Source organism: Rhipicephalus microplus, chromosome 2 (genome assembly GCF_043290135.1).
Source record: "Rhipicephalus microplus isolate Deutch F79 chromosome 2, USDA_Rmic, whole genome shotgun sequence".
NCBI lineage: Eukaryota > Metazoa > Arthropoda > Arachnida > Ixodida > Ixodidae > Rhipicephalus > Rhipicephalus microplus.
The window spans coordinates 65,082,697-65,226,875 of record NC_134701.1 but is presented as its reverse complement, the minus strand read 5'-3'; the positions used below and the strand labels follow the sequence as shown (position 1 = coordinate 65,226,875).

Here is a 144,179-nt window from a genome sequence, read left to right as displayed (position 1 = left end):
GGAGGTGCGGTTGCTGTGCGACGAACTACCGAAGATCCTCCGACGACGACGACGCCGCGACGGAGCTTCCCGAACACAACGCCAACCAGGCAAAGCCCTGACGGCGAAAGCTCACTTACTGAAGGTGGCCTGACGACGCAACATGGAAGCAGCGGGACAAGCCGACGCAGCCGTGACCCGACGCCACGCCCTAACTGTAATGCGAGACGGCGAACTAGCGACCTCGACGTTCTTATCGACGGCCACAGTGTGACCGCTCTCGTCGATACTGGAGCCGACTATTCTGTCATCAGTGGGTCGTTCGCCGCGAAGTTAAAGAAAGTTAGGACAGCTTGGAAAGGCCCTGAAATCCGCACAGCCGGAGGTCATCTCGTAACGCCTGCAGGAATCTGCACAGCGAGAGTCACCATTAACGGCCGTATTTATCCTACAGACTTCATAGTCCTACAGCGTTGCTCGAGAGATGTCATCCTTGGCATGGACTTCTTATGCCTCCATGGTGCTGTCATCAACCTAAAAACAAAGTCGATAACGTTATCCACAGAAGAAGCACTACCGCCGCGCACGCCGTCTGGACACCATGCCTTGAATGTGCTGGAAGAACAAGTCACCATTCCGCCTCGCTCAAGCGTCATTATTTCAGTCGGCGCTCCTGAATCACCTGACTTCAAAGGCGTCGTTGAAGGCAGTCGGCATCTGTTGGTCACCCGAAATATTTGCGTCGCAAGAGGAATTGCAGAGCTGCGGGGAGGCAAAGCAACGGTTATGCTCACGAATTTCAGCAATGAGTACAAACATGTGAACAAAGGAACAACGGTCGCATACATCGAAGAAATTGTCGAAGCCACCAGTGCTTTCGCCCTCGCCGATTCTGCGGCACCTGCTCAGAGGAACCAAGCCCCTCCCATAGCTTTCGACGTCAATCCCAGACTTCCGAACGATAAGCAAGAACAGCTCAAGGCCCTGCTCCTGCAATACGAAGATTGCTTTTCGTCGTCATCGAAAATTCGGCAGACCCCAATCACAAAACATCGCATCATAACCGAAGAAAATGCCAGACCACTCCGTCAGAGTCCGTACAGGGTTTCGACGCGAGAACGTGAGGCCATGAAGAGAAAAGTTGATGAAATGCTGCGGGATGACATTATCCAGCCGTCCAAGAGCCCATGGGCATCCCCCGTGGTGTTAGTGAAGAAAAAGGATGGGACCCTACGTTTCTGCGTCGATTATCGCCGCCTGAACAAAATCACAAGAAAGGACGTGTATCCTCTCCCACGAATAGACGACGCACTTGATCGGCTCCATAACGCCAAGTACTTTTCGTCAATGGACCTTAAGACTGGCTATTGGCAAATCGAAGTCGACGAAAGAGACCGAGAGAAGACAGCGTTTATAACACCGGACGGCCTCTTCGAGTTTAAGGTGATGCCCTTCGGCCTTTGCTCAGCGCCTGCAACTTTTCAACGCGTTATGGATACAGTACTGGCAGGATTGAAGTGGCAGACTTGCCTTGTGTACTTGGACGACGTCATCGTGTTTTCCTCGAGTTTCGACGAGCATCTTCGGCGCCTTGAAGCTGTACTTCAAGCCATCAAGACTTCCGGACTCACACTGAAGCCAGAAAAGTGCAGATTTGCGTATGAAGAGCTCTTGTTTCTGGGGCACGTTATCAGCAAGTCTGGAGTTCGTCCTGATCCACGGAAAACAGCCGCCATCGCCGACTTCCCGCCGCCCACTGACAAGAAAGCCGTGCGCCGATTTCTGGGCCTGTGCGCCTATTATAGGCGGTTCGTGAAAAACTTCGCCCGCATCGCTGATCCTCTCACTAACCTTACCAAGGCCGACGTGGAGTTCAAGTGGGAAACGCCACAGGAACACGCTTTCCAGGAGCTTAAACATCGCCTCCAGACGCCTCCGTTACTTGCCCATTTCGACGAATTCGCCGAGACAGAAATACATACGGACGCAAGCAGCGTAGGTCTTGGCGCCGTTCTTGTGCAGAGGGCTGACGGACTTGAAAGGGTTATTAGTTACGCCAGCCGATCGCTATCCAAAGCAGAAGCAAATTATTCCACAACAGAAAAGGAGTGCCTCGCCATCATCTGGGCTACGTCGAAATTTCGCCCATACCTCTACGGCAGGCCCTTCAAAGTTGTGAGCGACCACCACGCCTTGTGTTGGCTAGCTACTTTGAAGGACCCTTCAGGTCGCCTCGCACGATGGAGCCTGAGACTTCAAGAATATGACATTACTGTCATTTACAAGTCCGGCAAAAAACACTCCGACGCCGACTGTCTCTCTCGTGCGCCTGTCGACCAACCGCTACCGGACGACCCGGATGACGACTACTTCTTGGGAACGATCACTACCGACGACTTCGCTGAACGACAGCGGGCCGACCCGGAACCTAAAGCCCTAATAGAATACCTCGAAGGCAGGACCGCCGAAGTCCCGAAGGTATTCAAGCGCGCACTTGCGTCGTTTTTTCTACGAAACGGTCTTCTACAAAAGAAAAACTTTTCACCGCTTCGGGCTAAGTACCTCCTTGTGGTGCCTTCAGCTCTGCGACCAGAACTCCTGCAGGCCCTGCACGACGATCCGACGGCAGGGCACCTCGGTGTTTCTCGCACGCTCGCGAGGATACAAGAAAGGTACTACTGGGCGCGTCTTACAACCGACGTCACTCGTTATGTGAGTACATGCCGGGACTGACAGCGACGCAAGACACCGCCGACAAGGCCAGCGGGACTTCTGCAGCCAATAGATCCACCTTGCCGACCTTTCCAGCAGATTGGTATGGACCTACTGGGGCCGTTCCCGACGTCGGCTTTCGGAAACAAGTGGATCGTGGTAGCTACCGACTACCTCACCCGCTACGCCGAGACAAAAGCCCTGCCAAAAGGCAGTGCATCCGAGGTAGCTAAGTTCTTCGTCGAAAATATCGTCCTACGTCACGGCGCCCCGGAGGTCCTTATCACCAACAAAGGAACGGCATTCACTGCCGACTTAACTCAAGCGATCTTGGCATACAGCCAAACAAACCACCGCCGGACGACAGCGTACCACCCACAGACCAACGGCCTCACCAAGCGGCTTAACAAGACGATCGCCGACATGCTGTCAATGTACGTCGATGTCGAACACAAGACGTGGGACGCCATTCTTCCGTATGTGACCTTCGCATACAACACGGCAGTGCAGGAGACGACGCAGATATCTCCATACAAATTGGTCTACGGAAGGAGCCCGACAACGACGCTCGATGCCATGTTACCCAACGTCAGCGACGAAGAAAACCTCGATGTGAGCGAGTACCTTCATCGCGCCGAAGAAGCCCGACAACTTGCGCGGCTCCGTATCAAGAATCAGCAGACGACCGACAGCCACCGTTACAACCTTCGACGACGCTTCGTGGAATACCAGCCCGGTGAACGTGTTTGGGTGTGGACGCCGATACGCCGACGTGGACTAAGTGAAAAGCTTCTGCGACGGTACTTCGGACCGTACAGGGTGGTTCGACGTCTCGGCCCACTTGATTACGAGGTTGTCCCCGACGGCATCACGAACTCTCAACGACGCCGATCGCGACCTGAAGTCGTCCATGTCGCACGCCTAAAGCCGTTTCATGCGCGTTAACAAACTGAAACAGTGCTTTTTTTGTATAATTGTTGTATTGTAATTTATTCATTGTACTTTCTTGCATTATTATTGTACCTTCATCTTTAGTTAAAGCATCGAGACGATGCCTTTTTCAGAGGGGGGCAATGCCACGTTCCATTTCCCAAACTTTTGTTATCATCCCAAAACACCACACGATTCTCAGCGCAAACCGCGCCTGCAGTTTTCGAGAGGGTTCCGGACTGTAGTAGATCATTTCGATAAGATCACGCCCACTGTGCGAATGGTACAGATTGTTCTGGAACGTACGCCGCCGCCAGCGGTAGCGCTAGAACATTCGACGGCGGGAGTATAAATGCCGACGCGCTTCGCCGCTTGTCAGTTGTTGATCGAAGGCCGACGCTCCGTTCGCCGCTATCAGTCCGAGACTGCTATCTGTGCAAGACTGCTGCTGTAATTGGACTTTCCGTTTACCGGGCACAGGTTCGCCCAAATAAACAGTTAAAGCCCAACACGAAGTCTCCTGTCTTCGGCCACGTCACGACCCCGTGACAATATGCCACCGGAATATGCACGGTGCGCGTGCCCTGTTTCAAGCCCGTGCGAACTGACTGGCACGGAGCTCATTGTTGCGCAATACGAGAGTGTTTTCTTTCGGAGGACCATTTGAAAGTAATATGTATATGTGTTGCTGTGCCTATTTCGCAGAAAGACGCAAAAGTTCTCCTGTTGAGATTGAAGTTAAAATCGATTCAGCATGTGCGCGCACCGAGAGAGAGTTTATTTTGAGCGATTTTTTGTTTGTTTTTGTATCGCGTTACAGCACATCGAGTATCCAGTAACACTCTTGAGGGGGGAGGAGTTAATATGAGGCACCAATTACCGCGTGTTGTGTGTAGCGCAATTAATGTGACTGATGCAGAGCACGTAGCCAGCTCCCGTCCCGCCAACTAACGAAGCTGATCGGTTCCGCGAAGGTGAACGCGGAAGACCCGAGTAGAGTGTACTAGAAGTGTTGAGTGGCGTGACCATGCCTTACCGCCTGATACCTTCCGCGTTGCCCGTAGCGGCGGCACTGCAGTCAAACAGTACTGAAACAGCCGCGCGCCACATGCAGGAACTGCTATGGGCTTGGGCTTCTTTGGTGCGCTTTTTTTATGCATATTTCTTCGTACACGCCCATCATTCATGTCTAGCACATGATGTCATAACCCTTGAAGTATGACACGCTAATAGTTTGAACTTGAGCTGCATAAAAGTCCTTGTGAAAAGTCCTTGATCGGAAACTATTTTGACAGGGCGTGTCTTATTGTGATTTCTTCTATTTTAACTCTTTCTTCGTTGGTTAGGCATACTTTGGTTAGGGCATACTTTGCACCGCGATGCAAAGTATGCCCTTACATGCGCATATGCCAACAGGTCACCAGTACTGGTTCCAGCTTTTCCTTAAAAATCAAAGGCAATCTTGGCTGCGATTCTAAGAACGTGATATACATGATAGAATGTGCGCTATGTGAAATACAGTACATTGGTCAAACAGAAGGGCCTTTTAGACTGCGTTTTAACAACCATAAATCTAATGCTAACACCTTGCTCCACTTGCCCATTTAAAGACACGTGCACCTCCCTGGCCACTCTTTTGAAAACCTACAGGTCACATTACTAGAATCTGGTTTCCGCACAAATTATGATAGAGAAGCCCGTGAATCATTCCTCATCTATAAGTTCAACGCCGTCGCATCTGGTCTGAATGAAAACGTAGGAAAACTTAGTTGCCTATCTGCGTAACCTGTATCACCCTGTCCATCTTTTTTCAACCTTGCTCAGCAAGTCGCACTACATTGTCTGTATTCGTTGATTACGTAGCAGCTTTGTAACGTCTTTGTCATTTTTATTAGTATTTTATGGTTTTTTCTTTTTTTCTTTTGCTTTTACCGGTCGGACTACTCTTCAGGTTTTGTGCTTTATCTTTTATTCGTTTCTTCTTTTATTTGTAAACAACGTGCTCGCGCATGGAAGCAATATCTTTTTACTCGTAGATTAGGTGCCCTTCATATTGTGTGGTTTTCATATATAGATATGCCCATATATTGCCTTTCATGCCGGTTTTCACATTTGTATCTTACTGATATGCACATGTATATAAACAGCACTCGTGCCATAAACTGTATTCTGATGAAGGCCGGACCCACGGCCGAAACGTCAATAAAATAACTTCGTATGTGCGTCTTCTTCCTATACGAATAATCGTTTTTGTTTTTGGTATATATATATATATATATATATATATATATATATATATATATATATATATATATATATATATATATATATGTTCTAGTAGATCCTACGAGAGCGGCCACAGCGTGGTTTATTTCGACGCTTCGGCCTAGTCTGGCCTTCATCAGGATTGAGGGTACAGTTTGTTGGTGCTCAGCTTTATACAATCTTGAATTGTAGGGTGAGAAAGAGAAAGAGAGAAAGAAAGCAAAAAAGAAAAAAAGAAAAGAAGAAAGAATAGAAAAAAAGATAAAAAGGAGAATATGAGGTGGACTCCCCCCGGCACCCCCTTTTACTCTTCCTTCCCCTTCCCCTCCATCTCTCTCCCCTTTCTCCTTTTCACCTTTAGGATGTTTGCGGTCTGTGTAACATTTTTTTTACTAACGCATTGTTCCCAACCAGACGGCGCCTCCTGGCCCTGGTAAGGAAAAATCAGCAGTCATGATTTTTAATGACAATGAAGGTAGTAGATCATTTCGATAAGATCACGCCCACTGTGCGAATGGTACAGATTGTTCTGGAACGTACGCCGCCGCCAGCGGTAGCGCTAGAACATTCGACGGCGGGAGTATAAATGCCGACGCGCTTCGCCGCTTGTCAGTTGTTGATCGAAGGCCGCTAACAATAAAACCCGCTGACAAAGGAGAAGCAATTGTAGTGCTTAATACAACCAACTACTTACAAGAAGCATACCGCTAACTAGACGACTCAAAATTTTACGAACGCCTCCCAGGTGATCCGACCAACGAATACAAACGTATCGTATCAACAGAACTAAAGAAACTGTTGGATGCAGAAAAGATAACCAACACTGACGACAAACTGATGCGAGCAGCATACCCTCGTCCAGGTCGCTTCTAAATCCTCCCAAAAATTCATAAACCTGGTAACCCAGGTCGACCAATCATATCAGGCATCGGTGCAATAACTGAACCAATATCAGTGTACGTGGACAAATTAATAAGCCTCGTTCTATGCACCCTCGCGTCGTACATAAAAGACACCACACATATTCTTCGCGACATTGCAGGTCTGCGTGTACCGAAAAACTCGTACTTTGTTACTCTTGATGTCTCTTCATTATATACAAATATTCCTCACGATGACGGCATAGCTCCATTAAAAAACATGTACACAGACCATAGACAATCTAACACCCCAGATTTCTCTGCCATCGCAAATTTGACGACAATGGTCCTCGAATTAAATTCATTGGAATTTAACCAAGAGTATCTTCGACACATTAGCGGGACCGCTATGGGCGCCAAAATGGCACCCAATTATGCCGACATAATTTAGGAAAGCTAGAATCGGAGTTTCTTGCAGAAAGTTCCTTGAAACCACTGCGATACAGAAAATATATAGATGACATCTTTCTTATTTGAACCCACAGCGAGGATGAACTTCTCAGCTTTATCGACACTTACAATGCTGTACATCCGAACATACACTTCACACACACATACTGGCAAACAACCACAAATTTTCTTGATGTTACCATAATGATAGAAGAGGAAGAGATTTCTACAACCATATGTCGCAAACAAAGGGATCGACAACAATACCTCCATTACCAAAGCGATCACCAGCGCCACTTTGAAAACAGTATTCCATACAGCCAGGCTCCCCGGCTTATGCGAATCTGCTCAAGAGACGCTGGTTTTGACATAAGCTCACAAAGGCTAAAACTTATGCTCGATAAACAAAAATACCCCTAACATGTAATTGACGACGCCGTTCAAAAAACAAGAAAAGTGAAGCGTGCTGACTTACTTATGAAGGGACCACCACAAAAAGACCCACAACAAACAAGCCTCTGCTTAACTTACAGCCAAAATTTCCCCAATGTAAACAAAATTATTAAACGACATTACAACATTCTTGAACAAAGTGAACGTCTGAAACGCGCATTCCCATCTGCTCCTGGCGTCGTTTACCGACGACCACGCAAGCTCATAGACACACTTGTCCACTCTTAAATCAATACCTCATCCCCTAATAATTCATGCCGACCTTGTTTAAAGTCACGATGGCTTGTATGTAAAGCGATGCGAGAAACACACAAAGCAACCAGCACCCAAGCCAAGTTCTCAATTAACATACGAGGAAACCTAACATGCGATTCCTGTAATGTGGTATACTTACTCGAATGCAACGTGTGCAGTATGCAGTACATAGCACAAACAGAAACACCATTCAGAATTCGCTTCAATAATCACAGAGCCCATGCAAAATCAGCCCCAAATCTGCCCCTATTAAAACATCTCAATCTTCCTGACCATGCATTCGACAAACTATCAGTAACGCTCTTAGAGACAAAATTTAAATCAAACCAATAACGTGAACAACGAGAGTCATACCTTATCCACCGATTTAACACCCCCGATTGAGGAATAAAAGAGAAACCAGGTACACTTGCAGCAAGTAAAGAATTATAGAACAATAACGGCAATGATGAAAAAATGACTGAGTGCACGCCACTGCAGCTGCAAAGAGCACTGGACAACTCAAAATAATTCCAAATGTAGCTAATCTTCCTAAGTACAGCTGTCATCTGTTTCTTTTTTTACCTGACTATACAATAGATTGGGCCAAACAATACATGCCTAACAGCACCCCTATGGACAGTCGGAAGGCCCCTACTGCACGCGTATTGCAGAGGCGGGTAAGAATTGCCATTTCACCCGCTTACCAGCCCCTGCGGCAATACGCGGCGCCCCTATTTCTATGACGAGATGTCGACGGAGCGCTGAGTAGTTAAAGGTTTAGACTTCCTGAAAAAGCTATTTTTCCACCACACCGAACCGCCAGCGCCAAGAGGCGCCGCCTAGTTGGGAACAATGCGTTGTAAAAAGGATACACAGACTGCAAACATCCTAAAGGTGAAAAGGAGAAAGGGGAGAAAGATGGAGGGGGAAGGGGAAGAAAGAGTGAATGGGGGCGCCCGTGGGAGTCCACCTTATTTTCTCCTTTTTTCTCTCTCTTTTTTCTGTTTTTTCTTTTCTTTTTTTCTTTTTTTCGCTTTTTCTCTATTTCTCTCTCTCACCCTATGATTCATGATTGTATAAAGCTGAGCACCAACAAACTGTACCCTCAATCCTGATGAAGGCCAGACTCTAGGTCGTAACGTCAAAATAAACTACGTTGTGACCGCTCACGGAGGATCTACTTGACTACTTGCAACGCTACGGCTACTCAGCCACCATGCCTGTCTTTATATATATACGTGTGTGTGTGTGTGTGTGTGTGTGTGTGTGTGTGTGTGTGTGTGTGTGTGTGTGTGTGTGTGTGTGTGTGTGTGTGTGTGTGTTTACTATGTACATATACAAGCTAAATTTCTCAAAACAAAATGCACCACTGCCTGCCTACACTTTTGACACTTAATAAGAACTACACCTATATTACTAAACATCATCATAAAGTTGCTGGCTTGCAAGGGCGTTACGCCAACATATGTTTCGAAAGCTGAACAATTTAGGCTGTCGATACAAAATGAGAACTAGTTTCAGTGAATTTATACAAATGAACAAACGGGCAATATATATATATATACAACTGGCACCTTTTAATATATTTAAGATAACCCCTTTTGCATAAAGTTCTTGACTAGGAGGTACAGGGGTTCCTTCAGCTCGGCTCCCTGGCTCGGCCTCTTGGAGCTTGCATAGAAAAGCAAAGTGAGCGCGAAAGCATACGGTTAGAACAAGAAAGCCTTTCAGAAAGCATTATTTTTATCTTCCGCAAAACTGGTCTAATATAAATGTGTCGTCACCGATATAAATGTTGTGGCAACGTTACTTATACTTCTCATGAAACAATCGAGCGCATGTGGACTTACGTGAGGCACAGTGCTCCTGATATAGAAACTGCCGAAAAAAAGAGCGCAAGATTTAATCGCGGTTTTGATACTTACCTCTTTGTAAATCGCCAGTAGCCACTTATGATGTAGCGCAGCTCAACGCGCCGCTTGAGTGAGAAGCTAGGCGGATTCGTGCGAATACCGATTGTACTTTTTTTTGTCGGTAGGCTTATGAAACATTGACGCATTTCGGCATGCCCGCTGTTATGCCTGCGAGTCCACACCGAACGTCCATGCCTCTGAAAAAGGCAATCTGTGTCAAGGCCAGCGCGTGAGCCCACCTGATGCGAACAACTCAACGGCGTCATCACGCGGCAGTGCCTTTCTGTCGCGCACGCACAGCGGGCCTGTCGAAGCAATCGGTGCCTTCCTGTCAGGCGAGTCTGATGCAATGCGTGGCGACGTCACTCGTCCATGGGTGCAGCCACGTGCAGCGCAGCTGCTCCGGATTTGATGAGAACGACGTGGCCCAGCCGCGACCCTATTGGAGAATTCTGAGCTCACGGCCAGCGGCGCTTCTGGTTGGCCATTTGGTTACTCAAAGAATCCTCCCGGTGCATATAAAAAAAGCCCTGCGGCGCGTCGCGAGCAGTAGACCCAGGCCCCGGAAACTCTCAAGTTCAAGTGCTCACCTGTGGGGGCGAAAAAATCAACCGCGGCGCGTTTCTGCTTCAAACACCCAGAGTGGATCTACTAACCTCTCTCGCCACTCGCGCTATTGCACTTTCTTGCAGAGGCGCCTTCGTCGAGGCCAAGTTTTATTTTAAAATGATCAATTACTACATGTTTGCGTACCGCTACACATAAAAAACATTTTGTTCTTCTAGCAAGTAGTTTTTCCTAATTATGTGCTGCGTCATGAACTTTTTGTAATAGTTTTTGCTCCAGCTGACTCGTAGTCAGTAGCAGCCTATCGACATCATTATCCTCATTTCAAAGTTTTCGGCGGCAAACAGTTGCGACGGCAGGTAACGGCTCGCGGTACGTTCGGATGTGTCTCGGACTGTTTCGTTTCGCTGTATAAATTTCGAGCCTCTGCCGACCAGCACATTCTTTCTCATTCTGTTTATTTGACTCGTTCAAATGCTTTTGCGAAGGAAATTCGAGTGACTTTCGGGGAACGAAGCGACCGTTGAAGCTTTAATCGGATGAACACCCGTTCCAAGCCCGGGCCGGTGAGTAGAAACCACTTCAGTTTTTTAAGGATGGTTGCTTGCGGGGCTAGTTGGTTCATTTCAACATATGTAGTTGTTTTTTTTTGCCAATGATTGCGTCGGCGTCACACGGTGGCAGCGCATTGCAGTATTAAATTTTAAAATTGTTGAACGTCTCAATCTGTAACCGGGAAAACGTGCATTACTTGCGGCGTGCATGGCTTCACGCGGGAACGAGTCGCTAACTCAATAGTTAATTCTGAAATTCTATCACTGCGGCTGCATTTCCGATGGAGGCGGAAATGTTGTAGGCCCGTGTGCTCAGATTTGGGTGCACGTTAAAGAACCCCAGGTGGTCTAAATTTCCGGAGCCCTCCACTACGGCGTCTCTCATAATCATATAGTGGTTTTGGGACGTTAAACCCCACATATCAATCAATGAAATTCAATCACCACGTAACACCAACCAGGCCGTTGCTATAAAAGAAGGCAAATAAATCACTGTCGCCTCGCATGTGTCTTCTTAGCTAGCCCATATATTAGTGCAAAAAACCTGCTAGGTAATTATTTACTGCAGTCGTGTTTGAGAAACATCACATAATTATGGGTCTGGTTTTGCTATAGTGTGACAAAGGAAGCGTTACATAAATGAGAAATACTTCTTTTTCTGCCACAGCCTCCTGGCCCCACCTGACATGGAAGCAAATGTGTACAATGGGCAAGGAACCTGCTACATGACATGCCTTGTTAAGAAGCTGCCCTGAGTGATATACGTGTTATGAGGTATACCACGACATATATGTATAAAATACTGCTGTTTACTAATTAACTGAGTTTATTTGTTTACTTTAGGAAATTTCATGCATTGATTATGCATTGATTTCATGCATTGATATCTGGTGATGTTACTTGTTTTTCAAGACTGCCATGCAATGACAGGATGGCTACCCCCGAATGTCCACTCTGCAAGCACGTTGAAACATCTGAATGTCCACTACAACAAGTCATCTCTAACCTCACACATGTAATGCTGTATTTGTGAATGTTTTACCGTACATATCATGGAGAGGTGCTTTAGATTGGCTACAAGCATTGCCTGCCTACCGTGGCATGGAATCTACACTTCAATAATGTTGAAGCTGTAACACTAATAGTTAGATTGTGTGGCGCTGCTGAGCTAAACAACACACTGTTTGAACCCAGCCACTGTAGCCATAATTCGATAGGGGTGAAACACTAACACGCTTGTGTGCTTAAGGGTTTGTTCGATTCGCTTGCACCACATGATCCATTTTACAAAGTGCTGCACCTCGCAATTCGTTTCAGTGGCGCAGCAATAGCATCTTCTAAATCTTGTCATTGATTTCAAAAAGCGCAGGAGAGGTACAGCACCAAAACTATTTCATGACTTTCCTGTACCTTCTACTCTGACGGTGCTGGTTTGGTGCAGCCGCTCACACAGCTTAACAAACAACATAGCATTAGACGTGGGTGCTGTACCCACCTTTATAAATGCGGCGTGTTTTGCCAAGATGTTTGCACCTCATTAAATTAAGCGAACAAAAATAAGGAGTCCACCTTGTCGGCACCTTGTCATTCACTTGTGATGCCGCACCGCTGAACTCCGGCCGCACAAGTTCTGAATTTCTCGTGCACAGCTGTGAACCAGTTTGGATTGGTGAAGGTGAATTAAACTGACCCTTGAAAGCTGGAAGCTTGAAAATATGAAAAATATGTTAACATAAGGGGTCAAAGCAAGTGTTTCGACAAGCAGTCTTGTCTCCTGTGAGGCTACAATGTCATTTGTTCATTTGTTTGAACCCCTGGAAGCCAGAATCAATCTAAATTTGCCCACTACTGTACGACTCGCGATCACTTCATAGTTGGCAGGTGAATCGTCGGGAATTATTAGTTGCACTACATAATGAACACTCCCACAGTGATAGGCATTAACAGGCTTTCCGACATTTAGTTGTGCTTTGTGACAGTTCACAAACAACATTCAGAACTGTTTTGTCTTAATTAACTGTGTTTAGCTCATACAAGGTTACAAAAATATGCACCAAAGCTCATAAGACTGCACTCAATTGCTTTAGCTTTGCACATATGTTCAATGGGCTCCTAAAATAATAAATCATAAAGGTGATGAGCAGTTGCAGCACAGCTTACTCAAAGACGTGAATGCTGTCACGAGGAGCAAGATTGTGTTTATTGCATGTGGTACTGTTTTTTTTTGCAGAAAATCGTTCCAGATTTCTTTGTGCACATCTGCTTCTGTTTAAATTAGGTTGTCATAACTATAGTGTCTACCACTACGAAGTGAAATTCTGTGCACTATGGTCATGAAAAAAAAATCTAGGAAATCGCACAGGTAGTTGAAACATACATGATCTTCACTTATCTACAGCCACACTGCAAGATAGTACGTATTTCAAGTCTTAACCTCTAAAAGTAGCAGGGAGAAAGCAACTTCATTTTCAACCACAAGTATCCTGAAAAAGTGAACACAATAACAAGTGTGTAATAAATGTAACCTTTATTGATCCAGTATTCGGACAGATTGACATCATGTACCACCAATTGATTTCAGGAGTGCTTGCTTGTAAGAGAGTACTGAAGTTCCATGGATATGTCTATGCAAAAAAAAGAGATTGTGCTCAGGTCTGAGGAGATAGTGTGATTTAAGAGTACCAACAAAAATGTATAGACAACAAAATTGTACAATGCATACCTGAAGCTTGTTCTCTTAGAATTAGGTCTTTTTGATCTGCAAGGACACACCTCATAAGTGTTCCTTTAGCATACATATTCGCTGCATACTCAGAAGACTGGTCATTACCTGCGACGAGAAATTATAGCTGTGGTAACTTTGTAACTTAACTCTACAATAAATGTAGCAAGCCTGAAATATTTTAGGCCAATTCTCTAAATACATAATACCTATGATATGGGCTCACGGCTGAGTTTTAAAACTAGTGCCTACGCTCTCGACACGACGCGACATTGCAGAATTCTGAAGTACTCAATGTAACATTGCAGAGCGAGAAAGATTCAGAAGTGCACGCATCCGCAATTGCTTATTTAACAAATTTAGCAAAACTAAATTGCTCTAACTGCGCGAGCTATCTATCGGCAATGTGCAAGTTTCCTTCCCGATTCCACATCATGCATTCGCTTCAAGATCAACACTACGGGGCAAGCGTCGCATCTGACGGCAGAATCGAACCCTTGTCCTGAAGCCACGCTATTATACTTGAGCGCCGCAACACAATGAGAGCAACGTTCATTCAGCGATTTCGATGTTCAGTTATATGCATATGCTTGTTAGCTTTCAAGAGTCTTTACACGTGGGTTGAAAGCTTTCGATATGTATGAGTGACTTGTTTTATTTGGACCCGAACGTATACATTGATTGTACCGGCTTGGACACTCGCAATAAACGATGCAAACCTGACTTGATTGACGTTGTTTTTGCCAGTCGAGGCCAGCTAGGTCCCCTGGCGATAACTACAGGTGCGAAACGTGATTGGGCAACAAAAAAAAACAGAGGAAGCGAGCAGCGCGAACCAGCCGCAGCCCCCCCCCCCACCTGCAGCAAAAAAAATATGCGTCAATATATTGATCATGATAGTACTACTAGCGCCATCACGCCTCGCGGTATTGCAGCTCAGTACGCCGCCGCTACGTATTTGCATGTTATTTTGATACAACAGCCCAAAGGTACAGTTTCCGTTCTCTAAACTGGTAGGTGTTCTGTGGTAGACCTATGTGTCAGAGAAAACAGCTCGGCTCTACGAGTATCTAAACTGTCGGCCCCAGTGCTGAATTCGTAACACCTCCGTATATATGCTGAACATAAACCTTGTTCAACTCACCGTCGTCTCGTCCGCTCGTCTATCAATTCTGCGCCGAAGCAGTCGCGAGCTGAGAAACCTACGCTACGAAACGGCTGGTGACCTCCTCGGCGGAGTTCGAAGCAGTGGTGCCTTCGGGACCGTGTTGGCGTCGCCATCTTTCGGAACAGTGGTTCGAGCGGTGAGATTCGTGGCGCCCTTCTTAACGTCGACGGAGGCGCGCTTCGTAACACTCCATATTCACTCGTGCACCATGGCGCTTAGCAGGTGTGCATACTCTGATAAAGACTCAGAGACACATTAAACGCGCAAAAACGAGCAAATACACGCTTTCGTAGGCTACGGCGCGTGTGCTCCCAAAGCAGACGCTCTTGAGATCTTCAGTAACATGAGACTACAGTGCCGCCGCTGCTGTCACCCGCCGGAGAATCAGCCGAGATACGGCGCGGCCAACGCACTCACTCCACTGCCCCCTTCTAGTACAGTGTAACCGAGCACAGAAAAGAAAGGAGACTTCGTTCGCACGGTTCACGAGTGGAGCAGTCAAGGTCGTCCCCTTTGGGACTAGAAGGGGAAGCCTTATTCGGTGCAGAGTCTGGAAAGAAGCAGGCCAGGCGCCAGTGTCTTAGTTTGAGCCATTGTTGGCATGCACGCGTGCTATCGAGAAGGACTTGGGGACGCGACCACTTGGCTGACCGAGACGAAGTGGCGGAAGGGAGACGACCATAACCTCCTCCGCTGTAGGTCATTACCGAGTGTTATTAGGATGTCGGGGCGCCTTGCTGTCGCACGCACACCTGGTAAGTGCACAGAGCCCAATGGTGTACTCACCACTCTTAAGGAGGCTTCTACGAAGCAACATTTATTTATAGAGCTGATGGAGGTCGAGCGTGAAAACGGCTGCCGACGGAGGCAGCACGGCCTGGCATGGGAGAGAGTGTCAGACGCAGAGAACATTTCTCTTTGCGTGTTTTATTTGGTAACTGTTTTTACCAATGTACACTCTAAGGCAAAAGGGTGTTAAAAGGGTGTGTGGTTCGTCGTTTTGGTGATTAATGGGGCTGCCACAACCATTAATCCCTTTAAAAGCTAACGACACCAGGACTAACAGTTAGTCCCCTCGAAAGACTAACATTAAGTCCTCACATTTAGTCCTCACAGTCCTCATAACAACATTTAGTTCTCACAGTAACTGCTAGTCCCAAAGTTCACCCCAAAGGACTAACATTTATAAAGTCTTCCCATTCGCACCTTATAGAGCAACTGTTAATCCGCACATTTACACCTTACCGGGTAACCGTTATTCCTCCCAGTTGCACCTTGCCAGACAAACGGTTGATGCACTCAAATACTCCATTAGGATGAACTTTTTGTCCCCAGTTCAAACATTATTTTTTGTTTCTTTTCCACCAGGCCCAATACTTTTTTCGCCTCTTTTTCTGCGCAGTGAGCAACAAATTGTGCCGAAAAGAACACGCGAAAATGTAGTTAGCCACCTATGTGTAACTGCTTTCACAGTCACAGAAACAAAGAAAGACAAAAGCAAGACATCGAAATCTTTTATTTTTCTACATACACATGAAGTTCCCTCATTGTTTTAAGTGAATTCATGGTGAAGTGTACAAATACAGTCTCGTTGTCAAATCTTGTTCACTCCTTGGGGAGCTCCTCTGAGAGAAGCGATAGATGACAGGCATTGCAGACGCCAGCGCACGCAGCCTTCTGTTTGTTCTGTTCCCACGGCTGCACGTACAATAATATAGTAAAAATAGTTAGGCACACGTGACAGAAGATGAAGATGCCCGCATATGACAAGTACGTGCACGTTAGTATAAAAACAAACTTTAAAATATGACACACAAATAACTTTACCTTCACATCTCGCACAGTCCTTCTGAAGCTGCTCTGACGAAAGAAATGGATGACAGGTATCGCAGACGCCAGTGCACACAGTCTTCAGCACGCTGTGTGCCCACGGCTGCACAATAAGTATGTAAATAGTGAGTCACACGTGACAGAGGATGAATACAAATGCATATGAGAAATACGTGCAAGGTGAAATGAAAACATGCGTGAGATATGGCTTTGTAATAATTCCACCGTAAAGTCACACATTGTCAAAGACTCATTTCGATTCCCGTAGCGCAACAGCTCAGGAGTGGCGGCTGCAGCCACAACTCTGCGAACCTCCGTGCCGCTAACAAGACGGCGAGTCCTAAATAAGCGACGTCATTCAGCTCGAGCAAGCGAACGCGAGACCAAACACGGTGTTGCACGCAAAGTGTGCGCCGCCAGCGAGCTTCGAACAGGAAAGCGAACGTACGCTTCCCCGCCGCCACGAACAGCGCCGAGCTGGTTTGGAGCTAGCGCCGAAGAAATCGGCGGTAATGTGGCCCGGCCTTTTCCACAAACACGAGCGAGTGCAGAGCGCAAACGCGAGTCCGCCGCCGTGACCAGCGGACGCCACCGAGCTGCATGCGACCGACTGTAATAGCGACCGATTTTCAGTGAGTTACGACGCTAGCGAAAGCCCCGCCAGCCCGTGCTGGTGCACTTACAGCACGCGACATACTACAACCAAGCTCTTTACGAGAACTCGCAACGTGTTTTCGACGACTGCCAACACAGCGACGAGGTCTCAGCCCAATATCGTCAGCCCGGAGCTCATCGCGGTGTTGAAGACAGGCAAGCACTCGATGAGCGAGCGTACGGGAGGCCGACGGCAACGGGGGCCAATTTCCAGGCAGTCGCAAAGCACAGGCGAACTGCAGACGCCGAAGCTGACCTTCGCGTTGCATTTCGTGCGTGCGATATACAACACGCCCGAGCCCGTTGCCGGCAAGCGCGAGCCGTATCGCGCACGCGACAAGTAGAGTAGAATAAAGATTGATAACCTACTTGCCTTAGAATCCAGTGCTGTTTTCTGTCCCGAGTCGTACTGAAGTATACATCGGATAGGCCTGTTGTCTTCTCGGACACCATATTGGCCTTCCCAACTTTTGCTGTCGTGTGTTTGTCGCGACTATCTTGAAGCCAGAGATATACAGCGTGGCGTGGTGACGTGTCAAGACTTGCTCCAGACTTCATGGGTGCAGCGAAACGCAAAAGCAGCAGCCCACGCTCATCCAAGCGTACACACAAGCACGACGTCGTAATTTTTAGATCGTCGAATCCAGGCGGCCGTGGTCGAGCACTCCGAGCGTGACGCAACGCGAACCTTCGCCGGAAAAATACGTGGAAAGACTGAGCCAGCAGAGGAGAAGAAGGACGTGTGTTCTGTGAAGAAGGATGGTTGGTCACCTTGGCAACGCTTTTCGCGCTGCCTGTAATCCCCGGGTGGTTCATCGGGGAGACTAAGTGGTTTCGCGCCACACGCTTCCCTCTGTGGTTTCTCGTCAACGGTCTATCCGTTCATCGCGCGCGCCTATTGGGCTGCGTTACTCCTTTTTTGGGTAATTTTGCCTTAGAGTGTAGTGCCTGTTATGAAAGTGTTTCTGCGATTGGTTGTGATGATGCGAGTCCCAACATGTCATTAGTTTGTGTGAAGACTCTTTGTTTGGCCTAGGGTTGAAAAGAGGATGTTTGAATCTGAAATAGGAGAGTGAAGGTTCAGCCTTGGACTCGAACAATAGCCTGAGGCTGCAATAAAGTGGCTCTTCACCGGACTACGGCTCTTACTTCGCGCTGCCACCGTGCACTTGAGTCATCGAAGGGACCCATTCCGAACGTCAAACATCTTCCCTACTTAGCTAGTGTAGAAGCTAGTCGAGGAGGAGGAAATTTACTGGATGGATGGATGGACGGATGGATGGATGTGTGAATGGATGGATGGATTCGGTTGTGTACTTTACATCGAGCGGCGGCTCACGCCACCACCCACTGTGTGTTTAAGGATTAAATTTCAGTCGCGCCTCAATTTTAGCCACCAATCAGTGGTCTGTCTGTCCATCTGTCTGTCTACATTTGTCTGTTTGTCCGCCCTAACGATACCTCAAAGGGAACCAAACGGCCAACCCCATCCACAGCACCCACCCATGTTGCTCAAGGTTTAGCGTTCATAGTTGTTGCGATCGTCAATTAAAAAAGCAAATATTGCACATATCTGAGGCACCATAACAACACGTCTATGTTTTGTATGTCTGCCTTTATACTAGAAGAGGCACACACAAGTAACTCCAAAGTCTGTAGTGTTTTTCGCACTGCGCTGACCAACCAAGTGGCTTTAAAAGAGGAAAAAGGAAGAAAAAAGCGCAGTCCCGTTACTGCCTCTCTTGATCGAGGGCACCTCCACAGTTAAGCGCAGGGAAGGGGGGGATGGAAGTAAAGAGACAGAAGAGAAGAGGTAAGAGTAGAGTCGTGAAAAGCATTCCATCACTCGTATCGCGCACGCGCGCAAGAAACAAACGCGGCAGGCGCGATATACAGAAAGGCCCACCGAGAAGCCGGGGGTGAAGAGATGCGCCCGTCAAGGAGAAGGGAGAGAAAAAAAGAGAGCAAAACAAAAGAAACCTCTGGACAAGTGAGAAAAAGTTACGGCACTCCCGAACTGATAGTGAAGGGGTGAGTGTGTACTGCAAAGGCTGAATGTGCCCACGTAGAATAGGAAGGGAGAAAAGATAAGAAAAAAAAACAAGAAGGAAAAAAAGCCGTCAGGCAGCTCCGAGCAGCCCCCGTAAACAAGGACACGTGGAACACGGAGCAGGAAGAAGACGTGGTGCCCAGGGTGATGTAGCAGTAAGGGGAAGAAAAAAATAGAAAGAGTGGAGTAAGCATACGCGAAAAGAAGGTATGCCACACGCAGTCGACTGGGACTTACCACCAAGAAGGCCAGCGGCACAGTGATGTGCACGATTTATAACGGACGGGAGCCGGCTTCTTGATAACCAGGTGAGTCCTCCAGGTTGATGCCAAACTGTTGGGCACGAGCCTCGAAGGGGAAGAGGGCCCAAGAAGCGACATTGCGATCATAGCAATCTGGTAGAGCCCTGAGCGCCACTCGAAGTGCTGTAGCAAGGGCGGTCAGGAGCTCGTTCCTTTTTTGGATCTCGGGTTGCTGCGAGGTTGCAGTGGCGGGCTCCGTCGTCGTGCTTCTGTTGACGGTGACGGGAACCAGCGGTTCCGAAAAAGCGCGCGGTGTTTGCGTCACTGTCGAGCGCTTTTCGACGACAGTAGGGGCCAGCTGAGCTGTGGCCGAGATCGGAGCAGTCGTCGTTGTGGTGGGGCGACGGGCGCACTCGCTGCAGGACAAGGGGTGGCCTCCGAGGTTGTGTCGCCGGTACCGGCGAGCGCATTTCAGAAGAAGCAACCCTTGATGATGGAGGCGTTGCTGCCAGGGGTCCTAGCATGCTGCAGGGTTTGGCGGCGAGTCACGGTGCCGTCAGTTGAGGCCATGATGACCACGGCTTTGCGATGGAGTTGCCTTGCTGGACAGCGGAGCTCGCTTGAAGGGTGTTTCCCGCTGTAGTTTAGGCAACGGGGGTGTGCTGCACACGATCCTGGGGCGTGCTTGAGGCCGCAGCGCAGGCACCGTTCGCCCCGATAGCAGGTGGCGGTCGTGTGCCGGAAGCGGTCGCAACGGGAGCACTGCAGAAGCCGGGGCTGACGGGGTCGAACTGGGCGCCTTTGCTTATAGAGCAGTATATCCGGCGGGATGGTAGTCCCAGCGAATGTGAGGGTGAGGCGGTTGCCTCTGCGTACACCGGACACGATGGGCACAGGTGAAGCAAGGTTGTCGGCGAGGTTCTCGAAGGGGATCGTTGGGTCCACACCAAAAAACATGCTAACGCAGATGCTCAGCTCGTGTTGTTTGGCTCCAACCTTGGTTGCACAGATCGTTCCGGCCTGGAGTAGGGCAGTCAGATCGGCGGTGGGGTAGCTGTCCACAGCAACAAGGTCGCGCCGGAAATTCAGCCGCACTCGCTGGGTGGCTGGCAACCGCGAAAGGAAGGCGGCGATCGCATCCCTCGAAGCAGCCAAGAAGTTAGCCTTCTTCCCTACCGGCCGAAAGATGATGGTGGCCGCACATTCAATCGGAGGAAGGTCGCCAGCAACGTGGGCACCATCAGAACACGGAAGCGTCCTTGGGGACATGCCGCGCTCACTGGAGGCAGACGCCGTTTGCTCGGCGGCCGCAGTAGTTGAAGGAGATGAGGAGTAGGTGTTGCTGCCAGGGGTGTCCCTTGCAGTTAGCCACGGCCGTGGCAGGAGACGACCAAGCACCAGTGTACGCCTCCGCTTTGCTCGAAGCCGGGGACACAGCAGCAGTGTGATGGCTGTTGACTTTCTCTGCCGCTAGATTTTTTTTGGAGCACGCTGGCTTGGCTTGGGCCTGCTCATGCTGCTGTGTTGGCACCGAAGATGACGCCGAGGCTGCCAGAACTGCATCCTGCTGCGTTGATTTTTTTCGGGTACATCGCTGAGGTGCCATATGTAGCCCTTAAAAGGGCTGTGCGCGAATAGCGCGGAGCGAAGATCGGGATAAGGATGGGAGCGCAAAAACACCCGTCCTTCTTGTTTGAAATCTCATCCGCCTCTTTTTGCGCTGCGCTGACAGTGCAACGCGATGCCCCAGAATGTGTTTCCAACGCTTTGCTACGACGACATGGTGGTGGCACCTCCTCATCGTTTTGCATTCCACACCTTATCACCTCCGAGACTGGCGTGCATTTTCATCCGCTGTCGCGCACGCCTTCGTTTTTGAAGATAACTGTCAGATGGCACTCGTGTCAAACGTGCCTAGATGCGCTTGTTCCCTCCTGCTACACGCTCAAGGCATTCGAACGCAGCGCCTTCAGAATACGATTCACCGATTTTCTTGCGCAGAACGTCAAACAAACGTTTTGTTCACTCTCTCCAGACGCAAGACTATCGTCTTTTGACGACATTTACAGTTTAACGTGTAGATTCGGGCCAATTTTTTCTACTCGTCAAAGTATGTTTTGCCTTCGCTGTCCTTAAACCCCAATGCTTTGAAAAATTCGGCGCCATTATTTTCAACTATAGGGTCAAGCCTTTTACAGAAAACTATCAAATGTTCAGTCGTTTCCTCCCCTCCACACGCACTACATACTGGGTCTGTGCCTCGGTATTTTGCTCGGTACGCCTTTGTCCGCAATACCCCCGTTCTAGCCTCGAAGAGCAGAGAAGTAACCCGAAACTTATCGTAGATCTTTCCCCTTTCACTTCCCTGCTTAAAAATTTGGTAGGTATCCAGTGATGATTTTTTAAGCATTCCCATCATCCACATGTTCCTCTCTGTTTCCTTTCCCTTCTTCTTAACCAATGTTTACTTTTGGCTTGGTATTCTGCTCTTGTGTAAATATTTCTTCGACAATTTTCTTGTTCGTTTCCTCCATTTAGTATCGACATGCTTCATGTACAAATAAACGAAAACTTTTCTAGCCAACGCTCCTATCCCATTTTTCTCACTCACTCCTCAAATTCTGTCTTGCTGCTATCTTCCCTGCATTCAAACGATGTCTATCCCATGTCTCCCTTTACCCCCTTATTTGGGGTATTCCCATGTACTCCCAAAGCAAGTCTACCTATGCCACGTTGTTTATCTATTTATTTTATTTATTTAACAATACTGCCAATCTCATCTGAGATTATAGAAGGGAAGGCATATAAAAACGAATATTTGTTTACAGAGATTCATATTGATAGAAAACACAAAAGCAAGTGGAATTACAAAATGACATGCAAATCAGAGGTTATACGTTGCCATTAAAGAACACGCAATCAAAAAATTTTAGTAATAGCAAAACAAAATCATGAACTTGTTTGTCGTTAAAAAACTACCGCGAAAAAATAATGCATGCATTTGTACTATGCTTTAGAGAAAACAATTAGGCCTTTTTATTGAACAACTTGTTCAAAGAATTTTACGAACAATAAGCTAATCGAAAAACATGTCACTTGAAATAACAATCATAAAAAACAAAACTTTTGTATTAGCAATATGACACTGACTCGTTTATTGGGTTTATTGATTATAAGATGTTTTTAGTGCGATTTGCGAGGCAAGCAATTCGCATTCAAACACAGCTGTAAACAAGTTTATGGATGATTCAGTGTTTAAGGTTGGTTTCAGGGAGTTTCAATCTTTAATAGTTAGAGAAAAGATGAGTATTTAAAGCAATTAGTGTTAAAAGAGTATTCTACAAGAGTATGGGAATGATTATAACAGTTTGGTCTGCCGTGAAAAAAAGATAGATACCTTGAGGTATTTATTTTTATTATGTTGTGGAGTAGTTGAAACATTAGTTTTAGTCTTGTTAGTTTTGTTCGGTTTTGTAGTGATAAAATGCCAGCGTTATTGAGTAGGTGCGTTGGTGAGTCTGTCAGTCTATACTTGCAAAAAATAAACCTTATTGCTTTTTTTTTTGAACCGCTTCTATTTTATTACTCTGTTGGTGGGTATACGGGAACCAGACAGGGCTGGCATAATCTAATTCAGATCTGACCAGGGTAGTATAAGCTATTAGTTTTATATTTGGTGGTGCAAGTTTAATGCGTCTTTTCAATAAAAATAGTCTTTTTATGGCTGTGCTAGTAATATTATCAATGTGGGTATCCCATCCGAGGTCGTTTGAGATCGTTATTCTTAGATATTTATGGCTAGAGACTGTGGCTAAGGGGCAGTTGTCAATCTTGTAAAAAAAGCTGGACCTGTGTTTTTTGTGGGTTATTGTGATGGAGACACATTTACTATTATTGAGGGACATTTGCCATTGTTCTCACCTAGAGTGTACGTCTTCCAGTGCTCGGTTATGAAGAATGCAGGAGTATTATTTCCTGGTAAAGTACGCAGTCATCTGCAAAGAGTCCTAGTTTTACTTCAGATGAGAGGGCCAGAGTAATAATGAATATTGTGAATAATATTGGTGCTAAGACGCTACCTTGTGGCACGCCTGACGTGACTGCTGCTATTATAGAGGTGGTGTCCTTTAACTGTACAAATTGTGAGCGATTTGTTAAGTAATCTTTAATCCAGAGAACAATGGTGCTATCTCCAAGAGTACCTTCTAATTTACTTGTTTATTTTTGTAAGAGAAACACGCTCAAATTTCTTCGGAAAGTCTAAGAAGATGAGTTCAGTTTGTTTATGGTTATCAATGGACTTGGCTGCATCATGTAATAATTCTAAAAGTTGAGTAACCGTTGAAAGGCCTTTCCGGAACCGTGTTGTACAGGAGACAGGGTGTGATTTTTTTCTAACTAAATACTTATGTGTTTCAATATCATATGTTCTGACACTTTACAGACATAACAAGTTAGTGATATTGGCCTGTAATTTGACACCGTGGTTTTGCTGCCTGCTTTGTGTATTGGTATGATTTTTGCGGTTTTCCATACTGCGGGGATATTGCATGATTCCAATTTAATTTTAAGTGTTGCTTGAACTTCTGATTTCATGCAGAAGACCGCATTAACAAACTTCAAACCAGGGACCATGACACTTTTCCAAATCCCTCTCACAGTGTCATACCTATTGTTGTTCCACAGTGCCCTATTTTTCATTAGAGCTGCATTCTTGGTGCTCTTAATCATTATGTATCTTTCATGCTTCCTTAAATACTCAGCTCCGTTATTTATTCATATCCCCAACTATTTGTATTTATCTACTATTTCTAACGTGACTTCCTCTATTTTATGCTCACTGCCTTTGTTATCATTAAAAATCATGGTCGCTGATTTTCTCTGCTAAACTTCAAATTTTACCTATCCCCCTCAATACCACAGGTGTCTATCAGTCCCTGCAGATTTTTCTTGTCGGCTACTAATACTATAACATCTGCATACATCAAAGATGGTAATGAGTGTTCAATGTGTTTTCCTTGCTTGGCAAAAGAGAGGCTGAATCCGAGTTGACTCCCTTCTGATTTAGCTTCTACACCCAGGAGATACAGCATAAGTAACCAAGGTGACAAGAGACATCCCTGTCGAAGCCCACGTTGTATCTCTATAGGCTCAGATACTTGTTCTTCCTAATTGATAACTGCCTTGTTACCTTTATAGATATCCTTTAGAAGATTAGTTTTTCCATCTTCCGCGTCTAATACCCCAGTATTCCTCACAAGTCTTTTTGAATAACACTATCGTAAGCTCCTTTCATATCTATAAATGCCAGCCACAGGGGCCTGTGTTCTTTTCCCACTATTTCAGTACACTGCGTCAATGAAAGTAGATGATCCTCCAACCTCCTTCGTTTACGTAACCCATTTTGTAGTTCTCTCACACCCCTCATCCTCCACCCATGTCTGTAGTCTTTACTTTACTATCAGCATCACCAGTCTGCGAACTACTGATGTCACTGTTATAGAATGGTAGTTGTATATATCGGCTTTGTCCCCCTTTCTTTTATAGATCATGTTCATCCTGCTTGGTTTCGATCCATTGGGAGCTTCACCATCCATTGTTGCTTTGCTCGCTGCCTCTCTTAATGTTTCCTTACAGTTTGGTCCTAGTTTATTTATTAGCATGATTGGGATGCCGTCAGGGCCTGTTGATCGGCTTTCTCTGCCCTTTCCAACTCGCATTGCTCCAGTGAAACCACTGAAATAATTGGTCCATCCTCATCTGGTACAGTGCATTCAGCGCTTTCTTGGTGTTTAAATTTTTTTGTCATCATTGTTCTCATAAATTACAGTGCCTCATCCCCTTCTAGTCTGAACCCTTGAACTGTAGTTATAAACCTCTGTTTCATGCTTGTGCTAATACTCAGAGGCCCTAGGTGGTTCCAACACTCTGCAGCTGCCTTTCTATCCTTTTTGTTTACTTTGGTCATTCAATGGGCCCTTTTCTTCTAATCTTTTGACTGATATAATCGGACGCTTACCTTCTGCAGCTCAAAAAGTTATCCCATTTTCTTTTGACATCATCTTCCAATTCACCTCTCTCTTTAGCATACCTCTGCTGCCTGGAGGCTTCCTGATGTCTTACTTTGGCTTCCTTAAATTCCTCATCTCACCAGCTCTGGGGTTTCTGTATGCTTGCCCGGTTGATTTAACTCGTACCTTAGCAAGCTCTAACTCAAAGAATCGAGTTAGGTTTGCGTACGTCCGCTCTGTTTTAGTGCTCTTGGTGATTATTTTTTAAATCTCTTTCGTTGCTATTTCTATTTGTCTTTCTGAATAAATATTACAGTGTGGGCACTCGTAATGCCGCCCCACCACGGTGGTCTAATGGTTATGGTACTCGGCTGCTGACCCGCAGGTCCCGGGATTGAATCTCGGCTGCGGCAGCTGCATTTCCGATGGAGGCGTGAATGTTGTAGGCCCGTGTGCTCAGATTTGGGTGCAGGTTAAAGAACCCCAGGTGGTCGAAGTTTCCGGAACCCTCCACTACGGCGTCTCATAATTATATGATGGATGGTTTTGGGACGTTAAACCCCGCATATCAATCAATCAATCGTAATGACGCTTTTCCATTTTCATTTCTCTTCCAAAACTCAGCTTCATACGTTTGAGATCACTACCTAAGCTTCTGGACCCATATTCATTTATGTTCATCACCCTTAGCCGATCATACATCCTATGTGAAATTATTGCGTAATCTATCGTCGACTGCAGCCTTTCCTTCTCCCATCTTATCTGCCCTTCGCCTTTTTCGGTGTTGTTGCCAATTATTAAATCATGCTTTTCACATATATTCAATAGCATTCTGCCTGTTGGGACAGTATATCCATCCATGTCTTCTATGTGCGCATTTATATCTCCTAATATATTATCTCCTAATATCTCTTATCTAATTTTCTATCATAACAGCACCATCTATGGTCTATAATTGTCAGCTATACAAAAAATCACTAACGCCATTTAGTCATATTATTTTCAAGGGAATAGGAACACTACACCATCTAGTGAACAATTCATAATGTAGAGGTGGCTACATACATACTACATATACCCTAAAGAGCTTCGTTCTGCAAATAGCTCCTTCTTTCTGCTTCAGCATTATTGATTCGGTAGCGCGCGCTTTGATTGTCTGCGTACAAGCACCACCGAAGTTGAAAGGTGAACCTTTTTACGTACCTGCAGTAAGTACGCTACCAGTCATCACCCCACAGAGGCGTCTGCGTAAGCAGGCGTTTGGTGGGTAATGAAACCACGGACCCGAGCTATTGGGGGGGGGGGGGGGGGGGACTCCTTTTCACGCCTCGCCGTGCGTGTGCTAGCAGCGTCCGGGGAAAAGAGGATCCCGGGGGTTGAGATCACGCTGAGTGCTTGAATCCTAATCAAAAGTTACTTGTCCATCTGGACGTTCTGTGTGCGAGTGGGTAATGTGTTGTTCCAAACACTTGTGCAAGAGACAGGAGTGCCACAGGGGGGTGTGCTTAGTTGTAATCTTTTCATTATCAAGATGAATTCCTGGCGCCTTTGCATTCCACGAAATATGTTTTATTGCACATATGCGGACGATGTGCAGATTGGTTTTAAATCATGTAATCTGTCAATGTGTGAGTGGCAGGTCCAACTAGGTTGATTGATTGCTTTATTTGCTTCGTCACAGTACAGTGTAACTCTGGTCTAAACAAGATGACGAAATGGGCAGAAAAGGATGGCTTCAGCTTGAATGCTCGACAGATCACCAGCGTCTTGGGCTCTCGGAAGCGAGGCCTTCATTTTGATCCAGATGTTCACCTACATGGTCAACATCTCTCGGAAAGACGGGGCATAAGTTTCTAGGCGTAATTTTGAATAGTAAACTAATGGTTCATATCACACAATAGGCACATGAAAAATAAAAGCATAAAAACAATGAATGTCCCAAAGGTATTGTCACGCAACACGTGGGGCAGTCACAAGAAGTATCTGATGGATTTGTACAGGAGCCTTATTCGCACTCGCTTAGACTACGCGGCAATAATCTATCAGTCCGCCACACCAAGCGCTCTGCAGAGGCTTGATCCTGTTCATCATCTGGGCATTCGCCTATCTACGGGTGCCTTTCGCACTAGCCCCATAGAATGCCTTTACGTGAAACCGAATGAGTGGTCACTCCGTGTGCAGAAATCCTTTTTATTATTTGCATATTTTCTGAAGGTTAACGCAAACAAGAAGCATCCGTCACTATCAACTATCAATGACTTGTCCACTTCTACCCTTTTTTATACCCGCCCTTCGCTACGACAGCCCTCCGAACTTCATGTGAGGAGCCTCAGAGACGAAATGGGTGTGCCCATTTTAGAACACTGTTTGGCGGTCACTGTTGCAAATCTCCCAACATGGCAGTGGAAGGTAATAGATTGTTATGTGTTCTTCATATAGCTTTCAAAACACTCTCGCCTTGCACGTATATGTATTTTTGAACTTCTGCAGAAGTACACCAGTCCGGATTTTTTTTACAAATGCCTCTAAGTCCCACACTTCTGTGTCATATGCAGCGGTCAGTCCAATTTTTTTCAGATGTCGGCGTTCTGCACACGAATACAAATATCTTCACAGGAGAAGCATACACGATACTTGCGGCCATAAAACATAATAAACAACTAGAGCTAAAAAGTTATCTACACTGAAACACTGAGGGTAGGAAAAGCCCTAAAAACAATCGCAAACAACAGAAACCCTGTGCCTATCTTTGTATACTCACAATTATGCAAGGTATATTCACAAAAACAGCATGCCCTGGTTTTCTGGGTGTCTGTGCACCGTGAGATCCAAGGAAACGTGTTGGGCGGACTAGCTAGCTACATCCGCCCACGAAAGTGCTGCCAATACAGCCATAGCAGTTCCAGCACTCGACCTGAAACCCTACCTTAAAAGACAACTCAGGAATGATTGGCAGAAATTATAGGGAGGTGAAACGCAGAATAAATTGAATCTTGTAAAGCCACATCTAGGAAACTGGCTGCTAGTGTCGAAGTCATGGCGTACAGAGGTCCCTTTTACTACATTAATTAGGACACACCCACACTACCCATTCACACCTTTTGTACGGTGGCGATCCGCCAAAGTGTGATAAATGTGGAGAACAACTTACAGCTCCCACATCCTCATTTAGTGCAATGAGCTACACTCTTAAAAAATGGAGTGACATTCTCTTCATTCAGGGAGGAACGGCGATGTTCCCAATGTAAGTCTTTAAATAGAGAAACGTTGCTCCCTCATCCACGGAGAAGCGTGTTCCTCTCTATGAAAATCAACATGGCTGACCCCAGGTTAGTGAAGCGGGTAGGCTTAGCAAATGCATCAATTCTCGACTAATAAGGAGTACACGGCACTGAAAGTTACAAACAACTGTCCCGCTGAGCTTGATATCAAACGAAGTGATTATAAAAACAAGCAGATGAACCTGTAGTGATGAAAACATCGCGAAAGAGAACAACGGAGCAAGTAGGTTTCGTTTGGCCAGTGAGGTGACGTTCACTCTGAAAGACACGGATACTGCACAGTCCTCACCCGAAGAGTGCGTGCTAGGCTTGCTGTATTTCTCGCAAATTCACATAGTGTAGCGACGTTATCCGTGCGTTTACGGGGCCGCAGTTCACGAGATGTGCTTCCGAACCGTAGACTCGATCACAGCGAAAGCATTCCGACTCAGTAGTGCAGCTATGATAAATAAATTTTCAAAGTTATATAAGTAGCTGGAGGTGTGAGAGCGTCATAGTCGTGAAGTAAGTGGTAGCTAGCGCCATCTGGATGGAGAGACTGAATATAATAGAAAAAGGTTGCCTGCGGCGACGTACGTTGTCATACCCACCATCACGGCTACCTTGCGGATAATTTATGACTCAACCCATTCAGGATTACTCACTGACACCCGACGCCTAATATATGCTGATGCAATGCATATAGCTAGCTACACATGCACACAAGGACACATAGTACGCATATAGAGTGAACGCAATGAGGAAGAACCCAAAGAATCAATATTCATAGCGGCACACACTTGGCACACATTTTGACGTGTTTACTTTTTTTTTACTCACACCCTACTACGAAAACGCACAAGCTTATATAGCAATGAATTTTGGCTGACCTTAGTGTGCAAAGGTTACATGTAAGTTTTTGTACACTTTTTTACGTTTTCTGGCAATACCACAACATGCACACACATAAATATGTTGTATCTGATGCTTAGACACATGAAACTTTATTAACGGTTGCACAATAATGAACGGACTAATTACTAGAGCTCATCTGGTTTTTGCGAAAACGATTACACCAAGCCATGGATGGAATGCCCATGGCATTTCGAACGCTACGCCGACTCTCGTCCACTGACACAGATATTTTTTTTTAAGCCTCCGAGAATGCAAGCGCTTGCCGCGCGCTAGCCATTTCGCAGGTCACGTCTTTTTCTATTCTTCCACTTGTTACTCGGAGAGGGCGCAGAATGCACACCAGACTTAGTCTCCGTCAATGTAGGTTATGTTCTGTGGTCGCGTCGACCTCGTTTAGTTGTTTCGTGTTAACGTTTGCTTATATTCTTTTTACGTGCTTACCACAAGTCTGACCATTAGCCATGGATACAGTACACCACTAGCCCTTCAATGACAATGTTTTTGATGCGGTAACGACCGTCCTAGCAGTGTATACGTACGTTATAACGCGGGTCTTGCGAGAGAAACAAGCAATGACCTCGCATCCGGCGGTATTTTTTCGTGAGTGATGGCAGTGGCTGCTGGCGTCGCAGCAGCTCTATTACTTGAGTGGAGGTGCTAGCGCTGCAGTGCGCAAATTTACTATAGCGTTATAACATGCTGTGCCTAGATACTTTGTTGTTAGCGCTGTGGCTGTGGTGGTTATTACTCTGGATTCAGAATACTCTTTTCACAAAGGTGAGTGAGCGTTAGTACTCACCTGCTGTGCACAGCTGTTACTAGAAGTGCATTTTGTGTGGAGTTTCTCGCGACAAAGGAGAATCATGGATGAGAAAGGCATATTGCTCGCGTGCATAATTCCGTCTTACCTCTCGGTGCTGGCATGGGCAGTTCAAAACGCATGTGATTAAGAATTTAGTTTAACTGACAGAATTCATTGGTTTACTTTTCACAAAAGTGTAGGTATGATGATGTTTAAAACGTTTATGATAGTTGCAACCCATTCTTGCGAATAAACGCTCAATGAGCCTGTTTCCCTTTGTGCTTTCACCTGTCATGGTAGCATAGCCCTATTGGGTGTCGTGTGAGTATGCTGGAGGACGGAGGTTCAACTTCCGGTCACGGCAGCTGTATTCGAATGGAGTAAACTGCAGAGAACATCCATATGGCAGTAGCGGCACGTATATAACTCTATCAAATGTATATGATCGTGCTTTCACGCAAGAACTGTACAGTGGTATCAGGTTTCCTAGAATGTTGCAAAAATTAGGTGTGATGCTTTCTTATGCGCATCGTTGAATTCATGAGTGCTGCTGGTGCAGTGCGAAACTAAAAATGCGTGGGCTTACCAAGTATGTTAACACCGAAAAAATTCAGTATTTGTATACAGTCTAAGGTAATCGATAAAGCAAGACTGCTTGGGAAGCAGAGCTCTTTGTATTTGTGACAAATTGGTAGTAGAAAACAAGCCGAGACACACAAGGAAGTGTGCGGAACGTCGTGCGAGTGCCAAGCGATAAATAAAGGAAGTCTTTTACTCTACACTAATACAAAAAAGAAACGTCACTGCCGCAGTGCTTGCATCTATCTTAGGTAAAAACGATTGCTCGCGACTGGCCGCGGCCGGCTAGGCTCACCGTGCGCATGCGCACGCAAAACCCCGGTGATTGAGGAGAAACTTGAACACTGAAGGAGGAACGTTGCTCGTTTGGTCCTCGCCGCGAGAGGGCGCGATAGGGAAAGTGCCCGAAAGGGAGGAAGTCGCTGCGCCGAAGGAGGAACGGAGCCCGTTTCTCCATTCTCGCTCCTTTTTTTTGGGGTGTAGATGCTCTAAGAAAAAAACACACTTTTTACTTCCCAACCAACAGCAGCTGCCGCTAAATCCGGCCATGCTCATCGGTAGGTATGCGCCTTTTAAAGTCCAATCACCGTTTGCGTTTTTAAACGATATACATAGCTTTCGCCCCATCTACCGAGCTGATCTATAGCACATATCACGACTGAGGCCACGCCTGCGGTAACTACATATTTATTTATCCCGACCTTTCTCCTTTAAGTTTCACTGTACATACTTCACATTATTGTAATGGTTTTATATTTTCATATTTTTACCAACGTAAGCACGAGGAATTTTAAGGCTCCTACACAGACACATACCATATCATTGTTCACATCTGTCTCCTGAAATGGCGCTCTTTGGTCATCTATTGGCTCTTGCACCATTAAGCACCACAAATCATCATTCTACTAGTTGTCTAGCTACTTTTGATTTCATACAACACACATTAAGGCTCTTCTAAGGAAGCATTTCGATATAGTGTTGTTATGCGTGTGCCATATGCCTACTGATCAAAAGAAACACAGATTGTTCCAAATTGAAATATTTTTAATAAGGGAAGCAGGTGGGCCAAATTTTCCGGAAACGTTGGCGCCTATAAAAAATGAGATCTATGTATAACTTACAGAAACGTCCTAATAACACTAAAAAAATGACCACATATGCTTTCAATTAGGCATAAATTGTGTGCTTCTAAATATGTAATAGGATTACACTTTTACAGGCAATATTCACTTTGATGTGCAACGAAGAAAAACTTCGTGGTCAGCAACATGGTCGCTATCGTCTCGCCGTGCCCACTGTCGAAGATGTGCTGCAGTGGATGCTGTCACTCAGACATGTCATTAAGGATTACTCGAAGGCGGATGACCAGGCCATTTTGGATTATCTGTGGTTCTTATGTGATAATCTTTCTGATGATGTGTCGATCGCCTGGAACGAAATAAAAACTGCGATACATTATTGCACTGGTAAGTTTGTGCCAAGCAAACGGAACCGAAATAACCCATGGATTACTAGAGATATCATACATTTCACCGCAAGCTAAAACGAGCTAGAAAAAAGAAAAGAATACCCTGCAGACTTATCTCGTTGAAGGCCCAGCTTGAAACTCGGCTAAGTGAAGCTAAGGCAAGATACTTCAACCACTCGCTTCCTAACTGTTTGAAAACTAACCCGGATAGGTTCTGGCGGTACTTGAGCGATGCACACAAAACACCGACCGAGATATCAGTAAATGGCTGTATTGTTAACAATCCAGTCAAAATTGCAAACCAACTCAATCAGTATTTTCACTCAGTATTCACTCAGGGAGATCATGCTGACACAAACATTATTTCTCTGTCTACTATATCTGCCGATTTCATAACTGTTGAAGCTGTCCTTTCACTGTTACCGAATGTTATGACTAAATCTTCCAATGGTCCTGACGGCATACCTAATGCATTTTTGCAACGTTACGCCCAACCTATCGCGCATGTCTTCACACATATTTTTCGACTTTCGTTTCATAATTCAATTCTTCCCGATGATTGGCGTACGGCACGTGTTATTCCCGTATTTAAAAAAGGTGATCGCCTAAATGTTGAAAACTACCGGCCAATATCATTAACTTCCGGTCCTTGTAAACTTCTTGAGCATATCACCACGCATTACATAATGTCATTTCTTGAAGAAAACAGTATTTTGACTCTCTTCCAGCATGGTTTTAGGAAGGGCCTCTCGACTACCACTCAACTTGTCACCACAATTCACGACTTCGCAATGGCACTTGATAAGGGCGACCAAATAGACGCCATCTTTTTAGATTTTAGAAAAACTTTCGACTGTGTTTGCCATAGTAAAATACTCACCAAACTTTCAAACATTGGCCTACCCAATACTGTAATTAATTGGATCCACTCCTACCTTACCAGCCGCAAACAGTTTGTCCAGGTCGAGGGCTGCTGCTCTGGGGTTCTACCTGTAACCTCGGGAGTTCCACAAGGCAGTGTCCTTGGCCCTATCTTGTTTCTCATCTTTATCAATGACATCGTTTCATCAGTTGACACCTCCGCCATAAGCCTAAAGCTTTTTGCAGATGACTGCATTCTTTACAAGCCAATTAAAAGTGAAAGGAACCAAGAGTGCTTGCAAAACAACCTAAATTCTCTCTCCGATTGGTGCCATACCTGGTAGATGGAGTTAAACATTAGTAAATCGGTCTATATGCGTATCTCAAAAAAATTACCCCTTTTGCATCACGCTATACTTTAAATAATAATCCGTTGATCGAAGTGAGCAATTTTAAATACTTGGGAGTCCATATTACCAATAGACTGTCGTGGAGTAACCACATTGACGACGCTTGCTCCTCCGCCTCTAGAAAACTAGGGTTTCTTAGACACAAACTAAAAAACGCGCCAACTCAGCTCAAACTTCTTGCATATAATACATTTATTCGACCCCTTCTAGAGTACGCATGCGTAGCCTGGGACCCGTCTTTTAAAAAAGGATGTTAATAAACTTGAAATGGTCCAGAGGAGAGCGGTAAGATTCATCTATAATGCCTACCACAATCTTGATTCACCTTCATCACTTATGGCTACTAACAACATTCCGCTCTTGAAACAGCGTAGAACTATCGCCAGACTCAAGTTTCTTTTCCTGCTTCGTAATCATCAGTTTAATATCGATCCCAGTAAATACATCTCTCGCTCTTCTTCCAGGAAAACGAGGCATGCTCACAATCATGATCTGACACCTTACTTTGCACGTACTAACCTTTTCAAACATTCCATCTTTCCGAGAACCATTAGCGAATGGAATGCACTGCCTTCAAACGTTATTCCTGAACGTGGCATTCCCGACCTTGAAAACTACATGCATCTTTTTGTGTAATCAACACTGTTGATATTTCAATGCTAGATTACCTCATCTTATTATTTCAACTATGTAGCTTTACTTTTTGTGCTTGAAACTGTTTCTAGAAGTTTGTTCACTTTTTTTTCTAGATATGTATAACTAGGGATCCTATTTAGTATGACTTGTTTTTCAGTAGCTTTGTGTATTCTAACTTGCTGTGTAACTTGTTCGCTTTTTCGCTATGCTCCCTTTTTGTGCCCCTCCTGCTTGATCTACGGACTGTAGTATGTATTAAATAAATAAATAAATAAATAAATAAATAAATAAAATATGGCTATAGGAGCAGAAAACACATTCATTGCACTCAGCTTTCCTGCGAAACTGCGCAATATCTTGATAATTTTATGAAATATTCCCTATAAACTCTGTGTAGAAAATGCGCGAACTGTTTTGCAGAAATGCAATCTTGAAATAGGGCATGTATACTTAGTAACAAGTTCTTTGTTTTCATTATTTTTGTTAGAGAAAAGTAGAGAAAAAATGTGTACGTTTCTAAATGCGCTTTTATGAACTTTTCTGGGTCAGTATGTTGATGAGCTCTTCAACATTTAGTACCCTCCTAACAACATCCGTATCTACGCTCAGCAGAGACAAATCACTAAGGCGGCTGTCACTCACCGAAGTGACAAATAGCGTGGTTGAGTAAAACGTTTTCACCACAAACTACAGAACTGTAAGCTGACTTCAATATTATGAGTGTTATGCAATGAACAACCTCTCAAAAGCATGTATATTAATTATTGAATTGACTTATTGAACAAGTGAAGTCACATGGTCTTGTTTCTTTACCAAAAGAAAGTAGCGAGTCTAGCAGTGCTGTGTAAAAATAACATGTTAGCAAAGTGTGTTTCAGGAAGCGAGATATTAGAACTCAGTCATAAAATCATGTATATATATATACACTCTAAGGCAAAAAAAATGTGTGGTTTGTCCTTTTGGGGACTAATGGGGCTGCCGCAACCATTAATCCCTTTGAGGACCAATGGCAACGGGTCTAACAGTTAGTCCCAACAAATAAGCTCAAGGTACTAACATTTAGTCCTCACATTTACACCTTAGTAAGTAACCGTTAGCCCCACAATTCACCTCAAAGGAATAACATTTAGTCCTCACATTTGCACCTTATAGGGCAACTGTTAATTCCACATTTACACCTTACCGGGCAACCGCTATTCCTCACATTTGCACCCCACCAGACAAACGGTTGGAAATACTTCAATCGGATGGACCTTTTATCGCCAGTTCAAACATTGTTTTTTGTTTTTGCGCAGTGAGCAACAAATTCCGCCGAAACAAACACGCGAAAAATGTAGTTAGCCACCTATGTGTAACTGCTTTCACAGTCACGCCAACCAAGACAAAAGCGAGATATCGAAATCTTTTATTTTTCTACATACACATGAAGATTCCTCATTGTTTTAAGTGAATTTATGGTGAAGTGTACAAATCCAGTCTCGTTGTCAAATTTTATTCACTCCTTGGGGAGCTCCTCCGACGGAAGCGATAGATAACAGGCATTGCAGACGCCAGTGCACGCAGCCTTCTGCCTGTTGTGTTCCCACGGCTGCACGTACACTAATATAGTAAAAAATAGTTAGACACACGTGACGGAAGATGAAGATGCACGCATATGACAAGTACGTGCACGTTAATATAAAACATGTGTGTAGAATGTGACACGCAAATAACTTTACCTTCACATCTCGCACTGTCCTTCTGAAGCTGCTCTGACGTAATAAATAAATGACAGGCATCGCAGACGCCAGATCACACAGTCTTCAGCATGGTGTGTGCCCACGGCTGCACAACAAGTATGTAAAATAGTGAGTCGCGTGACAGAACGTGACTACAAATGCATATGAGAAATACGTGCGAGGTTAAATGAAAACATACGTGAGATATGACATGCTAATAATTTCACCGTGATGTCACACATCGTCAAAGGCTTATTTCGATTCCCGTAGCGCAACGCCTTAGGAGTGGTGGCTGCAGCCACAACTCTGCGAACCTCCGTGCCGCTAACAAGACGGCGAGTCCTAAGTAAGCGACGTCGTTCAGCTCGAGCAAGTGAAAGCGAGACCAAAGACGGCGCTGCACGCGGAGTGTCTGCGGCCAGTGAACTTCGAACAGGAGAGCGAGCGTACGCTTGGCCGCCGCCACAAACAGCGCCGAGCTGATTTGGAGCTAGCGCCGAAGAAATATACGGTAATGCGGCCCTTTTCCACGAACTAGAGCGAGTGCAGCACGCAAACACGAGTCCGCGCCGCAGCCAACGGACGGCGCCGAGCTGCTTGCGACCGACTGACGGGAAGCCACCTGTAAGGACGACTTATTTTCAGTGAGTTCTGACGATAGCGAAAGCTCCGCCAGCCCGTGCTGGTGCACTTACAGCACGCGACATACTACAACCAAGCTCTTTACGAGAACTCGCAACGTGTTTTCGACGACTGCCAACACAGCGACGAGGTCTAAGCCCAATATCGTCAGCCCGGAGCTCATCGCGGTGGCGAAGACAGGCAAGCACTCGATGAGCAATCATACGGAGGTCGACGGGAATGGCGGCCGATTTCCAGGTGGTTGCAAAGCGCTGGCGAACTGCAGACACCCAAGCTGACCTTCATGGTGCATTTCGAGCGTGCGATATACAACACGACCTAGCCCGTTGCCGGCAAGCGCGATCCGTATCGCACACGCGAGAAGTATAGTGGAATAAAGAATGATAACCTACTTGCTTAAGAATCCAGTGCTAATTTCTGCCCTCAGTCGGACTGAAGTACATATTCGATAGGCCTGCTGTCTTCTCAGACGCCATGTTGGCCTTGCTAACTGTTGCTGTCATGTGTTGGTCGTGACTATCTTCAAGACAGAGATATACAGCGCGGCGAGGCGACGTGTCGAGACTTGCTCCAGACTTTATGGTTGCACCGAAACGCAAAAGCAGCAGCCCACTCTCAACCAAGCGTACACACAAGCACCACGTCGTAATTATTAGATCGTCGAATTCAAGCGGCCGTGGTCGAGCACTCCGAGCACGACGCAACGCGAACTGTTGCCGGGAAAATACGGGTGAAGACTGAGCCAGCAGAGGAGGAGACAGAGGGCTGCTCATCTTGGCAACGCCTTTCGCACTTCCTGCACTCCTTTTTCGGGTTAATTCACCTGATAGTGTATCAATTACTTTACCAGTGTAAATATTTGGGTGAGGTTTTAAAATTCTGTGTCGTAACCGCTTTGTAAGCTAACAGACACTGAAGAAATAGGAGGCAAGTGCATGTGCATACGTGCCGCTGATATGTTATAAACAGAAATATCAATAGGTATGCGCTTTTTCCGTGTGCCTTTCATTCAGTCAATTGCTCTTTGCCCTTGTGTGTTCTTTCCTCATTCTGTTTTTTTCATAGTGGCATTAAGGAGCAAACCTTGACATATCGTTACGTGCACTAAGCAAAAAAGGGTTATAACGGTTGTTTGTGTACATAACGGTTCTGTGGCCCCAAACCACACATGGCGGTGTCAAGAAGTATGACCGTTCGGCGCTCGATGTCATTTCTCCCTGCACATTCCAGCCACGCGCTTGTTAATCCTGGTTCCCCGTCACCTGGACCATCTGGCCTTTCCACTCGCGGCCATTCGGATGAGTGTGCCATGGCCAGGAACATCCGGCCAGAAAAAAACCTTGTAAGAACACAGGTTTTGAATGCGAAGAATTTCTTCGTGAACTTCGCTTAAGTTTGGGTGCTCTCGTGGTCACTTCCTTATTTCGCGTAAGGCAAAGCTAGTATGGGAGGGTAAGATGGTTTGACGAATATGACGCACTGTTGAAATCATAAATAAGGTGACAATCCTGCCACGCACGTCGTCAAACACTTCCCTCCGGTTAGTGGCACATACCCATGGGCGGGTATGTGCCACTGGTATATGGGTATGTGCCACATGTGATTGACGCTTAGTCTCAACCCATGAACGACGAGAAGGTGCACACATGGGCAATTTCAACGCGTGAGCTTGAAGAAATACTTGACATCGGGTCGACCCGACGATTGCAAAGCATAAATATATGGGTTCCAGGTGGAATCGAACTCAAGCACTCTAGTTGGCAATGTAGCTCTTTGCCATAGAGATACAGGGTCGTCCACTCTTAGTACGAACACCGCATCGCGTGGATGCGCTCCGCTGGGCGCATCCACGCGCCCAGCGGAGCGCATCGTATATATATATATATATATATATATATATATATATATATATATATATATATATATATATATATATATATATATATATATAAATATATATATATATATATATATATATATATATATATATATATATATATATATATATATATATATATATATATATATATATATATATATGAAGCATAGCGATACTCATTAGAGCAAGAGTAAGAACTGTGGTTGCCAGCAAGGAGCTTTGCGGGGTCGGAGGCGAAGCGAATGGGTTTTGCCATTGCTTCATTTCAAGTTCACCAAGAAAGACCCACAGGACGCTACACCACGCGTTCGTCTGAAAAAGAAGTAAACAGCCGAGACCTTTTTGACGATGGTCACTAGTGAATAGGTTTTGTTTTGAAGTTTACTTTTCACGATTTAAGTTTGGTTTGGGTTTTGGAATGTGTTCTTTAAGTATGTCGGCTAGTAGATAGTGTTTAGGTAACCCGTTGTTGGTTTTGTTCATTTCTTGGGCGTTGTACGTTTCTCTAGGGTAAGCGTTGTGCGATTGCATAAACGACACGCGTAGGAGCCTGCGTCATGGTAGGTACGTGTAATTGAGCAGGGGCGACGTTATGAACTATGTACGACACAGCGCAGAGACGCAAAGATATTACTTGCGAGTTTTTTCAGGATTCATGTCAAAGTTTTTTTTGTAAATTTCATGTTTTGTTCGCATGTGTCCGGTGTGGAAGAAAAGCTAAATTGTGAGTTCAGTTGTATGTTTTGTGATAGTATTAACTTCAAGGGAAAGTCAAGTAGTAGTTCATTCAGGCAAGAGCACTGTGACGCGCATTTGTGGATGTTCCTGATGCAGGTGTAGCATGGCAGTTGTCTCTTCGTCGGCTCTGAGGCAACTGACGATGAGCTTTGGCGGCACAAAATTTTGGTAACTAAAAGATAACGTGAAGCAAAAGGCTTTATTTTATGGGTATGAGGCGTGGTAGGTTACAGCTGATTACTCACGCTACCACACAGGTATGACGCGAGGAGCGCATCACTTGACAGTTAGTTTATTTGAAAGTAGTTAATGGGCAAATTATCCTCGAACCGGGATTGGGAGTTTTGGCGAAAGCTTAGAGAAACATTCCGATTGCTGCTTTGTGTTTGGTAATACTACCTAAGGAAGGTTGTTTTCGAAAATTTTTAAGACTCGATGTGTCTCAGTGCGGGCAGGACGCTCTCCCGTGCCTGTAGTGGTGTGCATGATGCCTTTCCCACAAGAGATTCACAAGGAACGAGCGGGAAAGAGTCCTTGGCTGGGCGCCATCGGTAGTGGCGTGGAAGATGGCACCACACTACGACACTTCGGGCAACCTGTGCAGCTGGCCACCCTAAGGTCGAATCTCCCGCCAGCGGACGAGCTGTTGTGACTGGCACCAGAGCTGACGAAAGAGCGGCGCTCTTTTAATCTTCAAACAAGTAGCCGAACAGCCGGCTGCCTATGTCCGCCAGGTATTGTCCCTTCAAGCCGGAAGGTGAGGCGCCGTGTCACCACAACGCCGTAAGCGGTTCGAGAGACGACAACGAGTGTGGCATCTTCCCTGTAAGATGCCGCGGCAGCGGCAACCCGCTAATTAGGCGAGCAGTCCGGCGGACCCTTTAGTGTATGCTGTCAGGAGCTTGGGACCCCTCGACTAGCGGCACACACACGATGAAGAAGAGCCGCGCTGGCGCCACCTTGGAGTGTAGTGTCACGCCTCAATATTGAACTTTCACATGGGCCATACATGCTCTTCACCCTCGCCAGCTGTGCGTCATCTGTGATTGAACAGTAACCTCTGCACGTGTTCCCTGATCTAGGGATGTGGGGAGAACATACCCTTTATAATAAGCCATACGGCTCATTCGAAGGAGCGTCATGTAGAGGAACACCAGATTCGAGAGCTCAAGAGCTCGTCATGTACGAGAGCTCACCATGTGCATAATGTAAATAAATCTTCTTCAAATCACTCTTCCTCCTGCCTTGACAATTCATCCCGGACCTCCGGTGCCTGCAAACGACGGTCGCAGCAATTGGCTCCCCATTCTCATCCTCTGCTGGTGGAATGTCCCCAACATACTAATCCAAGGTCCAGTCGACCACGTCCAATGGAATGTTGTAGAGAACAACACAAGCATAAATGATTCGGACTTCTCGATTAGGGATTGTAGAGCATCGTTCAAAAGTGCTGCATGCAGCGGGACTTGCTCTTCAACACTCCGATATATCTTTCCACAACATTGCGCATAGATTAGTGCTCCTTGTTGTATCGGCCTTCGGAAGTGTTGCCGTGGTGACCGCCAGGGACTGGAATTAGGAGCCATGGCTCGAGAGGATACCCTGCGTCTCCTTCAATACAAAAATGACGGCTGAGTGCTCTGACGCGCGCAGTTGGTACACTTTAATACTTACCAACCAGATATTCGCCAGGATGCAGCTATGCATACGCTCTGCCAGTGAATTCATTGTATAGTCACTTGAAAGAATGTTTAAGACACCCTTTTAAAATCCATGCATAATCCTTCAGGTTTTTTGGCGATTTTCTCATTTCACAGTAATAACTGCATAAATGTGATTGACAGGATGATTTGGAATTGTAGTACTTCTTCCTGCGGTGCTGCAGTCGACATGCAACAACATTATGACCCGTGATGCTACTTTTATTCACGAAGCCTAATCTAAAGACAGAAAACAGGCAGACCGAGCATGTATTGCTTTGTTCGTTTTTTGTGGCTGCCTTGTATTGGCCTCTCTTCAAAGCCAGTTCACGTGTACTGGGATCTGTATAGAAACAACAAGAGCCTGAAAAGCGTGATCAATATTTTCAATGTTGCGTTGTGCCACAAATAGCACCGCGCATGGAAAATAGCAGGTTGTAATTTCACATTTACGGTATTAGTTCCAGGAGAACGAACATATCACCACACATATGCTTATAAAGCTAGCTTATAAGGGGCCATGAGCGAAAGTAGCGGCCACATGTTTGCAGCAAGCACTTACTATAAGGACTGTAGCGACGCCAGTCTGAATTTGTTGTCAGTGATAATGAGTTACCACACTAGACCTCCTTCTAGAAGTGAAGACGCCCACACCTCTAAGTCTTCTCCAAAATTACTTTGGGGACGCCATTCGCCATAGTTCATCCCATCTTACGTGTGAGAAAATGTTTGGGGGAAAGCATACGCCAGGAAAAAAGAAGGGTCACGCACTTTATGAAAGACAGTAATCTCTCAACAAGTTTCTGATCTGACAGAAAAAGAACCCTCGTAAGAATGCCCATACTAAGTTTCACCCCTTTGTCTTTCCATGAAAGCTCGCCTTCGGCTTCTAGGCTCAAGTGTCTGGTTAGCTCCTAAAGAACTTATCTATCGTAACCCTTTAGCAAGAATACCGTGGGTAACTCTTTCCCTTTCCAATTTTCAATAACGAAGTCGATTTGCGTCTAACCGGAGGAAAAGGAACATTTCAAGCGAAAATTTCAGTGGCCAAGGAAGAATGTCCAGGAGGTTCAACTCCCGACCACCCCGATAACATCTTCATGAGAGTGAGATTACCCGAAATAAAGAAACAAGGTAAGATACCTATTTACAATGTCCACAGGGCGTCCTTCGGCCAAGATGGTGGCACGTGAACGACAGCAACGTGAGAGCTATTACAATCATCTTCATCTCCACAATGGAACATTTCCTCTTGTTCACCAGAGCTTGTAACATATAGCCAACGCCGCTGGGAGCACCGTCTCGGCGCTTACGAAAAAAAACAATAGTGGGCGGATAAGTTCGGTTTCAGATGGGACACACACCCTATGTCACTGGAGGGGGCTGACGATGACAGTGTGCTGTCTCATGCGGCAATTTCATATGAGATTTACGTAAACTGGCGTAAGAACGTATAAGGCCCGGGATATCGAGGGAGGAGCTTGGATGACAGGGCAATTTGGCAGCAAGGTATCCAGAGCAGTACCAACAATTCTGAAGAGTGTGAGACTTTGCGATGATACTTTTGAGACATCTGCAAGGCACAAAGACAATTCCGTGCAATCTGGCGAGCCGGTTGAGCTCAAGCAATTGCGGGAGTACTGTGTAGCAGTGTAGGCATCTGATGGTAGAAAAGATTTAAGAGGTATTATTAATAGTGGGAGTTGGGCTAGTAGGTGGTTCATATTTGGAAAGTAAAAACAGCGCAAAACTATAAACAAGAGACAGACGACGAGACGACAACGCGCTGATCAGCGTGGTGTTGTCTCTACCTCTGTTTCTTGTCTATACTTTTGTGCGGTTTTTACTTCCCAAGTTTAAGAGGTATGCTGTGATTGGGGCCATACGAGACATAGAAGGGGGAAACCAGCGGGGTCGGGGCGCAAGAAAGTGTAGGCGAACGCCACATAAGAGTATGATCCGAATCACGGTAGTTTCCACAAACATACATAGATGTCATAGTGGCCAACGTGCCACAGAAGCACTAAATGAGCCCGCTAGCTTGCTGGTGATACGCAGTACTGAGCTTATGGCACGTAGAACACGAGCGAAGAATGTTGTCAATCTCCTTTCAGAGGAGTGAGTGATCATGGTTGGTCAGCAGTTGACGCGCAGCTCCATGGTGAAGAATGACGTCATTCAGCCGAAATCCCGCGACGGCAGTAGCACAATTTGTCGGTAGTGCTGGCGTGATAGAATATCATGTCGTGTATTCAGTAGCGATGGAAGTTCACTTGTTCCCCGTCAGAGATGTAGGAAATGATCCGACAAGATCGAGGCTGACGCGGTATAAAGGGTCGGCAGGAATGTCTATATGTCGGAGTGGGCCGGGCGGTGACATCGACGAACACTTATGACGTAGGCAGAGTTCACAAGATGCAACATATCGGCGCACAGAACGGGAGAACCATGGCCAGAAGAATCGACGCCATACGCAATCGTATATGTGCAAGTTGCTCCAAGGTGTCCAGCGGTTGGGACGTCATTTGGGACGTCGTGAAGCTGTTAAAGACTAGTGGAGTGGAGTAGTGGAGTGGAACAACTAGTAGGAGCTCTGGACCTTAGAAACACGTGTTATGCCGGTAGAGAATGACGTCGCGAAGCACCCATAAGTGGAGGGACGGGTCGGCGTCGTGAGAACGTAGACCGTAGACAATAGACTGCAGTTAGGCATCTTTCAGCTGTTCATTCCCTATGTCGGGTAGGCTAGATATGCAGAAAACGCAGGTGTCAAAAGCATGCAGACAGTTCAGGAGGATTTCATGGCGAGATAGACAGTCAGCATCCTGGTGCAGCAGCCCAGACATGTATATTCTGTATGTGTATAATCTTACATTCTGTTTATGTATATACTTGCACTCTAAGGCAAAAGGGTGTTAAAAGGGTGTGTAGTTCGTCGTTTTGGGGACTAATGAGGCTGCCACAACCATTATTACCTTTAGGACTAACGGCACCGGGTCTGACAGTTAGTCCCCAAAGACGAATTTAAAGACTAACATTTAGTTTTCACATTTACACCTTAGTGAGTAACCGTTAGTCCCACAATTCACCTCAAAGGGCTAACATATAGTCCTCACATTTGCACCTTATAGAGAAACCGTTAATCCCCACGTTTAACCTTACCGGGCAACCGTTATCCCTCACAGTTGCACCTTGTCGGACGAACGGTTGATCCATTCAAATCCTCCAATCGAGTATACTTTTTGTTACCAGTTCCGACATTCTTTATTTTCCGCCAGGCCTAATACTTTTTTCGCTTGTTTTTCTGCGCAGTGAGCAACAAATTGCGCAGAAATAAACACGCGAATAAGTAGTTAGCCACCTATGTGTTACTGTTTTCGTAGTCGCCGCAACAACAAAAGACAAAAGTGAGACGTCGATTTTTTTTTATTTTTGTACATGCCCATGAAGTTTCTCCATTTTTTAAGTGAATTCATGGTGAAGTGTACCAGTCCAGTCTCGTTGTCAAATCTTGTTCATTCTTTGCGGAGCTCCTCCGACGGAAGCGACAGATGATAGGCATTGCAGACGCCAGCGCAGGCAGCCTTCTGCCTGTTGTGTTGCCACGGCTGCACGTACAATAATATAGTAAAAATTGTTAGACACACGTGACCGAAAAGGAAGATGCACGCATATGACAAGTACATGCACGTTATTATAAAAACAAGCAATAAATATAACACACAAATAAGTTTACCTTCACATCTCGCACAGTCCTTCTGAAGCTGCTCGGACGAAAGAGATGGATGACAGCCATCGCAGACACCAGCGACACAGTCTTCAGCATGGTGTGTGCCCACGGCTGCACAATAAGTATGTAAAACAGTGAGTCACACGTGACAGAGGATGAATACAAATGCATATGAGAAATACGTCCAAGGTGAAATGAAAACATGCGCGAGATATGACATGCTAATAATTTCACCGTGATGTCCCACATCGTCTCATTTGTCACACAAGACTCATTTCGATCCCCGTAGCGCAACAGCTTTGGAGTGGTGGCCGCAGCCACAACTTCCCGAGCCACCGTGCCACTAACACGTCGGCGAGGCCTAAGCAAGCGACATCGTTCAGCTCAAGCAAGCCAACGCGAGACCAAGCACTGCCCTACCCCCGGAGTGTCTGCCGCCAGCGAACTTCGAACAGGATAGCGAGCGTACGCTTGGCCGCCGCCACGAACAGCGCCGAGCCTGTTTGGAGCTAGCGCCGACCAAATCGACGGTAATTCAGCCCTTTTCGCAAACTCGAGCGAGTGCAGCGCGCGAACGCGAGTCCGCCGCCGAGGCCCGTGGATGGCTCCGAGCTGTTTGCGACCGACTGACGGGAAAGCCAACTTTTATGGCGACCAATTTCCAGTGAGTTCTGACGTTAGCGAAAGCCCCGCCAGCCGGTGCTGGTGCACTTACAGCGTGCGACATACCAGAACCAAGCTCTTTACAAGAACCCGCAACGTGTTTTCGACGACTCCCAACACAGTGTCGAGGTCTCAGCCCAATATCGTCAGCCCGGAGCTCATCGCGGTGGCGAATACAGGCGAGCACTCGACGAGCGAGCGTACGGCATGCCGACGGCAATGGCGGCCAATTTCCAGGCGGTCGCAAAGCACGGGCGAACTGCAGACGCCGAAGCTGACCATCGCGATGCATTTCGTGCATGGGATATAGATCACGAGCAAGCCCGTTGACGGCAAGCGCGATCAGTAATGCACACGCGACACGTCGAGTAGAATAAAGAATGATAACCTACTTGCCTTAGAATCCAGCGCTGTTTTCTGTCCCGAGTCGTACTGAAGTATACATCGGATAGGCCTGTTGTCTTCTCGGACAACATATTGGCCTTCCCAACTTTTCCTGTCGTGTGTTGGTCGCGACTATCTTGAAGCCAGAGATATACAGCGTGGCGTGGTGAAGTGTCGAGACTTGCTCCAGACTTCATGGGTGCAGCGAAACGCAAAAGCAGCAGCCCACGCTCATCAAAGCGTACACACAAGCACCACGTCGTAATTATTAGATCGTTGAATCCAGGCAGCCATGGTCTAGCACTTCGAGCGCGATGCAACACCAACCATCACCGGCAATATACGGGGAAAGACTGAGCCAGCAAACGAGGACAAGTTAGGAAAAGGAGGAATGGTCACCTTGGCAACGCTTTTCGCGCTGCCTGCAGTGCCCGGGCGGTTCATCCATTGGTTTCACGCAGCACGCTTCCCTCTGTGGTTGCTTCTCAACGGTCTATTCATTATTCGCGCGCGCCTATTGGGCTCCGTTACTTCTTTTTAGGGCAATTTTGCCCTAGAGCGTGCGCTCACTTGAGAAAAGCTATCAGATCAAGTGTAAAGGGAATTCCGAACCCCAGATTAAGTTTTTGCGTACGACCCTGGACAGGTACACTCATGGTTAAAATCGCACTTATAAACAGGCTGACCCATTTATCTTTTCTCTTTCCATGGTCACGAATATCAGCAAGGATAATGGGGGAGAACAACAGGCATTCCGAAGTCCTGGCGCAGAGACGTGCTCATGCAAGGTTGGTTGGCTGATCCTTTTGACCAGGCGCATCCCGCCATAGGCAATCGGCCATTAAACGAGCGGTGCTTTGCTGTGTGTAGTAGTTTTGATAACCTCAAATTGTTTAGAATTATAAGGGCTACATAATAAACCGTAAACTTTGGCCTTCTAGAGTTCAATTTCGAGACAGTGCATGTGCTAAACTAGATGAAACAAAGACACTGCTTCTTACGCGCACAAACTGACGAAATGAACGTCGGAAGCCGCATGGTTCCAAAAGACAATGTTTCGTTTGTTCAAAAAGAGTGTTGTTTGCTTGTTCAACGGAGTACCTGGCCTCACGAGTGGTGCCAGGATAGAAGAAGCTGACATAGGGGGTGTACAAGCTAGGGCATACCCACACTTGTTTTGAACCTGTAGTGATGACCTATTTTGGGGGTACCGGATGGATGCTAGTGGCATTTTGGGTCCTGAGGAAGTCGCTGAGTGAATATCAGATGTACTCGGCTCGTCCTCCCCTCCCATGTGGCGCCCGGGGCCCTTGAACTCCATTGCCCCCCCCCTCTAGTTACGTCACTGCGTACAAACGAGAGGCTTCACCTTCGCAGTGTCCTTAATCAACAGAATGGAAGTGATAACACTGTCGAGAAGGTATTGAAACCGTGATGCTGCCCATCCTAATTCTGAAAAGACACGAAAGCGCTGTTGAGTTTCCTCGAAAACAGGCCTTCTTTTTTTCATGGTAAACAGAGCAAAAAACGAAGACAGAAAAGCAGGAAGAAACGAGACGAGCGCTCGTCTTTTGTATTCCTACTTTTCTGCCTTCGTTTTTCGCGCTGTCTACCTTGAAAAATGAATCGTTACCAACTAGCCAAATTTTCATTACGACACAGGCCTGTTACATCGTTCATGGTGTCAAACGTGAAACGGTTCTTAGCCCAGTAAAAGACTTTTTCTCCTCGATAACTTTCCTTCCTCCTCTACCTTGCCCCTTTAGAGGGTTGCTTACCGGGGCTCATATTTTGTTAAACTCCCCGATTTTCTCCTGGTTCATTCTCTCTCTCTTTCTCTCCTAGACATTGAAGCAATCAACGCGCGTGGCAGTACATTTTTGTTGCAGGCGTTTTTCCTTTAGGGTCGGCAAACCTTTCGCTATTTGCGAATAGCACCCTGAAAACTTCCGTTTATCGGTTGAGAAAAAAGAACGGAGAGCATCAGTTTTCTACACACTACGTTCCCACCACTTGTTTGAGGTATTTTATTTTGTGCTAGTCTTATTAGCGCATTATCTGATATTATGCTTTCTTGAAATATGCAACTATGTCTCTTCAGTTTTATTGGGATGCATGTAGACCAATTGGTTGATTGATATGTGGGGTTTAACGTCTCAAAACCATAGATTAAGTGGTATATTGGCGCTTTCTTGTATGGTTTTCAAGCGTGCAGCTCCATTTTAAGCCAGAATATTTAAGATTAACTACCTTCTGTACCAATCCAAGAACCGGCAAACCAGTAGAAGCTCCCATGGTGGCTACTAGGCTTATGCAGAACCGACAATTATTCCCAAGACGTCAAGTAATATGAGTGCCCACACACCCGGCGCAACAGGGGTCAAATCAAAAGAGAAAATTGCTCTTGTTGTTTCTTTCACAGGAACAGTTTTGTGACTGACATTCTTTGGCTGCAAATAACACTAACACAATGTAAAGAAACACTCAACGACAAGCAAAGTGGCACTTCTAACTAAAGTAGAGCGGGCGCCAATCCAGACTTAAGTAACAGCATACCGACATGCACAGTCTTCACACGGCCTTCCACTGCACAACTATCGAACAATCTCTTATCCGATATGTACAACGTCACGGACGGTTCGCTGATACACTTTTCACTTTTCTTTTTAATGTAATATGCTTCCATCAACTTACGCGCAGTTTTATGCCTACTTCTACCTAGAATCCTAAACTCGTTAAAACGTGGTACACACCCGCAGGCTTTACAATTCATAGGCAAATGCACCAAGCCATCTTTCATTAAATTTATTTCATGCTACGTAACCCGTTCATTAATACAGCGCTTGGTAGTCCCGGTGTACGAGTTGCCACAAGAAAAGGGAATCTCATATACAACGCCATTAGCACAATTCCCGTAAATCGTGCCATGTTTCTTGCCCGCATCTCTGACGGCTTGCCTCCACCCCCCGAGCAGTTTTAGGCCAGCAATTAGTATTGTTACAATATATTTCTAGTGCAACTGACCTTTCTTCGTGTGTGTCGTCTCCTGACTTCCTATCTAGCGTCGGCATCATCATCAGTTCCATCGCTGCAGCAACCTGCCGTGCAAGATACATCGCTTTCTGCATAAAGAAAGAACTAGCGCCACCTGAAGTGAGTTCCCTCTTTGGCCATATTGCCCCTTCTAGGCGCCACAATGCTCGGCTGTGCAGAATTCTGTGTTCAGAATTGTGGAGACAAGTACGCTGACTTCACGAATGGCTACGAATTACGCGCCTGAAGAATGATGTTTCATGGGTAGCGCAATAGAAGTTAAGAACCTCAAGACGCATCATCCATCATATGATGAAGTATTGGTGGAAGCAGATTATAGGACAATGCTGTAAAATTAGCAAGGACAGCAAATCAACGGTGAAGTCATCAAACGTGGTGATGTCAGGAAACGTGAGCCTACCGGAGGACACGGCGCGACGCTCGTTTCTAAAGGACCAAAGTCCTTTAGAAACAAGTCCATATTGCATTGATGTCAGTGTTTCTGTGCATGAACTAGCGGCACTTACCAGATATGTGGCTAGCAAAGCACCAGCAAAGGATAAAGAAAGGTGTCTGTTAGATGGTGTAGACAGCCTGGAAAAATGTGTTTCACGTACCAGGTGGAGCCATAAAGCTGAGGTTATGAGAAAGACAGTAGCGTTGTGTAGGGGAAAGAACATTGTCATTTTCTAAGCTGACAAAGAAGGGTGTTTTTGTAGTTATTCCAAGAGAAATGTTTAATTTGAAAGCAGTAGAGGCTATTGGCAAGAATTTTGCTCGGATTAAGAAATGTGAATCGAAGGTTAAGAGTAAGGTTACCACGTTATGTAAAGAACTCAAGTTGGAAAAGTTGGCAACAAATATTAGAAAAATGAAAACTGCGGCATTAAATGTATTTTTCAGTGCAAAAACACACAAAATTCAGGTACACTTTAGAGTATAGTAAGCGAACGGGGCACCTGGCAAATTTTACTTTGTAAGCACGTACAGAAGGTGCTTAAGTGCGTTAAGATGAAGGACTGCTTCTTATCTAGCAGTTCGAAAGACAGTGCAGTTCCTGAGAGATAATGAGCACTCGCTTCGCAACAGTGCCTTCACAGTAGATGTGGACGATCTTTTTTACCCAATTCCACATGATGAGCTCTTCTTATCGGTGAGATCCTGCATAGAAGAAAGGGGCATCATACCCTTTTGAAATGCGGCTGGTATAACGGTAGATAAATTTTTAACACTGTTAGAAGCCATCCTAAGCAGTACTTTTGTATCTTTCGAGAAGCAGCTTTTTCTGTTGAAACACGGCATTTGCATTGGATCCTGCATTGTGCCGCTGCTGTGCATTATCATTTTTATCTAGTGTTGACCGGTTGCTCGATGAAGCTTTTAATCTGGATAGCACATTGAGCGTTGCTAAAATTTTAGGTATATGGATGAATTTTTAATTCTTTTTGACAGACAAGGCTCCTTGACGCGCTGGGATGATAATTAATATATTTTCAGGATTCACGGAACAGGACTTGTTTTCACACAAGAACTGCCGCAAGGAAACACCCTGCAATTTTTAGATCTCCGTTATTTTCCACAGCGGGACAACGTGCTAGCAATATTTTCTTCGCACTAAGAAAGGGGTAATGCCGTATGACTATTGTCAATCATAAATAGTCAAGCATGGTTTTGCTACGCTCTGCCTGGGATCTTCTCTCAAAAAATCGTGTACGCACATGATGCAGATATCACTCGAGAACCAGATCCGGCGAGTTGAAGCTGCGATGTTCCCTGACTCGGTATTGACCACTGATTCCGAAGCGCTTTTGCGGCAAAGAAAAAGTGAAGGTACTAGAGCTGCCACGGGGGAACACGGAACTGAAACCGTAAGACCTGCAGTGATTCCTTATGTTCATAAGGTCTCCCACAACACGAAAAAGGTAGCAGGCTGGTATGGGGTACCTGTCGCCTTTTCCGCGCCCGCAAAACTGGCTCAGCTGTGACCGAGAACTGCTCGGGGGGTGGAGCCGAGCCGTCATGGATGCAGCAAGAAACATGGCACAAAATACGGTGTTACGGCCGTCATAATTATTGTAGTTTTTCGGTCTTTGTGAACGAGACGAAAATATTTCGACGCATTCCAAGCAAGGGTGTGCCGTCAGGACGGATTAATTTCCTCTCGGCAAAACATGAACGAGGGTTTCGGGACTGGTTCGCGCAGAGAAAACGCACGAGCCAAGAGAGGCCATTGTGAGCTCGACTCAAAAAAGGCCATTGTGTTTGCTGCGAGCAAGGATTTCGAGGCAGACAAGGAGGCAGCTGGGCCATTTTCGAGGTCACCGAGGATTTGGAAATCTCGGAACCAGCATGGTATTTGCAGTTCAGGCTGAAAGCTAAAGCCAGACTGGTTGTGGCTGCACCTTGTAGGCTCGTGTACATGGACGCGACAGGGGCGGGCTGAGTTGAGTGGCGGGTTCAGCTTACCTCGACGCGCACGAGTTTATATGAACTCGCACGGACGAGTTGAGGTGAGTGGTGATCGCAGCGACGGTTTGCGTCGAGGCGAGCCGAAAGCCCGTCTTCCGGTACCGGTTTCCGCTCCTCCAAGCCTGCGCTCTCGCCGCTGTGGGGTGCGGTTGTTTACGCAGTTGTCGCTCCGCCACCGCGATGGCTGTCTTGGTATTTTTTCTCAGTTTGCACCAGCTGTACTTTATGGCTGTGTTGGTGTCTTGGCTAACACTGCACAGCGCGATGGCAGCAGTGGTTCTGTTGCGGCACAGCGCTCGCCGCAGGCGTATCCGCAGCCTGACGCACCGTCCCCTGTTCACCCCTGGCTGGTCTCTCCAGGAATTCGCCGTAATTCATGGTTTGTAACGCCTTTCATTTGTGTACCTGATGCTGTGGAAAATCCTTTGAAGCCCTACACGCGAGTCATTTTTTGCAATAGTTGTGGCTTGTCGCTAATACGAATTAGGCGGTGCCCTGAACCTCATTGAAAATTTTAAATTGAAAACAATAAGCAGTTTTTAAAATGAAAATGACTAAAGACCCTCATCAATTGTTGGAACAAAGTGTACAGTTCCACCACAATTAAGTGCACCGTGTTCCTCTTGCCTCATACGCTCACCCTGTTTGGCTAATCTGATTTCTGTGGCTTTTGGACTGGACAGTGAGATCCTTACACGATGAATTTTTAATCTGAGGGCTTGTAATTTCAATTGGAATGCAATATACATTTTCGAGTAAAATTTCTATCGGCTTACGTAAAAATTCATACGGCCGCATACCATTTTGCCGTAATTTTACACCTCTATTTCTATTGTGCCTCGTTTATGCTAAAAAATGAAAGTAATTTGCTATTTTTTATATTTCCTTGCAGTATTGGAGCAAATCACTCAGTTTTTTCTCGTTGACTAAAGCTAGCAACGTCGTTATTCCATCATCTGTCCACATGGTGCATGGAGCCCGCGAGGATGTCATCGTGTCTAGCGCGCGCGTACCGGCCGACAGAGAAAGAGCAACGTCGGAGTGATGGGGACAGGGGAAGCGGAGACCGCGACGGGCGGGAGAGGTCACGATTCGTCAACTCAGCGCGACCGGTTATACATGCCCTTTCTGAGCGGGGTGAGTTCGGTGAACCTACCCCCTGTCTCCGGGTCGACGGGACTCGCCGCGACGACTCTCCGCCCCGATGCGTCCGCTTATACATGGGGAGGGCGAGTCCAGAAAACCTGTTTATTTCGACTCAACGCGCCCTCGTCGGGTCAATGTAAACGGGCCTTGTGAGGAGAAGCGGAGCCCCGGATCTGCGCTGCTACGCCACAGCTTATAGCAAACAACCAGGAATGGAATGTGTGGTTGAAGGAAAGAAAAGGGCAGTATCTGCTGCAGCACTTGCGGGAACCCGCCTAGACGACGAGGGATTAGTCGACCACTCCTTCTCCCCCCCCCCCTTTCCCCGTAGGATCGGCCGAATCGGGTGGCGTACTTCGATGTTATGCTGGCCCACCACTACATTGTCCTACCCAAACACAGGCAAGTTTGATACGTGTACTGGCGGCCGGTTTTTCGAACCTCACCCAGCTGTCAGAAGAATCTTGAGAACCAAAATCATCGGACGTGCGCGAAACTTGGTGACGTGTACGAAAACGTCGGTGCAGTGCTTTGGTGACCATACTTGGGCATCGTGTGGACTGTGCCCTCTCCACATGAATTGTGTGGTGTCTTTCCTCTCCTTCGTGGGTGGAGCACCTAGACAAGGAGCGCCGTATTGGCTGAAGCCGCGGACAGTGCGCCCAGCGTTGGCAACGCGGCGCTATATAAACGAAAGACTCGTGTGTATTCTACAAGTTCTACAGTTCAACAGCTCTCATGCATAGTTCTTATCACTTGATCACCTCCTTTCTAATTCTCAGTTACTAACCATGTAAATAAATTGTTGTCGTTTTTGCGAGCACCTCATCTGACTTGTTCGACGATGGGTGCTTGGACGGGGGCCCGCTACCAAACTGAGACCCGCGCGATCCAGAGTCGCAACAACGGGAAATGTGCCTAAGGCGTTGTTTATGAGATTCCCTTTTCTTGTGGCAACTCGTACATCGGGACTACTGGGCGCTGTTTAAATGAATGGGTTAGGGAGCATGAATTAATTTTAATGAAAGATGGCTTGGCGCATTTGCCTATGCATTGTAAAGCCTGCGCGTGTGTTGCGCGTTTTAACAAATTTAAGATTCTAGGCAGAAGTAGGCATGAAACTGCACGTGAGTTGATGGAAACGTATTACATTAAAAAGAAAGGTGAAAGTTGTATCAGCGAACCGTCGGTGACGTTGTACTTATCGGAGAAGAGATTGTTCGATAGCTGGGTCGCGTAAGGCTGTGTGAAAACTGCGCATGTCAGTATGTTGTTAAGTCTGGATTTGCGCCCGGTCTACTTTAGTTGGAAGTGCCGCGTGTGCTTGTCGTTCAGTGTTTCTTTATTTTGTGTTTTTGTTATTTGCGGGCAAAGCACGTCAGTGAGCAAGTACCACCTAGGCCAACAATCAGTATTGTTACAGTTTTGTGAAACGGAAGATTTTGATGTCTATGGTAATGGTCACTCAGTGAGTAAGTCCAACCTACTCACTGACTCCGGCTTATTCCCATGACATTGTGCTCAATACCATATTTGCGGCAGCAGCAAACACTCTGATCAGTAGCTAAGTAGCTACGTCTTTATGAAGATATATCTTTAGAAGAGTACCAAAGCGCTAACTCACCAAAAACTGAAGAATCTAACAAATGAATAACAGTGGTCTCTGCGCATCTTCGAGATAAAGAGTGTATGTGTGCGTGCGTGCACGCACACGTGTGTGTTTGTGTGTGTGGTGTGTAAATAACTAATAAATGTTCAAAAATATTTACCCTATTTATTTTGTCACCTTGTTGGGCTGAAAAAGTTTGCCCCTATAAAGTGACCACACGTTCGATAGCGCATGTTCATTGCTTATTTTTTTTGTAGAATAATGCATTGCTTATAAATGAATTCCCAAATAATTTAAAGCGTAATACAATACCCAAACCAGCGTCTTCCCAAACGCAAATGGCGGAATAAAACTGTTACTCAGTTGAAACTTGCTGTGATTGTTTTATAATTTAACGAGAGACGATGGATGGCAATGGATTCACAGCCTCCCATACGGGCGATCGCTTGGTCAAAAAAGGGATTTCACGGAGGCAGTTAGAAGACCCGAAAGTACTTTTCTATGTGGCATTGCCTAGGAAAGCCTTAATCTGCCACAGCCTTCAGTATACACCACGGCTGTAAGAGGCAGATAACTCCTGCCACCATGTACCTACCGGTGAAAGAGCTACAAGTGCACTTCCGACGTGATGCTCTGTAGAACAAAGTACATTGTCGCCTGGGGGTGCACCCACACTGTGACCAACTGGTGGCATGAAACCACCCAATCTAAAATTATGGTTACCCATCTTTTTACCGGTAATGGGCAGAAGTGTAGAAATACCACAGCATAGCTACGTAAAGAGAACGTCCACTTCAAATGAAGGAGAATCGCGGTTCAATACCCAGTGCCGACCGGAAAGTTACCGACTTTTAGTAATGTGTAGAGAAGTACTCCGACATGGCACTCGTTCGATTATGTACTGATTTCCGAAGAGAGCACACATAAGGTTATGCGTAGTCCTGTGGGCATGCCTTAACCCAACACAACGTTGGTGAAACAGTTGAGCATCCACCGCTGCTGTGGGAGGCAGAGAGTGGCTGCCACCAGGCACCTACAGGTTGAACAAGCGCATTTCCGACCTCGTGCTCACCAGAACGAAGTTTAGAGTTGCACTGGAGGCCACCCACTCTGTGTAATTTTAGTGCCTTCGGACCAATACACCTAAAATTAAGGTCATCCTCTCTTTTTTTGTGCGTTGGGAAGCTGATTTGCGCGTCACAAAGGTGATTCGGTGTTCGGGCGAGGTCATGATGTAGTGTTCGTTGAGAGGTCATGACACTTTTGTTATCGGGTGGATGACTGACGAATGCTTGTCTTGCCTGGTACCGGTAGACGTTTTCATGCATGCGCAGTAAACTTGAGTCGAAATTTCAGTGTCTGTCCTGTGTGCCTCTTGTCAATGCTTCACAGCGGTCGTTTGTTTCGCATCAAATATGTTATTAGTGTAGTAATTTTAAGGTTTAACAACCTAAAACCACCACATTATTACGAGAGACGCCACAGTGCAAGGCTTTGAAAATTTTGACTTGCTGGGGCTCCTTAACAAGTACCTAAAACTAAGCACACGGGCCTCCAGCATTTTCGCCTCCATCGAAAATGTGTCTGCAGTGCCGGAATTCGGTCTTGCGACCTGTGGTTCAGCAGTCAAGTGCCTCAGCCACAAGACAACCATGGCACGTCACACATCAAATATGTTGTGGGCTCGTTAGTAGTATTGTAAAAGCTTGGTTGTATTGCTGAACTTCATACAGTTGAAAGTGTTTTACATGCGAAGCATTTTCAGCGAGCTTCAATGACTTTGACCATGTCTGTCTGCCTATCTGTCAAGCCACCTACAACTTTTAGCTCTCCTGGCCGTCGCGGTAATGAGACCTATACCGAAATTGCTATGGCATAACATGACTGTATGACAAGCATAGGTGGCAAATCGTGAAATGAAAATGACAACATGTGCGTCATAAATGCCATAAATCATTTGTCATTGTCTTGTTGCTCTTGCGGTGGTTTCGTTTATATAATATATTGCAAAACTGGTATCGTATAAGAAGACTGCATGGCGTGTCTTAAATTGTTTTAGCCTTCCGTGCATCGAAGGACTAAAAACGACCAAGCAGAAGAGAACGTCAAGAAATTAGAACACGCTCTTTTCCCACGGATGCTCGGATTTGCGTCTCTTTCATTTGACGCATTTAAACGCCGAAGCGTGGTTTTCCCACATCAATTTTGGTGCCGACGACCCGGCAATCAAGCCAACAATGACCCGAGCTTTTCAGTTCTGGTGTGCGTGAGCTGCACCCTGAGCTGGACAGGCATGGAGCGAGCGAAGAACAAGCGGGTCGAGTGGCGAATGATGAACACGAGAATCATCAACGAGGTCAACCAGGTGCTCCAGTTCAATCAGTTCTACCTTTCTGGACTTCGAACTCTGCACGGCCGCCCACGCGCCAGCAACGTGGAACTTGATGCCTTGAACAGTGAGGTTCAAGCCCTCATGACAGATGACCTGGCAGCAGACGCCTATGAGCTGGTCATGCAATACGTTGACACCACGAATAGTACTCTGGCGTTACAAGAGCACCACACCGACGTTCTAAAGACTTCTGCTACGCCGGTGTCGTCTAACACTTCAGACATGGGAGCAACGTCCTATGGGGTGGCACTCAGAGGATATGAGCGATTTCCACAGCGTGAGTTTGGTGTACGACTTCCCAAGTTTGAGCTTCTTCGTTTGAATACAACCATGACTGACTGGCACCCTTTTTGGGATATGTTCTAGCACTCCGTGCACAAGAACCCGAGGCTTTTCCACACAGACCGGCTTCACTAGATGGTCTCACTACTGGATGGGCCTGCCGCTCAAGCTGTCGTAGGTATTCAGGTGACAGATACTTGCTATGATTACGTGCTAGAAATTTTCAAAAGTCGATTCGGAAGCCCGAAAATCATTGAGCAGAAATACCTGAAAAACTTGCGCACGCTCAAACCAGTCAAATTAGCGAGAGATTTCCCTGTTCTGCGCGAACTCTTTGACACAATGCAACTGAATAGGAGAGGATTGCATAGTATTGGAATCACGGAGTCTTCATACGCAGCTATGGTGAATAAAGTGCTGGTCGAATTCATACGCGCTGAAATTGTCATAGGATACGTCACGGAGAAAAGTATGGAGAATGCGACAGAAAAAAGCCAGGCTTTCTGGCTACCACTACCGCCTGATTAGCCTAACTAGTGTCCCATCTAAAATCCTTGAGCATATTATAGCATCAACTCTTATGTCTTACCTAGAATCAATCCGTTTTTTCTACCCTTTTGAACATGGTTTCCGAAAGTATCTTTCCTGCAAAACACAACTGGCTGAATTTACTAATGACATACTACTGCAAATGGATGATCACGTACAAATAGATGCAATTTTCTTATATTTCTCCAAGGCCTTCAATCGCGTACCCCACAAGCACCTGCTCATCAAATTATCCACTCTTGGTATCCCCCCAACCCTTGTAAAATGGCTCGAGCTTTTCTTAACAGGACGCGTTCAGTTTACCGTTACTAACGATTTCCAATCAGCTCTTAACAGCGTCACTTACGGTGTTCCCCAGGGCGCCGGCTTATCACCTCTAATATTTCTTGTATACGTGAATGACCCTCGTAGTAACATTAAATCGCAGCTGCGCCTATTTGCAGACGACTGCGCTCTTTATAACCCCCTTCACTTCTTTGACGACGCAATCACCCTACAACACGACCTTGACACCATCACTTCATGGTGCGAAAAATGGCATATGCCCCTAAACCTCGCTAAATGCACGGTCATGTCCTTCACACGTAAACACAACACCTCACATAAAACCTACTGCATTAATTCGGTTCCCATTCATTACACGCGTAATTACAAGTATCTAGGAGTTCATCTGACATCATCACTATTATGGGTGAAACACATTGAAACCATTCGTTCGGAAGCTTCCCGCACATTAGGCTACTTACGACGTAACCTGCGATCTGCATCTCCTGACATAAAGAAACTCGCATATCTGACATACGTGCGACCAAAGCTCGAGTATATATGCGTCATCCATCTGGCATCCTTCACAAGCTTATCTCACCGATGATTGAAGCCGTTCAAAATCGCGCAGCTCGTTTCATTACGTCACAATATTCAAAGCATATCAGTTTAACCGCACTTAAACAAACTTTGTCACTCGCATCGCTCGCTTCACATCACATAACCTCTCGTGTCTGCCTCTGTCACACATTCCTTTACTTTAGCAGGTCGGGACACCCTCACCTAAAACGCCCATTAGGAACGTCCTCTCGCCTGTCTCAAACGCACCCTCTGATGACCATAAAATGCCGGACGACGGTGATGAGCAGCTCATTTTTCCCCCATGTCATAACACTCTGGAATGCACTGCCAGATAACATTGTTTCTTGCAGGGACCACTGAACATTTCGCGAAAAACTATTTTCCAAAATCCAAATACGATGTCCTAACAGCACATTAACTCTTGCGTTTATAGTTGTTTTACTGTACTCCCAGATTTTATTTCTTGCCTGTTATATTTTTTATGTTTTGTTATGCGTGTTATTTCTGATTGTGTTCTTTATTTGCTTATTCATTGTAATCAGTGTGTACCCTCATATTGTTACATTGCTAAAGAAACTATAACCTGGATGTACGACCCCCCCCCCCCCCTTATGTAACGCATTCAGGCCCTCAAGGTTGAATCAATGAAATGAAACGAAATGAAATCAGAAACTTGAGAAAGGAATGAAGTTTTTCCGCATCGAAGTTGAATGCTCAGAAGAAAGTTTGTTAGTCCATTTACAAGAGGCATGTGGCAGCAGTGTTCCAGTATTCAACAGATCATTGAAAAAGCCGTCTGTGGCTCCTGCTGCGTCGGTTCCACTGATCAAGGTACTTTTTAGCCTCTCGTCCTACTTTTTCTGCTGCGCTACCAGTCACAAGACAAAGGACGGAACGATCGACATCACTCTTGCCGAGGAGCGCAACAAACTTGTGAGAGATGGTCGATGTTTCCGGTGCCCCACAAAAGAACATCTTGTCCGTGATTGCCGACGGAAAGTGCATTGGAAGGCATGCAAACGCAGACACGCCTTCTCGATTTGCAATGCTCGTAGCTTGGAAATACCAGTGACTAATTCTCAGAATAAGCCGATTGCTGCGATGCAAGTGTCTACTCAGCAAGCTTCAGCTCTCCGACACATCAATGACGTTCTGCTCCAGAGATTTCAAGCTGGGATAACGACTTCGTCACATTGTCGTTACGTACTCGTACTTCTGGATAACGAAAGCCAGCGCACATTTGTTATAGAGAGCGTCGCTTCGAAGCTAAACCTACTCACTATAGCCGAGACCGAACTCGCTATCAGTGCGTTTGGTACGGACAGCGGTCCGACACCGCGTTTCAGTATAGCCAGGTTCTTGATGTGCAGTCAGCATGACAGCTTGACCATCAACGTTGAAGCCTTAGTGGTGTCCTTTATTTGTGAGGAGATTATAGAAGCACCAAGTCGAGCTCGTCTACTTCAAGCCGTCCCAACGGAGGGGAAAGAACTGGCTGACGCAGTCGTTTACTCAAACGAGAATTGTGAGCCAAGTGTGAGTGTCCTCGTTGGATCATACCAGCTTTGTAAGTTGATGCCCAGCACTAGTGAAGTGAAGTGGGACGAAGAAAATCCTGCCTTACTCGTCCTCAACACAAATATGGGCTGGACTCTCCGGGGCCCCTTATTTGGCGTTGGAAGCGCAAGTAAGTGAGCAAGCACTCAAGTATGTGTTCTTCGAACAGGGTTTAGCAAAACAGACAAGGTCGCTTTAAAGTTACAAAGATTTTATCACCCTAAATACATCAAAATAACTGACAAGCCGAGGTCTCAGTGCACCGAAGATGTTACAGACAAATTCAACAACACTGCTGTAATTCCAGAAGGACGATATGAAGTTACATTACTCCTGAAATCTCTGTCGATATGACTCGCAATCAGTAAATAGCCATTCCGAGGCGTCACAGAATCGTTCAGCGACTGTCATAAAACGGTGAAACCACGCGAGCCTACGACAAGGCTGTCAGGCAATACGAGATGGACGGTTATGCTGAAAAAGCTGAAGATGCCCTTTATCATCCAGAGAGCCTGTATTACATGCCGCGTCGAGAAGTAATCCGCGAAACATCTACGACGAGGAGACTTCCCATAGTCTTCGACTCATTATCACCTGCGTCAGGAGCTTGCTCTCGCAACGCACAACTCGAAAAATGTCCTGATCTCAATGCCAACCTCCTTGAGGTTTTTATCAGGTTTCGCCTTGTCGCCATCGGAATTGTAGCAGACGTGCAGAAGGCGTGTCTACTAATCGGCATTAGAGAAGAAGGTAGAGATGGTCTTCGTTTCTTATGGTTTACCGAACTACCGATGGCAGGCAGACCACTGCCAAAAATAAAAAAATGCAAATAGCCATAGTTCCAATCAGCACTTCTGGAAGCCCGTTCCTGTTATCTGCACCGTTGAAATACCATTTCAATCACACCAAACAAATTTACCAAGTAACGGCTGCAAAACTGAAAACAAGCTTCTAAGTCGATGACCTAGTTTTCGGACCTTCAACTACAAAAGAAGTGCTACAACTCTACGAAAAGACGGAGGCCATAATGGAGCTGATGAGAATAAAAATGAAAATGCAGAAGTGGTCAAATAACTGCGACCTGTTAAGAGAGAAGCACAAGCAGGCAGGAGAGACGTCAGCTGAAGATGTCTCGGAATCTAAGGTTCTGGGACTGTCCTGGAATTATACTGACGACACCAATTAGGTAGTTTAACTCTCTAATAGAAGTCGTAAAAGCGGGACTTGGTACCAAGCGAATTCTGCCCCAGGCTCCATCGCCAATTTTCGACACTTGAAAGTACTGGCACCATTCACCATTCAAGTTAGAGTAGTCTTTCAGAAAATGTAGATGCAAGAACTCGACTGGGAAAGCGTTGTCCCCGAGACATTGAAGATTGAGTGGGACAAGTGCACTGCCGCACTTCAAGACCTTAAAAACGTGAGAACAAAGAGATACCAACTATGCAGCGTGTGCTCTCATAACAGTGTTTACCAGCTGTATATTTTCATGAACGCTAGCTCATGAACCTACGGAATGGTGGCATACTTACAAGTCGATGACAGCACTGGAACGGTTCGACTCCAGCAGCTGCTCGCTAAGTCTTGGATTGCTCCAATCAAGGGTCTCACTTTACCATACATGGAGCTCGTCGGTGCGGTTCTTGGAGCTCGGCTTCTTAAGCTATTTCTACATACTGTGCCCATTGGGGTTAGGTGATTGAACTTTGTCTGGTGCGGAGGATGTTGCAAATCGCTTGACCCTCCCGCGTGAAATAGCGCACGCATCGAAGGATGGACAACGACGAAGAAGAAGAGAACGTCAAGAGATAGGAACACGCCCTTCTCCCACGGATGCTCAGATTTGCGTCTATTTTATTTGACACCTCTAAACGACGAAGCGTGGTTTTCCCACATGATGAACATAAGTTACAGGCCTTAACGTGGAAGTGATGACATGCATGCAATGTAACTTATGACTACATAGCACGCTCATAATGCGCTTGCGGCCATTTCACTATCTTCGTATGTACAAAATTTGGTATCACGTAACGTGAATGGACGACGAAGGTAAATGTCACGTCCAAATATGATAATCGTGATATGCGCATCATGTGAAACATGACTACAAGCTACGCTCGTAGCAAGCTAGCGGCCGTTATACATATACCAAAGTTACTTTTACGTGACGTTAATGAATGTCAAACACAAATGCCGGGTGCAAACTTGATAAGCATAGCATGAAAGTCATGTATGGCATAATCTATGTCCGCCTTGTAACGTTGTTTAAATTTTAAGTAAAATATCAACCTTCATCGTTCGTGCTTCGCATTTCATCAATTCCCACGTAGGGTCCACCAATTTGTAAGTTATTTTTGAAGTGAGCAAGCAACTGTTATATTGTGATCTAGACACTGTGAATAGTTTATTTATTTATTTATTTATTTATTTATTTATTTATTTATTTATTTATTTATTTATTTATTTATTTAGGAATACTGCAGGCCTTGAAAAGGCCTAGGCAGGGGAGGATAGGTACAAACAAGCAGTATTAGGTATACAGGTATTCAAGATTACATACTGCCAACAAAATAATTCTACCAACAAGTAAACAAGCACTGAAATTGCGAAACAATGAAAAAGAATCTACAGAATGAAAGATCAACATTACATAACTATCTAATCAATGTACAAGGGTATCTGTACAAGGCTAGGTGTAAGATGTAATGAATGTGATAGGTTCAGTGTTGCTGAGTGCACTAAGGGGTAGGCTGTTCCGGTCTGCTACTGTTCGAGGGAAAAAGGAATACTTGAATGTATTATTTTTGGTATCGTAGGCGTTATTGTGTCAGGGTGGCGATGTCTTGTTCGTTGAGCAGCGAGAGGCTTTTTATAAGGTTCAGGAGAAAGAGACAACCTATTATTATACAGTGGGAACACAAATTTAGGCCTGTGACTTGTCTTGTTAGTTTTAAGGACTGAAGGCTGTGTTGGGCTAATAAAATACTTGGTACAATATTAAGAAAAGATAAACCTTTCTGCTTTACGTTGGATCTATCCTAGCACATTGATGTTAGATTTAGTGTAAGCATCCCAACGATAGCTGCGTATTCTAGTCTAGGACGGACAAAAGAAATATAGGTGATTAGACGGGTCTCGGCAAGAGCGTGTTTTATTTGGGTCTGAGGCAGCAGAGTTTTTTCAATGCTGAGTCGCAAAGGTGAAATACGAGGGAACCCTAACTGACAATAATGCTTGTTATGACACCCAAGCACTTATATTTATTAACTTCTTTAGGTGACATGAATTCAAGAATATAAGTGAATGAAAGCTTACTGACTTTTTGGTGATTTTCGTAAATACTCTTTTATCAATATTAAGCTGCATATTCCAGCATTTGCACCATGTCAAGCTATTTTGAAGGCTGGAGTTTAAGGTAACTTGAACTTCTTAGCAAGTGACTTCGTTAAAGAGTAAGCAGTCATCTGCGAATAACTTTATCTGAACAGGTTCAGAAATAGAGTCAACAATGTCATTAACATATATGTTAAATAATAAAGGTCCTAGAACACTTCCTGCCAGAAGTTCACGGAAGATTACTCGAAGAGCAGTCATCGATTGCAACGAATTTCCAACGGTTAGTGAGGTAAGCAGAAATCTAATTTACGAAGTACGAAAAAACGTCCAGATGAATGAGTTTATTGATTAGTTTGTTTTGTGACACGAGATCAAACACTTTCCTAAAATCCAAAATTATGATATCAGTTCATCTTAATTTCTCGACGACGCTAGCAAGACTCTGAATAACAGTATTTACTTGGGTTACAGTGGAGGGGCTTTTCATAAAACCATACTGAATACAAGTTAGAATTGCTCGATCATCAAGAAACCTTGTGATTCCATTAGCAATTATATGTTGTAAGAGTTTAGAACAATAGCTTGGTGATGTGTGGTGGTACTTTTGAACTAGTGATGCATCACCTTTCTTCAGTATTGAGATGATACGAGCACATAGGCAGTCGTTTGAAAGCACAGCTAAGAAAAGGTATGCGCGAACGATAATAACAATAAAACGTGACAAAACTTTTGGCATATCTGTGAAGAAGCACGTTTTGAGGTGTCGGTCTTGGGTGATGATTTTGTTTTTATACTCAATAGCATTGAAAAGACGCCAGGCAAATAAACAAAACGATAGTCATATCTCACTGGTGTGTTATTTACGCGACGGGGAACAGGCGAACTTCAAAAGATGCAAATAAAATAAGCATTGAAATGACCAGCTATTTCTTGCTCAGCAACTACAGGATTGCTTTCGTGCATAATACAGTCAACTGGTTTACTTCTTTTGCTGGGAAAGCCACAAAGTTTACCGAGTGCTGTTCAGATGAAATTGGACAGGGTAAACTGAAATAAGTTTAGCAGCTGTAACGGCTTCGTTAAGTTTAGCTTGGCATGGCACTATTACGTCACGAGAGATAGTCTGTTGTCGCAGACACTTGACTTTTCTCTTCGCGTGCACTATCTCCTGCGTCGTCCAGGCAGTAGGCGTGGGTGTTCATTAGTTGTGTTTGGAATGAAGTTGCCGATGCAGCGCATACAAATATTCTTAAACTCACCCAAAGTTTCACTGCATCATGTCGTCCGAAAACACTTAGACGATGGTGAAGGTAATCTAGTACGCTCCCATCATTGGCGCGTGAGTAGTTTTTTACAGAAAACGTTTTACAACTAGTAAACTTGCAAAGATCGACAGTGCAGGAAAAAGCAACAAGTTCATGATCAGAAATACCTTGTTCTACAGAAACGGCAAAATTTCTCAAAGTCTGGCTAATAAATATAAGGTCAAGTATTGAAGCTGAAGCAGTGCTGATTCGTGTAGGCTCAGTAACCACGTGCTGTAGGTAGTGCATCAAAATAATGTCACGTAAATGTTCATTATTTACTCCGACATCAGCGCTATATGTACCGCGAATTCAGTCAATCCCCAAAAAATTAAAATTGCCTATTAAAAAATTTTGTTTTGTACAGATGATTCCTTGTGTTGATGCAAGTCTACCGAAAATTCTGGAGTGGAATCATGGGCTCGGCATACAGCAAAAAAATTGATAAAAGTATTACGGCACAAACTTGGTAAAGCTTCAAGATCACCTGCTTGACGGAGGACCACAGCGGTGATATCTTGCGTCACCAAGTCAGCAACACCACCATCCCTAGTGGGTCTATACCTACGGAAAGCACGATAATCAGTGAGAAAGACGTCCGTATCAAATATTTTGTCATGCAGCCAAGTTTTTGTGATGAAAACCACGTGCGGATTATTCCCGAGGATAACCGCTTCAAGTTAATCAGTTTCATTAGGAATATAGTGAGTATTGTTATTCAAGATGAGGAAGTTACGAGGCGGAGGAAGTCCGTTCTTTTTAGAAGTACTATGAGAGTTATAAATTCTAACCCTGCTATTTGTGGTATCACTCCATATAAAATATCTATCATCAACTCAAAGTTTCTCATCTATCAAAGTAACTTTCTTGCCTTTTTTTCTACTTTCACACTGTTCCATAGCAGTTTACCTTTTCTGAGTGTTTCACGTGAGTGATCGTTTTGTACGGAAGGGCTTGTCCTGTTAAGCTTGTAGGCGTTCTTTAAACATCACGCTTTTCATTGAAGTCTTGGACAAAAATAACTAGTCTTGATTTACCCGGCTTCTCCACACGATGAATTCTTCCAATCGAACTGCAGGTTAAATTTAATTTCTCGGAAAATATAGTGGTAACAACGTTCCGCTTAATCTCGGTTTCTGATTCACCAATTTCCTCCCAGAGGTCGAAGATCACAAGATAGAACGCCTACTCCTGTCCTCTAAATCCACAATTTTGGATTCTGGAGATTTTACGGTCCGTTGAAGATCATCGGCAAAAAAAGTACACTTTTTTAAGTCTGTGAACCAATGGTCCTGATCAGCAAAATGTTATTTATTTCCAGCAGTGATCTTCTTGTGTTTGTAGACTTCTTAGCAACTATTCCCATTTTTCCAAATTTTCACAACTATGGTTCTGTTTTGTAAAATTCCCTTCCATAAACGATTATTCGTTTATGTCTCATTATTTCTATTTTATACTTTCCAGCTACTTTTTCATTTCTCGCTTTAATACCTGCAGTTAGTAGATGTACACTGCATTGAATTTATGTATTTATTGCTTGCACATACACACCTAGCGTTTCTAATTACCTTGTTCTAGGCAGGGGCACTGTCAGGCAAGCAGCTGCATTTGGGCCACTCCTTCAATTTACCTCCTTGAATAAAAGATGTGTGGTTCCATTGATAATGACTAAACTTCAGAATTAAAAAAATAAAACAAGCCATTTCACTAAATGGCACGTAGATGAAATCATTTGCCGCCTTGGCTGCACAGCAGTGGAGCTCTGTTGCTGCGATCAAGATTGTGGGTCAAATCTCGGCCACGGCTTTCAACTTTTTGTAGAGTCTGAGCATAAAGGAGTTCTGCATGGTGATTGGGTGTGTATCATCCAATACCAGACACTAAGAGCTTTTCCGGTGCTTCTCCTTATGGCACTCCCATAGAAATTTGCGGAGTTATTCGCGAAATCGTTATGGCAATTTGGGTTTAATGAATTGCTCAGTTCTACCAACTCACTATAGTTGTATCATTAGCAACCATAAGTATGACCACCTTGAAATGTAAGAACAATGAATTTGCAATGAAGAAGGTGTTTTTAAATCCGATACACGAAGTTTCCAAAGTCCTCCTGGAGAGCTGGCTCTTGTGATGTCCAATTGGTGAAGCTCTACTGGTCTCCGCAGCAATCGCAGCAGCCCTGAGCGTGTCCTTCATTGCTCAAGTGCAGTGGGTCTCGTTGGTGGAATGGCCGTCTCTCGAGGTCACTTAGATAATTGGAGGGCACTCGAGGATGCATACGCGCACATAGCAATTTAATACGTCTGCAAAAGACATTAAGTACGGCAACTCACGCCTCTGAAAGGGTAAACCTTTTTGTTCATTTCCCATGGTTGCCTTGCTCGACAATTTTGTGGACGACCTTGTGCAAGCGTAATAGCTTTTTGATATGGCGATAATCCGACGCCAATTGGTGTCGCACAACGGTGGCCACGATTGATAACATCTTTGTTCACTGCGATGAAGGCAAATTATAAGACACTTTGGTCTTGTGCACCCACTGTTGTCAAATTGTATTGTTTGTCTCAGTCTGGTTATACAGCAACCATGCCTTCTCCGAAGTTATAAAGATTATTTTGGAGAACTGTGGCATTTCCTCAACTCGCATCTCCTCAAGTTCTAATGAATTTGTTAACGTCCCTGCAGCCTGAGAGCGATAAAAATATTCCTGCCGCCATGAGATTTCTTTCTCTTTGCTAAGATGTATTTCGGGTGTAAAGCAGAAGTCGTGTGTACAATACGCGTAAAAATCGCCGAATAGCTGTATTTATTAAAGGCTTCTTCGAAATTCTTTTCCTAGCAAGAAAAACCGAACGATGCCCACAAAATGAGAACAGCTCAGCACATTATTCAGCAGCATAACAGACTAGTTCTTTTGCTTGCGGTAGCAAGAATTTTTCAAACAATATCACAAATGACATGGTAGAATTACCGAGAGGAGGTAAATTTCAAAGGCTCGTTTTTTTTCCATTGTTAGACACAATGCTGACGAGACCTAACAGACAACAATGCCAACGAAAATACAAGGGATGTCAGTTGTAGTAACTTTGACATAAATATAAAGAGAGTCAAGTGTACTGAAACATAACCTTCTGCTGACATGGACCGAACCTATAACATTAAAATAAAATGACTTACTGATTATGTGGCGCTGCTGTGACCAGCCAAATTTGCGACCTCCAAATGGGTGTAATTTTCATTTGTGGGTGTACCAAAACGAGGGAAGCTTTTTTTTTTTAGCAAGGTGGTCAGGCAACACAATAGACAACTAACTTATCTCGGGAACGAGGCATTTAGAGATAGTGGGTTGCTCATATCGAGGTGAAAACAGCGAATACTGAGGAGGATGAAACAAGGACGCTGACGACACTGACCAATGCACTGGTACTGTGAAAACAATTAAACACAGTACCAATGCTTACTTGTTCGGTTCTTGTCAGTTAGGTGCTGTTTTCGCCTTGATATGGCTTAATTGAAAAAAAGCAGAAAACAGTTAAAGTGCCCAAGACATCGTTCCAGTCCAATGGCACAGTGCAAAAGAAAACAAAAAAACGGGGAAGTAAAATCTGCTTGAAGAAGCTATAAGGGTTTTATTAACCATATTAATTGTAGGTTCCATCACATCCACCAGTATTTATTCATGTGTTACTCAGTGGAAGCTCAGTCGTGAAGCATCAGAAACCTTATTCTACGGTTGCAGGTTCGGATTCTGTCAGTGGCAAATAACCTTCTTGTCAACCACTTTTTTTGTTCACATCGACATAAGTATTACTTTTATTAACATCGCATAGAGATTCCTTAGCATCACTGTGTTCTTGTCAATATTGTGTCTAACAAAAAAAACTGCTCCTAAATTTACACTTCTTTCCTTCATTCATAACGAGGTTGTCGTTTTGGCCCCTTGTAGCCTTCGGGTGTAGTATGCGAAATAATATTGACCACTGCCAGTGCGCTGTAAGACCACGTGTTACATGACGCCACCTGGACAAGAGTGATACACAATTCCCGTACAGCAACAGGTGGCGCTGAGGGACACTTTCACGTTTAAATATACATATATAACCGATGAAGTATACGGGGGATAACCTGCCACCGTAGCTGAGTGGTAGAGCATTGGGCACGTTATTAGAAAGTTCGAGGTTCAGATCCTGCTGGTGGCAAGTTATGTTATCATCCCCTGTTATCACATTTACATTATATGAACCTTTACTACCATGAACAGCCCCTATAGATCTCTTGGTGCCATTGTTTGTTAGCTTTCTTTATTATTGTGTCTAACAAAGAGAACAAGTTGCCAAACTTACTCTTAATTACTTACACCACTTAAAAAAGTTACTTTGAACCAGTGCAGGTTTTTTTCCTAACGCTCAAAAGCAAACGTTCAAGCTGTGCTTTTTATCATTTATGTATTTAAACATTTCGGCTCCTTAAATCATATGTGCGTGCATTTCACGTAAATAATTATTTAGAAGAACTTTTGTCGCTATTATTTCGCAATGGGATAGAAGGGGTCAGACGCAACAAAAGGGTGCGCACGGAGGAAACAGGTGGTGAAGAGCCCCGCTCCCCTCAGTTGTCCAAGAAAGGTGACTGGAATTGTAGTGATGCAGGGCTATCAATAGTGCTATCGATACTAGTGATAGTTGACTCAGTATCTAACTTTCAATGGCAAAAAAAATGTTGGTAGCACAAAAGTGGCAACGCGAGTTCATAAGGGCACAAACCTGGTTACTCGTGTGCGAGGCCTATGGGGGAGCAGGAACAGTAGGTTTGGATTGATATATGGAGTTTAACGTCCCGAAACCACCATATGATTGAGAAATGCTGTAATGAAGGGCTCCGGAAATTTCGACCACTTGGGGTTCTTTAACGTGGACCCAAATCTAAGCACACGAATCCACAGCATTTTTGTCTCCATCGAAGATTCAGCCGCCTAAGCCGGGATTTGATCCCGCGAACTGCGGGTCAAAAGCCGAGTGCCTCAGCCGCTATACCACAGCGGCAGGGCAGAACAGTAGGTTTAGTGACGAGGAAGTTGATGTTTTGGCGTTTATGCTCCAGAACATTCATCTAACACACTGTAATTAGGTTGAAGTCTTTACTTGAAGAGAGAGGAAGCTGAGTCACGTACGTCTGGTGGAGCTACTTGCCTCGGAAGATTATCGAAAATTTTTCAGTTTCAAAATAAAAAAATACTACCCGTAACAATAACAAGAACTAAATTTGTTAATGGTAAGGTGTAGCTGCTTAAGTTTCAGTATCAATTTATTGATTGACGTATTCGTTCCTTTTCTCTGAAGAATTAATTTATTCCTAGTGCAATATTATTAAGCTTCAAGTAAATTGACCTGAGTATTGATGATAGCAGGCTATTGCTAACGTTTTGGCGCAGTAATTCAAAAACAGCATCACAATTAACAGTGATTGTAGTACAGGAATCAGTCTTCAATACTACCGATGGTACTATATGGCAGCCTAGCTCCGGGCACAGCCACAACCGTTTGACAAATAAAGTTCATTTCTCTGAATTATTCTACTGCAAAAAACACAACGCTAAGTTATAAAGACGAGCAATAGAAAAGTTTTTGTAATATATGCACAAAAGTTCGTACCTTGCTTTTTTTTCTTTTGCAAAAGGTAGCTGCAGATGCTTTTTATCTATGCAGTGTATACCTAATTTGCTCTAGTACGCGACAGTTTGTTATTCGGAGATGGTTTCAATGAGCCCCGTCACAGTTTTCTTTTCAAATGGGCGAATGTTTGTTGGTAAACACTGCTAGAGACTTGAACACAGAAAACATCATGGGCACGTTAGCACCATTTGAATGCACTGTGGGATTGCACTGCGTCGGCACCTGCGAACGAGAACGTTCGCAAGGATGCTGGCAGCCAACACAATCTGGTGGCGTAAATCGTTGTCGGTCGTTTGCACTGCAAGTTTATTTTGATTTTACAAGGTTAGATGTTGAGTGTGCGGCGACCTGGCACACAGTTTAAAATGATCTGAAATAAGTTCTAACTAACTGCTGCCCATTGTTGTTTTGGGGGTGTCCGCCACCATGGTCACGGCAGGCCCCGAAAACTCGGCGCTAGTTTTATTTTCAAAAACTGTGTGGGCTCCAGATGGTTACCGATCATGCTAAGATATGGTGGAACCAAGTAATCTAGGTGTGAATGTTAGGTTATCTTTTCACCGGCAAGTTTTACTGCGATAGCATTTATATGGACAGTCTCCGCTGGTTTTTGCCGCCGCCGCCTCCATCCTTCACGTATAAGTATGTATATACATACGGAGAAGGATGCACTTGCCTCCCCTTTCTGAGGCACGAACATCGCCTTTCCAGCCTGGCTCGTCTGCGCGTGCGCTTATCTCGCCAGCAAAAGGGAGGGGGGGGGGAGGGGGCGCTTATGGTTTCCGCGCTGTCACGGCAACGATCAGCGCGCTTCTTTTGCCCCCAGAGCAGGAGGCAGCTTTTACGGGCGGCACTCTCAAAACGAGAAAAACGGTGCCAGAACTCTACCTCCAGCAGCCGTGTTCTCTTACACAAGCGTTCTGTAGAGTTACTTGATATCAGATCTAACTTAGTTCACTGCTCCCCACTTCTTGTATCAACGCCGTCACTACGCACGAGCCTTGGTGTCGTCATCTACGTGTGGCTGCACCGCAAGAAAGCTAGTTACTTAGCAAGGGCATGTTTACTACAAATATTATTGCTCCTAAAATGTGAGCTTTGCTTCATAACACATTAAAATATGTTGCTATTGCATTCATTGCTACACCTTTTTAGCGATACTGTGACTTTTTTCACAACCAAGATTTTTGAATAAAGGGCGAGGAGCTCATTGTTTTGTTCATAAAACATTTAATGCGATAGCAAGTACGTCGACAGTCTTGGCTACTTTTTTTTTGCCGTCACCACCTCCATCACCTTCACTCATCGTGTATGTATCTATGTATATGAAAACTCAAGAAACAAAAAAAGCCGTTCGCACTCGGCGCCCACCTCGTCACGATGCCCCGACGCGCGCTTATCTCCCACGTGTACTTTGGCTTGTTGCGAGGGGGGCGGGGGAGGTTAGATGCTTGTGCACGCGCGTTTATCTCTCGGTAGTAAGAATTGTGTGCCTTCGGGTTTCATCAGAACAATTGCATTAGTTGCTGGGCCCACAAAGCTTACTTCGCTCGCTGCACAGGCCCCACTTGCGAAAATAGTGCGCTTTTCATAAACAGTGAAGTATAACAACTGGGACACCTATTAGTTTGCACAAATTTGTACATGTGATTACGTTTCATGCGTCGTTTTTGTTTAAACACATTATTTGTTGAGTGGTAAGCGTTGTTAATTTGCTCTCATCCTGTGTATATTGTTTTCGTGCGTCATTTGTGCGCGAAAAGCGCGCTGCACATTTTGATCTGCTTGCCATTTTCAGCGTTAGATTCCAAGTTATTGACATCGCATTGATTGCTTCACACTTGCGGCGAAACTGTGAATTTTTTATTTGCTTCAAAAAAGTATACTTCAAGATTATGTGTAAAAGTGTTATGGATGTTGCTGGTATACAGGAGTGCTTTGGCTTCACTGTCGTAATGACATCGGGTAAGTATTCTATTGAAGAGATTTTTTATAGTTTGAAGAGACACGTGATGACAACGGTAGGTATTGCGTAAAAACTAATGTAGTAATTATCATGAGAATGAATGAAAGCGTAGTACAAGAAAAGTAATGTGGTATAAGAATGTACTTCGCAGGATTGAAATAAATACGTATGCTGTAAGACAATTTATTAGCAGGTATACAACATCGAAATAAAATTTCAATTGAAAGCCCAGTTTAACTCCCGAGTATAAATGTGCGCTGGTACCAAAATTGCAGGCGGCAGCGCAACGGCGTTTCCACCTTCGGCGGCGGTGTGTCAAAGGCGCAGATTCCACGAGATCAGCGGTTGCGTGGCGCGAAGGATCAAGGTTATAGAGTTGGGGGGGGGGGGGTGGGGGGGGGGGGTAGAACCTTGCCTCTTGAATTTAAAATAATGTGTTTCCGTGAAAGGGTGGATCAGTTCACGGGATAGCAGTATGCCCAAAGGTTATTTCTTTGTACGAATACTGCAGTCTCAATTTTCGAAACATAGCTGGTGTAAATACAATTTTTCTACACCTTGAATAAACACAGTTCTACAAAATAGAAGGTTACGCGTTCCTTTATTGAAATAAAACGAAAGAAAAATAAAAACGAAAGTAAACGAAAGTAACTCTTAATTAATTTATTTATTTATTTATTTATTAGAATACCCTCAGGGCCCGTAGGGCATTAGAGAGGGGGTGGGTACAACATTTATAACACACAAGAAAAAAAAGACAAAATAAAGAAACAAGTGTCAGATGCGCAAATCGGGAAGGCAACATAAGTCAACTAAAAATGTATAAGAATTCAAGCACATACAAGACAAAGATAGATAATGGAAACTGCGTATAGTTACAAGCATTGCTGAGAAATTGCAGTCTTGAATAACAAAGGGTCTGTTATTGTTACAACGGAAGAGGGAAGGTGGTTCCAATCGGCGGCTGTTTTCGGTATGAAGGCTGCTGAAAAGAATTTGGTGCGGCAAAACGGAATGGCAACCTTATGCTGATGATCAATGCGCGATGAGTGGTATGACGGTTGTGGAATTGATCCAAATGGCACAATATTTCGTTGATAAAATACCCGGGTGCTCTGAAAACAAGATGCAACCGAGGATCTGTGTGATAGAACTCTCGATCCAGTGTGAACTTTATTCTTTATGCAGAGGGATGACACGATTGCGAGTGCGACAATATTCGAGAGGAGCTGCAGCGATAAAACCTGCGCATGCGAATTAGACGAAAAACGCTGGTCATAGCGACCAACTATTTAGCAGTATTGGTTTTTTCAACAGAGTCTAAAATAGCCATGCCATGTCTGTGGCCAGGCGGCCAAACCACCGGCGCATATTTGATTCTCACCAAAGCGTTATGCACAGTCAGTCAGCATTCTTTTTTTTTTTTCAGTAGCTTACCGCGTGTCGAACACACCGAAGTTTTCTAAGATATTTTTGCAGATTGTTTCGATCTGCGTGTGCAAATTTAAGTTTTATATGAAAATTACGCCAGTATATTTAAACAACATAAGACCTACTAGACTTACACTGTCATAAGTATATGTAAAATGAAGAGGGTGGTTCTTGTTTTAAAAGGTCACGACTAACGTCTTTTTTTAGTTTCCCATGTTTAGCTCCCGTTACAAACCAACGAAAAAAACAACACTATTTAGCGCATCCTGATTTTGAGCATAAGAGATGGTTCTACAGATGACGCAGTCTTCTGCATGCATTCCAAGTTTAATTTGAGTACCATCCATAATTTCTTCTCCGTCGTTTTATAAATAACAAGCAAAAGTGGACCGATCAACGATTCTTCAGGCCCCTTTCTGATATGATATGTACGTCAGAGGGCTTCGCGTGGGTAAAGGTGACAGCAAGTAATTAGAATGACAGCAAGTAATCTGCCATTCAATCAACGAGCTCGTTGTGGCCGAAAAAATTGCGATAAAGCTAATCATGACAAACCATGTCAAAGACCTTTGAATAGTCGGTAAACATGACATCAACCTCTTTTGGTCGTTAAAGGAAGAAGCAATGTCGCGCGTAAGTGGAAGCAACTGTATAACAGGAGAAAAGCCAGCACGAAAGCCATGCGGTGACTTTGAAAGTACATTGTCTGCATTTAAATATTGTACACTGTATTTGTGTAATATTTGGCCTAAATGTGTATAGCTAGTAGAAAGGAACATATTCGGTACTATTTGCTTGTTTCAGGACTTAAGTGCGGGCATGACTTCTTCTAATTCCTACAGTTGAGAACAGCTGCGGTAAATATGCATTTTTAAATGTTACAGTAAAATAGTCAGCACACACTGTTCAATAAAATTTTAGAAACCTATTTAGAATACCGTCTGGGCAAGATCATTTTGTAACCTCCAGATTTAGTATAAGGTTATGTACTCCAGAGGAGCTTACTGCAATATTAGAAAATTCGGGTTATTTGCGGCGAGCAAAAAAATGGAGCAGTGATGCCGTTATATATAGAAAAAACAGATTTGAAATAAATATTTTGAAGGCATTTGCTATAGCTTCAGGATTTGTGGAGGATTGGCCTTCAATAATCAACGCGGAAAGCATTAGCAATCGAAGCCGGAATAGGTGAATCTATAGCCTGAATAGACTTTTTCCTAAATATAGCGAACGCATTGCTAAAGTAGTTGTTCGGATAGCCTCTTTCATTTAGCTTCTAATTTACTTTTCAATGCATTAAATCAAGAAGCTTTATCACTACACTTTGCCCTGCCGCGGTGGTCTAGTGGCTAAGGTACTCGGCTGCTGACCCGCAGGGCGCGGGTTCGAATCCCGGCTGCGGCGGCTGCATTTCCGATGGAGGCGGAAATGTTGTAGGCCCGTGTGCTCAGATTTGGGTGCACGTTAAAGAACCCCAGGTGGTCAAAATTTCCGGAGCCCTCCACTACGGCGTCTCTCATAATCATATCGTGGTTTTGGGACGTTAAACCCCACAAATCAATCAATCATTATCATTACACTTTGAATGACGACTCTTGCGTAAGCTCTTTGTGCGGCGACCGGGATGAATTATACCTTTACGATACCACAGGTTCTCAGGCTCAATTCATTATTCTTCTGAGGCTCATACTTCAACAGATTTTCCCGTGCAATTTTACAAAAATCAGAAAGGGTCGCATTTAAGTTGCGACATTTACTATATTTCGCCTTTGGAGGAACAAAGAGCCTTTTCGTGGTAATTGTGCAGTTGCTCCGGAAAACTTTTTAGAGTGCATGTGCGCAATTACATCTCTGTGAGCTTATCTTTGCCGTGAGAGAGAGAACTAAACTGTGCTGCACACGTGTGCTTTTTTTTCTGTCAGAGTAGTATTTTGAGCTGTAAAAGAGAATTCAGGTTGAATGAAAACCAACTGGCCCGACTCCTAATTAGGCCTTCATCGTGCAAAAAACCACGATCTTTAACGTTCTTCTTGGTCCGGTGGGTAAAGCTGCGGGGTAAGCTTTGAAGCTCAACTTGCCACTGTTCTCGAGTTCACTACTTTATTCTTCACCCTTTTGCAAACTGCTCTGATCGTTCCTAGCTACCATAAGCAAGGCTGATCAGATTTATCAATGACTTAAGTTGAAACCTTTTTGCGGTACTTCTAGTACGCTAGACCTAAAGCGTTCAAAGAGATTCGTCACAATCATCCCCTCAAAGTAGCTTAGATACAGCGGGGATGACGCTATTCATTTTCGATGAAAGAGAACAATTTTCCTGAAGCAGCAAATGCTCTGACTGCTCCATCAAACGGCGGCTCGTTCCCATATATGACAATGCAAATACACGACGCTTTCGCGCCTTCTACTGTAGCCCGCTTTGAAATGCTGCAGTACAAGGTGCGAAAGAGTCGCCTAGGCGGCCTGCACTGCAAGGACAACGCTGAAGGATAATCTTCGCAGCAGAAATATAGGAAGAATTTTACTACATTAAGACATTCCCTGGTAACGTTTTCATTTCTTCGGAGCAATATATTTGAGTAATTACTGTGGTGAATTAAAACTTTGCCTTAGTAGTTGGTTTCCCCAGCGTGCAGCTGACAGTGACCACTGTCAAAAAGGGGGCGGGGGTGCTCAGCCCCCTGAACTTTTCTCAGTGGGGGGCTCGCGCACCCTTTGCCCCCCCCCCCCCTGGCTGATACGCCTATGAGAAGTGTCGCAAATTTTAAGAACGTTCAAAAGTTTTTTTGTCAGGTATTATATGAGAACACGCTAAGTTTGAGATAATTTCAACAGCTTTATGGTCGGAAAACTTTTCGACGAGTTCACTTTTTACGCTGGGCAATAGGAGAGCGAAGCCCCATTACGAAGTTAGGCTGCAGCTAGCCTTTTCTCATCTGATCTATCGCGAAACTGCAAAACGCTGGTATATAGGAATACGGCCGCTCCAGTAATAAGAGCAGTGTTCGTGCAGTGGTATCAAAACGCTTAGAAGGGTAATCGAGCAGTTCGCTGATGCCTCGCACCCTTATAATCGAAGTTCACACTTCCGGATTGAGCCACGCAGCCTCCTACCTGAGTGTCTCTTTATACTTTTTCGGCCAGCGAAAGACAGAAAGGGTTCTATTTAGGTTGAGGAGCAATCAATGGCAGGCATCACACGGAGAGTGACGTTATTGCATGCGTCTTTCGTGCTATGTAGATAAGCAGATTGTTTGATCTCTGCTTCATTACTGTTCCTCGCTATCACTCGCGAAAATTTATTCACAAGAGCAGCACAGAGCTTGCGTACAAAGGTTATCAATTTGGATTTTGTACGGGACAAGACAGAGAAGATGAAAACGTGTAGAGTGTGTCCATATAAACGTAAACTTGATGCGGGACGTGACAGAGATGATGAAAACCTGTAAAATGTGTCAATATAGTTTTTTTCGCAATTAAAAAATATAAAAAAGTTGTCCAAGCACGCTGGCTTTCTTCATGAAGAGCTGCGTCGTGTCCACCGTAAACAATACGCCCGCTGGTTGATTTAAATAATCCGGAGCTTCTTCCTTTGGTTCTGTTCTTAATTACACTCTCCTGCACTCGCTTACTGCAATTATTACAGGCTATACTTCTTCAATATCCATGTTTTTATAAAGCAGAAGCTGCCACACTTCTAAGTGAGTGTTAAGCGTTGAGCCTGTCAGCATTTCGAACTGGTGGTCTCAAAATGCTCTGTTATTTCGACTTGCGCCATCTGAAACGCACAAAATGCAGCGAAATCATAAGTTTATCGCACGTAATAATTGTTCCAGACTCGATTAAAAAATGAGGGGAGGGCGAGACGAATTCATGGCAAAGCAGGGTATAAAACAGTTTGCTACTTATACTTCTCATATAGGAAACATTCGAGAGTATATGTCCTTATCATTTCGCATGAATTATTATTCTGGCATTCATAAGACCACGAAAAGAATGCGAGACGCCAAGAAAGAATAATACTCTCGATTCGCAATCTTCAGAAGCTGTGGGACCCTCAGGAAGGCAGAACATGCAAGCATGAACTCATCCAAGAAAGCGGTCAAGACACCGCAAAGCCGCTCTGAATATCTACAGAAAAGATGCTGAAGTGACCCATTTCAAGCCCAGATTTTCCACTCTGATTAACGTAAGACAAACGGTGCACACCGCAATTATTGAGCGGCGGTGGCGGTGGTGAAGTCTCTCTCGGAACTTCGGCGGTGGCGCGAACGGCGTAAGCAAGAACAGGCGGCGGTGGCGGCGCGGTGCGGCGGCCCTTAGCTATATTCCCAGGAAGATCGCCTCATCGCCTGCTTCGATTGCGAATCGATTAAGAAGTATTGGCGGCATGTATTTGTGTTCACGTTGGTGGGCATGAAAAACAATATATTTTGTTTTAGTACGATTGATTTGTAGTTTTTAGGGGTATATTAAGCAGTCAAGCTTCATAGTTTGGTTTGAGTGTCAAAGACTGGAGACATTTTTCGAAGTTCATGATTGTTGTGTCGTCTGCATACAGCAGGTAATCTGAACTGGTAAGAGAAGATGGGAGATCATTTACAGAAATTATGACAAAAAGTCGACCGAGATTAGAACCTCCGGGTACTCCTATATTTGTTTTTTAGGTTGTTATGCCTGCGAGTCGACAACGAACGTCCGTGCCTCTGAAAAAGGCAATCTGTGTCAAGGCCAGCCCGCGTCGCCCGCCTGACGCGATCAACAACTCAACGGCGCCTTTCTCGCGTGCACGTGCAGTGAGGCATCTCCACAAGCGATCCCGTCGAGTAAACAACTGGCGCCTTTCTGTCTGGCGGGTCTGACGCAATGCATTGCGACGTCACTCGTCCTTGGGTGCAGCCACCTGCAGCGCAGCCTCTCCAGATTTGGGGAGAAAGAAGGACGCGGCCCAGCGGCGACCTCATTGGAGGATTCGGACCTCGCGACCAGCGGCGCTTCGGGTTGGACGTTTGGGTTGGACCCGGGGCATATAAAAGAAGCCCTGTGGCGCGTCGAGAAAGACCCCTTTGACAGAGACCCATTTGAGAGTAGAGCTCGGCTCTTCGAGTCTTTGTCGGCCCCACTGCCGAATTTGTAACGCCTCTGTATATATGCTGTACATAAACCTTGTTTAACTCACCGTCGTCTCGCCCGCTCGTCTATCAGCTCTGCGCAGAAGCAGTCGCGAGCTGAGAAACCTACGCTTCCAAACGGCTGGTGACCTTCCCGGCGGAATTCGAAGCAGTGGCGCCTTCGGGACCGTGTTGACGTCGCCGTCTTTCGAAACAGTGGTTGCAGCGGTGAAATTTCGAGGCGCCCTTCGTAACGTCGTCGGAGGTGCGCTTCGCAACAGTGGTGGCAGCGGTGGGATCGGCCGGCGTCAGCGACATCAATGCGGTGAGTGCCTGATGTTTTCCCTCAGTTCTCCAAACTACTCTAGCTCAGGTTGTAGTAGTTTAGAGAAGGGCTGTGTGAAGCATTAGTAGAGTGAGCTTTGATCGTTTCAAGCCAAGTCGAAGCGCTTTGAAACCAAAGTTAATGCGGAGGGTGTAAACACGGGAGTGTTAAAATTTGCTTGCGCGTCTTGCTAGTAGGCTTATAGTGGGTACGGCAAGTAGATTCTTAACAGGGGCAAATAGTAAGAGGCTAGTGTGAACGATGGAGAACCTTAAAGTGAAGGAACTCATCGAAATTTGTGAGGAACTCGGCATTACTTTGGGCCGTGCGAAACGAAAGCAAGCGATCCTTGAGATCATAAAGGATGAGGGAGTGTCGGCTGAGGAATTTGATGAGGCCTGGGTGGATATCAAAGCACGCCGTGAGGAGGCTGAAAGGCGAGAAGCTCGCGAACGTGAAGAAGCTGAAAGGCAAGAGGCTCGCGAACGTGAGGAAAGGCGAGAAGCTCACTAACGTGAAGAAGCTGAAAGGCGAGAAGCTCGCGAACGTGAAGAAGCTGAAAGGCAAGAGGCTCGCGAACGTGAGGAAAGGCGAGAAGTTCGTGAAGAAGCTGAAAGGCGAGAACGCCGCGAGGAGGCCGAGAGACAGGAGCGCCTCGAGTTGAAACAAATAGAATTGGCAATCCTACAGTGTTCGCAGGCGCCTAGCGTAGCTTCTCCAACAGTTCAGGTCAGCGGTTATAGAATTCGGGATCAACTGCCACCGTTCGTAGTAGGCGAGGACATGGCGAAGTATCTCGTCAAGTTTGAACACGTCTGTGAGCGAAACGCTTTGGAGCGGTCTCTTTGGGCGCAGAACCTGTTAGCTCTTCTTCCCGGCGAAGTGTCCGACGCGATAACTTGCTTGTCGAGGGAAGCGTTTGAGAGCTATGACGAGGTTAAAGAAGTGCTCTTGAGACGTTATTAATTGTCACCCGAGGCTTTCAGGCAAAGGTTCCGGTATGCTAAAAAGGGGAATGAGTCACACGTTGACTTCGCGTTTCGTGTTAAAGCTGATTTAATTGAATGGCTCAAGGGCGAAGGTGTTTATGACGACCGCGATAAAGTGGTGGAATGCGTTGCATTGGAGCGATTTTACCGCTGCATCGAGGAGGATGTCAAACTTTGGCTGCAGGACAAAATTGGTGAAGTACAGCTAAACAAGGCAGCTGAGTTAGCTGAGGAGTATTATACTCGCCGAAAGTTGCATAGCAGGGCAGTGCGCGTTGACAAGGATGAAAGAAAAGAGGGATTTTCAAAGAAACCTGATCAACGGAAACCCGCTCCGCACCGTAATTTCAAAAAGGACCCGTCTCTTACGAAGGACACTGTAGGGGAAGGGCAAACAGAAGCGGAGAAATCGAGTGAGGTTCCTAAACAACGCACTGATACCACACGGGCGTTTGAATCACGGAAGCCACTAATCTGCTACAAGTGCAAAAAGGAAGGACACATTGCGATAAACTGTCAGCAAAAGTTTGCCTTCGCAACAATCCGAGAATCAGTAAAAAACATGCGGTTGTTGGAGCCGTATCTCCAAGAAATTAGGCTGAATGGGAAAACGTGCCGAGCACTTAGAGACTCCGCGGCAACCATGGATGTTGTCCATCCTTCATTGGTGTCTCCGGATGACTTTACAGGAGAATGCGCATGGATCAGGCAAGTCGCCGAGGAGCAGAGTGCTTGCTTACCAATCGCCACGGTTGTCATTGAAGGCCCGTTCGGCAAGCTTCGCACCGAAGCGGCTGTGTCTGCCGCGCTTCCCGATCGTTTTCCTTATCTTTTCTCTAACAACTCAGAGCAGCTTCTCAAAGAACAGGGTAAATTGTTCTTCCCCAACTTAGCGTACATGGCCCTCACGCGATCGCAAGCGCGGAAGCTTGATCTTGTTCAATGCGGTGAACTCTCAAGTGACCTTGTCGGCGGGTCGACGGAACCCCAGAAAGGAAATTTTCCGCGTGAGTCATGTGAGCAGTCACGCGAGCGGCCCGTCACGGAAGCGACCAGCACGGTATGCGTAGGGGGAGACGACATGGCGCCATTGAGTCAGAGCGAGAGGGTTGCAACGCTCTCGCCTGTAGCGGAAAGTTGGAGGGAGCTGTCGAGGGTTGATCGAGAAACGCCCATTCGAGAGCAGCGTGCGGACCTCTCGATTAAAGCGCAAGTGAAAAGCCACATAGAAGTTGCACAAGTGTTGTCGAAAGAGTACAACAACAAATCGGTGAAGCGCGCTTTTGAAGTAGGAAGTCAGGTAATGCTGCTGCAGCCGTCCAAAAGGAACAAGCTTGAGGTTGATTGGAAAGGGCCTGCCAATGTAATAATGAAGCTTCCCGATACGAATTATGAAGTGAAATTAGGAAGGCGGCAGAACAAAATTTACAACCTAATGAAACCCAACGTTCAACATCAAGCAGTCGTAAATCAGCTGTCGAATGCTTCAGAGGAAGAGGAAGCAGAAATTTTTAGTTCTTGTGAGATAATCGAAGGGGGATCGAAAGTAATCTGGGAGCAGATAAACCTATAGCCTAGAAGTCCGGAAGGAGGACCTGAGAAGGATTGTTTCCTAGTTTGGAGACGTGTTTTCGGACCGTCCCGGAGACACGACGGTGATCGAACACGATATAGAGCTAACTTGTGAGGAGCCAATCCCTAGCAAGCCGTATCGTTGTTCTCCTGTGGAACGTCGCAAGTGTGAGCCACTCTTGGTACCGCATAGGTATCGTCGCCTAAAAGTGGCTGGTTACTGAGATGGAGCATCATGCTCCAACAGCACAACTTTGACGTTCGCTGCAAAAAGAAAAAAAGGGAAAGGTATACGCTAATGCAGGTGCATTGAGCAGAGCGTTCTAGCTAGTACCTTCTCAACCTTTCGGTTTCTCGCTGGCGATTCGGGGCAAACTTTTGACCTCATCACGTTAGCTGAGCGCTCTCGTCCAGAGTGAGCTCAAGGGGCCATCTTTAGATGGTATTCTAATTCGTTGCGTTGTTGTACGTGTAAAAAAAATTGAGCTCTCATTTTAAGAGTCTTGTGTCCCACATGTGCCTCTTGATATAGAGGGAACGAAATTCCGAAAGACACGTAGCTAGGTCATAGTTGTACTATACTTTGTCTGGTGTTCTGTCGGGTGACCGAGGGCACCTTCTTGTGTCGTGTGTTGTCTGTTGTCGATCCGTTCTTGACAAGTTGCAGAACCATCGACAAGTGCTGAAACCAAAGATCGTCAGAAGAGACGAGCGAAGCTGGTCGACAAGTTGTGGCGACAGGCCAGTAAAGCTGGGATCCGTCCTCAAGAATGGAATGTGTTCCCGGAACGGAGTCTGGAGCTGCATTCTCCCCATGGCCCTGGAGGCGAACCTGGAGGGACCTGGCGAACGAGCGCGCCTGTCATCCGAGCCCCGTGGAAGCAGCTCGTCTTTCCGGCGCATTGTCTGGCGGCGGGGGTGCTGTTATGCCTGCGAGTCGACAACGAACGTCCGTGCCTCTGAAAAGGGCAATCTGTGTCAAGGCCAGCCCGCGTCGCCCACCTGACGCGATCAACAACTCAACGGCGCCTTTATGGCGTGCACGTGCAGTGAGGCATCTCCGCAAGCGATCCCGTCGAGTAAACAACTGGCGCCTTTCTGTCTGGTGGGTCTGACGCAATGCATTGCGACGTCACTCGTCCTTGGGTGCAGCCACCTGCAGCGCAGCCTCTCCAGATTTGGGGAGAAAGAAGGACGCGGCCCAGCGGCGACCTCATTGGAGGATTCGGACCTCGCGACCAGCGGCGCTTCGGGTTGGACGTTTGGGTTGGACCCGGGGCATATAAAAGAAGCCCTGTGGCGCGTCGAGAGAGACCCCTTTGACAGAGACCCATTTGAGAGTAGAGCTCGGCTCTTCGAGTCTTTGTCGGCCCCAGTGCCGAATTTGTAACGCCTCTGTGTACATGCTGTACATAAACTTTGTTTAACTCACCGTCGTCTCGTCCGCTCGTCTATCAGCTCTGCGCAGAAGCAGTCGCGAGCTGAGAAACCTACGCTACCAAACGGCTGGTGACCTTCCCGGCGGAATTCGAAGCAGTGGCGCCTTCGGGACCGGGTTGGCGTCGCCGTCTTTCGAAACAGTGGTTGCAGCGGTGAAATTTCGAGGCGCCCTTCCTAACGTCGTCGGAGGTGCGATTCGCAACAAGGTATAAATTTAAAATCTAACAGGCTGACAATTCCATTTCTATTTATTTAATTATTTGCAAACATCTTACCTTACAGGCCTCGCGGAGGCATTGTGTAAGGGGGGTCAATACGAAGTAAGAACAATTAGGATTACATGACAAAAATTTAGTACATAGAAGTAAGAACAATGTAGAAAGACATAAGCAACAAACACCAAAAAGTAGAGAGAAACAATTTCTAGTAAATATTCTTCTATTTTTTAGTGTTTTGATTTCTGGTTCGATATTTAGCTCTTCTAGTCAAAGAATTTTAGTAAAATAAAATTTAAAAACAGCGGCATCACTTTACCGATGAAATAAAATTTGCAAAAAAAAAAGGAAGTGTGCTTGCAAAACACGTGGCAGAAAATAGACCAACTAAGATTTCTCAAAGAAATGGATGATGATATCCTCGCGAAATATGTGGTGATCATACTGAAAGTTTGCTATTAGGAAGATCATTCCACAGTCGTACGGCGCGTGGGAGGGACGAGTATTAAAAAGCATTAGTATTGTCGTAGAAGTGGGCGTAGCTGAAGTCATTGTGTAGTCTGTGCGATACGTGAGGGGGACGTTGTAGATGTGGAAGCGGTGATCGAGTGGCTTTAGTATTTTTATGGAAGAGAGACAAAAGAGCAATGTCATGAAGTATTGTTATTGGGCAGAGTGAAATTTCGAGCTTTAGCTGCGTTACACTGGACAAGATGTTATAATTTTGCGTGAGAAAACGAGATGCCCGCTTCTAGGTAGCTTCTCACTTCTGTAATAAATATGTTCGATGAGGCTATTCATGACGCGTTCTCTAACTGGGGTAGGACAATTGTTTGGTAGGCTGGCTTACGTATTAGAGAAGTAGTAGATCCTAAGTTGCGGGAAGCATTGGTGGAAATGATGGTTATAGGATCAACCCAATAAAGATCTTGTGTAAAGGGAATGCCTAGATAATTATGAGATGTCGTTCTAGCCAGTGTGTTGGTACTAATGTTGCAAGGAAATAGCGCATAAACTAGTTTACGGGTAAATGAGATATCTTTACATTTAGAAAAGTTAAAAGTCATTAGCCACGTTTTACACCAGTCGTTAATGCGATCCAGGTCAGTTCGGAGGAATTGGTGATCATCAGTACTTTTTATGAAACGACAAACAATGCACTCGTCAGCGAAAATGCCTTTACAAGATATGTTATTTCGAATGCCATTGATGTATATTAGGAATAGTAATCAACAAATGACGCTACCTTTGGCAACCATGATGGGCCGTCAGAGGAAGGAAAAAATAATTAATAACAACGGTGAATTGCTGGCGCTTAGAAAAAAAGCTTGAAACCCTTGTCAAGGTTAGCGAAACTAATTTAAGCGCAGAAAGTTTTCATATCGACAATGCGCTGCCCGATGGAATGCTTTTGAAAAGTCTATTAAACAGTCTATGGAACTGGCTGGCTGACGTTTCGATAGGAGGACCAATCTTTTTCAAAGGTGCCGTGTCATCCTTTGCGTGTTAGTTTTAAGGGGGATAGTGGTGGCGTCATCTCCTGGTGATGGCACGTGTCCCTGTTGATAATCACCGTCTGAAAAGCAAAAAGATATAAAGCAGAGAAGTGCAGTCCTCACTTCTCTTCAAGTCAGGTGGTAGTGATTCAAAATGTTCTCGTAGAGTGGGGAAAAAGAAAGAAAAAAAACAAAGAACCACAAAGTTGAGGTGGTGTGCCGCAAAAGTGGTGACCACTTCAGACACGAACAAGCCAAAGAGCTTAAAGCTTCGGAGCCGGCAGACGGTTGCGCTGTCCGGCTACCACGAAGTGTGGCCGACGATAGCAGTGTACGCCTGTTCCCGAACATATATGAGTGGGACGCACAACAACAAAGCAATTACAAACAGGAGGATAAGCAGGCGGCGTACTTTCAAGCGCCAAGATGCCGAAGATAAGAGTTTTTTTTTTGCTTTTTTTCCACTCTGTGAGAACATTTTTTTAATTACTACCACCTGACTTGAAGTGAAGCGAAGACTGCACTCCTCTGCTTTATAGCTTTTTGCTTTTCAGACGGTGATTATCCGCAGGGACACGTGCCACCACCAGGAGACGATGTCAACACTAACCCCTTTAAAACTAACACATCAAGGATGACACAGCGCCTTTGAAAAAGATACGTCTTCCTATCAAAGCGTCGGCCAGCCAGTCTGAAAAGATAGCTCCTCTTATCAAAATGTCAGCCAGCCAGTCTGAGGCACTTCTACCGTTCAATACCCTGAATATCCCGTTACGTTTTTTCCATCTGTGTACACCCATCTAGATTTTTAGAAAAGTCTGATGATTGATTGATATGTGCGGTTTAACGTCCGAAAACCAGCATATGATTATGAGAGACGCTGTAGTGAAGGGCTCCGGAAATTTCGACCCCATGGGATTCTTTAACATGCGCCCAAATGTGAGCACACGGGCCTACAACATTTCCGCCTCCATTGGAAATGCAGCCGCCGCAGCCGAGATTCGATCCCGCAACTTGCGGGTCAGCAGCCGAGTACCTTAGCCACTAGACCACCGCGGCGGGGCTTAGAAAAAAAGTCTAAATATATGCAATCTGTTTGTAAGTTGATGTTCATGTAATGAAGGTCAGTAGTGAATTCAAATAACGATGACTCGCAGGCGAAGCCTTTTCAAAATCCATGCTGGTCTGGGAAGAATAAATTACTTGATTCTCGGTTATTGTGGATATGTGATTCGAAAATGTGTTTGAGCATATTGCAGCAAATGCATGTTAGTTAGATGGGGCAATACTTTTCGCACGAATGTTTGTTACAACTTTTGAAAACGGGCCCTACCTTTCGTATTTTCTAATCAGCGGGCAGTTCACTTGATGATTATACCTGTTTATACATGTGAAATAAGATGACGCTGGAACCAGAACTTCTGTTTTTTGGTATTTTTAATTAATTTTGTTCACACTGAAGGACAAAGACACTTAAGGTTATTGATCAAATATACAATGCCATTAAGTGTAATATGCACGCGTAAGTTGAAGTGATAGTCAAAGTCATTAACGCAAAATTGCTAGAATTGTCTTCTTGGGTAAAAACAAATGTGAAAAATCAGCTTAAAGCTACAGGAGTGTCAGCATCAGAGCATGGTGTGTTGTTAGCATTATGTATCAAAATATCATTGTTAAGGCCACGTTGACCTATCCTTTTCCAAAATTTATGAGAATAATGTTTTGTTAGTGCGGGAAGGTCTTCAAAAGAATACTTATCTGTAACTTCACAAAGGGCAAAACCGTAAGATTTCAGGTAGTTTGTATAAGTAATAATTGCATCTAGCGTGCACTTACGCTTCGCAGCATCTTACAGCCGCCTTTTCTTTCTTTCGCATATGCTGATGTTTTCTAATAAACCATGATTTATTTTTATCGTTCGATAATGTTATAAGTGAACGTGCTTGGATACCTGTTCTGTGAGTCAATCTCTAAAAAGAACCCACTTACTTTCTACATATCTGCTACTGAAATGGGGCATCAGAATGTTAACATAAAGGACTTATAGTTGCGTTATAATACAATCGTAATTAGCTTGGTTATAGTCGCGAGTACGTTTTCGCATTACACGAGTAAAATATAGAGGATTGTTAAAATAGTGATTTCAAGTAATTTATGTACACGCAATTCATCTGAGTATCTTATGCTACTGACTGTATCGAGAGCTGTTGTAAAGATGACGTCTAGTATAATGAGACCAAGTGTAGAATGGGTAACTACTTGAAATAGGGTAAATTAAAGGGACGTCATAGATGCTTGATAAAACAGTACATGCGAATGATAGCAGTGTCCAGTCTATTAGCGCAAAATTTTAATCACCGAGCAAATAATAGACGACTGCATAGAATAGCTCAAGTGCTCTCGCAATGCTTTCACGCCACTTGTCCGAGAAGGACTGATCGGAGTCTGGTGTTCAGTAACAGATGTCTAGCAGTAATGCAAGCACTTCACATAATTTTTAGATAAGAATGTGTATCAATAGCGATTGATGTTAGCAATTCAATGCCAAGCAAAATGCCACCCCTCGTTTATAAGTGCGATCGCACCTGCAAATATTAAACGAGATGGAGCGTGAAAGAGCTTCGCATCCATGGATGTCAGATTGTCGCCACGTTTTGGTGAAAGCGATTACAACGGAATCACTGTCCTCACGGAAAGCTGAGGCTTGAGCACGCTTAGGCTTGATACTCCGACTATTAGTTAATGGTATTGAAAAGGGGGAACGCATGAGAACAGGTTTAGGTTGTATCAAAACACGTGTGCGTTCACTGCTCGTAAGCTATTGAATAAACTGCATGACACCATCAGTCGTCATGTTGTAAATATAGGTCTTTGAGTTCATGCGCAGTTTGTCAACTGACAACTTGTACTTTTTGTTTTGGGGTTTTGGGAAACTTATCAGTTTTGCCCTGGCTTCCCAGTTGCAGGCGATAAATCTTCGCATACAGAAAAGTTTCTTTTCTAAAATTTGGGCCCCGATGACAATACGAGGGCTTTGTCCTTGAAACAGGCAGACTTGGCAATCGTTGGGCTTTCTTTTCAGAACTATATATTCCTCAATGAACACGCTTCTATTGAATAGGTAGTTTTTTATGGATAACAATGCAAAACCAGTTACGCCTACTGCTTCGAGCTTCTTGAACAGGATGAGGTGATTCATAGTGTCAAATGCTTTTGTAAAATTTATGAAAACGAGGACTGTTCAGTGGCTGCCATTAATTGCATTTTCAGCATTGCAGTTAGAAATACCAAAGCGGTTGATTGATTGATTGATTGATTGATTGATTGATTGATTAATTGATTGATTGATTGATTGATTGATTGATTGATTGATTGATTTATAGGTGAGGTTTAACGTCGCAAAACCATATATGATTATGAGGGACGCCGTAGTGAAGAGCTCCGGAAATTTCGACCAACTGGGGTTCTTTAACGTGCCCCCAAATCTGAGCAAACGGGTCTACAGCATTTCCACCTCCATCGGAAATGCACCCGCCGCAGCCGGGATTTGATCCCGCGACCTGCGTGTCAGCAGTCAAGTACCTTAGCTACTATACCACCGCGGCGGGGTAAAATAGCAAATCGAGGTCAGTGGAACATCCTTCACAATAACTAAGTTGTGTAAAAGATATAATTTCAAATTTATTGAGATAATTCGTCAGACAAATGTCTAGTGGTTTTTCGACTATTTTGCTGAGAAGGAATATTACGTAATTGGTCGTTAGTTCTATACTAGTGTACGATCACCGTTTTCGATGACAGGAATAACTCTGCCTCTTTTCGATTTAACAGTAAAGAGGCCACTTTTGAAAGCTAGGTTCATGATAGATGCCAATATATCAGAAACAGCATGAGCGTTGGTTTTTACGCAGGTTGCGTGAATACCATTACGGCCAGCACTTCTTTTCAGGTTGCGAATGATATCGTATACTTCATGAGATGTGGTAAGAAATCAGAAGCGGAATTGTGGCAGTCGGGAAAGGGGAAGATGACAGTCAGTGTTGAGAATGATGTCAGAGCGAAAAAAAGTAATTACTGAAAGCCTTATCAATATCTCATACGCAATGTTTTTGTACTGAGTAGTGGCGATGCCTAATTGCCTGTTATCGCTGTGCAGGAATGAACTGACTTTCTTTTTCTTTTTTTTTCTTGACGCTTTAACCTGAATCGTAAACTTTTCGCTCATAAGAGATCTTCCTTCGCATTTTTCAGTGGCATTGTGAGGGCGGTGCGGATTTTTTGTAGCGTGCCCACGGTTCACCGTAAAATGCTTCCGTTTTATTTTTCATAAAAATTCTATTTGCCTCTTAGCTCCTTAAGAATCATCTTAATCCAACTACACGGGCATTCCGCCGTTCGGCTCCACCAACCCACGGCCGGCATTTGATCCCACGGCCTTCGGCTCGGTAGTCGAGTGCCCCAACGTCCAGACTATCACGGCGGATTGAGGCTCTAACGTTCTAGATATGGTCTATTCAGCAAGAATGTAGGATGCAAGAAGGATAGCGCCACGATTCCAATTTGGTAGTCAAATATTGAACAAACGAATATTTGCAGCCCTGTATAATCACACAACGTGCCATGCAAATCAGTACAAAGTTATAAGTCTGTTCTTCTCGCGGAGCCCTAACAAATTCATCTTATCATGCAGATAAAAAAAACAAGGCAGAACTGGCCCGATTTGGGCAGAAAACAAAACTATTTTATTTTAGAGCTTGCCAGCACATTTGCACTGAGAGTTTTCTCAAACAAAACATGCACAAAATACAGGGTCGTTGCTAACTGCCACGTGACCATACGCGTTTAGGTTCATTTTACATGCATGAACAAGTAGTCTGTAGCACATTTCATGCCACTCCCTAAAATCGTCAGTGAACAACATTGGTTCCCTGTTAAACACCTACATGCTATCGAAATAGCGATGGTGATTCGGGCAAAGTGGCTAAAAAATCTCATTGATTTCTTTTTACCATTTAATTTCTCACCACACATATGAACACTAGTGACAATATCTCCCGAGTTCCACAAACATGCCTTTTCTAGTCAGTATCTCTATCGCCCGGCGTCAAGTTTTAAACTCTTGCCCAACCCACCTCCGTAAAATGAATGGGAGAGACGAAAAAGGCTGAACTTTCCTTCATTGCAAAGAGTACCGTTAAACCAAGTAGTATCACAACCCACATGTTTTCTTCCTAGACGCTGTAGTCGTAAAATGTCGCGTTGTGCATTTTTCGGCACCCCGACTAGTTTGAGTGAATTGCATATTTTCAACACAGACGATATTATAGTGCCCGCGTATTCTCGTACTAATTATTTACCTTCATTTGCAAGCCCTATGAGCGCTCAGCTTATCAGTACACATGAGGTCTCTCATAATCAACAGGTATAACAAACGCTTTTTACGTCAAGTCAGAGTACCCTCCCACAACCGCCACACCTGCACCGTCGAGGACGCGAGACCATGAATGTCGACCGGCAGAAGCCGTTCTACGACTCTGTCATTGTACCTAATCAGTGAGTCACCGGGATAGCTATGCTTCATGACGGAAAAATATTGTTGTGGAGCACATGCATAAACGGCTATGCGCTTGTGAAAGTGGATAGGAAAACACCCGCGCTGTGATTGCGCGGGGGCCTTGTGCCATCTTTGCCAGCCTTGGAGTGTTTAACCGTGCAGTCCTCTTTCATTGGAACCTCATAACCTCAATAAATACCATCTTACAGGAAACAAAATGCGGCAGATTGCACGTACCATATTAATCAATTTTATGTGAAGCGGACGAAGTCAAGATACATTTTGATATAGCGAACCGTTAAGAAATGACGCTAAAAACTATGTACAAATGTTCTATGCACCAACGTATGTTGAATAGTCGCATGTGTTTTGTATAAATAATTGTATAAATAATTTGCTACAGTTCCGCAACAATGTCACCAGCAACATAGATATGAGCAACACAAGAAGAAGTATAGGCTTATGTGTAGCCCCTACACTTGTGAGGATGGTAGCCCTGGATAGCTTTACGTCGACCAACTTCAGTGAATGACACTTCACTGCACTTGACGGTAACACGACATGACACCTGTCTCATAGGAGTACATATGATGGCTTTAAAATTCACCTAAGCAGGTGATGTGTACCCAGGACAGCTTTTGGTTCTCCCTTATAGCAAAGTGCGTATAGTGCTCTGAAGCGTTAACAATTTATATTAAACATGTAACCTTTATGAAATTAAATAGCTCGCGCTGCAGCCTCGATTCGCGTTTCACAAACATCCCTGAATAAAGTTTTCTTTTCCAAAGCAGTTCGAAGACCGTGCGTAGCTGCATGGTAAAATAATTTTAAAAAATCAGAATGCTTGGGTTCGATATGTGCTGGGATCTTGATCTTTATTCTTCGCACTTATTGGGTGAACGCTGCTAACGTGATTTTCCTTTAGAGCTCTCAAATATGTATTACCGGTTTCTGTTCTCGCTATTCCTGGCTAGATATAAACTGTGAATCACCTGTGGCGCATACCTCCATGCCGTCAACCATGGTATACGAATGTGTAACACATGAATGAAATGGCTTAAACCTATACTGACAAAAAAAACTTTGGCCTCGCATTTTTCTGCTGCACTGTGTTGCTGTAGGGCTGTTAGTCATGACACGACACATTCTTTGCTGCAACACGGGATAGATAATTATTTACCGGCCCCTCATTACCGATCAGTTTCAACTTCGGTTAGAGATAGTTCCAAAAACTGGGTGCAACTGTCGCCACCTAGCGTTTGCAACTCTTGACCACGTCATCACACAGAACTGTGACGCACTTCCGCACGATCCGCATCAAGAATTATTTTCGAATAGGAAACGGCACTGGAATGTCACCAAACAAAATACTTTCTAAGCGTGCGCCACGTCCACGCACTCACAACCAGCCGCCGTAAAATATAGACTTCGGGAACTAACACGGCAAAAGAAAAATGGTGGCCATGACGTCATGATAACTTGTTTTGTTGACCGCAGCGTGGTGACCTGAGGGAAGTAAGGGGTCACCTCTGGGTCACATCCGAGGGTGTCTATAGTGCTATGGAGTCGGTCACTCATACAAAATTCAAAATTGATTTAAAATACCTGCCAAGTTACATTCGCTGTTGTTATCTTGCAGAAGATACATGAATGTTCTTGAGATATGATCCCGCAGGCACGACCAGGCAGGCGTATTAGTCAAACTCTCTTACCCTGTGTAGAAAAGCTTGAGCTAGTTGCTCGAGCTTTCCGAAGTCCGCGCTTTTTTCAACTCTTTCCCGTTTGTTCCTATGCTCGTGCGCGGTGAAATTTGCCATCTCTTACACTTTCATACAAATTTCGGTCCACTCCTACTCAAATATCATTGATCAAAGCGCCTTAAGTTCGCTAAAGAACACCTTGCATTCAAAAATATCTAACACTAATGCACTACTCAGCCTTCTCGGCTGTGCCTGTATTTGCCCTTACATTGCAGATTAGCGACAATTACGAAGTCACAATAGACGTATCACAGAATTGACTAAGTGAACACCTTTAGTTAACCTTGCTCTTGCCGTGATCGCTGTCCTCATTTTGTCTGCTGGGGCTTTTCCTGTCCCGGTAGGCATTGAAGTAGAAGCGCAAGAACATGGTGAAGAAGAACACTGCCTCGCCCACCAAGACGTAGATATGTGGCCTCGGATAGCCGCAGTTGTAGAACAGTGGGATGAGCATATGAACGAAAATAATGCAGAACTGGACGACCTGCACTTGTGTCAGATAGCGTTTCCACCAGAGGTGCTTTTGCACGGTCGGTCCTAGCAGGGAAAGCAAGTAGTAGGTGTACATGATGACGTGCACGAAGCAGTTGAGTATAACAGAAAGTGCCGCTTGGCCGTCCGGACCGTAGCCAACTCCGTAGCAGCCGTTGTACACCACGATGATGTGGTGGGCCACGTGCAAAAACGACACGTGCGAGTCCTTCTTCCGCAGGACAAAGAACAGTGTGTCCAAGAAGTCGGCGATCCTCACCAGCGAGTACCACCACATGAGGTTCAGAAGGCTCATGGTTATGTGGTCACGGGCCTCGTAGTCAATGCCCTGGCAGAACAGGCTGTAGCCGCCACCCATGTATGTCCTTGAGAGGAAGGCAGTCATAAAATAGGCGTTGAGAACCACCATGCAGGCATTGTAGATGATAACTACCGGCTTGATACCGTCGTACGGCTTCCGGCCCTTCATGAAGCGGGGTCCTCCAATTTTGACCACGTACACGTAGGCCATGAACAGCGAGGCAAGGAACAGTCTGTTTCCGCCCAGGAACCAGTTGGCGGTACGCGGATCCCGGTCTAAGATCAGCTCATCTGCCAGGGCGGCCATGAATGATGAAGTCGATGAGGAACCCATTGTCGCTGCTAGAAATTTCTAGCGTACGTTATGAATCACCGTAGTACTGCAACAGAACTTTTCTTGTACTATAAGGTGTAGCTGTTAGATGCCGTCATGCTGGTTTTCTCAGCACCAGCACGCGTTGCAGCTACTCATTGATGCTCAGCCACAAGTGTGCATTCATTTAACGACTTGCCAACTCCGCGGAAAGGAGGCCAAGTACACCAATCACAAGGACGGGTAACCCTCTTTTTTGAGGCGGATAAAGGTCATCAAGCTTCCGCAGCAAAACTTGTCGCCCGACCTTCAGTTAGTGATGCTCCTCTCCCATCCCAGTCTGCCAGCCTCGTTGCGGCCCGTTGGCTTGGCACCAGACCCATTCCCCTCTCTCACCGCACCACATCCCTCCCCTATTGTCCTGCGTTCGCAAACACTGCACGGTGATAAACTGTGACTCTGTATTGTTCAGGTATGGCTCTATAGTCATCTGCTGAAATAAAATACAAGAAATTTGCCATTTTGTGGCTCCAGCACCACAAGGTTATCTGAAATTCTAACGCCCCTAACAGGGGACTCCTGCAAAACTATCGTGTGTCAGTGAAGATTAGGTCGTTTTTCAGCATTTATTATCCCTTAACTGTGTCATGAAGAAGCAGTTTTAGACCATTCCCAAAACAGTGCCTCTAGAAGGCCTTCATAATCAATGGGCAATATGGCAGTTGGAGGATTTAGACATTTCAATAATATTAGCCAAGGTTTTACGTCGCAAAACAACGATGGGACTGAGGGAAACCACAGTGTAAGGTTCAGGAAATTTCGACCCTCCGGTGACAAGGTGCTGGACAGCTCCTATCACTGCACGATGGTGTACCGCACGTCTGACGACTTACTTAAACATGCACTTCCGCAATACGCAAGCCCTTCTCTTCGCTGGCCGCTACCTACCATAAATGTACCGCCACCCAAACACACGGACCACAACGCTTCCAAGGAAACAAGCATTAACGATGCCACTCGCACAGCGCAACGGCCCCGCGAATTTCTCCTTCCTGTTTTCTTTCCCCCCTCTCTTTCCCCTACCCCTTTTTCTCTCTTTCTCTCTTTTTTTGTTCTTGCTGTTTCATTTCTCGCGCAGAATATTATAAATGTTAGAGCGAATAATGTGTCCCCTTTTCCGTTGAAACATTCTAAAGAAACACTTCCATTGTTACTGTTCTTACCGAGGATTACTTCACTATATATATGAGAAAGACAAAGAAATTTATTTCGTCCTGAAACGTTGAAGAGTGCCCCCATCAGGGGGCGCCGTCTCTAGCGAAGTCATGGTGCTGCCTCGTTGTTGTATATAAGCGTTGGTTGTTTCTCTCTCCCTCATCCTATTTCATCAATTCTAGTTGCATGGTAAAACTGTAGCTCTAGCGCAATAAGAGAGAAAATTGGAACACGTGACAAGTGCCCTTTTCCCTTCCCTGTTTTTCTGTGCATAGTAGCAGGCTAGGGTGAAGTAGCTCCAGCCGGCCTGACTACCTTCTAATGAATCATCCCTCTCTCATCTTCTTGGTACTGCCTCGGCAATATTTGCAAATCCTGGCCTTTCTACTTCGTTTCTCTTTCTATGTGTTCTTACTAAAGGATCATGTTCACCATGTAAATAAAACTTCTTACAATCTCACACAAGGTTTCATAGACAGTATCGGCGACATTCTTTCTCTTATATCGATTCAGACAGTGCGTAATATTAGCTTTATTCAGGTCTTCTGTGTTGGAATTCCAAGCTTCCTGATCCTATATTGGCGAAAATGTCTATCGAAGGTAATACGGTCTGAATTAGCTGACAAGGTGTGTGATTTTTCTTACAATCTTTATGTCTTCTGGATGACCACAAAAAGCTTTGAGTATAGTATTTCAGTGCTGCCTGCAATCATTGTGGCAGCGATAAAACGATAGAGCATGTACTCTGTCACTGTCCTCGTTACAGCGTGCAAAGACGGCCGCTAGCCGCTGCGTTAGCTCACCTTGATGACAGACCCTTGCCAGAAAAGTCAGCTTGAAAGCCGAGACGATCTGTCTTTGCACAGAAAATCCGTGAAGGCCTTAGTGAACTTTATGTGTGGTATTAGCCTATTCTTTAGGCTATATAACCCCGCTCTCTCTTCTTTTCTTTTTCGCGCTTATATTTTGTTCTTCGCTTTCTTTCTCATCTTACTTCTCCAATCCTCTTTCTCTTAGTGCAAGGTAACAAATCTTATGCCCCTGTTTCTAGTTAACCTCCCTGCCTTTTCCTCATTTTATTCTCACTCTGTATCTCTCTAGTGTTGTTTCTCATATTGTAGGCGAGTCCTTAGCATTGTATGGCACTAATAGGGGCGAGATATTTTCCGCACTGAAGAACCTTAAACCAGCGTCCCCTAAAGATAACAACGGGCTGCAAATAAAGCTCTAAAATGAATTCATTTTTGTAATATTGCCCAGAAAAAATAACGCTTGGAATAATAATAGATTTCACTGAAGCGTTCCACCTCTCCATCAAGGACATTTTGATTCATAAGCTGAATAAGTATATGCTATAAAACGTTCTTGGGTTGATGTTTTTCGGTGATATACTCAAATCAACGTCCTTTTCGCGAGATGTTCTTTTTTTATTTACCAAAGTAGACAGACGTCTGGCAAACCAGCAAAATATCCAACAAGAGAAATGCAATGTCATTCATGTCCGTAGCAGTGTATCCTGTATCACGGTGTTGTCTACTACGTACCCCCGGCTTGCAATCGTGTATACGCTGGCCAAACAGGCCCCTGTCTAAATGTTAGACTTCGAGAGCATTATCATTTCCTGAAAGGCCACTCCGGCCTTCATCTAGCATCCTACTGTAACAAATGTGCCTGTGCACCGCTCTTCAGCGGCGCTTCCGTTCTTTTCCGACAAAAGAACCAAAGAGTTCCTGCGCGAACTTATTTAGGCGGTGCACATTCAAAGGGATTCTTAGTCTTGTTCCCTCTGTCACCTTGCATGATAAATCATGAAGCTACGTTGCATGCCGGGCGGGCTATGTATGATCTGACCTAGGTTTTGTTATTTTGGTCGCTCGTGCTTTTATTTTCCTCCTCCTTCGCCCTCTCTTGCTTTTGATCGCTTTCTTTATTTCGACTCATTCTTGCAATTAAGCTTCAGTTGGTACTCTGCGCTTGTCTGTCTTTTTCTCTCCTTTAACGTTTCTGTCAGTTTTTTGCGCCGTTACGTTATCGTTGAGCACCCACTCGCCCTAGTTACCATTCTTCTAGAGCAGTTGCTGTTGATGGTCAGTTATCGGCAGTTGGGGAAATAAAATGTGGTGTTATCTGAAGTAGCTTACTCAGTTCTATTATTTTCTGTATGATTCACAGAATCAACATTTCATGTGACCCACAGTACATTCCTTATTGCGACAATACAAACATATTTCTCAGTGGTCTCATCCACGTCAAGCTTGTATGGAGAGGCAATGTTGTGCTTAAAGCGTTCAATGAAAGGGTGATTAAAAAAGTATGGCATATAAATTGCAAAAAAACATTAGAGCTGTTTGTTTTCCGCCAATAAATATAGTGGTTGCCCCTACAAAACATCTAGAACTTTGAAAAATCCAATAGACAAAACAGATTCTTTTAAACCACTTGATGTAGTATTTCCTTTGTCAATGAGATGAACAAATGCGTAGCTTACGTTCAAAACAAATTGGATTGGACATTTTTTTTCCTTTCAGTAGTCGTTTTTACCTCCCAAATCACTTTAAGCTACCAATCTATCATGCTGCGATTCAATCGCACACAAAACACCTACTGCGATTTGGCTTTGGGCACAATATCAGGATCTAATCTTAAGAGACTTTTTCTTCTGCAAAAGAAGGCTGGGAGATATATTGCCGGCATTGGTTACAAAGTACTAGAGTTTTTTTTTTTCTTAGATATATTATTATCCGCGTCACTACTACCTTCGAACATCAGCCACTGTATTACTTTCGGTTTTCACCACCTCTCGTAATAGAGTCCTAGATATTTTCAGCTAGCTAAACCCTTGAAAACAAAACTGTTTGTACTGTATAATTACCAATTAGTGGACTCTTCCCCGTAGAGGAGCCGGCTACGGAAGTCAAACCCTGCGATTGCTCCTGCCAATAGCTTTGAACAAATATGAAATAGGCTATAGTCGCCTCTTACCCTAGCGCCTAAAAAGCATAAAAAATGTTTTTCAGGAAAGTGTTCAGATCTATTCTTTTTATTTCCCAGTGTATGTTTAAATCAGCGGAGTACTTTTTGTTGCAGCTTTCTATTTTCTATCATTTCATTTACTTCTTATGCATAACGTTACACCAGTATGACCAGTGTATTTCAATTATTGCCCGTTAACTTGGTTTAGTTTCTTTGGCCATTACGTTACATAAATGTATATCTCTTGGGCCTTAGGCCACGATTCTGTGGTATTTGGTATGAAGTCTCTTCTTCCTTCTATATAATAAAATAATGAGAATCATCCGAATTGATCACAGTAATCAATGTGATGAAATAAAAGAGCACTATGAACGTGTTGTAGGCATGGGCCTCCCTGAGGGGAAGGGGAAGGCTGTGGAGAGGAGGCCATTCCCCTAGTCGCCCAGAAAAAGGAGGTGGGTTTAAGTCAGCCCGACACATTCGCTTCGTGGAATTGCATTGCGATATAATTTCACCCCCCACCCCCTCTATGACGAACCCTGTCAGTGCCTATGGTTCTAATCCAGAAATTTTCAATGCTTTGTGAAGAAGAAAACAAGTTTTTATTATAACGCTGCTTCGTAAACTACGATGGCCTCAACACATGCACATGTCTGACAACGAAGGATGCCTTTCCTGAGTTTGTTTTTAGCGATCTACCGCTCTTTCAAATCAAGCTATACTACGTTTTTATTTGTATATTTGCACAGAAAGGAACAAAGGGTGGGTTGTGCTATAGTTGCGCTCAACCAGCATGGTATTTAGACGAAAAAAAAAGGAGGGAAGAGGGAGTCCATACAAGACCAGTTCCTGGGAACTGTTGGTTTAACACAAGCTTGTAGCAGACATATCTATACTTGCAATTGTACACTTCAGCGCAAGATAGATATGTGAGATTTAACGTCCCAAAACCACCATATGAATATGAGAGATGCCGTAGTGGAGGGCTCCGGAAATTTCGACCACCTGAGATTTCTTAACCTGCACCCAAATCTGAACACATGGGCCTACAACATTTTCGCCTCTATCGGAAATGCAGCCGCCGCAGCCGGGATTCGATCCCGTGACCTGCGGGTCAGCAGCGGAGAAATTTAGCCACTAGACCACAGCGGCAGGGCGCTTCAGTGCAAGAAATCAATACACAAATCACTACAAAAGACAATGACAGCGCATAGTAAGTGCTTTAGTTTTGTGTATGCCGGCTTATTCCTTTATTTGTGGCGCTCGCTGAATAATAAAGAAACTCGCACAGTGAATTCCAACGTCGTGTGCACTCCAAGAAAAAAAAGACAATGTGCTCTGTTTGGGGAGTTCTGATGTGGGACGCACGTAACATTCTTTGCCCATTTCCCTACCCAAGGCTATCTGGAATCATCCCCGGTGAAAGAAACAAACGGGGGCACTGCATTCCTTCTGCTCAATTCATTTTGTCCAGTTGTCTTGGACTTGAACAGACAATGAAGCAAGAAATAAAGCACGCTCAGAGCATGTATTTCGGCCGATAAACGACTTGATTCTCTTTACCATAATAATAAAATGGCATCCTCGTCTAAAAAAGAAAAAAAGACCATTTGGTTGCAATAATGCATGGCGCGAATCGAGAGCGCAGCTACGTTTTCGCCAACGCTAATTATTTTTGAAGCTCTGGCGTTTTGCAAGATACTGATTATGCCATAAATCACATTTATGTGAGCTAGGACATCGCCTACTGTTTCATTATTTATCTTTCTCCAAATAAGCCAACTTTTGCACATTTGTAACGTTTTCACGTGAGAGCGTTGAAGAGCTCGTTTGGCATGAACTCCGGTGTCAGCGTGGGTATTGTTGGTTCTGAAACGACAAGATTATATTCTTTAAATACCGCAAAATTGAGAATCTCTGCGTGACCGAAAAATCAAGAAAGATGCAAATCAAGAAAGATTCGGGGGTCTGTGTGGCGATCAAACCCAGGTCGTTTGCGTGGCAAGCAGGTGTTCTGCCACAGCGGTACGCCACTTTCTTTAACATGGTACCTAATAGAATGCGTATGAAAAAGCACAGATGGGTACTGTTGCAGTTGAATAGCGACAATAAGCGCACAAGCACTGCTTAGAAAAAACTCCAAGGCTAAAGTCCCATTGTGTAGGGAAAATTCGTCATCATGCGCTGTGCAGGAAAAATGGCCACGCTAAACACCTTACGAAAAAGGGGTACCAGGCCAATCGAAAGTCAAGTTCATTATAAACATTTCTAAATGAACAGCCAGACTAGAGGAAATGTGTGCGGAAAATGATTTTCGGCTCTGCGTTGAGGTCCTGCATACGCGTCTACCACATACTGTACATAGCGACAGAAAAAAACATATCGCACGCCACTTCATCAAGAGATGTTGTAATAAGATATAGAAGAACAATTACAAAATTTTTATAGAGTTCGTTGAAGAAGATTCCAGAAGAGAATGGCTTCTTCGCAGGTAACGAAGCAATGCTTTATTGTTTCTGGTACATCACAGAGACGGAAATTTACAGACGAGACAAAAATACCGTTTCTTTGTAACCAAGATTTAACGGCTAGTGTTTCAGAATGATGTTTATAAAAGAGTGTTTTTGAATCGGGAGATACATGCATTATTTACACCCGTTTCAACACATCATGATATTGAAGATCGAGGATTGTAGAGCGGTATAGCCGAGGAGAGAAGAGAATATACAGTGAACATACCTTCCTCTGCTTAGAAACACAATGAAAGTAACTTTCATGCTTCACAAACACACGCGTCCTGTATGCATGATTTACATCACAGCATGATATATTGCTGCGATATTGCACAGTACAAGCGTACATTGCCATCGGGCGTTACAACATAAAATTATCATGATTTCTTCATGATTTAAAGCCGCTCACCCTCTACAAAAAGCACACACGCTACTTCACACTTTGGGCCACGTAGTTGGTGCATCTCCAGCTCGAAAATATTTCATTCCCATTGTGTTTGAAGTACGCACTAAAGGAACAGAATATCGCTATTGCGTTCAACTTTTAAAGGCGAAGCATGGTTTTCTTAGACTTCGAAAAAGCATTTGATCGCGTGTCGCATCCAAAACTTCTCGCGAAACTTAAACCTATACTAAAAAACAGCACAATAACTTCATGGATTGAGGCCTACCTTTCTTGTCGAAATCAAATAGTTTCTATAGATAACGTCCAGTCTGATTCACGACCGGTAAAATCGGGAATCCCTCAGGGCTCTGTGCTTGGGCCACTTCTTTTTTTAGTATTTATAGACGACATCGCCAATGACATCCCGGTTTCTATCAAGTTATTTGCAGATGATTGCATTCTTTATCAGGAAATACGTAGTGCAGACGACCAGGTTCTTTTAAACGCAGCGTTAACAAAAATATCTTCTTGGTGTGCAGTGTGGCAAATGAAGATTAATGAAAAGAAAACGGTTGCTATGACCGTTACGCGCAAGCGGCTTCCTTTGAAACACTCGTATTCCATAAATGGTCAAAAACTATCGTTTGTTAAAACCTATAAATATTTGGGGGTTGTATTAAGTGCAGATTTTAAGTGGAATGAGCATGTTGCCTACATTGAAAAGAAAGCTTTACAGAAACTAGCATTTCTAAGACGTTCTTTGCGCAAATCCACTCCAAAGTTAAAATTAATTGCGTATAAAACTTTTATCCGTCCAATCCTCGAGTGCTCATCTGTGGTTTGGGACCCTCATAGCCAAGTAAATATTAAAACACTTGAAATGATTCAAAGAAAAGCAATCCGATTTGTATATAATCGTTACAGTGCTCTTACATCACCCAGTGAACTGTTAAAAAAAGCTGACTTGGATACATTGCAGGCAAGACGGCAACACGATCGATTAAAGTACATGTTTCTGCTTTACCACGACAAGCTACGCATAGACAAGCACGCGTATATAAAAACGATTCACCGCCGATCAACTCGTTCCGAGCATTCAAAAAAACTGAAGGAATATTCCTGTCAAACGAAAGCCTTTAAAAACTCATTTTTTCCACGCACTGTCACTGATTGGAATGCTCTTTCTGCCGATCTGGTGAACTGCGAGACCGTTCAGTCGTTCGTGGAAAAACTTAAACACCAGCAACCCACTTGACTATGATCTTTCTTTGCGCTTCGCCCTCTATTATTCCACCGCGCATCCTGAACAGGCTTACATTTATGTTCCACTTTCTATCACTTTTCTCATATCAATGCGTTGTGTTTTTGAAATGTTGCCGATTTTTGAACTGTTATATGATGTTTGTTTCTTAGTTCTGAGTGTACAGATGTTTGTCATCATAGTTTTTTTTTGTACGTGTACGCGTAAACCACTACAATTGTGTAAGTGCAAGCGTTTTACTTTGATGCACTAGTTCTTGATGATGTAGCTTTACGTGACGTGTTTCCTTTCCTGTTGTATCTTCATATGTTTCCTTTTTTGTATCACCCACCCCTGCCTAAGGCCTCACGTGTGAGGCTGGCAGTACTTCTGAAATAAATAAAATAAATAAATAATGGGTCCCGATTTTATGTGCACGCTTTTTATGCTGGATGTGGCTAATTTGGATGAAGAATTCTGGCTGAGCACTTTTCACCGGTGGGAAGCTGGCCGGTTGCCAGGGCGTGGTGCCCTTGGGCTCCCTCCCGGAAAGTTTGATGAAAGATATGTTTTAGCAAACATAAATTATGACAATAGGTTTTTTCTTAAACAGTCAAGCCCCTACGCAAGTGCCTACCCCCGAAAAAATATTTCTCACCAGCAGCCTGGTGGGAAACTTTAAACCATGCACTCACTGCGTGGTTGACATTGTGTGAATAATTTTTTTTTATTTTTATGTTTTATTTGTTTCGGCATTTTTCACGAAAATGCCCACAAAGGGGTCAAAAGGAGAGAGTCTCTCCTGATTTGTCCCAAACTTCGGGAGGCACCTCGGGCACGTACAACAAAGCCGCACGTAGAAATATTCAAGATTATACATACAAATTATAAAAAAATTGATGGACACTACAACAAACAAAAAATATCGGTTAAATATTCAGACAGAGCTAAATAAAAGACATTGTCAGCACCATTACCATATATTGAAGTACATACAATTTGTGTGTTATATAAAAACAATAAAGAAAATGACTACACTAAATATATTTCATACATTACCAATCTTCAGCACACGCACCCTATAAGTGGGTTTAAATTATTACATTCGTGATTCGCTTCTTAAATTTAGTAATGTTTGTCGTCTCCCTAGCCTATTTTATTACTTCAGGAATCTTGTCGCATAGTAAAACAACTCGGTTATCAAATGACTGTATGCCATAGTTAGTCCAAGACATCGGGCCCACCAACGCAACAGTACGTATATTTGCCTCTTATATATGTATCTGCTTAAGTATGTATCAGAAAAACTCAAAGTTATTCTTAGTTTTATTATAGATTAACATGGCTAGTTGTACCGTATAGCACTGTGGGAATGGTATAACGTTGTGCACATAAAAAAGGGACGTATAAGTGGGTACCGAGGTAGTTAGCAGACATAGTGCACGTTTTCGGAGGAGAATATTGCTTCCACTGTTTGGTTACGCGTACACCCAACTAGAATACAATACACTATTTGTGAATAGATAAAAAAAAGTACCGCTGTCGTTTCACTCTCCCTAGATGTAGATGCTGCATTCATCGAATTGAACCAATAGAATTTGTTATCATTATTCGAAGGTTATTCACATGCTCGGACCAACTAAGGTCGCTTTGAAAACATAAGCCCAGGAATTGAATTTTGTTTGCCTGAGAAATACTCTCACCATTGAAATTCAAGAAATAGTATGATCTGCAAGTCTATTTTTCTGCTTCAAGAGCACAAATTTAGTTGTTTTTTATTCACTTCTAACTGATTGACTCCAAGCCATAATTTTAGTTCAACCAATCAAAAATTTGAAGTTGTCTAAATATAATAAAGATGTAAACCAGAAAAGAATACATAGGCATCTTCGGCGTACATGACTATGTTTTGTTTAGAAGGAATGCTTACGATGTCATTATTGTATATTAGAAAAATTAAAGGACTCGGTAATGATGCTATGGGAACTCCATACCTAATTATAACCAAGTGAGATTTAAAATTATGAAGCTGGACATCTTGTTTTTTTGCCCAGAGGTAGCGTTTCACTAGGTCGAGCGCAATTCCATGTATTCCATACATATATAGCTAGTTAATTATTATGTCATGCTTTATTGAATCAAAAGCCTTACGGAAGACCAGAAATATTCCTACAGTGTAAAGCTTCTATTCAAAGTTTTGAAGTAGGCTGTCCTTAATACGGAGTACGGCAGTCTGGGTTGATCTACCTGGCTGAAATCGGAACTGTTCCTCACAAGTTATATTTCCGTTTGATATAAAACAATACACCCTTTCATAAATCAAGCGTTCAACGACCTTTGAGAAAAGCAGTAATAATATTATTTGTTGACAATTTTGAGTTTCATTTTTTTTTGCTTCCTCCAAAATTAATTTTTACGTCAGATATTTTCATAGCAGATGAAAAAATTCTCGTCAGAAAGACCCTGTTGCATATGTAAGTGAAAGAAGTGACAATTAAATCAATAATTGCCCTAATAGGTGTTACGGCAATGCCATCTTCACCTAGTGAACTATTTTTAGTGAGCATATAGCAGTGGCTACTTCCTCCTCGCCAACAGGTGTTAAAAACAATCAAATAGCGAGTAGACATTGAGTCTAGCATTCAGCCGGTTTGAGGACAGACACTTGCATCATAGTAATTGATGATCAGATCTGCATTATTGAAATAAAGGTTAAATTTGTTCACTAGTGCTTTGCCACTACATATACATATATAGTTATTGTTGTTTATCTTTATATCGTGAGGAACAGTGGCCTGTTTATTCCAATTAATTTATTAGCTGAATTCCAAACCAATTTTCAATTTTTAATCATTGTAGAAAACTTGTAGGCATAGAAACCTATTTTTCCTTTCTTTAGGTTTCCGTTTTACTCTTCTGCATAGCTTAACGCGATTTCCGTGAGGTGCTATACTCACTGGCTGGTGTACATACGCACTACCTCTTTCTGTCCCAATCATCATCCTTCATTCCTCTTTCTTTCCACATTCTCTGATCATTTATATTGAATAGCAGGCTAGAGTGAACTAGCTCAGGTTTACAATTATGCCTTCTAATAAAGTCGCCCTCTCTCTCTCTCTCTCTCTCTCTCTCTTTGCCCAAAGACTTGAATAGGGTCTTTTTGCAAACGACTTTCAAGTGGTACCGTGGCCCTGTGGCAGAATACTGACTACTCTCATGCAAAGGGCACGGGTTCAAACACCATTCAAAAATGTCTATCTGTTTAGTAATTTCATTGTTTTTTATTTCCATTGCATACATTTTTGAACTCTATGGGTTATGCCACCAACAGCAACAGCAATGGCCACAGTGACGCCGCTCAACGCAGGAACTAATGCTTTTGAATTTGCGTTCTGAAACTCGGAGGACGCTTGAGCTGCACCTTCGAGATCAGGCCCAGTGCGCAAGCCTTCTCCAGTGCTAGCGGCGCATCGGTTCTCTGTCTATGCCTTAACCATGCCGTAATATAAAAAGAGAATATGCGTGTAGCACTTGTCATTTCAAGCTATCCAAAAATGTCTCTACTGGAATCGTAGTTGTTAAGAGCCCATTACACCACAATTTTTTATCCAAATTAGCGAAGGGCGCACTACGTGTCTGTAGGGCAGATGTGAACCTATGCAGCTGCTCACTTTGTTGTTGTTGTAGGGCACCTTCTTACGTGGGAGACGTCCTCTACGCGCTAAGCGCGTCCTACCGGGGAAAAACACGACTTTTCGATCCCTTTGCTTTTTGTTGACTTTATCAGCTGGTTACGTTTCAATATGTCTGAGCGCTTTGTAGTGGGTGGGCCTTCAAATAACCTACCCGTTGACCACCCAAGATGTTTTGACGCCTGGCATGATTTTACGCTTGTGCCACGCAATGCCTTAAGGAGAATCCTTACCCTGCTTGGCTGTTACGCAGTGTCTTGTGCCGAAGCAGTTTCAAGCAACGCGCTGTACTTCTTTCGCAGACTACCTGGCTTCGATTCACACTCCAACCTCATGGATACGCATAGAATCGAACATCGTTGTTGGCCATGAAAGCACGGCTCAAAGCGCTCCGCTGCAGCGATTGCATCGCACTAGATGGCATCACAGTGACGTAATCTTTGGTAGAGGACATCACACTGATGTAATCGTAGCAAAATGAGGTCGTGGTCTTGTAAGGCCATGGGTGAAGCCATGTCGCTGCTCGTGGAAGGCCGCGTGCCCGAGGCAGAGATTAGCTTGCTTACTACTACGTGTTGCTGACCAAGGACATTGCTCGTGATGTTCCGATGCTGTACATGACCTTGAGTTCTGAGATGCTTGACACGCCCTAATGCTTTTGCTTTTGGTTTGAATGAAAGCTCTTGGTTGTACCCCCACTTTACGACATTTGCTAGGTGTCGCTGCAGTGCTCCTGTTGAATTTTCACTGATTAAAAGTGTCAAGCTGCATAAGCATAAACATTAAAATACTGTATAGACTGTTAAATTCCATTCTTATTGCAATGGGACCCGTCAGGTTGCAGACGCTGTTACACTGCTCCAGCTTTATACATGTTACCAAAAAAAAGTAACGAAATACGTTACTTGTTACTCAAAGAACGAACGCATTACCGCCGTACTCCGAAAAAAATGGTAAACTGTTACCATTACCAAAAAATGAAACGGACGTTACCTCTGCCATTACTCCGCAATGGTGAGTTTAAATCAATGTGCTTTTGTCGCAGCAATCGACCATAACATTTTTTATCTTTGAAGTTTCGTATATGGAATTTCCTTGACTGCCGTTTTCAAACCCAACGGCAAAGACGTCAAAAAATCTTGCTTGTCGTCAAAAATATTTTGTGATTCTGTTCGAACGTAGTGCTTTTGGTGTTTCCTTTTCTGTTTGTTGCCTTCAGTAATTCATGATCTCTGAAAGTATTGCAGTGCTGTAAGTTCCATCGTGTCTAGTCTCTTCTTTGTACGTGCTGCTGAAATGATTTTGTTGCACCAAACAGTTATATTCAACTCAAGGGCTGTTACTACATTGCAATAAACTTCCCTGTCTCAATCTCATAATCATGCTCATATAAATGAAATCTGTTTTGGCATCATCGTTAACGTATGTCTAACAAGACAATGTTCTGTTGAAATGTTTTTGACTTCTGAGACAATATATAGTTTCAACACACAATATGCAACCAGCCTTCCTGGAGCTCTAATTTTTGCTTCACATAAAACCTCTAGGCAAAATAAAAATGTTCCGAAATCGTCAATTGATAAGCATTATTTATGCAAAACCTAATGTACCTGGCGTTATCAATGGTATATAAAGATAACTGTAGAGTTACATGCGATGGCTTTCGACACTTTGGCACATAGTGAAGCCATTCTTCTGAAAGGGCCTTTATACACAATGTCATATTCAATCATCCATGCTATCACCAAAAAAAAGCATCACCAAGCTTTCGAGAAATTGGCAGTGATTGGCCTTTACCTGTCCGAACAGTACCTGGAGTGCAGAACGTCGAAATCAAAACTAGCGAACATTTGCTTCCAAATTCACCGCCGCGCACCAATAGTCAATCGCGGAGGCCTGAATTGGCGCTACTTTTCTCTTAGGAGGAGGAGACTTTTAGACGTCTGTGGCACCAGTATCTCTTGGTCTGCACCTGTCGTCTTATGTCGCTAGCAAAAAAAAAAATCTTGCACATGCACTGACTACCAACTCGAAAATATTCGGCAAATCCCGCGTACCTGGTAAGCGACCTTGTGAGAAGCATGCGGAGAGAAGGGCACCATGTTGCAATGTTTTCATTGAGTGGCACATCATGAAATGACGGTAGATATATGTAAACATGTTGCACGCACAGACATATGTTGAAGAGTTGCAGATGTTCATGTAATCAGTTGTTTGCATTTGCGCAACGATGCCAACTCGAACATGCGTATTAGCAACACCAGAAGCTGATATGAAGCGCTCATGCTCGCGAGTTGCAACGCGTGCAAACCTGCTGGCCGATCACACCCTTAGAAACGCCTACTGGCACACTCTTTGTGCAACTTAGGCTGATAAATGAAAAGATGGTGGTCATAAACCTGAAGCAGCGTACTAAGAAATGCATTTCGGGCACCTGTAGTAAGCACAAGTTTTATTGTTCAGCTCTGTGGCAAACAGTGCTGGAATAAGAAACATAAAGCTAAAAAAATATACGACAAATTATGAATTTGTCGTTTATTTGTCGTATATAGAAATATGTCGTATGTGATACCGAATTTGATATATCTAAAGCTAGTGAAAAGGCCGTGAGAAAGCTAGAGCTTAGCACGTAGTCATGTTTTACATGTCACGCATATTATGATTATCATATTTGAACGTGTCATTTACCTTCGTCGTCTATTAACATCAAACATTAAATTTCGTATATGTGATGCTAACGAAAGAATTGTGAGAGCATCATGAGCGTGGCATGTAGTCATGTTTTACATGACAGGCATGTCATGATTTCCACGTTAGGGTCTATCTATTATGTTCATCATGCGGTCATGTCGAATCATACCAGTTTTACAATATTCCATTTGAACAAAACCACCGCAAAGGCATCCAGACCATGAAATGTAAATCATGACATACCTGACATACGTGTCATGACTTTTGTGTTATTACTCGTAATGATGCTCGTCATACAGACAGTCATGTTATACCAATTTCATGGCATACCAATTTTCGTACAGATACCAAAATTGAAACGGCCAGGAGAGCTAAAAGTCGTAGACGGCTAGATAGATAGATAGATAGATAGATAGATAGATAGATAGATAGATAGATAGATAGATAGATAGATAGATAGATAGATAGATAGATAGATAGATAGATAGATAGATAGATAGATAGATAGATAGATAGATAGATAGATAGACAGATAGATAGATAGATAGATAGATAGATAGATAGATAGATAGATAGATAGATAGATAGATAGATAGATAGATAGATAGATAGATAGATAGATAGATAGATAGATAGATAGATAGATAGATAGATAGATAGATAGATAGATAGATAGATAGATAGATAGATAGATAGATAGATAGATAGATAGATAGATAGATAGATAGATAGATAGATAGATAGATAGATAGATAGATAGATAGATAGATAGATAGATAGATAGATAGACGGATGGATGGATGGATGGATGGATGGATGGATGGATGGATGGATGGATGGATGGATGGATGGATGGATGGATGGATGGGTGGGTGGGTGGATGGGTGGATGGGTGGATGGACGGACGGACGGACGGACGGACGGACGGACGGACGGATGCGGTAAATGTCACCGAAGTTTGCTGAGACATGCTTTTGATATAAAATTTTACATGCGGTGGACGTCGGCGTTGCCAAGGACAACGCCTTGCGCGCAGGCTGAGAAGCGCCTTCAGCTAAAAAAACACATCCTACAACGTGTTTTACAAAAATCCGTTTGAAAACTGCTTCAACAAAGCTGCGAAAAAACAATACAAATGAATGCACAAAACGAATATTCGGCCCTTAGAGGGACAAAAACGTACCAATGTTAGCGAAACGCGTAGAGGCTCTCGTGTTCCTTACACAGTCTATGCGACCTTATCCCATCAGATTCCATGCAGCCAGATCATCCACTGTGGCACGCATCACTTGTCAAAAAAAATCCAAAATATTGGTTGCCACCACTTTAATGTATCCTGTGGCCGCAAGTGTACCAAAGGGTAATTGCAAACACATATCAACTGAAACCATGATGTGAAAGTCCGAAAAAGAGGTGTGAAACACGCTTCACACATGCCAATTTCATCGTCTTTGGCACCGCTATGAAACTCGAGCCGAAAAGAAACAACAAACAAGCAAGAGAAAACACGCGCGAGAGGCACATGATGCCGATCGGCCAATAGGAGCAGCGAGCGTCGAGAGAAAGCACAGCAGATGACGAGAGTAGAAAAGAACGATAGATGTTGTTACTTTTATTTATTTCAAAAGCTTTAACTCAGCGTAAATCTCTCTAAATAATCATCACATAATCATCCAATAATCATCAAATAAAACATCAAATAGACGTTTTATTCATTCTCTCTAGATGCAAGACTATCGTCTTTCGACGATATTTTCAATGCCACATGGTGACATGGGGTCAATTGTTTGTTCACAGATCCGTGGGATAGCGTCTCAAATTTCTCGTAATCACGATATTAGCGGTCACGCTTGCTCTGTGAGAGACATCGTTTTTTGCGATATCGTTTCTCCGTTCATTGCATTATGTGGGAAAACAATGGGGATGCATCGCTGCGACCCTCCCGCTACATATGTTGTCTTTAAGGAGTACCCCACGAGTGCTTGAAGGCGGCGGCAGCATCGGTTCTAGCCACTATAATGGGATACGAAGGAACTATAGTCAGTGACAACCTAAGAATAAATATAAGCTCCGATCACTGCTTATTTTTCATGCCTACGTGCTACAAAAGAAGTAGTTCTAAAACCGTGGCCATAATTTTCGCGCATACAACCATTATATCACAGTACTTCATTGGTATTGAAATAAAGACTAGGAAGCTCGAAAAATAAACTTGAGAAGTCACAGACTTCCTCGACAGCTTCACAATATATCCGTTGTTTGAATCAAACCTCCCCCCCCCCCCGGCGCTCATCTCGGAGTCCTTAAAGAATCATTGTATACATCTCTCGAAGGCGATGTTTCGTCGCGATACCTATGATTGTACTACAAGTAATGCTATATTTAACGTAATGTATAAAATCAAGTAATCGTTCTTTTGCGGTTTCACAGAATGAAACAAAGGCAATATTCACATTTCATCAAGTCGTTTGCAATTTTTTAACGGAACTTTCACTGCCAGGTTTCTTCGCTGTTTTTTGCATTTATGGCAACTATGACTCGAAGCGAAAAATGGAGAACTGATTTGATATTGACACGGTGAAACTTGATTCTTGTGCCGCCGTAAGTACCAAATGTGCATCTCGTGTCACCGTGCTTCTCATCGTTGTTGTTGTAAAGGCCAACGTTTCATTCGACGTCCTGTTTCATCGAAATAAAAACGCGTTGCGCACAGTGTTCTTAACAGAGGGGATCATCGCATACGTTCTGGTTATTTATTGTCAACGTGATGTGCATGGCTGACAGTGGGTCATGACTTTTCGGGTCATGCGCAGTTGCATATTGTCCGCCGCCGCTGCCGCCGCCACCGGTGTCCATAACCACATCGCACGAAATTAGAAAAACAAAACTTACACCAATGACACAGTGGGGCAAGAACCCGGGTCCGCTGGGTGCCAGCCCAATATTCTACCCCTCAGCTACACCATGTTTTCTTTATTGAAGCATGTAACATTTAAGCAAGAGCAAACGCACTCGCTTGTGACTTAATTGTTGTCCAACTTGCCTTAGGCAGGCTTGATGTCGGGAAAGCAATCGCGTTAATACGACTTATAAAGCGTTTTAGAACAGCGAAAGAACAATCAGTCGTCGCACGATGCAATTAGCATAACGAGTGGGCCATCCAATGCTCCAACCAATTACAAAAACTTGTTCTTGTTTCCTTATTAACAGTGGTGGATACCCACTTCAGCCATAATTCCTCATCGTCGTCAGCCACTGCAGGGACAATCGGCACAAAATAGCTTGCAAGCTTTCAGCGGATACCGCGCTTCTTAGAAGAATGACGAAAATGCCATAGCGAATGCCGGCACACTACCCAAAAGTTTATTATGAATGCCCTAATGGGTACCGATTGGGTAACTACTGCAACAAGTGCGCTTGCAGCAGTTACCCAATATAGTGCTTTGAAAAGGCTCTGTCATCAGAGAAATGCTCGCTTATAGCATTCATGCATAAGGCGATGAGCCCATATGTTATTAAAATCAATGGACACACGATCAACTACGTGAAGACCCACCAATTTCTCGGAGTCATAGTTGATCGCGACCTCTCCTGGAGCCCTCATATTGCCCACATGAAAACTAAACTCACCATGATCCCCCACGTACTGAGGTTTCTTGCTGGAAAAACGTGAGGTGCATCGGTGCGAGCAATGCTTCAACTCTACACTGTTCTGTTCCTCGGTTGTATGCGATACAGCTTACCCGTGCTTTGCGGGATCCGAAGAACAAACTTGCGCGTCCTCCAGTCGATCCAAGCCCAAGCACTGACAATATGCCTTGGTCTCCCGAAATGCGCGTCTACTGCAGCGACAGTCATTATTGCGCGTGATTATCCAGTCAACGCATACAACCGCGTAGACGCTTTGAGAATGCACATAAGACATTTCGCTCGGCTTCCATCTCATCACCTCGCCTCACTTCTAGGCCCCACTCAGCGTTCAGCGCAACTGTAACTCAGCGTTGCGCAGTGCTTCCATTGCACTTCACGAATGCAGCACGGCCGCCGATACCATTATGGTGCCTACACCCACTCAAAGCCCTTCTTACAATTCCTGGCATCCAAAATAAGAAAAAGTCGTCGCATCTAGCCCTGAAACAGGCCACATTACTCTTCCTGCAAGAGAAGCACAACGAACGCTTTCACATTTACACAGATGGCTCGGTGTCTTCAGTAAGCTCTGCAGGGGTGGTGGTTATTCCCGCGAGGCACATCACAATTAAGTTCATGACATCGCATTTGACGTCGTCGACAGCTGCAGAACTCACCGCCATACATGCAGCTCTAGAGTTTATAGTGGAAGAACCTTCGGGAATTTGGTCTATTTTCTCCGACTCGAAGGCAACTCTTCCATGTCTTATGTCACCCTTTCGCCATGGACCTAATGAACAGTTAGTAGCTGAAATAGGGCTTCTTCATCACTAAGCAATCGAAAAACAGCACAGCATAGTCTATCAGTGGATACCAGGTCATTGCGGAATATATGGAAATGACCGCGCAGATGAGGCCGCTAGATCTGCACACGATGGTACCCAATACACAGCCATCCTGTTCTCAAGAACCGGCGCAGCTACAAGACTTCGTTCGCTTGCACGTGACCTCACACTAGTACAGTGGAACTCAACAGACTTCACAAACGCGCGCCTGCATAACTTGGATCCCGATCTGCAGCTTCGTCTTCCTCCAAGAATATCTCGAGCTGAGGAGACTCTTCTATGCCGCCTGTGGCTTGGAGTGGCCTTCACGAACGCATACTCTTGTCTCATTGAAATGGCCAGCTCTCCTACATGCACTTACGGCAGCTGCGAAGAAACCATCGCGCACCTTCTGTGTGAGTGCACCCATTTCAACGCACAAAGACCAGAACTCACTGCAGCTCTGGATTGACTAGACGATTGGCCTTTGTCGGAACAAAGGATTCTGGGTCATTGGCCGAGCCCATCCTCAGCCCAGAAGGCTTTGAAAGCTTTGCTACGCTTTTTGCGGACAACTGGCCTCAGAGACAGACTTTAGTGCCTTATACTCTTTGATGTTGCCTTTACTCTGTCGCAATTTTTTTTTTGTAATTTCTCTCTCTCTCTTCGCAACATTTCTTTTTACCATTTTCATTCCCCTCACCCCTTTCCCCAGCACAGGGTAGCCAGCCGGTCTAAGAACTGGCTAACCTCCCTGTCTTTCCGCTTAAACTTTCTTCCTTCCTCTGAAAGGCCGCTTTTTTAGCTTTCGCTGGGACTGTGCTGCGCCCACCGCGCAAGCCTGACGTTTTTTACTGGTTCCGCCAACTTTCGTTCCATGGTGTTGCCACTACGCCATCAGTCCTTTATTACTCAACTTGCTACAAAAGGGGCCACTTCCTTCAATAAATGTGTCTGTGCGAAGGTGTGACTGTGCAGGCAAGAGGGTTTTCTCTCTCCAGGGAATGCGAGTGAATTTCATGCCACACTTTCACAGGGGAGTGTAATTTCTTGATCTTTTCTTTTATGAGACTCACATTTATATAAATTATTTATTTTTATGCTTATAATACATGCACGCAATACAGGCAAAATAAAAAAAACAAAAAGTAAGACTTCCTGATAAGATATCGTTAGGGATGATAAAATGCTTTAAAAAACAAAATCTTTCGCTTTTTTGCTCAAAAATAAGTTAAGTTGCGTCGCTTCGGTAACGATCACGATCGATGTAACTGATCGTGATTGATCGTTATCGCTACGTCAATTATAATTGATGCAGCAATATTAAAGAGCGCGTCATTTAACGCTTTCAAGAACCTTGCACGGTGTTTCTCATGCAACGTTTTCGTACTTCGAGCGTGAGAAAAGCGCTTAGGCAACAGGCAGTTCAATGTGGCACGTAAATATCAGCCGGATGAAATTTCGTTGAAACGACGCAGCTGTGCCAATTTACAAACTCCAAATCCGAGCGCCTTGAGGCACGCCACCGCCACGACAGTGGTCACGAAAATGCCCTTCTTCTTAACGCAGGTTTTCCTCCTGTTGTTGGCATCTTCACTCTGGCTGGGCTTCCGGGCAGCCACCCGTTCGTGGACTACCACCAAAATGCACCCGCCACTATTCAACCGTTGGCCTTGAAAGTTTTTTTGCGAGAAAACCCACGAACGCCATTTCCGTCAGCAGTCCGCATCTTCGTCTGGCAACATCAAGCTACTATAAGTGAGGGCCATCAACTTTGCCTTCAAATAGCGACACCAGATCCGAACGCCTTGGGGTATGCCACCGCCATGACAGTGGTCACGAAAATGCCCTTCTTAACGCAGGTCAGTTGCCTTCCAAACGTGGCCTGTCTGCGTTCCGGAAATCGTTGTCTTATTGCGGCATCGTACCCCACTTGGGACATCGGTACTTGTTGTAATTCGCTGTGCGGGATCCTGTGGTCTCCTTGTAGCAATGCTCAGCAGATAAACTTGCACCTGGTAATGTCGGGTGATGTGCAACTACACCCAGGACCTGTTTCTCCTCCCTAAGTTGGAACCATTGCAACAGCCATATCGCGCATAGAAGCATCCCAAACATTGATTCTGACAGAACTTTCACTGATCCGATCATCCCAGTCTCGCATTGAGGCGATTGTGACCAGCCTTTTGGTTCGTGTTGATACCCTGGAAAAAAATGTGCAATCGGCTCAGTCCAACGAATCAGGTCTAAAGGCAGACGTGAATGACAGCTTTTTCAAACTTTCTTCAGAAATCAGGGTTCTTATAGATAAGTGTGATGACTCCGAAAAACACCTACGTCACTTTACCTACTTTTCTGTGGTATCTCAGACACAAAAGGCGAGACCTGGGTTCCGTTCCAGGCAAAAGCGACAACTTTTTTCTCTGAAAAACTCGGTATCTCCATACCGGAGGACAACTTGGAGCGTGCACACCAGCTTGGTCATTACCAGCAAAGTAAAACTAGATCTATCATTGTAAAATATGCTAGATTTAAGGATAAATCCAGAATTCTCGCAGAGGCATCCAAGCTAAATGGCACAAGTTTTCAAATTCACGAAGACTACTCAGCTAAGGTTCGACAGTCACGTATGAAACTTTACGGCCATAGCATACAGAGCGGCAAACCATTCAAACTTCGCTTTGACAAGTTCCTGCTAGACAAGAGGCAATTTTTGTACAATTCATAATCTCATAGCATTGTTGAATTGCAGTCGTAGCAGTCATTGCTTCATTCCAGGCATGCGCGTCACCCACTTCACCCCTAGCCCTGCCTCGCTCCTATGACTGATCTCGTGTGTCAGAGCCTGGCCGTCTTGATCGCAAATGTACGTAGTTATCTGCCTAACAAAGTCGCCATTGAATCTCTCCTCAGTGATAACAGCACTGACATTGCAATATTTACGGAATCTTGGCTTCATCCGCACATTGCAGACCACGAGCTGTAACAAGACTGCCAGGCGTACGGTGTTCACCGGCCCAACAGAGTGGGGCGGATGGGTGGTGGTATATTGATTTTTATTAAAGAAAGTCATCTTTCTTACGCCATTATTATGAACTGTCAACACGAAATATTCTGTGGGAACATTTCGTTAGCTTCAAAAGCGACTGTGATTATTGCTTGTTACCATGCTCCTGATAGTAATGCCTCTTTTATTCTTGAACTCAATTCAGATCTTGCGCATATTTACTCTCGTTTTCTTTTTGCTAATTTCATGCTCTGTGGCGATTTTAATTTTCCAGATATTAGCTAAACAAACCTTGAGTCATATAACCACCAATCTAAAAACTTTCTTGATAGGATTTTGACGTTAAACTTTACTAAAATGTTTAATTCACCAAACCGTGGAGGAAATATTTTAGACCGTGTTCTTTTATCAAACCCCGATATAATTAATTTGCTATCATCCGTCGATGGTCTAAGTGATCACAACTTGGTCCTATTTACCCTCTGCATCCCATTTCTTGTACGACAGCCCTCCACTATAAACATCTGGGAATGTATAGCAAAGCCAACTTCACAAAAATAAGCTTCAAATTAGGTCTTTTCCTTGATTTCTTTCGTCGGACTGCTCCATCTCACTCAGTAGATGACAATTGGCTGTTATTTAAGAATAAACTAACATCACTCGTGGAGTTACACGTACCCCATGTACGCATTCGTGGCTATTTGGGAAAACCCTGGTTTTCGAATAGTCTAAAGAGGCTGTCAGAAAAGAAAAAGCGTGTTTTCCGCGATGCGAAACGCTCGGAAACTTCTTCAAAGTGGGGAAACTATTTTATATGCCTGCGCGAATACACTACTGCTTTTAGACGATCCAAAAAGAAGTTCTTTCACCATAGCCATGAGACAATTATGCGCGCCAACCACAAATTTTTTTAGGATGTCCTCACACCAAGTAAAGGCTCCAATAACATTTCTTTAAGTTACCCTGATGGTCCTTATGTGCCAATTTACGAGTGATCAGATGTAATTAAATCATACTTTTCATCAGTTTTCACAAATTAACCAGCGCTAAGCGGCTTTGATCCACCCAACCACTTTCTTTCTGAAATGCCTTCTATAACCTTTACTTCTGAAGGAATCCTGAGACTCATCTAAAAAATTAGGATTTCTGGTGCCCCCGTGCATGATGGTATTACAGCTAAAATACTGAAAGCACAAAAGTATTCTCCAGTTTCATATTAGAAATAATTTTCACGCAGTCCATCACAGACACTTCGCTTCTGAATGACTGGAAAACTAATAGGGTAGTACCGGTATTCAAATCTGGCACCCGCCCGGATCCTTTAAACTACCATCCCATTTCGCTTACAAGCATTGCTTGAAACTCTTAGAACGTATAATATATTCACAAATGGCATGCCATCTGAGTAATCATTTCTTCTTTTTTCACAATCAGCATGGTGTGTGCTCAGGCTTATCATGTGATACTCAGCTCTGAATTTGTTACAGATCTTCTCTAAAACCTAGACTCACCTTTTCAAACTGATGTCGTCTACCTATATTTTGCCAAAGTTTTTGATTGCATTCCCCACCAACGACTCTTGGCCAAGCTTGCATGCCTATAGCTGGACCCTCTCGCATTGTCATCGATCCGCTGATTCCTGACAAATCGCCTCCAATACACAGTTGTCGGAAATCGATGTTCAGCCACTACTGACGAGATTTCTGGAGTACCACAGGGATCCGTCCTTGGGCCTCTGCTCTTTCGTATCTTCACAAATGACCTTCCTAACTGCACTTCTTCTCCCATTCAACTTTTTAAAGATGACTGTGTTCTTTACCATAATATTATTGGAAATTATTCAGAACTTATTGAAACCTGGTGTTCCGAATCCTTAATTAAACTCCACATGTCGAAATTCAAAGTGATGCAGATATCCCGTAAGCGCTCAAACAGTATTTACACGTACTCCCTAAACTCAACAGCTTTGTTCTCTATCGTATCATATTGTTATCTTGGTCTCACTGTATATAACAAGTTGACATGGTCCGATCACATCCCAAAATTAGCTGCCGATACTACTAACTCACTTGGTTACATCAGACGTTCACTTTCCATGTGTCCCTCAGTCACACGAAAGCTGGCGTATAAAACATTTATACGGAGTAAGCTTGAATATGCCTCAGCTATTTGGAGCCGTCACCAAGCATACCTCATTAACGTTTTAGAATCCATACAGAACCGTGCGGCCAGATTCATGTCTTCCAGATACAGCCACGATGAAAGCATCAGTGCCATAAAGTCATTCCTGGGACTCGAGTTATTGTCTTTCCGACGTAATATTGTAAGGCTGTACTTGTTCCATGGGCTTTATTACAACTTGCCTCAACTTCGTGATAAACTCCTAAACCCCCCACACCATACATCTTGTCGCCTTTTTAACTCTTGCACCATCCAGCAGTTGCATGGTTCAACGTCTTCTTTCAATCAATCTTTTTGTGCCGATCGCCATTGCAGAGTGGGCTATATTGCCAGATAGTGTTGTCACCGAGCGTAACCCCACTGTGTTTAAGCAGTTTCTTACTGATCACTTCACGCTGTAATATTCATTACGACCTTACACTGTTCTCCATGTCTTGATAAGAGAGAGAGAGAGAGAAAAGACTTTATTGAACACAATGGGCCGGCAATTCGGTCTCTGTGGCTTCAGGTAGCGGCTCGTAGTCCCTGGACTCGGGCGACAGCCTCGGCGTGCCGGACAGCCCAGAGTTGGTCGCTCAGCTCTGAGCTTGGAAGGGCCGCCTCCCAGTGGCTGCGTCGCCGACGAAGAAGGTCCCCCGCGGCTCCCTGTGATTTGGTATTGACGGCCGCTATAGGCGCATCGCGATTGGTGGCGTTTTCACGACTGTCATCGCCGGCACATTCCCAGAGCATGTGGCGCAGCGTGGCTCTGTGCCCGCACGCTTTACATATATCGGTGGGGTATATGTTCCGGTAGAAGTGGCATAGAACGACCGGGCTGGGGTAGGAATGGGTTTGGTGTACGCAAAAGCTTACGGCGTCGCGCCTGTTTATTTGTCGTGCGGTGGCGGGAACCTACGCCTTCCGAGCCTGTAGTGTTGGGTGATGTCACGGAACGTTGTAAGACGATCGCCCATGACAATTCCGAATCTTTTTGCTGCGTGCCTTTAAAAGTGTGTTGATCCAGCAGGTGCATCACCCCGCTCTCGTAGTCAGTGGCGGCGGCCACATAGTGACACCTCGAGCCGCAGCGTGGGCCGCCTCGTTCCCCGCGAGCGGAACGCTGGTGTGTGCCGGAGTCCATATGAGGAAAACCGTTGAAATTTGGGATTGTGAGCGCGACGCCGAGTTGCCATGTAAATTGTAATGTTTTACTTTGCATCTAATTAGGTAATTTATTTCACTGAGATGTGTGCTTCAAATTTGTGACCTGTCAAGTCTCATGTCTAACTTTCTATATTACCCCCCCCCCTTATGTATTACCACAACAGGTGCCTTTAGGGGAAAATAAATAATGAATGAATGATGATGATGCTGATGATGATGCTGATGACGATGATAATAAAAATATTACCGCACACCCGATGACCACAAGTCGCTTTATAATGCACCGTGCATTTTATCCCCACTTGGCTCGTTTACTATCGTACTGTGTCACGCTAGCAGGTCCTCACGGTCGCTTTCTTCTCACACTTGCGGCCCGTGCTTACAACACTCATATGGGCACACAACAGAGCGCTTATAGCATAACATCACCAAGATTCCCACGTTGCGACACCAAAGTGTAACCCAAGCAAGACATTCAATCAAGCACATGTGGCAACGCTGATGTCACGGCTTTAGCAGGCGGTAAATCACAGGCGCACACATTCAGACTTCACCTTCACCTAACTGCACATCAATGACCATGACAATCGTCAAGCGCGGTCAGTAGACGCCGTCTTACTGCTTCACGCTGGGGAAACGACGGAGCGCTATGAAGCTCTGCCGCTTCAGTGTACTTGAAACACTGCAAAATCATAAGCGCCAGCATCGAATGACGGCCGAGGAGAATAATGCTGAAGGAAGAGTGGATGGAATAGCTTCTTTTTAACAAAGAAAACTCCACAGAAAAACTGAATGGACGCCTGCCGGTCTCTGTGCAGCCAACGTTACTATAGCTTATTGTAGTAACGCTGTGGTTCAGCGGCACGTCACTTCTCGTCGCTAACGGCGCCATGCTGTATTTGTCATTGGTTCATCGTAACTGTCAATTCACAGTAATTAGCGGCCGCAGTTTGACGTGCATAATTCAAATAGACAGCGGTACACTTTACTTTTTAAATGCGAAGCATTTCTTAGCGAACTTCGGCGACTTTGAGCGTATCTATCTATCTATCTATCTATCTATCTATCTATCTATCTATCTATCTATCTATCTATCTATCTAGCCGCCTACGACTTTTAGTTTTCCCAGCCGTTTCGATAATGGTATCAATACCAAACTTGGTATGTCATAACATGACTGTATGTCGAACATATTTGACTAGTCGTTACATGAAAATCGTGACATATATATCATGATGTATGTTGTGAATGACATGACTTAGATTCTTGGTCCTGCAGCTCTCGCGGTGGTTTCGTTCACATAGCGTGTTGCAAATCTGGTATGGTATGGCATGATTGCATGACGAACACAAGTGACAGACCCTAACAGGAATATCATGACATGCGTGTCATTTAACAACATGACTATATGCCACGCTTATGATGCGCTCGCGACCGTTTCACTAGCGTCACTTATACCTAATTTGGTATTGCGTGACGTAAATGGATGGCAAAAGTATGTGGCTAGTGCAAACATGATAATCATGAGATGCATGTCATGTAAAAACGTGACAACATACTACGCTCATAGCGTGCTCGTGGCCGTTTCGCTAGTTCCATATATAATAAATTTGATATCACGTGACGTGAACAAATGACGAAGGTAAGCGACACATCTAAACATGACAATCGTAACATGGAAGTCATGTACGGCATCATTTACTTCCACGTCGTAACGTTGTGCTGATTTTAAAAAGAAATACAAACATGTCTTATTCATGCTGCGCATATCATCAATTGCCACTGCGCGTGGGATCTTTCAATTTTATTCTTAGCTTGTCATCGACCATAATCAGACCACGTGAATCTGACAGACGTGTGATGTTGGAAAGGGGAAGGGTGTCTATCGCATCTCCCTAGGAAAGCACTCGGACGCTCGTGTGACGGAAGCAGACGCACCCTTCAAGCTAGATTCACACGCGAGGGCGAAATTCCGCTGCTCCGCGGACCGAATAGTCACGTGATTAGTTAGTGTGACAACAACACAAGGTACTAACTACTATACGACTACAGCTGCCCGGTGATTAGTCCAATCCTGCGCAGCAGCAGCACGTCGCATGCATACAGCCGGAACTACGCTCGCGGAATACTCGTGCATACTCTCGACTCCTATGCTTATGCAGTGCGCTTGTTCCGTTTTTATTTTCTACGTGGAACTATTTCAGTTGACACCAGTAAGATATTTGTATTTCTTTTATTTTATCTGTTGTGACTTCGCCTTTTCGAGCACGTGAGAAAGTCCGGCCTTTTTACGTGCACTTATAACGCTAAGCGGCGTCTGCGTCTACATGAAACGCTGATGGTGCGCCCCCGTCACTTTCCACATAGTAGTGCTACATGTGAAGAAGCTCTGCCTCCGTGGCTCTCTCTTCAGTGCCAAGAAAAGTTTTTGCCGAGTATAAAACACGGGACTTTCAAGGCGGCTGCCTGCTTCCTAGCCACGAAATTCGACCAATGTTCACAGATTTAACGCTGAATCCTCTTGATCGAGAGCAGCCGACCGTCAAACGGAAGGATTGAAATAGCGGCGACACATTTCCATCTGTGCCGCGAGCTGAGAAGAGCAGATGAAGCGAGGACGGCACGTTTTCATGACGCGCACATCACGTGATGCTCTGTCCATTGCGAAAATTCTTCCTCCATTCCCTCGTGTTCTCGTATGAATCCACATTTAGCGTGTATCCACATGACTGACATATCCGCGCAAATCTCTTCCGCGGACGATCGTTCTGCTGCGCGTCCGGCTGTGAAGCACATCCAGACGACAGACGAAGCGAGCAGATAAACGCGTGGGTAAAAAAAAAAAACACGGCGGCACTGTTTGAAACGAGAGTGGCCCGCTTCGAATATTTAAGTTCTTTCTAGCGGATTTTGTGGGCTGTTTTTCTCAAAGTGATGGTTGTGTCAGCTTTAGGTTTGTAACCTCAAGCTTCGGTGGCAACTTATACATGAAAATTAGGTATTGTTTCCGAGCTCCGTACTCGTTTTCTCCGAGCTGTAGCTGGCTGTAGGCTTAGAAAGTGCCGCTATTGGCAGAACACGAGCTCAGTGATCTGCGATAACGCGAGTGCTACCAAATGTCAGAATTCATAATAATGTGCGAATGCTTGTTTATTCCTATTTTCTCTATAGATGGCACGACCGGTCTGACAGTCTAAAACCTATTCATTGCCACGAAAAGTATTGAAGGTTTATGTTTCCGTCTATGGCTGAATTGCCCTACCGCGGTGGTCTAGTGGCTAAGGTTCTCAGCTGCTGACCCGCAGGTCGGGGGTTCAAATCCCGGCTGCGGCAGCTGCATTTCCGATGGAGGCGGAAATGTTGTAGGCCCGTGTACTCAGATTTGGGTGCACGTTAAAAAACCCCAGGTGGTCGAAATTTCCGGAGCCCTCCACTACGGCGTCTCTCATAATCATATGGTGATTTTGGGACGTTAAACCCCACATATCTATATCTATCTATGGCTGAATTAACGAAACCTAAGTGAAAAAAAAAATCAGCTTTTGTTGCTAGACCTGTAATGATGCCCTCAGCTGAATCATTTGTGTCATTCTCCGCAAATCGAATCCATTTGCAAAAAAGAGCTTGAAATTTTCTGTCCTCGACGTCCGTGAACCCGGCACGGATGGCAGGAATCCCTGACGCGTGATGCGCCATCCGTCGCGTCGATACACGCTTATGTACAATTGCATCACGAGCCCTGCTTGTACTAAAACGGATTGACGGTTCCCATTAGGGAGTGAGTGTTCGCGCTAGAGTTGAAAACAAAAAAATAAAGAGAACGTCAGCAACTGCTATAATCAATTCTGCTTGCAAAGCAATCTACAAGCTTAAACTTCATTTATTTATGAACACAAAAGCGTTCAAGAGCTCGTTTCGCAAAAATTGCGGTGTCGGCGCCATTGGTTTCGAGCGCGAAATCATCATCTTGTGCGTGACCGAAAAGTTGAGAACACTTTAAAGCAAAAGGGTGTTAAAAGGGTGTGTAGTTCGTCCTTTTGGAGACTAATAGGGCTGCCACAAACTATAATTCCTTTAAGGACTAACGGCACCAGGTCTAACAGTTAGTTCCCATAGGCTAGCCCAACGGACTAACATTTCATAGTAATAAAGGTTGCAGCGTAACAATTAGTCCTCATATTTACACCTTAGTGAGTAGCCGATAGTCCCACAATTCACTCCAAAAGACTAACATTTAGTCCTCACATTTGCACCTTGTAGGGCAACTGTTAATCCCCACATCTACACCTTACCGAGCAACCGTTTGTCCTTATAGTTGCACCTCGCCGGACAAACGGTTGATCCACTCAAATACTCCAATCGGATGAACTTTTTATCCCCAGTTCAAACATTTTTTTAAATTAATTTTCCGCCAGGCCTAATACTTTTTTGCCTGTTTTTTTGCGCAGTGAGCAACAATTAGCGCAGAAATAAGCACGTGAATAAGTTTAGCCACCTATGTGTAGCTGCTTTTGCAGTCACCGCAACAACAAAACGCAAAAGTGAGACATCGAAATCTTTTATTTTCCTACACACACATGCAGTTTCTCCATTCTTTAAGTGAATTCATGGTGAAGTGTACAAGTCCAGTCTCGTTGTCAAATCTTGTTCACTCCTTGGGGAGCTCCTCCGAGAGAAGCGATAGATGACAGGCATTGCAGACGCCAGCGCACGCAGCCTTCTGTTTGTTCTGTTCCCACGGCTGCACGTACAACAATATCGTAAAAATAGTTATACACACGTGACGGAAGATGCAGATGCACGCATATAATAAGTACATGCAAATTAATATAAAAACATGCGTGTAAAATATGACACAAAAATAACTTTACCTTCACATCCCGTACATTCCTTCTGAAGCTGCTCTGACGAAAGAGATAGACGACAGGCTTCGCAGACGCTAGCGCACACAACCTTCAGTGCGGTGTGTGCCCACGGCTGCACAATAAGTATGTAAAACAGTGAGTCATACGTGACAGAGGGTGGATACGAATGCATATGAGAAATACGTGCAAGGTGAAAAAAAAATTAGCAGATTCCACGTGCAGTGGGGAATCGCTGATATGCGAACCACGAATGACAAATGCGGATATGTCACTTTAAAATCAGCACAACGTTACGAGGTGCAGGTAAACGATGTTGTACATGACTTTCGTGTCATGATTATCATGTTTGGATGTGTCGTTTACCTTCGTCATCTATTTAAGTCACATGACACCAAATTTAGTATATGTGGAGCTAGCAAAACAGCCATGAGCACGCTATGAGCGTCGTATGTGGTCGTGTTCATACAAGACACGCGTGTCAGAATCATCATGTTTGCACCAGTCAAGTATTTCGTCATCCATTGAGGTCACGTAACACCAAATTTGTTATATGTGGAGTTAGCGCAACGGCCGCGAGCGCATCATGAAGGGCTCAAAATACTCTAATGTAGCATTGATGCGCGCGAACGCTTGGCACAGCGATGCTACGTAGCAAAACGCGAGCACTCTATTAGAGAGTTTTAGTACTGCGTACGCCGCGTACGTGGCGGCGTTGCGTACGTAAGGACGCCACGTTCTGCGTAGTGCGCAAGCGCAGACCGCAACGCGCACGTATCGCGTTACGTACGCAGCCGCTACGTACGCACGCATGAGATGCGTGCGTGCGTACGTATGAGCTGATCGCGCCGCTCTCGAACAAGTTCGCGACAGCACGAGACTTCGTTTTGCAAAATGGCGGCATCGAAGGCAAACACCGACCGGCTCTGTGGCTTAAAATATGACCATAATCTGGCTAGAACACTTGGATTGGCTCACATCGGCTGTCAACAACATGTACTTCTATTCTGATCTACCAGATGGCGCAACACGCTTCACGCTCGTTACGTACGCGGGCACTACGGCGTACTAAAAGCCGATTAGTGGCAAACGACGCCACGTAACGCAAGGCGCTTGCGTGATGCGTACGTAGCACCATTCCGCAGTACTAAAACTCTCTATTGTCTGACACCAGGCGCGAAAAGCGTCTGTTGGCGCAGCCAAACGGCAACCGGCGCGAAATGCAACTTGCTGCATTTCGCGCCGATACGTTACCCGGACAACACTGTGTCTCCCTCTTTTCGTGACGGAGGGACGCCGGATGCGCTGAAACACTCAGGCGTCAAAGCAACGCAGCACGGCGCGCACCCGCGAGTATATGCCAGGACTGGCACCTGGCGTGGCAATGCCAGCAAGCACGCGCACCACGTCATGTCGAAATGTATTGGCGCCTTGAATGTGGCATGTAGTCATGTTCTCACATCACACGCATCTGATGATTATCATGTTTGCACCAGTCACATACCTTCGTCATCCATTGACGTCACGCAATATCAAATTTGGCATATGTGAAACTAGCGAAACAGCCGCGAGCGCAAGATCTGTGTGGCATGTAGTCAAGCTGTTACATGGCACGCATGTCGTGATTATGATGTTTGGATGTGTCATTTACCTGTATCGTCCATTCGCGTCACGTAATACCGAGTTTGGTACATGTGAAGCTAGTGAAACAGCCGCGAGCGTATCATGAGTGTAGCAGGTAGTCATGATGTTACATGACACACTTCGCATGTTTATCATGTTTGCCCCAGTCACATACCTTCTTCATTTATTCATGAGCCGTAATACCAAATTTGGTATAACTTAAGCTAGCGAAACGGCCGCCAGAGCATCGTGAGCATGGCATGTAGTCATGTTGTTACATGATACGCATCTGATAATTTTCATGTTAGCACCAGTCACATACATTCGCCATCTATTGGCGTCACGTAATACCAATTTTCGCATATGTGAAGCTAGCGAAATGGCCGGCAGCGCATCGTGAGCGTGGCATGTAGTCATGTTGTTACATGACATGCGTCTCATGATTATAATGTTTGCACCAGTCACATACCTTCATTATGCATTCACGTACCGTAATACCAAATTGTGTATATGTGACACTAGCGAACCGGCCGCGAGCGCATCATGAGCGTCGCATCTAGTCATGTTATATGACGCGCATGTCATGTTTTTTATGTTAGGGTCTGTCGCTTGTGTTCACCATGCAATCATGCCATAATGTACTAGTTTTGCAAATTGCCATGTGAACAAAACCACCACAAGTGCTGCAGGACCATGAAATGTAAATCGTGACATTCATGACATGCATGTTATTATTTTCGTGTTATGACTAGTCAAATATGTTCTTCATACAGTCATGGTATGCCATGCCAAGTTTGGTATTCATACCATTATCGAAACGGCCAGGACAGCTAAAAGTCGTAGGCGGCTGGATAGATACATAGATACATGCATACATACATACATACATACATACATACATACATACATACATACATAGATAGATACATAGATAGATACATAGATAGATACATAGATACATAGATAGATAGATACATAGATACATAGATAGATAGATAGATACATAGATAGATACATAGATAGATAGATAGATACATAGATAGATACATAGATAGATAGATAGATAGATAGATAGATAGATAGATAGATAGATAGATAGATAGATAGATAGATAGATAGATAGATAGATAGATAGATAGATAGATAGATAGATAGATAGATAGATAGATAGATAGATAGATAGATACATACATACATACATACATACATACATACATACATACATACATACATACATACATACATACATACATACATACATACATACATACATACATACATACATACATACATACATACATACATACATAGATACATAGATAGATACATAGATAGATACATAGATAGATAGATAGATAGATAGATAGATAGATAGATAGATAGATAGATACATACATACATACATACATACATACATAGATAGATAGATAGATAGATACATAGATAGATAGATAGATAGATAGATAGATACATACATACATACATACATACATACATACATACATACATACATACATACATACATACATACATACATACATACATACATACATACATACATACATAGATACATACATACATACATACATACATACATAGATAGATAGATAGATAGATAGATAGATAGATAGATAGATAGATAGATAGATAGATAGATAGATAGATAGATAGATAGATAGATAGATAGATAGATAGATACATACATACATACATACATACATACATACATACATACATACATACATACATACATACATACATACATACATACATACATACATACATACATACATACATACATACATACATAGATAGATAGATAGATAGATAGATAGATAGATAGATAGATAGATAGATAGATAGATAGATAGATAGATAGATAGATAGATACGCTCAAAGTCGTCGAAGTGCGCCAAAAAAATGCTTCGCATTAAAAAAACTTACGTGAGATATGACATCCTAATAATTTCACCGTGAAGTCGCACATCGTCAAAGACTCATCTCGATCCGCGTAGCGCAACAGCTTAGGAGCGGCGGCCGCAGCCATACCTCCGCGAACCACCGTGCCGCCAAGTCGGCGCGTTCTAAGCGAGCGACGTTGTTCCGCTCGAGCAAGTTAACGCGAGACCAAACAAAGCTCTGCACGCGGAGTGTCTGCCGCCAGCGAACTTCGAACAGGGGAGCGAGCGTACGCTTGGCCGCCTCCACGAATAGCGCCGAGCTAGCTTGGAGCTAGCGCGGAAGAAATCGACGGTAATGCGACCATTTTCATCAAACTCGAGCGAGTGCAGTGCGCAAACGCGATTCCGCCGCCGCGGCCAATAAACGGCGCCGAGCTGCTTGCGAACGACTGACAGGGAAGCCAACTGTAATCGCGACCAATTTTCACTACTGAGTTCCGACGCTAGCGAAAGCCCCGCAAGCTTGTGCTGGTGCTTTTACAGCGCGCGGCATACTACAACCAAGCTCGTTACGACAACCTGGAACGTGTTTTCGACGACTCCCAACACAGTGACGAGATCTCAGCCCAATATCGTGAGCCCGGAGCTCATCGCGGCGGCGAAGACAGGCGATCCCTCGTTGAGCGAGCGTATGGGAGGCTGAAGGCAATGGCGGCAAATTTTCAGGTGGTCACAAAGCACAGATGAACTGCAGACGCCCAAGCTGACCTTCGCGGTGCATTTCATGCGTGCGACATACAACATGACCGAGCCCGTTATCGGCAAGCGTGATCCGTATCGCACAAGCAACAAGTAGAGTAGAATAAAGAATTATCACCTACTTGCGAAAGAATCCAGCGCTGATTTCTGCCCTGAGTTGTATACAATAGGCCTGCTGTCTTCTCGGTCGCCATGTTGGCTTGCCCAACTGTTTCTGTCGTGCGTTGGTCGTGACTATCTTAAAGCCAGAAATATACAGCGCGGCGTGGTGACGTGTCGAGACCTGCTCCAGACTTCATGGGAGTGGCGAAACGTAAAAGCCGCAGCGCACGCTCATCCAAGCGTACACACAAGCACCACGTCGTAATTCCTAGATCGTAGAATCAAGGCGGCCGCGGTCGAGCACTACAAGCGCGACGTACGCGAACCGTCGCCTGCCAAATACGGGGAAAGACTGAGCCGGGAGAGGAGAGGATGGCTAGTGGCCTTGGCAACGCTCGTCACACTGCCTGTAATTCCCGGGTGGTTCATCCCTCTGGAGCGTGTTTGGAGACTAAGTGGTTTACACGCGGCACGCTTCCCTTCGTGGTTGCTCCTCAGCGGTCTATTCGTTCATTGTCAAGTCAAGTCAAGTCAAGTCAAGTTTATTAAATAGTTCAGTTGAGTTACATGGTTAGCGTTATTACAGCAGGAGGTCCCAAAGTTTCAGAGAAACTGACAGGGGGACCTCCTATGGCTACATGGATGGGGTAATTACAAAAAAAATACAGCAATAGTATACGGTCTTGTGAGTAATAATGAATAATCTTGATTAACAATAAAAACACGATCAATACACAACATAATGGTAATACTCACTATTGAAAAATAACAAGGAAACAATCAAAAGCAAGTTAAGACAAAAAACAATATTAATGAACTCTACGTGACAAATGTTACACGTTTCATTATCAGTGTTATCAATTATACAATGGCAAATTGAAGTAGTAAAAAAGCACAGAACTGTGGAAAGCTATTAACAGTTAATTACACAAATCGGATGAGTTGATTAATTCCTGAACGTAATATTTCTTACTACGCGAAGTGAAAATATGGATGTTATGCGATGATTTCAATTCGAAAGGCAATGAATTCCAAATGGCTATGCTAGTAAATAAGGTTGAGAACCTGCCGTAGTTTGTCCTTACGGCCGGCAAAAGAAGATTATAGCACTGAGAAAACCTGGTGATGTTACCATTAGTTAAGTGACGATGATCAATGCATGCAATAAAAATGTCATGCGTGATGAGTCTAAAGGCGACAACGGACATTCTATGACAAAATAATTGTCTCAATGGGAGTATGTTAAGCTGAGAAAACAACGAGCTGCAGGAGAAGTAAAATGGGCTGAAAGTCATTAATCTAACTGCTTGATTCTGAAGTCGCTGCAAACGTTCGATGTGCGTGAAATATGTGTTGGCCCAAGATGATACGCAATACGAAATATGGCTATGAATATAAGCAAAATACAAAGTACGTATGATGTGAGGCGGAAAATAAGTTCGTGTCTTGATGATAACGTGAATACCAAATGCAATCTTTTTAGCGAGTGATGCTGCATGTTTATGAAATTTTAGTTCGCTATCTAAGATGACGCCAAGAAACCGCGCTTCACTGGAAATGTTTATGACGGTATTACCAATGTGAAGGGAAGGTTGTATGTCAAGTGAAATGCGCGGGGAATGGAACAACATAAACACGGTTTTAGTAGCATTGATCTGAAGATAATTGGCCTGGCACCATAAAGTTATGTTATGTAAATCTGTGTTGAGGTCAGACTGGAGTGAAGAAACTGATTTAGATGACTGAAAGATGGTTGTGTCGTCAGCGTAAAGTATGCACTTGGTCCTTGTAAGAATTGTAGGTAGATCATTAATAAACATCAAAAATAAAAGTGGGCCTAAAATTGATCCCTGTGGAACACCGACGTTAATTAACTTGGGCGTTGAAAGATGGCCATTAACATGAACCATTTGAGACCGGTTACTGAGGTAGCTCTTAATAAAACTTAGTGGCGGACCAGACATACCAAATGATTCGAGTTTAGCAAGTAGAACGTGATGATTTATAGTGTCAAAAGCCTTCGTCAAATCGATAAACACAGATCCCACAAGTAACCCTCTATCAATAGCTTGTTTAATTTCCTCCGTTAGGGTAATTAGTGTCAGCTCAGTTGAATATCCATGACGGAATCCGAATTGTTGTGGAGATAAAAGATTAAATTTTTTTCAGATAACGCATTAATCTAATGTGGAATAACTTTTCAATTACCTTACCGAAGAAAGGCAGGATACAGATTGGCCTATAATTCTGTACAAAAGTCTTATCACCCTTCTTAAAAACTGGAACTATTTTACCAGCCTTAAGGCAGCTCGGAAACACACCCGCTGAAAACAGCTTGTTAATAATTACTGGCAAAGGTGGGGATATTAAGTTTGAAACTAGCTTTACTTTAAAAGGATCAATATTATCTAAACCAGCACTTGTGGTCTTTAGTGATGTGATGACCTGAAGGACTTCATCTGCAGACGTGGAATGAAGATAAAAAGACTGAGTACACCGTGGTATATTGCGTAAATGACCTGGTGATTGCTGCGTATCCGCAGATGCGCAGAAATGCTCACTGAACGTGGCGGCCACTCTTACAGGGTCGGTATACATTTCGTCGCCTTGCTTTATTTTTATTGTGGGATCTGAGCATTTTTTCATGTTCAAGAAATCTTTAATGATTTCCCAGCAGCGTCTCGTGTTACCCGTGTTTTTTACAATGAGATTCCGGTAGTAATTGCGCTTAGCACACCTAAGTAAGGAAGATAATGTTGCTGAGTATTTGTGAAAGCGGCATTTTAATGCGAGATTATAAGGCTGCGACTTTAGTTTCTTATGAAGGTTATTCTTTTTATTAATGGACTTCAACAACGAGTTGCTTATCCATGGATTTCTAGGGGAACGATACCACTTCGTGACAGTAGTGGAAGTGGTGGATGCATCTATACCTGAAGCTATTACTTCTGAGAAAGACTCAAAAGCCTTTTCTGCGCAGTCTAGATTAGTCACCGATGTCCAGTCTACTGTGCTAATTATTTGCACAAACTTGTCCGCGTCGAATCGGCGTTTCGTAGAGATGTTACTGGCCTTGGTATTTTCGGAGCCCAGAATGAAAAATACGGGATTATGGTCTGTAATGCTATGATCTATTACACCTGCTACGTGTTCAGTGGAAATGTTGGAGATAATATGATCTATTAGGGTATTCGAACCTAGTAAATCGTTTCTAGTTGGTGCTGAGATATGCGACGTAAAGCCATAGCAGTATAAACAGTTCATATATTCTAAGCACGATGCACTATCAGGATCAATAATGTTTATATTAAAATCACCACATAAGACAACGTTTTTATTTTCCCTCACTAGGTTATTAAGAATGATGCTTAACTGATTACAAAAATCGGAATACGACGATGAAGGTGACCGATAAATGGAAGCTATAATAGTACTACGGCTATTCAATGGTATAACACTATGGTTGAATTCAAGCCAAACAGATTCACATAAAATATTATTAAAGATTATGTCACTACGGCGTGTGTAGGTTAAGGATGAGTTGACAAGTATGGCACTACCGCCACCACGACAGAGCTCCCGATTACAGTATTCGGAATAATAACCTGGCAATCCGTACAAATTATCCTCATTACCAGACAACCAAGTTTCAGATAAACATATGACAGAGAATGAATGTTTAAGCAAGGAAATCAACGCAACAAGGTCATCCTGGTGCTTTCTAAGACTGCGAATGTTTAAGTGAAGTAGTGATAGGGATGGTGACTTCTCGAGTAGCAATTCTGATGTTTGCTGGCACGAGAACGCAGCCATGTTGATCTAAGGTCAGTTTAAAATGGGGACTGATAGGATAACTAGGAGAATACTCGGAGATCTTCTGCGCATGCAATTCGAAACACGCGACTGTCATCCGCCTTTCTGGCTTTGATTGTACAATTGTCAGTCCAGAGATGCTTCCACTGATTGGCCTTCTTAAGCGCAAGTGCCTGTGCAAAGAGGCGCTTTCGTTCTGGTGTGAGATGGTCATTCACATACACAGGTTTAGGGCCTGTGCTCTGAGAAAACCCTAGATTTGTGGTAGACAAGCGTGCCTTTCTTGCCTTTTTAGCGAATTCAGCCTTCTTGTTTCTCGAACAGAATCGCGCAATAATGTTGCTTCCATTCTTTGCGGGCACCCGATGCGCGGCGTCTATGTCTGTATCGGCAATTGGACAACCAATCTTCTCACCGATAACCTGGACGACTGCCAAGCAGTCTTCGCCCTTTGTCTCAGGGATTCCCTTCAGTTCAACATTATTAAGTCGCGAGTATTGTTCGAGATCACACATTTGTTTACTGAGCTTCTTATTCTCATCCCTCAGGACCTTGTTTTCTTTAGTTAGTGCCTCATTGTCATTCTTTACACGTTCACAGAGGTCATTGAACATCACAAGGCTTGTTTTCATCTCTGCGACCTCCTGCCGAAGAGCCTGTATTTCCTTTGCTAGTTCCGCGCAAGTCGGCATTCTCAAGATAAGTAATGAAGAAAAGTATACTCAAAATACGGAACACAAGACACAAAATAAAGACACAAACACACAAGCCACAAGACACAAAATAAAAAAAATAAACTATATAAAATATATTGAAGGCAGCAGTGGAAGCGAGAAAAAAGGCAAAACAGAAAGGAGTGCACCGAGAAGCAACGAACCTGGACGGAGCGAACACAAGGGTCAATGCTTGTACACAGCCGCAACCACTGCTGCCAAAATGACAAGCAATGGCAAACGATGGTCTATTTGTAGGGCTCCTTGTCCGGTAGATGGCGAACGTAGCGGCTGAAGTTCAGTGACGTAGCTGCACGTGCCGAGGATACAGCAGGAGCAGCTAAGCAGTGCTGTCCAGTAAGCCGTGCAGATAAGATTCACCACCTGGACGGAGCGAACACAAGGGTCAATGCTTGTGCGCGCCTAGTGGGCTCCGTGCGCGCCTAGTGGGCTCCGTGCGCGCCTAGTGGGCGCGCCTAGTGGGCTCCGTTGCTCCTTTTTCGTGTAATTTTGCCTTACAGTGATCGATGCAAACAAAATAAGTAAATGGCAGACAGGTTTTACAGCAGATCGGGGAATGAACCAGGGTTGTTTGGGTCCATGTGGAGTTATTTGCCTGACAAGTGGATGTTTTACCACGCGGCCACGCCTCTGCTTGTGAAAATAATAAAAAAAAACTTCATCTGCTTGGAAATGCAATAAAAGTAGCTTTCATGCTTCACAAACATACGCGTCCTGTATACATTGTTTCAATTGCAACACGAATTATTGAAGTAATAATGCGTGGCACAAGCTTCCATTGTCAACGGGCGTCATAACATGCTAATATCATAATGGCTCCGTGGTTCAAAGCCGGTACCCCAGTACAAAAAGCAGACACAATAATGCGCATATTCCCTTAGGTCTGCGTAGCGAGGGCATAATGAATTCGAAAAGATTTCATGTATTAGGCGTTTAAACCAGGCACTATGAAAGACGATATCGCTATCACGTTTAACTCCTAAAGAAGAAGCTTTAGGGTACCCTGTTATTTATCTAATCATTTGTTTACTTATTTATTTATTGCAGCTATGCAACAACAATCATAAGCAAAGCCAATGTTTCTTCTTCTGTTGATTATGTTTCTGAATCATACTAAAGTGCCTAGCAGGGCCACTTCCTTGTTTTGAATCAGCTTTCGAATACTGCTCGCCACTGTAGATGACCATGCAGCTTAACTACACTGGAGTTGCTCGCATAGTACAGTCGCCCATACAACGTTTTATTAAAAAACGTAGGCTCGTACGAAGCTTGGCCTATTTTGAATTCAAATCATTCAATTTTGTGAACTTTTCTGGTTATGGTACTAAGCCACAAATGTAAAACCTAACCCTCGATAGATTTATAAGTCTGTTTCTGAGCGTGCTAAGTTGTGGTACCTGAACGTAAGTCTTGGCACTGTCATCTGCCATGATGGCTTCGCGACTGTAATGATACGCTGTCAAGTCGGACGGGCCTAGAGTCAAAGCCTCCTTGTGATGGCCGCATTTAGATGAGCATGAAATGCAAAAGCTTCTATGAACTTTGCAGCTTATCCGCAATAGTCTTACTCGTATAGCAAAGTTGCTCATAAGGATCTACGAATCATTAAAATAAATGTGCGTAGCATCCTAAATGAAACCGCAAAACTTGAAGCTGTACTTCTAAGTCACTCCCTCCACTTAGTCGTGATTACAGAAACTTGGGTCCACGATGCTATTGGCGATGCCGATGTTTTTCAACCATCGTATATTGCGAAGGGGGAGTTGCTGTTCTGTTGAAAAGTACTCCAGGTCTGCGCGGACGGTGCAGCACCGTCACAGCGAAAGCTTGAAGAGCGTCCTTTCAGAGTCGTTTCGAAAACCTCATTGGACAACTGCTGCCAGTACACTTGCTGTCTACCCACTATGACATTATTAATAATAATTTCTGGGTAGTAGGCCGCCATTCGCTAAGGTATTCTTCGTCATTCTTTTGATAAGCGTGGTATCCACTAAACACTATCAAGAAAATTTGTATTAATTGTTGATACAGTGACTGATGGCCATGAGGAATTATGCTGGAAGTGGGTATGCGCCAAAGTAAATAGTCGATAAAGAACAAGCTGTTTGGGGTATCGGAGCATTGGACGGCCCACTGGTTACGCTATTCGCATTGTTTGATGATTGGTTGTTCTAAAACAACTTATTACTCATTATAACACGATTCCTTTTCCGAAATCAAGCCTCTTTTGGGCAAGATTATGAAGAAGTACAAACCACCGGCGTAGCTCAGTGGTGGAATGCTGGGCTCGCACCCAGCGGACCCGGGTTCGAGCCTCACAGTGTCCTTGGTACTACTACGCAGCCGCGCGTGACCCTTGTTTTGATCTCATAACAGCCTTCGCTGTATAATAATACTATATATGCCTTTCTAACCCCCAAAATCAATATTCTATGTTTTTCGCTGTATATAGTGCACCCGACTCGTCTTCACGTGGCTTAATTAACAAATAGAAAATATATTTTGGCTGAAGATTGCAATCTACCACGTAGTGACTAGAACCAGCCGTGTTCTAATCATGAAATGATCCCAGATGCCGGATACCTGGCGGATATAATGCTCACAGCTGACGTGCAACAAGTTATTTATCAGCCTACCCGCTTACAAGGCAATTGTGCTTCCATGCTTGACCTTAGTTTTATTAGCTGTTGTATCAATGATTGCTCTGTGGCTCTGCAGCCTAATCTATCCGACCATGAAATAGTGCTTCTTACGTGTCCTCTTGAAACGTGCAAAACTCAGCCTTTTCTTTCAATGATCACTAAAGATTTGTCGCGGGCAAACGATAAAGTGTCATTGACTTTCATGATTTGAACATCGGTAGTTTTCAGGGCACAGATAATACTGATCTTTGCGGACAATTTAAAATTTTGTGCAGATGTTACCTTGAAACCTTTGTTCCAAATAAAACTAAGAAAAGACACCGTAATAACCCTTGGATTACAAGACGCATATTTCACCCAAAAAGAAAAATTAAAAGAGCCAAACGACATTGCGACAACAAGAGCACGATACAGTATAATCAGAAAATTCTAAACCAAGCTGCTTTAATCACACGCTGCCTTGTTTTTTTTTTCTGGTTCACCACAAAAGTTTTGGCAATTTCTTTCGTGAAGTAGGAAGTGGATTGACCACATTATACAAGACGACGTTGTCATCCTTGATAAGCAAGTCAATGCTGAGAATTTCAATGCCTCTTTTTATTGTGATTTTTTCAGCCCTAATGAACACCTAAACCTGAATCATGTCACTTGTACCAAAACAAATCTCTTGTATCATTACCTGGTGTTATATCAACGTTATTAAACCTTAAAACAAAAGCGTCGCCTGGCCCTGACAATATACCAAATCTTTTCAGATGTTCGTTTCATATAACAGCTAAAGCTGTTATGAGATCAACACTCGAGTCACGCGCGGCGCTGCAGTTGTCCGCCGCCGCTGGTGTCCGTAACAACATCACGCGAGATGAGAAGTAGATACATAGTGCCAATTACACAGCGGGGCTCAAACCCGGGTCTTCTGGGTTCCAGCACAGCATACTTCCGCTGAGCCATGACGGTGCCTTGGACTTGTTCACAATCTTGCCTTAGGCAGGCTTGATGTAGGAAAAATAATCGCGTTAATACGACATATAAAGTGTTATAAAACATCAAAAGAACAACCAGTCGTCGCAAAATTCGAATTGCGTAACGAGTGGGCCGTCCAATGCTCCAAACCATTACAAAAGTTTGTTCTTGTTCCCCTATTAACCAAGGTGCATACCCACTTCGGCCAAAATTGCTCATCATCGTCAGCCTCTACATGAACAATTGTCACTAAGTTCCTTGCAATTCCGAACACCACGTTTCTCAGCAGAATGACGAAAAACAGCGTAGCGAATGCCAGCCTAATATCCCAAAAACCTTATTATTAATGCACTAGTGGGTATCAAGCAAGTGCGCTTGCAATAATTACCCAATGAGCGCTTTGAAAAGGCTCTGTGAGGCTACTGTTCTAGCGTTTGCTTGTACTTGTGTTGTCTTGTCTTGTCGCCTAGAAGATCATGGCTCATTCCCACAAGGGGGATTGGCCACACTGTACCTTATAATGGACATTTCTTATACAATGCTTGATAAAAAAGAGAGAAGTTAGATAAGAACAATAATAATGTTTCTTTAAAAAGGTGAAAATTGCATAAGAATTCAATAAACCAGATTATATAAAACCAATTAGCAAAAAGTAAGAAGGGAGACAAAGAATTCGATATATCTGGCAGTACCACTAGCAGCGCATTCTTACGGTTGCCTGAATAAATTCATGTAGCGCTGACAGAATAGCACTGCGGCCCGCACCCAACTGACTGGCTCCAAGCGATAGAAAGGTGGATGTATTAACAGCCAATTCGAGCATAGCAATCGGTCTCTCAAGAACTATTTGGCGCTGTGAGGCGAAGTGGCGGCATGTGAGAAGAAAGTGATCTATTGTTTCCGGTTCATTGCAAACTGCACATAAGTTAGTTAATGAAAATCTTGATTTGTGGAGATAAAAACTTAACCGAGGAACTCTAGAGCGAAAGGTTGTGAGAGTCACCTCACAATGACGGGAAAGGCATTTTGCGGTGTTCTATGTGAATTGCAAGTGCCGAAATTCTTCAGATTGTAAGAGCAATGTTTTGTTGATTTTTAAGGTTAACAGGCGTTTCAATCGTTCCGCAGTGATAAATCAAAACTGTCAAGCTACTAGTAACACCGGTAAATTCAAAGATGCCGAAACGAGCGAGTCAGCAGTTTCATTTAGTGCCATTCCAGCATGCCCGGGGAGCCAGACAGCACGGCGCCTTCCGCGCAGGCCTGGTGTTTTTTCTGCCTCATCGCCATCAGCCACTCCAAATTTCCTCGCAAGTGTTTAGCGGACGCCACGCTTCTCACAAGAATGAGGAAAAAATAGCAGAGCGATAGTCAGCCTACTACTCAAAAATTTTTATTAATAATGCCGTAGTGGGTATCAAGCAAGCGTGCTTGATACAGTTACCCAATGAGCATTTAGAAAAGGCTCTGAAAGGTCGCTGTTCAAGCTTTTGCTGTGACTGTGTGGCGCCTTCCGCACATGCCTGGCGTTTTCTTGTAATCATTTTGGAAAAATTGTTGACAACAACTTTTATTCCTGATGACTAAAGATTGGTGAGAATTTTCCACTGCTAAAAGAAGTCCGACTCCGCATTACTATCAAACTATAGACCGATATCTTTAACCACATCCTTCTGTAAGCTCCTTCAACATACTATTGCTACTGATACTACAAAATTTCTCAATGATAACAGTGTACTGGCTCAATTTTCGTATGATTTCAGGAAACATCTCTCTACAGTAACACAACTAAATCCAGTCTTTCATAATTTTACCTCTATTCTAGGTAAATCAGACGTAATAAATTTAGATTTTATAAAAGACAGTCGATCTTATTTTCCATACAAAACTACTTTTATAGTTAAAAATCAGTGGCCTACCGGATTTCATTGTTGCATGGGTCTCAGCACAGTTTACAAAGCGCACACAGTTTGTAAATATTGACAATAATTTTTCACGCCGCTTGCCTGTTAACTCGGGAATCCTCCAAGGAAGCGTACTAGGCCCGCTCTTATTTTTCATATACATCAACAACATCATCCGGGTCACTAATGAATCAGCTCAGATTACGCTTTGTGCAGATTATTGCTTGCTTTTAATAAAAATAAATCTTCGGAAGATCAAGCCTTGCTGAATACTAACCTGCAAAACATACGTATGTGGTGTCAAAAGTGCGAAATGCAACTTAACGCTGTCAAAACGGTTTTCGTGAATATGAATGGAAAGAAAAACATTTTATCTTTACCATATAGTTTCCCTTGAGTGCGGCTAATGAAGGTACCTCTGCACAAATACCTCGGCGTCACAATAACTAGTACACTCATTCGAAACACCCATACTTCAAACATTTGCTCATCCACATTACATAAGCTATGCTTTTTGCGACCTAACTTAAAACACACACCACCTGATGTCACACTTCCTGCATATACATGCGTTAAAAGACACAAGCTTCAATACGCATTCATTGTCAGGGACCCTCTTACGAAAAAGAATATTGAAGCAAGAATGTTTAAGCATATTGAAGCCTAAATCTAACGAAAATCATTTAGATTTATTTATCCCAAATAAGGCCAAACAGACTCTCCTACTGAACTAATGAATCTTTACAATATAAAATCTTTAAAATTACGAAGAAAATCTGACAGATCTACCATTCTGTTAATTTTGAAGAATCGTTATTTGCTACTTGCTCCAGAGCCCTACGTGACATGATTGGCACAACGCATCGACCTAACGAATCACTAACTCCATACAGCACAAAATCTAACCCATTCAGATTCTCAATTTTTTTCGCGCAAAATAACGAATGGAACTTGCTGCTAATATCATTAGTGCATAATATAAAAGCGCTCCAAAGTCTTCACGACTGATGTTATGTTATGTTATTATTGTTTCTTCGATGTATGCATATTGGTTTAATAAGGCTGTGTGTATATTCCTTAATAATGTTACTTTGTTGCGTGAATATTACTTATTGCTTTCTCACACTTTTCGAGATGTTCAAACTGTTATTACTTTTGATCTATGCTGTACTATTTAAACACTGTCTTTGTTCTGTTTATTTCTTCTTTCAATGCACTGTGTGTAAATTTCTAGCCTTTACGAGTACACTTTTGCCCCTCCTGCTAGGGCCCATGATGGGCCTGCAGTATCTGTAAATGAGTAAAATTAAGAAATTACCTTTAAGTGAAAAACGTGACCTTGTACAAAACTTGACCTATTTTCGATTAGAATCACCTTATTTGGTAAACTTGTCTGGTTATAGTACTAAGCCACAAATTTGAAAATTTGGCACCAAATATATTCATAAACCTGTGTTAGAGCACGCTAAATTGTTTTACTTGACGCGTAAGTTACGACTCTGTCACCTGCCACGCTGGCTTCGAGTCGGTGATGGTACGCTGTCAAGTACGGCGGCCGTGGGATCAAAGCCTCCAAGCGATGGCCACATTTAGATGGACATGGAATGCTAAAGCTCCCATGAAGCTTGATTTTTATGCAGTCTTATGCGCTCAAAGATAATTAGTAGACAATATCCAGGCCTCACGGCAAGATCTTGAATTTGGCTCGTATGCTTCATAATATATATATTTTTTTCCCTTTGGAGTATAACACCGGACCATAACAAAAATACAATGAAGGCTAGTGCTCTAGGCATATACATATATTCCAGGGAAATGTACTTTTTCACGACATCTTCACTATCACTTCGTGAGAGGCGTCCGGTACGCATCGCTGCGCCATAAATGGCACTGGCGCCAAGCGGGAAGTTCCGTGCTGACCGGTGACCATCAGTGTCGCATTTCTTGGAAAGCTCGAACACGTCTGTGCCGCCAGACTTTAGAAATACCTACCATAGCCATAAATTCAGGTTGGATGTCCTTGAGGTCAGGCATCCACGTGCTGGTGAATCGCATATGCCGCGGGTACCGGCACGATGTGTATGTGTTCTGCCCTAATTGGACATTTTAATGCCCGATGCGACTCCTCGCACGTGAACGATCTGTTGCGTAGTAGACCAGGTGATATTCGGCCGGCAGTGCGAGCGCCTTTATCAGTATTCTTCATCGGCGGTGTCCTGCAACTGAATTGATGTTATCGTTGATTCCCCTTTGAAAGTTTCCCGGTGGCTTCGTTTTTCTTTCTTTCATTCTCTCTTGCAGCTCCCCGTAAGGAATCGTCAACTAGGACAAGGTTTGTTTCTGTCTGCCGCTTATCACGCTTCTGAATCAGCTTCTGAACGCAACCTTGCAGCTACGTGGGCTGGCGTTGCTCGCCCTCAGTCCTTTCCTGTTTTAGGTTTTTACTAAAGCGAATAAATGTCTGAAACTTGGTCTCATTTTGAATTAGAACTTTTTAATTTGGTAGAACTTTTTTGGCCCCACATCAGCTTTCTTCAACTTACGGCTATTATTCCGCTCCAATGTTTCAGTGTTAACTCTGGCTGTAGCGTTTTGATCAACCGTGCCCCCAAAAGATGTTCATTAGGCAGTCTTTAATATTTAGAAGTGTGGCTTCAAATTTTAGTGCCTCTTCGACAATAAAAAGTTAACAAATGTGATGTACGACCGGGTATGTTACAATGGTCATGCGACTAGGCACCCCGTCAAAGTAAGGGATTATTCGAGGAACTCATTCCGACAACCAAGGTACCACACTGTAACCGCAATCTAGTCGATTGGGTGTTTTAAGGGCGTAGTAATACTTTCAATCGGACCCATACTACCTTACAGAGCAACAAAATTAAAGTAATGCGGCTTTCGTCCTCGATTTCACTTCCTTAGAAACTAACGTCAATAAAAGGCGCAAAAAAAGAGATAAGTTTACGATGGGATGTCATTCATCACGAACGAGGCCAACAGCAATCTCCCATTTCACCTCCTTTCTCTGTCTTTTTTTATTTGTTTCCGCAGCTCTCTATTATGCCTTTAGTGCTGGCGTATATTCATTCTGCTGTGCAGGGAGAAAGAAGTGTGTTCTTACACTAAATTACAAATGTCTAAGAATGCTCACTAAACTCATGAACGCGTTAAATAATTTTCTATTTTTTTTTGTCTCATCGGCTGACGTACTGTTACACACACCCGGCGAGACCCCACCGATCTAACATCGCTGTGCGGCAGACTCGAACTCTTCCACTTAACGCGTACACCCACGACGCCTAAGCTGAGCTCATTCGTTTTTTCAAGGTCACAATTCTCAGTTCACCAATTTTTTTCTCTGTACTTGTGCTGGACGCCCCACCCTACAAACTCCGAATGTCGGGGGTGATCAGGTAGAGGTACAGCACGGCTCACACAGACCTGTAGGCAGGCTCACACTTAGTAAACTCCACGTAACAAAATACACAGCGTAAACAGCACGTGGCAAACATTCCTATAATGTACTTACAAAAGAGTAATTGTTGGTATTCAACATCCAAGAATCATCATATGATCAACACAAACATCGAAGGGGACACTCCAGACATTTCGACCGCCTAGAGCTCAGTAATCTGACCATTAAGTTAAGGACTTAGGCTTCAGGCATTTTTTTTCTTCATTGAAAATGCATTTATTTTCACATTGAATACTAATAACATTTCCACCTGTTACACTACAATGCTACCTTCACCGATACCAAAAGCCATCGTATTAGTTGCGCACTAGAGAAGAGTACACTCCTGATGTTTCACACTTCTTTACCGTCGTGTATTTTATGCCTCTGTACTCTAAGTGAAATGTCTACAAGGAACTACTTAAGGCGCATCCCAATTTCACACCTGTCATGTTTTGTTATAAAGTCTGCAATGATATTTTTAAGCGTGGATCAGTGGATAGACATTTATTTTTATGGACACTGAAAGCTTAATAGAGTTTTTGTATCATTTTCAGGTACACATTTTTGGCAAAACAGCATTTGCTCACCTACCTGCCCATGTACAAGACAGTGTACTGTGCGAACATTCCCCGGAGACTCACCATACAATAAATCAAACATTACGTACATCTTAGAGCATTTGGTCAAATACTTGCACTCCCTTATGGTATACTTGCGCAGTGTTATGCATGGTAATGCATGGAACTGGTTCGATAGAGCGCGTATTGAAAATTTCGCATGTGTAAAAACGACTTAAGTGTAATTGGCTTTATTAGCAAAATCAATCCTAAAATAGACAGTCGGGTGAGTACATGGGTATTGATTAAAGAAAGTGCGGGAAAAACGCCCATGCAATAGTGAAATTACAATTCAATGCTTAGGACAATGCGCTACTGGAAAGGCAAGTGTGATGCCAACCACAGAAGAACGCACACACATAATACGAAAACATTACAAGATTGAAGTATCATGAAGTCGCACAATAACATGAAACTGCAGCTTTCAGTACTGTGTTGCCCTGTTACCTTGATCGTTATTTCTATCTGTGTTTCTTTTCGCACATTATTAACCTATGGACCGAAGTTCTGACTGCTTTACAAACTGTATACACTTGTGGTCAACCTATATTTAACCTCAGGAAATACCAAGCTCTATAATTCAATATCCTAAGCCACCAGCCACTATTTATAGGAAGTTTTAAGTTTTTAGCCTGTGATTACCTAATTTCAAGTTGACTTTGCAGCCCAGGTACTGCGATTCCTTGGGATGTAGCATTTGTGCATAAGCCAAGAACTGAAGAATTAAAGATCAAGAACCTTTTAGGTCTCCACCATGGTGCTCTAGTGACTAAGGTACTCTTCTGCTGACCCACAGGTCGTGGAATCAAGTTCCGGTTGCGGCGCCTGCATTTTCTATGAAGATGGAAATGCTGTAGGCCCGTGTACTGAGATTTCGGTGCACGTTAAACACCTCAGGTGGTAGAAATTATCGGATCCTTTCACTACGGCTTCTCATATTCTAATGGTGGTTTTGGTACGTTTAACCCCACAAATCAAGAACTTTTTAGGTTCCAGATACTATTGGCTAGCATGGAAATATTGTAAACAGATCTGTACTAATTTTGTACAATTTATATATTGGTGTACTACAGCTTTGAGATATTTATGACAAGTTCACAAGCACAGAAAACTTCAAAAAATTACATTATTTTTCATATATGTGTGAGTAAACATGTGAAGCCATGCATGAATGCAATGTTGTTATTTTGTAGGCATAGATAAACACTTTTACAAATTGTGGTAAGTGAATCGACAACCAATTAAACAGGGCTAATTTAGACTTTCATACAAACAACATAAGTTATAATGATGTCTCGTAGAATCTGATGCCATAGGTCAAACTTTTGCACTAAAAAAACTACAGATCTGCCTATCTGCATGTTTGCACATCTCTTAAAAGTACTGCTCGCCTAATTTGCCTAGTTTAGTTGCCTTTTTGCGTAGGCTGATACTACGTTTTTGGTATTACAACTTATTTGTTGGGTGGTTGTTGCCTACATATCACACTGTGAGGTGCACATGCCAGTGTTGTGATGTTATTTTCTCCACGAAGCTCATGTTGCTTTACTGATGTGAACTATATATGTACCTAGGGATCTTTATTGAGCGTAGGTTATTTGCGCAATGATGGAAATATACATATGCTTACACTAACATGAGAGCTGCTCTTATTTTGATTCTAATGAAATATTGCAAACACTGTTTCCTTTATTATTTAAGTTATAAAATTCTGCATCCCATCCAAATTGAGGAAGCGCTGCTGGTTCAATGTAGCGGCTTGTGTTTTTGTTAGCAAACTAGCAGAAGGGATGATTTACTCTTCAACGTTATTGTAGAAGATAAATGGGAGACAGGCAGATAAAGAGGGGGGGGCAGAGGTTGTGAACAAACAGCTCAGAAAGATTTCAGTTTTTATATGTAAAACACTCCTTGAGGAGTGCTTTACACATAAAAATGTGTAAAGACGTGTGAAGTTCAAGACGTGTGAAGTTCACACATCTTCTGTCAAGTATTTCTAACTACTTTTACGATTTTATTGTACGTCCAGCCGTGGGAACACAACAGCCAGAAGGCTGCGCGCGCGGGCGTCTGCAATGCCTGTCATCTAATCTATCGCTTCTGTCGGAGGAGCTCCACAAGGAGTGAACAGGATGTGACAATAAGACTGGACTTGTACACTTCACCA

General features: G+C 44.2%; 1 protein-coding gene, 1 long non-coding RNA gene and 1 pseudogene across 3 annotated transcripts; 1 reads left to right on the top strand and 2 right to left on the bottom strand.

Moving 5' to 3' along the window:
• The first annotated feature begins 19,484 nt into the window (after positions 1–19,484).
• On the top strand, positions 19,485–32,611 carry LOC142796274 (uncharacterized). Its single transcript, XR_012893687.1, has 2 exons — positions 19,485–19,652; positions 32,373–32,611. It is a non-coding gene; the product is annotated as an uncharacterized LOC142796274 (long non-coding RNA).
• Positions 32,612–44,613: 12,002 nt separating this feature from the next.
• LOC142796273 (uncharacterized) lies at positions 44,614–105,593 on the bottom strand. Of its 2 annotated transcripts, XM_075886521.1 has the most exons (5): positions 105,390–105,593; positions 64,993–65,069; positions 45,991–49,080; positions 44,942–45,046; positions 44,614–44,813 (listed from the first exon to the last, which is right to left on the bottom strand). In XM_075886521.1, the coding sequence occupies exons 3-5, from the start codon at positions 46,177–46,179 to the stop codon at positions 44,721–44,723; spliced, it is 387 nt and encodes a 128-aa protein (XP_075742636.1). In that variant the 5' UTR covers positions 46,180–49,080; positions 64,993–65,069; positions 105,390–105,593; the 3' UTR covers positions 44,614–44,720. The 2 variants fall into 2 exon arrangements, 1 of the variants encoding a protein (XP_075742636.1); XR_012893686.1 differs by lacking the exons at positions 44,614–44,813; positions 44,942–45,046; positions 45,991–49,080 and adding an exon at positions 49,892–50,176 and having other exon boundaries at positions 105,390–105,543.
• Positions 89,439–93,327, bottom strand: LOC119170859 (very long chain fatty acid elongase AAEL008004 pseudogene; annotated as a pseudogene).
• Positions 105,594–144,179: the final 38,586 nt, after the last annotated feature.

Excerpts from the sequence above, each read along its gene's own strand:
- LOC142796273 (XM_075886521.1), bottom strand. The coding sequence starts at position 46,179 with ATGAAGTCTGGAGCAAGTCTCGACACTTCACCACGCCACGCTGTATAT. Across the intron at positions 45,047-45,990 it reads AGCGCTGGATTCTAAGGCAA|CCGTGGGCACACACCATGCT; the intron begins GTAGGTTATCAT and ends CTTATTGTGCAG. Across the intron at positions 44,814-44,941 it reads GGACTGTGCGAGATGTGAAG|CCGTGGCAACACAACAGGCA; the intron begins GTAAACTTATTT and ends TTGTACGTGCAG.